Consider the following 144,179-nt stretch of genomic DNA (forward strand, 5'->3'; position numbering starts at 1 on the left):
CCCGATCCTCTATTCGCTTTCTCTTCCGGACGGCGGGGGAAGATGACCCACGTGGGCCGGCCTTAAAGGGCCCATGTCTAATTCCGCCGGAGCTCCGCCCTCGTTGCCGGGCGGGCCGGGCGCGGAGCGGAACGGCGGCGGGCGGGGCCGGCACTCCGAGGCCGAGTCTCCGGGAGCCGTGGTGACCGCAGCCCGCTGCGACGCAAGCCCGAGGAGGTTAAGCGCCCAGTCGGCGGACGGGAGAGAGCGAGGATCCCGGGCGAGCCCGGCGCAGCCGGCGGGGGCGCACGGCCGCGGGGATGGAGGACGGTTTGGCCGGGCCCCGGCTCAGGGCGGCGGCCGAGGCGCGAGCGCAGCCCGGGGTGACGCTGCGGCCCTTCGCGCCGTTCTCGGGGGCTGCCGAGGCAGACGAGGGCGGCGGCGACTGGAGCTTCATCGACTGCGAGATGGAGGAGGTGGACCTGCAGGACCTGCCCAGCGCCACCATCGCCTGCCACCTGGACCCGCGCGTGTTCGTGGACGGCCTGAGCCGGGTGAGGGCCGGGCGGGGCGACCGTCGGGCGGAGGGCGGACACTTGTTGCCGGGAGGAGGCAGCGCCGAGGTCCTGCCGGCCCGGGGCAGCCTCTCCAGCCGGGCCGCCGGCGGGGCGGGAGGCCACCCCCGGGGACGCGGCGACGTCCCCGGCCGCCCTGCCGCGGTCCCCTCTGTCCCGGTTGGGGTGGGGGCGCGCTCCCCGAGGTCCCAGGTCCCCAGCACCTGCCGGGCCGCGCGCTGCGCGCCCAGGGGCTAGCCTTTCACCTGGGCTAGTAACCCCCTCCTAGCGACGCTCCAGTCCCCGGGTGTTAACTCGGGTGGGGAGGGGGGCGACGTAGTAGGAGACAATCGGAGGATGAATTAGCTCCCCGAGCGGCTGGGGAGCTCGTATCGTCACCTTGGGGCTTGGACCGTGCCGGGCACTTACTCCTTTGAGGAGGGGGTCGCCTCATTCATGGGGAGGAGGAAACAGACGTTGAGCGGCGACGTGACTCAGTGTTACAAACAGGACGGCGTCTCGGCATTCTCAATCTGCACGCCTGGAAGCAAAGCCAATGTTTGGGTGAGGATCCGCGGTTGCTCATTATCTTGCACTTGGCCAGTTTTGGTGGAATGGTGTTGGGGGGAAGGGGCCCATTTTCTAGGCCTTTAGGATATTTAGTCTGGAATCTTGCTCCCTGAAGGGGTGACAGGAGACACTCAGTACAGGGAGAGTTGGATTTTTTTTTCCTCTACATCCCCAGGGTTTAGACATGTTGGAGGGAGAGGGGGCAGGTATGAGTAACCACGGGCGGTGGGAGGAGGAATTTATTTGGAATCTGCAATTAGTGTGCAGAATAAAATTTGGACAACGTAGGCGTTGCAGAATAAAGCCTGTCTTTGAGAGAGATGCCCCATTAGGAGAGCAGCTGTCAAAGAAAGTGCTGCTTTCAGTGCTTGGCTCTGAGTCTGCATACTGTCAATGAACTGTAGTCAGGGTGGCTGCCAAGAGGAACACCACTGTGGAACAGAGAATGGTGTGCTTAAGACCCATTTATTTATAATGTATAGGCTCATCTACTCTCAGGATTTACAGGGGCTGTGTGCTTAGATGAGGTTCCATGCGTGCTTTCTAAAGGAACTATTGGCACAAATACAGGGTCTCACTCATTTTACTCTCCAGCCTTTTCTCTTCTTGAGGCTAAGGTCTAACAGCATATCAAGTCTCTTTCTTAAGGGTCCTAGGCTCTCATGCTAAAGAAACAAGGTCAGATCATGTAAGATGCTGCTTGTTTGCCTAGCAATTCATAGTTTTACGGTCTTCCCAGTGTTGGGGACCATCCTGAAATTGCTTTGTCTGAAATGTCGCCCCCTTTGGTAGCTCTTCATGTTAACAAATATGTGTGGAGATTCTGCTGTGAGCCGGGCACTGTTCTAGGCTCTGAGGGCACAGCAGTGAATAAAATAGCATTCCTGCTTTCAGGGCTGGCATTTTTGTTGGGGGAAACAGACAGTAAACAAATAGATAGCAGATTTGTTAAGAGGTGTTGGTGCTATAGGAAAAAGTTGGCCTTGGAAGATGGGGGGGAAGGGGAAGATTGCTGTTTTACATAAAATGATCAGGGACAGGCTTACAAGGTGCTGTTTTGAGCAGAGACAATGGGCTAGCGTTCATTCACTCATTCACTCATTCATTTATTCTTTTGCTGTTTATCGAATGCTTACTATGTTCCAGGTACTGTTTTAGGCCCAGTGGATAGAGTGGTGAACACAGTGAGCTTCCTGCTTATGTACTAGCAGTTGAGGAAGAGATAGACAGTCAAAAAAAGTAAGTGAACAAGGTGATTTCAGATGGTGGTCAGTGCAGTGCAGGACATACCCAGGATGATGTGATCGGGAGTGACCAGGGAGAGGAGAGGGACTGGGTGGTATCAGTCAGGGCCTAACAGGAACCCAGTGATATCGTCAGGGCCTAACAGGGACCCTATGGTATCAGTCAGGGCCTAACAGGGACCCTATGTTAACCAAGAACTGGTTAACTGGGGCAGGACTGAGGGAGTCAGAGGGAGTGTTGGGAGGAAGTCATATTGCTGGAACCCTAGGAGAGGAGCCTCTTGGCAGGAGCTACAGACGTGGAGGGATGGAATTGAGATGCTGAAGCCGCGAGTTGCAGGTAAGAAATACCCCAGCTTGCCCCAGCTTTCTGATCTCGTTGGCAGAGCCCAGCTGGCAGCCAGGAGGCCAGGGAGTCCAACCAATGCAGTCCGTAGGTAGGTCAGCCTTCCAGGGCCCAGAGAAGAGTGGAGAGAGCAGAGAATGGCTCTGGGATCAGTGTAGGTAAAGAGGACGTGCGGAGAGGGTCAGCATGCGGCCGCTTTAGACTGAGTGGCCCCGGAAGGCCACTCTGCACAGCTTGGACTTGCCTGGCAGGAAGAAGCTCCTCATGTAGATTTTGTGTGGCCGGTGTCCAGGCAGAGGGAATAGCAAATACAGAAGTTCCAGTGCAGGGATGAACGAGTGTGTGCAGAGGGCCCAGTGAGGGCAGTGGTGGTGGCCGAGGTTGACGCAGCCGGGGAACGCTTCCACGGGAGCCTGGAGGCCCTGGGAGGGATTCGGATCCTGTTCTAGTTGCAAAGCTAGGTGGAGAATGTCTTTGGGGGAAGGAGGTTGGGTAGGCAGGAGAGGAAGCAAAGAGGCCCCTTAGGAGGCTCTTGACTTTGGTTGTCAGGGGAGCTGTGAAGGTGTCTGGACTAGTGTGGAGACGTGGGAGACAGTGCCTGTCCTTTCCATTCGGGGGTCAGGAGCCTCAGAATGCGGACAGGTGGAGCTCCGTGCCTTGGTTGCCCATCTCCAGGGTCCTGCAGAGACCATTGGTAAGCCTTCCAGTAGAAAGATAAATTTCTCATTTAGCTGAAACCATTCCTCCAGGTGGGAAGATGTGGCTTCTGAGATTTCAGTCTGACGGCCTTATTATTTTGAAGGCCATTCTTATTAAAGCTGGAGTGTCACCTTTGGGTGGTGTAATGAAAACATGATTCTACTTCAGGTCAGTGGTATCTGACCCTTGAGTCGGCGGACCATTGACTGCATTGCCAACAAAAGTCCCTGTGCTGGTGGTGTGGCCACATCCTCTCTTTAACCAGTCTGTTGGAGGATCATCTGGGTGAGTGATGGTGTCTTAACCTGTTAGGGCTACGGTAACAAAATGCCACAGATTGGGTGGCTCATAAACAATAGAAATTTATTTCTCACAGTCCTGGTGGCCAGCATGGCTGGGTGAGGGCCCTCTTCTGGGTTGCAGACTTCTCGCTGTGTCCTCCCATGGTGGAAGGGATGGGGTCTCTTTTATAAGTGCGCTAATCCCATCATGAGGGCTTCATCCTCATGATCCCTAATCACCTCCCAACAGCTAATACCATCACCTTTGGGGGTGAGGACATCGATGTATGAATTTGGGGGAAACACAAACATCCAGATGGTGGCAGATGGTGTGAAGGAAAAAGGCTATGTCAGTGTTCTTTACGTGTGTTTATATCAGTCTCTAACCTTAATTGTAAAGTAAAGAAAGAAATTGACCTGAACTGCCAATTCATTTGGGAATTTATATTGGAAGCCGGTTTTCTAACTGTAACAGTTGGATCTGATATGTAAAATTTGTTTTTGTTAGCTGGATCATCAAATTATTATAAATAATTTATAATTAACATGTTCATTAAATGTTTATCCAAAAAATAACTGAAACTGTATCGTCATTAATTTCAAGCAATATTATTAGAGAGATTCACACCATTACAAATGAATGAAAACTTTTATTGAAATAAGGTTATTTTTGGTTGTACAGATATTTGCTTAGCATATTCCATTACTGTACTTTTTGTGAACATTTTTTCTTTTTACTGAGAAAGCAAAGCAGTGCTTTGAACCGGTAATTACATGTGCTTTGGATTGTTGGCAGTGGTTCGTTGGTTCCCTAGAATAAAGGCTCCTTCAGTTGTCCCCAAGCTAACCAGAAAGTTAGAGTTCTCAAATAATATTGTTAGTTTCCAGGCAGTAGATATAATTTCATAGAGTAATGGAAACGAATGCCATTTTTCTGTTGTCTGAGACCTGAATGTATATTTGATTGACAGCTCTGCTAGTGACTCACCTTTCTTAAAACAAACGCCCACATAAGATTTATGATACTGGCGTGACTTTCCTTTCAAAACATGAAATATTCTAATAAGGCATGAAAGGTGGTTGAGGGGTGTCCTTAAATTCTTTGTATCAGTGAAGACCCCTGAGAAACTCTCATGCCCAGGCCTCTGCAGACCAATTCCAGTCTCAGGGGCTGGGAACCACCTGGAACGCTCCCCAGGGTGAGTCTGATTGGGAGCCAAGGTTGCGGACCATTGTCTAGCCAGAAGGGGTCTAGCCTGACCAGAGTCATTGTTGTATCATGAAAGGATTATTGAATAATGGATCATTGGTTCCGCTTTCAGCCAGATCTGGGCCTTGATTTCCTCTAGTCCAAAATGGGAGTCAGGCCCCTAGACGGGAGCCTCCCTTCTCCTAAGTGCCGTTTGACCTTGTGGCTGGAAAGCAGAAGGACGGGCTGTCAGCCTGAGAGCCCAGCCTTTGGGCGGGTGACACACGAGATAAGAACACATACCCGAAGGTGGGGTCGCCTCGGGGCTTTTGTACACATCCTCTCGTGCTGCTGCTTGCTCTCCGCCAGACGTCAGATCCCGGGCTCGTCCCCCCAAAGCGTGTATTTCGGTAGACAAGATATCACTCAGTAGCAATTTGATGATTGAAATGTTTGAAGCTCCAGGGTGGCACAGCTGAGATGCATAGTTTCCGCCTGTGTGGTTGTATATGCTTGACCGTGTATCCGCTTGTTCCCATCACAGTGTGTTGTAAAATGTGACATTCCAGCAGGATGGTAACAGTTGGGGGTTCTATTACAGTGTAACATCCCCGCCTTCCTAGGCCATTTTCACTTTTCATCCTAGTGTCACAGGCATGTGGTTTCTGAGACTTAAATTAAGCATAAAATGTCCCCTGAAACCTCCTCAAGTGTGGAGAGATATTAAACCCAGTATGGTATGGTTTCATTTATTTGGGAAAGTTCAGAATGTTGTAAGTTTAAAAAAACAAAAACCTGCATATTCTATATGTGCAAAGTTTACTTTAGAAGTTATCCACTATTTCCCTAATTTTAGAATTTCTGACTCTTAAATCTATCTATCTACATATGTATATATATATTTTTTAACGTCCGTGAGGTTCTTTTGATCTCTCCTCTCCACTTCCCTCCCTAACAAGGGTTTGGTCCCCTTTTCAGCACCATCCATTGCTCAAAGCATTTCTTCTTCAGTAGCAATAGCTTTCAACGTTATTGCCAGCAACTCCCAAGACAATTACATAAGGGAGCCAAAAAAAGAAAAAAAGAAAAAAAAAATAGGCTTTGTGATAGAATAGCTAAAGCAGAGGCTGTTTGATTCCAGTGTTTATATTGCAGGCTCTATTCTTTCCTTCTTTCCTTTCTAAAAATGTCATCAGATGGCACAGTCTGCTCTTTTGCATACATGCCACTGAGGGGCCTATTTGCCCTGTTCTGTGAATGCATCACTCCTGTTACAGTGATTGCAGTTGTGCACGCATCAGTGTGTGTGTTGAGGGTAGGAGCAGGGAGGGGACTCCTCCGTGTGCGTTTTCTGTGCACAATTGTTAGGACCCATTTCAAGGGCTGAGGGGGAGTGCCGGTCATTTGAAATACAATTCAATTGTGACAGAATTTTTTCCTTTGTAAATATGAATCACTGTCCAAACATGGGGACGCTGACAGTTAATGAGACAGTAAGTGACTCTGCTCTAGTCTCTGAGCAGTGATGGGCTATACCATGGCCGTAGGAAGTAAAAATAGCTCTTCTACCCTTCTTGGGCAGAACAGAAACATTTTCAAACTTGAACATCAGGAAAATATTAACTCCCTTAATTCAAACTTTGACGTGGAAGAAAGGGTTGGCTTCGCGTTATGTAGATTGCAGTCACTGTAGAAATCCTTTATTTGATTTAGTTGGTGTCGAGTGTTTTTGTTTATGTTTTTAACCTCTAAAGATTTCCTTGGGTTTAAAATGCTCACATTCCCCTTTGAAGTGTGTCCGTGCGGAGGCAATGCAGCACGATAGTTAAGGGTATGAATCTGAAGCACACCTTTACCACTAACACCAGTGTGACCCTGGGGAAGCTATTTACCCTACTGTGCCTTCACTTCCCTACCTGTAAAATGGAGGTGCCAGTAGTACTAACACCTTATGATGTACATAAAATGCTTGTCCCAGGGACTAGGACATAGTAAACACATAACGTAAGTTGTGTATTATCTACTGCTGTGTAACAAACTAACTCAAGACTTAGTAGTTCAAAACAATAAACATTTATTATCTCACAGTTTCTGTGGGCCAGGAATCCAGGGATGGCTTATCCTGGTGCCTCTGCCTCAACATCTGCAACAAAGTACCAGCTGCAGTCTCATCTGACGGCTCAACTTAAGGAGCGTCTGCTCCTAGATTGACTCACGTGGTCTTTGGCAGGATTGCATTTCTGGTGGGTTGTTGGACTGAGAGCCCCAGTTCCTCAGTGGCTGCTGGCTAGAGGCCCCCCTCAATTCATAGCCACACAGACCTCTGGCTTCCATCAGAGCAAGGGAGAAAGGGCATGCAAGATGGAATGCAGTTCACAGTCTTCTTGAGACCTAATAATCTCAGAGTGATATCCCACCACTTTTACTGGATTCTCTTCGTTAGAAGTGAGTCAGTAAGTGCAGCTCCCACTCAGGGGGGTGGGGGGCTTACACCAGGGCGTGAGTCCTGGTAAGTGGAGATCGCTGAGCCCATCTTACAGGCTGCCGACCACCGACCGTTACTATTTATTAGGACATTTTCTTCCTTGTAAACTTTTCTGACTTCTTGGAGCAGTTAATGTTCAGAAATGTTTATGAAGGTATTTTCTCATCTGATTTTTTAGCTTCAGCTCTATAAAGAATACAGTTTTAGACTCTACTACTTAACATAAAATACCTCATTGATAGGTTTATAGCTAGGTTCATAGCAAAAGCTGTCAGCCACTACACTTCTGAACCAAGAGCTCAGGAAACTAAAGCTTGTGTTGAGAAGGTTCAGTACTTTTCCTTTCATTACTAATTTCAGCAGGTGCAATGTGAAGTTCCCACGTGTAATCATAATTAACACCATAGGAAGAGGTGTTTGAGGTTGGCCTGAATTCAGAATTAAAAGACAAAAATGTTATTTGATTCAGAAAGCTAATTTTGGATTTTTTTCATGCGACATAACAATATCTTGTTTTACTTTATTACCTTTATAATTTTTGTTAACTTTTCTGCTTTACTTTACAGATAATAAAATAGTTTCTATTCATTAATGTGAAGTGCTTTATGTGTAACATTTATCATTTCATCTTTTTATAAGAACTCTATGAAATAGGTACTATTATTCCCATTCTGTGGACATGGAAACTGAGGCCAGAGGAGGCCAAGTAACCTGTTTCAGATCACATAGCCAGTAAGTGCTGGCCCTATGATTCAAACCTGGTTTTAGCCAACTACAAAACCTGTGCTGGAATCATCTTGTATGCAGTAATGCACATGAATTTTTCATATCTTTCACAGCTTATTTAAACCCTAGGATATCTCTATGAAGAAAGTGCTTTTATCCACAGGAAACTGAGGTTCATAGGAGTTATAACTCTGTTATTCTCTAAGCCATTTATTTATATTTAACGGATCTATTTGAGTGCGTTTTGTACGTCAGTGGCAGCCCTGATGATATTCTCGAATTCAAGCGGAAGGCAGTGCCTGGGCGCTGGAGTCAGGCAGACCCGGATTTGAATGCTAGCTCCATCACTTCACTCATTCATTCATTCATTCAACAAGTATTTCTGAGGGCCTCCTGTGTTCTGAGCACCGTGCTGGTTGCAAGGCCAGCTGTGGGACCCCAGGTGAGTCAGTCAACCTCCCCAGGCTTGGTCTCCCCCGTTGCAGAAGGCGGACAATAAGCCCTACCCCACAGTCACGGTGAGGTCAGTGTGAGGGGGCTGCGGCGCCCTTGGTGAATGACAGACACGTCTCTCCCTTTGTGAGGCTCACAGGCCAGCAGGGAGGACACACACTTTTTAAATTGTGTGTGTTATGTAAATATAACCAAAGAGCTTAACAGATCCATAACAAACCACACGTCCTTGGGCAAGATATTCACCCAGACCTCAGTTGCTTCATCTATGAAGTGACCGGGTTCAGCCCGGATCATCTCAGCGAGGTCACTTCCAGCTCTTCTGTCGGTGGAGCGCTTACTCCCCTACAGACCTTTTCCAGTAGGAATTGACTCAAGGAGAGAATCTTTCCTAGCATGACTCTAGTTCTCTTCCATCCAGCTGCCCAGCCTCCTACCTGCAGGGGAGACAGAACTTTACCTCTGTCCATTCTAGGTTTTCAGCTGTGGCTCTTTAACGAAAAGGTGGGTCACAAGAGAAAAACAGAAGTCATTAATGCATGCAGTACAGGTCAGGTGGGGAACCCTCATCATGACGTGGAGGCTTAGAACTTGACTTATGTAGCCTCTTCAGCAAAGAATAAATTGATAGAGAAATGGCAGGAGGGAGGAAAGCAGTTTCAGGCTTCCACATGGCAGCACACTGTGGGGAAGTAAATACGTGGGAGGAAACTGATGGGTGCGTTTGCAGATTCCTCTGTAAGAGTCTGGAGTCATCTCCATTAAAAGGGGCATTTATATCCCACCTATAAGCAGAAAAGAGGGAAAAGATAGAGCTTTCTTGCATATGTGCTTCAGAATTGCATTCAGCTTCAAATACCTTTTATGTCAGAGAGGCATATTTGGGGGGTGACATTCCGGTTTCCTCCATCCCCACTCTCATGCCTTTTCCTGCACTGGTCCGTGGGAGGCCTGTCTGCTGGTTTGTGGGAAAGAGGAGGTAAATTTCAGTCACTTACACTTGTGTCTGCAGTTGGTCTTGGAAATTTCACCCATCGGAGAGGAACCTGTGTCAGAGACCATCTAACTGAGGCCAGCGCCGATTCTGTCCAGTTGCCATTTGAGGGTTTGCCAAATATATGACCTCACAAAGCCAGAACAATTGAGTGAAACTTTTTTTTTTAAGTTTTTCCATTATTGGGAACTTCTCCCAATCGCCCGACAGCTATTTCTTATTGATACGGTGACAGTATGTCCCAGTTTGTCCATCTGGTTCACGCCTGTTGTCCCGGGAAGGTTACTAGTAGTCCCCTCCTTCACTCTTAGGTTTGGGTCATCAATTATATATGTAGTTAGTAATTAAACAATTCAGGGACTTCCCTGGTGGCGCAGTGGTTAAGAATCTACCTTCCAGTGCAGGGGACATGGGTTCGAGCCCTGGTCGGGGAAGATCCCCACATGCCGTCGGGCAACTAAGCCCGTACACCACAACTACTGAGCCTGCGCTCTAGAGCCCGGGAGGCACAACTACTGAGCCCGCACGCCACAACTACTGAAGCCCGTGCGCCTAGAGCCCGTGCTCTGCAGCAAGAGAAGCCACCGCAATGAGAAGTCCACGCACTGCAACGAAGAGTAGCCGCCGCTCGCCACAACTAGAGAAAGCCCGCGTGCAGCAACGAAGACCCAACACAGCCAAAAATTAATAAATTTAAGGAAAACAATTCATGAGAAGCACCCTGTTTACTTAGCATATACTGTTTGTCAAATATTTTATGTGCATCATTTCATTTCATCCTTCTTACAGCTTTCTAAGATAAATGCTATATTTGCCCATTTTATAGATGTGGAAGGCTTCTGCTCCCTTTGCAAAACTCATCAGCACATAGAATCCCATGGCAGCTGGGCGTCAGACTCGGCGCAGCTACAGAACCGTGGCAGAGAGGACCTCAGGCTCAAGCCTTCAACTTCTCCAAGGAGGAATCTCAGAGCAGTGGCCACATTTCCTCAGGGGAGCTCACTAGATATTGGCAGAACTAGAATTTTCTCCCGACCCGCTGGTTACATTGCTCATCTAATTTCCTGTGAAATGATGTCCTCGCCTGCCACACCTCCTACCCCGTGCAAAGAATCCGGAGCATGAGGCAATGAGGAGGACAGCTAGAGCCCCGGCAGCTGAAACAGGCAGAACTGTCTCCTGTGCCACCGTTAGGGGGCTGCTGGAGAGCAGGGTACCTATGGTCCTTCCTGGTGGAAGGGCAGAGGAGGCTGTGCGAGAGCTAGTCCAGGGCTGTTCAAACACCAGCGCCTGCCACCAGGGGGAGGTCACCTCACATAAGTTCTGCGATGGAGTCTGGTGGTTGCCTTCGACTTTATTTCAGGCATCACAGACAGCATGCGTTTTCGGAGGGGGAAGTCACTCCTTGTGCTGCAGAAGAAGCTATTATAATGATAAGTGTGTAGCTGGAACTTTAAACCGGAGACACACCCCCTCTCTTCCATTCTCCCAGCAGAAAGCCAAGGGAGGGGACTCTCCCTGCTGCTGGGCAATGGGACCCCCTTTGGTTAGAACAGGAAACAGGGACGCTGTGCTCGCCTCAGAGAGTGACCCTCTTTCACTGTGCCTAGTACACATTTGTGACATTCTCTGCCCCGTGCTCTGATTTTTTGTGACTTACTCGGACTATGACTCAAATGATCAGCATAAAGAAATGTAAAGAGGGAATTCCCTGGCAGGCCAGTGGTTAGGAGTCAGTGCTTCCACCGCCGGGGGGGCCCGGGTTCAATCCCTGGTCAGGGAACTAAGATCCCACAAACCAAGAGGTGTGGGAAAGAAAGAGAGAAAGGAAGAAAGAGAAAGAGAGAGCTCACTCAGATGAAACAAATACTTCACTTCAGAGATAAAGGGAATTTTCTGAGCTGTCTTCAGCTATTAGGTTGCTATGGTGATTACTTTTAAAAGGCAAAGCTTGTGCTGCTACAGAGGTTGTCAGCCCCGCGTGGTGGACCCCTGTCCTCGGATGAATGACCTACTGCCCAAGCCATGTAGTGACAGTATTCTTCTGGGTTGGAGTCAGGATTTGGGGGAATTCGGGTAGATCTCAGCTCTGCTCTCATAACCACTTTTGCGCCTAAGCTGCAGATCTTGGATGGTGATGGAGAACCCTCAGGTCTGGGTCAGCAGTCTATAAACTACTAAAAACAGACCACTCATCAGCAAAACTCACTGGGTTACAAACAGTTCATGAACTGGCCTGGAGACCCTTGCAAACGTTTGGCAACATCAGGGTTGGTTTGTATCTATATCTCTCTTTCCGGAACAGCCCAGTCCAAGATATATCTTTCAAACTCAACCACCTGTTGGACCCTGACACAGCATTTCCAGAGTGGATTTCATTTTTAAAATCAGTTCTGAATTTGTGTATTTCTTCGAAGTGATTCATAAGTGCCCCTAACGTGCTCTGTTATTCAGTTATCTCCTTGACGTATATTTGGGAAATACCATTAATGGATCTTCAGATACTTTGTAACCTCCACATTCGGAGTGTTTCAGTTATTTACAACATGTTCAGGATCATGACCTGGTCCTCAGCACCACGAGCCTGCCTGAGACGGTGGCACAGGTTAGGTGGATGGGGATAGAGAGGTTGTAGGCTGAGGGGGTGACTTCCTGCATTTGTTGGGAGGTAGTTGTGCAGAGGGCAGAATGGAGATTCGTGCTTCAATTCGTGGCCTGGAATGAAGCAGTAGCAGCTGGGCCACGGCTGAGATTCTGAGCACATTCTTTATCTTATATCATAAAACAAGGGCTGGGCGGTCCTTCACCTTACTAGGATGCCTGTGACAATTAAATACAGCAGGACAGTGTTTGTGATAGAAGCTGAAGGCAGGAGATGCCCTGAAATGATTTATTTAGTCTTTATCAAGGACTTTGTTTTAATGTCATTGACTATATGACTAGAGATTTTATATTGAGTAGCCATTTAATTTTTGTTCATTTCATTTCCTTTCTTTTCCTCCTTTGTTTTCTCTGCACAGGGACTACATTGGCAAGCTCACCTACTCGTAGGTTTTCTTCTTGCTTGCTACTTATCTCATTTTTATGGCTTAGCTGAGAGTGAAAATGTATAAGAGAATATGCACATATTACCTGTGAGTACCCACCTTCTTTGTGGGCAAATACCTACCTTTCTTTGGAGTTGTGCATGTTAAAAAGGCAGTAAGATGCAGTAGTAGGAGGGTGGACCCCTGAACCGAGTCAGTCTGAATTCAAATCCCAGCTCTGCCAGCAACTAGCTGTGTGACCTTGGGCAAGTAACTTAACTTCTCTGTGTTTCAGTCTCTTTGTAAAATGGGGTAATAAAAGTACCTACCTCATGGGGTTGTGAAGATGAAAAGACAACATATAAATAAAGGGCTAAGGATAATACCAGGCTTGTAGTAAGTATTTTGTAACTGTTAGCAATTTTATTTAAATGATTATTAAAATGCAAGGCCTACAGTATCTGTATTGCTTACTGCTCTAATCCTGTGCCTAGGACAGTGCCTGCCACATAGTAGGCACTTCAATATTTGTGCAGCAGTGGAAGTAAAACACTAACATAAAAATAAAAGTCTTGCTCTTTTAAGTTCATTAAATATTAAGCCTTATTTTCCCAGGAGTAGTTTTAGGCACTTCCAGAAGTTGCATAAACTATCTCAGGCTAGAAGGCTCTGCAGCTTTAAAATCATGGCAGTGATTGTGTGTGTGTGTATGTGTGTGTATGAAATTAACAGGCTGAGATGTTGCTGAGCATTTAGAGCTGTATTATACCAGAAGACTAGCATGGCTTGTTATCGCCTGTAATGCTTAGAAAATCATGTCTTAACATGAATGAGCGTTGCTACAAAGTTGAAAACAAATTAAAAACCTAAACCCTTTAAAAAATAAATCTCGGGCTTCCCTGTGGCACAGTGGTTAAGAACCGCCTGCCAATGCAGGGGACACGGGTTTGAGCCCTGGTCCGGGAAGATCCCACATGCCGCGGAGCAACTAAGCCCCTGCGCCACAACTACTGAGCCTGCGCTCTAGAGCCCGCGAGCCACAACTACTGAACCCGTGTGCCTAGAGCCCGTGCTCCTCAACAAGAGAAGCCACCGCAATGAGAAGCCCGCGTGCCGCAACGGAGACTAGCCCCCGCTCGCCACAACTAGAGAAAGCCCGTGCGCAGCAATGAAGACCCAACGCAGCCAAGAATAACTAAATAAAATAAATAAATTAAAAAAAATAAAACTCAATAAGATAATGGTTTTTACATAAAGTTGCTCTGAAGCATAAAATCATTATTTATGGTGGTAAGAAATCCTAGGCTTCCCAAGCACAATTTTTTAAAAAAAAATCTATAATTGAGAAATAAATGTCATGTTTGCTGGTGAGGTTTTCCCCTCCCTGCCTCCCTATTCTCTCTCTCTCTTTGCTTTCCCTCTTTCCATTCTCTCTTGTTGTTCTTAGAATGACTTTTAGGGAATACACAGATCTTTTCAGAAATTCATTGTCATCTGCTAAATCCCATCTACCAGCCAGCCTCTAGCACCCTTGATAGAAGGAGGCTGGTCATTCTTTGCCACATCTCATCCTAAGAGGGCAAAATCAACCTGTGATCTTCTTATCTCTGAATGCTGCCCTGTTTTCCACTACGTTGTACCAGGAGAGGTGACCTTCCTGAACGAAACGCATGCTGTCTGCTTAGTACTCAGCGGCCTGCTGTGCTTTTAATTAAATGAACCAATCTTTAAAAACTCGAGTCTTATCCCCAAAGCAGCATGGCACTCACAGTCTGTCCCCAGGTCAGACATTCCAGATGGTTACATCCTAGGGTGGCACCAGTGGGGACTGAAGATTGGATCAAGGGGCTTTAGCATGGTGTGATCTGGGCTTATCGTTCTTGGAGCCATTTCTCTGTGCTTTTGGTCCAGGATAACTGAGCCCTTATCCAGCCTTCTAGCCAGAGTACAGCCATGACATGCTGACTTTAGCAAGACGTCACCCACCGCTGTATTACGTCTACACTGTGCTGGGGTAAGGGTATATTATGTCACTGGGGAAAACTTTCTGAAGATCACAACTCATAATGAGTAGTATTTGCTGAGTGCCAACTATAGGTGATTACATTTGTCTAGATTGCTGTGTGCTTTGAAGAGTAGTTCATTGTAAAATTTATATTTGATTGTTAAAGTCGTAACTAAAAATTCCTCATCCTTTTCTCTCAACCTGTTTCTTAGAAATAACCTCTAAGTTTTATGTGTACTCTTTCACGCATATTCTATATATGCCATGTGTATATATTTATAAATATCATATTACATATACTCTTTTGCTACTTGCCTTCTTAAAATATTGTGGACATCTTCCAACAGACTCAATGGAGTCTGTTCTTTTGATGACTGCCTGGCATTTCATTATAAGAATGTAACATAATTTAACCAGCAATTCCTACTGATGGACATTTAGTTTGTTTCTAGGTTGTGGGTTTTTCTTTTCCTATTGTAAACAATGTCGCAAGCAGCATCCTTATACACGCCTCCCCAGGTATCCATGGGGGACCAGTTCCATGACCTGTAGATACCAAAATCTGCAGATGCTCAAGTCCCTTATAGTAAATGACATAATATTTGCATATATCCTGTGCAGTGTAAATGCTCTGTAAATAGCTGTAAATGCTATGTAAATAGTTGCTGGAGAACAGCAAATTCAAGTTTTACTTTTCAGAACTTTCTGGAATCTTTTTCTTCCAAATGTTTTTGATCCATTGTTAGTTGAATCTGCAGGTGTGGAACCCGAGGATCCAGAGGGCCCACTCTGCATATATCTTTGTTTACTTGTGTAAAAATGCTTGCAAGATACATTCCTAGAAGTGAAATATCTGAGTCAAGGGTATGGCTGTTTTGCATTTTGATAGATACTGTGAATTTGCTATCCTGAATGTTTATGCCAATTTATATTACCACCTGCACGGCATAACAGTTCCCCTTTCCCCACATTCTTGTCAATACAAGGGATTATAAATCATTTGGGATCATTGCCGCAATCTTTGATAAGTGAAAAATAGTATCTCTTTGTTTTCATTTGCTTAAGGTTAACCATCTTTTATTCATATTGGTCATTGTTGTTTTCCTGTAAATTGATTGTTTATATCTTTTGCTATTTTTGTGGTAAGTTTTCATCTGTATTTGTGAATTTTTCAGAGTTTTGTTGTATATTAAGGAAATTGTTACTTAATCACGTATATTACCAATATTTCCCCCAGTTTGCCATTTGACTGTGGTGTTTTTACCCCATAGACATTTTTGACCTTTTTGTTTGTAGTTCTGATGTAGAAATTTTGCCTTCCTGTGTTCTGGGCTCTTATACCTAGAGAGTCCTTTTCTGGGCCAAAATGTGTAGGCGTATGTTTTCTTCTAGTACTTTTACATTTTTATTTGTGATGTTTGCCTTTAATTCCCTGGATATTTTGGTGTAAGGAGTAAATTCAGTTTCTGAGTTGCTTTTTTGCATGTTACTTGCAGGTTCCCAATCCTACAGATTTGACATACCAGCTAAATGGTCAAGTGTTCTTGAATCAGGGCTCTTCTGTTCATCTTTTTGTCCATTTCTGAGCCAGTTTCATACTATTTACAATGGAGCTGATTCTCCCCCATTCTCTCTTTCAGAATTTATTTTCCAGGCCCGTTTCCTTTCTTTATCTCCTTCGCAAACCTTAAGAATCATTCTGTCATTTCTAAGTATCCTCTACCCCCCACAGAGAAGGAAAACAAAATGCAACAACCAAACCTGTTGGTATTTTGAGTGAGATTGCTCCGGGTTTACAGTTACTTCAGGGGAATTGACATCTTTAAATATTATGTTCTTATAATGTTGTTCTACTCATTTAAGCGATCTTTTATGCCACCTGTACAGGATTGACGCTTTCCATATACATATATATATATATATTCTTCACATAGATCGCCTATATATTTTAGTTTGTTTTAGATATTTCAGTATAAATATTTTTATGTAAGCTTAAGAAATGTATTAAAATATGAGATCTCTTGTCCATTATACTTACTTTTACTTTTATATAAAGGAAATTGTTTCCTGCATAGTAACTTTGTAACCATCTGCCATACTAAAGCCTCTTACTGTTGCTAATAATGTTACAGTTCATCCTTCTGCATTTTGCAGGTATTGAATCATATCGTCTGCAAATAGTGATGATTTTGCCGTCTTCTTTACAATACCTGTTTTATTCTCCAATCCACGTGGCACTTTGACAATAGATCATGGCGTTGGCATATGGCATCCTTGTCTTATACCCAGCTTTTAAGGGAAACGTGCTAGTGTCCTACCATTAAGCTTAACCTTGGCGTGGCAGTGTGGCATTTTAACTCACCTTCCTTCCGGTATCTTTGACAAATACTTTCCTGCCCTAGACCTGGTTACACACAGCAGACACATCGGCTCTCTCATTGCTCTTTTGTAGGCTCTTACCTAGCACTCAGTCCTCCTTTTAGAGAAGCGGCTTCAGCCTTTCGGCCAGAGCCGTCATCTTCCAGTAATTCATCAAAATGACCAACACAAAGGGAAAGAGGAGAGGCACCTGCTCTAGGTTCTCTAGGCCTCCTAGAAAGCATGGAGCTGTTCCTTGGGCCACATACATGTGAATCTACAAGAAAGGTGATATTGTAGACATCAAGGGAATGGGCACCGTTCAAAGTGGCATGTGCCCCCAGTGTTCCCATGGCAAGACTGGAGGAGTCTACAGTGTGGCCTGGCATGCTGTTGGCATTGTCGTAAACAACCGAGGCCATGATCCTTGCCGAGACAATTAATGTCCACATTGAGCATATTAAGCACTCTAAGAGCCAAGATAGCTTCCTGAAACTTGCGAAGGAAAATGATCAGAAAAAGAAGGAAACCAAAGAGAAAGGGACTTGGGTTCAACTGAACCGCCAGCCTGTTCCACCCAGAGGAACGTGCTTTGTATAACACAAACCAATGGAAAGGAGCCTGAGCTGCTGGAACCCATTCCCTGTGAATTCATGGCATGATAGGTGTAAAAAAAATAAAAGACCTCTGGACTATAAAAAAACAAAAAGAAGTGACTTCAAGAACACGAAAACAATTTTTTTAATTGAAGTATAGTTGATGTACAGTATTATACGTTACAGGTGTACAACGTAGTGATTCAAAATTTTTTTTTTTTTTTTTGGCGGTACGCGGGCCTCTCACTGTTGTGGCCTCTCCCGTTGCGGAGCACAGGCTCCGGACGCACAGGCTCAGCGGCCATGGCTCACGGGCCCAGCCGCTCCGCGGCATGTGGGATCCTCCCGGACCGGGGCACGAACCCGTGTCCCCTGCATCGGCAGGCGGACTCTCAACCACTGCGCCACCAGGGAAGCCCATGATTCACAATTTTTAAAGGTTACACTCCAGTTAGTTATTATAAAATATTGGCTGTATTTTCCGTGTTTTATAATATATCCTTGTAGCTTATTTATTGTACATATAATAGTTTGTACCTCTTAATCCCCTACACTTTCTTACTCCTGCCCCTTTTCCCTCTCCCCACTGGTAAGCATTAGTTTGTTCTCTATATCTACAATGTTTCCTTTTTGTTTTATTCACTCATTTGTTGTAACTTTTAGGTTCCACATATAAGTGATATCATACAGTATTTCTCCGTCTGACTTATTTCACTTAGGATTATGCCCTCCAGGTCCATCCATGTTGTTGCAAATGGCAAAATTTCATTCTTTTTTATGGCTGAGTAGTATTCCATTGTGAAGCGGAATTTTACATTTTATTTCATTTTAATTAATTTAACTCATGACCAGCTATTGAGCACGTAAAATGCGGCTAGTGCTACTGAGGAACTGAGTTTTTAATTTTGTGTAAGTTTAATTTAATTGAAACAGCCACATGTGACTCTTAGCTCCAGAATCAGGCAGCACCAATGCCTCAATCATATCAATAAAGGATAGGACGTGAGCATAGAAAGGACCTACACAGTGGCTGCTCTCTGTGCCCAGAGAGGTTGAGATTGGCCCCAGATCACACAGCAAGCCCATGATTAAACTGAAGTAAGAAGCCAGGCTCCTTGTTCTTGTCTCGGGCTCTTCCCACGTTCCTTCTTTAAATGACAACCAAAGTCCAGGTGTGTACGGACCTATACACCTTCAGTAAACGTGTCTCACCCCACTGACTTCTCCACCGTGTCTGGGTTGACCCCCGGGCTGGTGCAGATGTAGAGTTTTCAGCTGCGTCTTCTCGCACTGCAGGGCAAAGGCTCGCTCGCGGGAAGGACAGGTGCAGCGGGCCTGGGAGGCCAAGCCGCACGGCTGTTGGTCCAGGTTCTGCGTCTGGCCTCTCTGCTGGTGGGATTAAAGCATCATTAGGCACCGTATTCCAGCATCCTCAGGAAGATTAGTTCTGTGCCCTTTCAGTTCACATGTATTTTCTCGTCTTTTTCTTCAAAGATTGCAGGCATCCACGCTTCCAGCAAGACAGCGGCGTGTTGCTTCTCGCCCCTGTGACTAATCTAAACCTTAAGAGAATTCATGTCCAGCGAGTTAGGGAGTCAGGGAGGAGGAAGAAGGAAGGAGAGCCTTTGAGAAGGCCCTCGGACGGGGGCCGCAGCGGAGAAGGAGGGCCTCTCAGTAACGAAGCACCCACAGCCTTGCTCTCGAGGCATTTAGAATCTTCCTGCCTCCTCCAGCCTTCTCTTTTCCTCGGGGGTCCCTGGTCAGTCACTCAGGTTCACTGCTGGTGTCCTCCTTAGCTGTCCTTCCCAGCCACTAGTTGGCTGGAGGGGAAGCAGGAGTGACCCACCCTGGAAGGAGCTCTTCACGTTTTCCGGCCAATAGGAAGACCCTACCTTCGCGTCTGAAGGTCATTGGTCAGCACTTAGCGGTGAAGAGTGCTGGACCGCCTGGGGTCCAGCCCAGCTCTGCTGCCCCTTCCACGTGGCTGGGCAACTCACCATCCACTCTGTGCCTCAGCTTGCCTGCCTGGAAGTTGGGGTGGGGGCATAATCACGCCCCCCCCCCACCCAGGGCTCCGGTGAAGAGTACGTGAGTCCATAGGTGGAGAGTGTTCAGAGGGCACAGCTCCACAGAGGGTCATTCTTCACACGGGAGAGGTGATGGCTCTCCCTGCCCCGAGGGCAGATGACCTCCAGGCTCGGTGTCCCTCTGCCCCTCCGTCGGAGCTCTCGATGCAGGTGGGTCTGGGGGGCCCTGCCTGGGTGCGTGCAGATGGCTATACCCATGGCCCCAGAGAGTCCATTTTCCTGGCTGCATCACACGAATGTCCCGGCTCGGCAGAGCGGCAGCTGGTGTATCTGACAGCAGGGTCCCAGGCCCCTTGGGGCAGCTGGTCCAGCCCCAGTGACCCCGTTGGAGCTGTCGGGATGCTGGCTCGAGGCTCATCAGGTAGCATGTTGGTGTTGGCAGCCATGCCAGTGAAGCGGCCAGCGCAGGCGCACGCGCGTCTGAACCTTTTGCCAGTGAAGACGTCAGCTCCTCAGGTGGACAGGACCGACCTCCCGGGGGCCTGATCACAGCCCCCGTGTTTCTCTTTCTCAGCCCGGGCTTCCACGGTGGCTCCAATGACAGCACCCACCTGCAGAGCCTGGCCCCCGGATGCTGGAATTGGTGATGAATCCGTGCGTTGTGTAATTTGCTAAAAGGTCAAGCTCGGCTTGATCAGAACACAACATTTCTAGGATTCTGTTCCTTCTTGCGGACGTTGCTCCATTTTCTTTTTTCATGCTCAGGGAAAAGTCTTGGAGAACTTTCTTTAAAACTGGGTAATTTTTCCTGCCTGTCTGGTGATCCTCTTTCCCTGTCTCCCAGCACACCCAGAGAAGGGAAGTGGCTGTGGTGACTTTCCCCACCGTCTCCTCAGCACCTACTCTGTGCCGGTCCCCATGGCGGGGGGCTCATGTGCATGAGTGAAGTAAACGCGTGTATGGTGTTTGTTCTGTGCCAGGCGCTGTCATATGTGCTTAGGAGCGTGGACGGATTCAGTCCTCACACGAACCCTGGGAGGGAGATGCTGCTATTGTCCCCATTGGATGGCTGGAGTAACTGAGGCAAAGGGACCTGCTCATTGTTGCACAGCTGAGTTGTGGCAGCAGGATTTGAACCCAGCCTGTCTTATCCCAGAGTCCATGTTCTTAACCGCTAACCGCCTCCACCCCACTGCCTCTCCACTCTGGCCCTCACTTTGTTTGAAGCCAGCATCCCTGGGAGGTACACACTTGTTGCATGAAGACGCGGAGGCCTGGAGAGTTCGTGGCCTGTGGCCTGCCTGGGGTTCAGACGCCACACCCGAGGCCCTGACTCCTCCCCAGGTGCCTGGCAGCCTCTCCGGCATTACCATCCCAGCCCCTGGACTTGGCCTCACCGCCTCCTCCCATTGCCTGTCAAGTACAACCAACTGACTTCAGGGGGCTCCAGGCTCCCCTAAAGGGGGCACGTCTCTGCTCCTTCTCTATGGAACATTCTCGTATTCTTTGTTTTTTCTGCTGTTCTGCCTTCCCACATGCGTGTTGACTGGTTCGGTTTCCTCTAGCTTATTTCCTCTGGACGGCTCATATCCTTTGCCTCTTCAGCTGCTGGACTGTTTATTTTAGGCAGCTCCACTGTCCCGCTGAAGGGTCAGGACAGAAATTCCTCTGAGTTCATCCATCGATATATAACATCTTTGTCCCTTTTCTGTCCTGCGACGACTCTGAAAATAATCACGTGCCCCTAATGCTGAATAAGGGAATGAGAACGTAGACCTTGTTCATCCCCCAGCTCTCCATCCAGCCTCACAATAAAAACCAAGTGTAGGGGCTTCCCTGGTGGCTCGGTGGTTAAGAATCCACCTGCCAATGCAGGGGACATGGGTTTGAGCCCTGGTCCGGGAAGATCCCACAGGCCGCGGAGCAACTAAGCCCCTGCACCACAACTACTGAGCCTGTGCCCTAGAGCCCGCGAGCCACAACTACTGAGCCTGTGTGCCCAGAGCCCGTGCTCCGCAACAAGAGAAGCCACTGCAATGAGAAGCCCACGCACCGCAAGGAAGAGTAGCCCCGCTCGCCGCAACTAGAGAAAGCCTGCACGCAGCAACAAAGACCCAATGCAGGCAAAAATAAAATAAATTAGTTAATTAATTAAAAATCAAATAAACCAAGTGTAAACTGGCAGTCTTTTCCCTGCATATATTGTAGATGCATGTATCTGTCTGGGGCAGTGGTTGTCCAGGGCACAAGCCAGTCCTCTGATCTGTACACCCATTCCTTGAGGGCGGGGCTGTGCCTAGTTCACCCTGCACCCCAACCTGGGGCCTGAAGTGCAGGAAACTTCCACAAGTGTCTGTCAAAAGGAATGGCTGTGGGCAGCTCAGATGTATTCAATGGGAAGACTCAGGAAAACAAGCTGGCCCAGAACTTCCCATGCCCACAGCAGTTTTCTTCTTAGTTTTCCAGACATTTCCCCTTATGTGTATTTCCTGAACCTATTTCCTGTTCTGAAAACCATGCATACCTTTTCTCCATGTACCAGTTGGCTCCACAGCCAGAGGGCCCCTTAGCCCATCATAGAACTCACTGAGGCCCAGTTCCCCAATCTCTGGGAGGCTCTGTGTCCGTGACTATAAAACCCACACAGTTATTCCAATTCAGGCCGCCTCTCGCTCCCCTCCCCTGCCTAAGAGAGAAACCGAGTGGGTTCATGCATGAGAATGCTTCACATCCTTAGTAAATCCAAGAGACGAGACAGCAGAAATACTAGCTAACTTAGCATCCCTTCGTAACTTCCCTAAACGGAAGCTTGTGATTCGGGGTGGGGTGAGCTTGGGACCTCAGCCCATGTCACAAGCCAAATCGAATTCCTAACAGTTTAATTGTTTTACAATTTGTGATGATACATCTGGGGATCGGCCCAGCAAGGCTGAGCTTTGCACGTGGTAAAAATACGCTGTGCCTTGTCCAGCAGTGATAGGCGCTCTGTAAGCACCCGGCTGTCGGGTGGGAGGGCTAATTAGTATTATATCAAAACACATGAAATTGCCAAGATCTGAGTACTTTTGACCTACAAATACTGGTACTTCACTCTCATGCCTCCCTCTGTGATCAGGTTTCTCGTGTAAGACCATCTCACGGTGAACTTCTCCACAACTAGAGCAGGATTGAGGTCATCATATGAAGTCCCAGTCTATATACGCTCAGGTTAAGTTTTATTGTAATCTAGGTGAGGGAAGATTTAGCTCATTTTGGGGAGAAGGCCAACCAACATGTGTTTGGGATCCTGTCCAGCGCTAGCACGTGACTGGGCTCGTGGGCCCTCCGTGTATCGAAGCCCCTGTGACTGCTTAGAGCTCAGGGCCCGATCCTGTCTTCACGCTCCCAGATGTGCTTAAAATGATCAGCACCGTGTCCCCTTCCCAGGTCCTCCCGGCTCTCCAAATTAAGTCAGGCCATCGAGGTTTTCCTGTGATTGTAGTGTGACGTCTCCTATAAATCACTAAGTGAGTGGAAGTCATAGGAAAATTTGGTCAGGGACAAGACGGCCTGAGCCAAGCAATGTTTCTTCTTGGAATCAGAAATCACAAGGAACAGACGACTGGGTCCTGTGTGCTTTCGTAGGCCACACAAATCAACGTGGTCCTTGATACATGGTTGTGCTCCTGTAGGCTGTGGGTCCCAGTGTAGGACAATGACAGGCCCCTCGACGGCCCCAGAAAGGTGGCTCGGATAGAAAAGGAGGTCTGGGGTTTGATGGGTGTGTGTGGGAACAAACTGTCCCACTGAGTTGACTTGCCAGCTAATCCTGGTGCTGGGAAAATGGGACTCCCCCTCTCCCACCCCCAACTTTAATCACCTGACGGATGTTGTATTCAGGGCCGCAGCCTAAATACCGATCCTTGGGTTTTATCAAATCTGTTTTTAGCCAATCAGTCAGGGACAGTGCCAGCTGGGTGTGGCCATGTGCTTCGGTGCTGTCACCCTGAAATAAGGAAGGCGGGGCTATTTGCGGAGTAGGCCCCAGCCCGGCAGGGGGCGTCCTGGCTCTTCTTGACCCCAAGTGCGCTGCGAGGCTGGGCGTTCCCCGCTTCCCCGCCCCCCCCCTCGGGTTTGTTTTCTCAGGTTTTTTGGCTCCGCGTCGTTTTTTTTCATCTATGTAGAGAGGAAGATTTGGTACAGACGGTGGGCTCTGAAAGCCTAGCTGGGTGCAAGGGGGTGGGAGAGCACCACTTTTCACCACTTTTGATGGCATCTTTCCAGCTCAAATCCTGGGCTTGCTGCAGCTGCTGTGTAACCAGCTGTGTTGTACTGGAGGTGGGGAGAGGGGATGGGTCGGGTTAGATGACGGCTCTTCCGGCCACCTCCTGGAAACTGATGGTCCTTCGGGTATTAGCCTGACAATCATAAGATCCAGCTTGTGGGGATCGCGAACCTTTAGGTAGATCAATTAACCGAATTGGGATGCAGTGGCATTTAAATGACTTAAACTCTGTTTAGTCTCAAAGTAGTTGTGTTTGAAGCTCAGCTTTAACTTCGTCGCTTTATTCATACGCTCCAGGGTTTCCCTGTCCCCGGAGTCCGGCAGCATCCCTGCAGTGGCCGGTCCCTCTCCACTGCCTCCATGTGTCCCCAGGCCTTTGTGCTTGCTCTTCCCTCCTCCTGGAGTAGTTTTCTTCCAGAAAGCCATAGCTGGCTTCCTCACCCCTCTGGATCTTGGCTCAAATGCCACCATCTCAGGGAGCAGGTCCCTGGCCATCCTATTTCAACTGTACCCCCTTCCCCTGCACCTTCTGTCCGCCCCCACCCCGGCTTTGTTTTCCTTTGTGCCACTTATCCCCACGTGACATGCCACTTGTCTTACTTATTTTTAATTTATTTTACTTATTTATTTCTGGCTGTGTTGGGTCTTCGCTGCTGCGCACGGGCTTCCTCTAGTTGCGGTGAGCGGGGGCTACTCTTCGTTGCGGTGCGCAGGCGTCTCATTGCAATGGCTTCTCTTGTTGCGGAGCATGGGCACTAGGCATGCGGGCTTCAGTAGTTGCAGCATGCGGGCTCAGTAGTTGTGGCTCGTGGGCTCTAAAGCACAGGCTCAGTAGTTGTGGCGCATGGGCTTATGCTTCGCGACATATGGGATCTTCAGTTGCTGAGGAGGGGAGGTTCGTTAACCTGAAAAAATGTGTGTCAGGATAATGTGGAAAAAAGACTCAGTTGAAGAATGAAATTTAGAAAGGGAATTCAGAACGTTTTTCCTTAGGTTTCCGTTCTCATCCCCTTTTAGGTCAGAGTCCTGAGGTTGATATCCTGTGAGGCGTGCTCATCAGACAATCATTTATTCATTCACTTGTTCATCCAACCAATATTTACTGAACTCTTCTGGCAATGTCCTGAGACCCAGGGGAAAACCGAGCCATGCCTTTGCCATCAGGGAATGTACATTTTCATGGCAGAGACAGATAATTTAAAAAAATTTTAAATACTGCTGCAAGTAAAGCCAATGGGGAGCTGCGAGGAGCAGTAATAGGAGGGATTTCGTGGGGGCCCGGAAGTTTCTCTGAGGAGGTCTGAGGGGTGCAAAGAGGCAGGTAAGGTCCAGGCAGGGGGATGGCTGGTGCGGAGGCCTCAGCAGAAAGAGTGCGGGGCATTCACCCAAGAAGCCAGTGTGAGCAGGAAGTAGGGAACAAAGGGAAAATGGGTAAGTATTGAAAAGTGTTTGCTGGCCTTCTGTATTAGTCAGCGTTCTCCAGAGAAGCAGAGCTCAGAGGAGAGATCTGTATCTACAGGCAGACCTCAGACACAGTGTGGGTCCAGTTCCAGAGCCCCCTAGAAAGCAAATGATTGCAATAAAGCAAGTCACACGAATTTTTTGGTTTCCCAGAGCACATAAAAGTAATGTTCACACTACACTGTAGTCCATTAAGTGTGCACTAGCATTGTGTCTAAAAACACAACGTACATACCTTAATTAAAAAATACTTTATTGCTAAAAAATGCTAATCATCATCTGAGCCTTCCGTGAGTCATAGCTGTTACATCAAAGATCACCAATCACAGATACCGTAACAAATGTAATCATAATGAAGATGTTACCACAAACCTTCGATTCGTAAAAAAAACGCAGCATCTTCGAAGTGCAATAAAACGAGGTCTGCCTGTATCTGTATGTATCTACGTGCCTATGTACGTATAGAAGCGAAGCTAATTTGCATATTTATAGATATTGGTATAGATAGCCTTACTCAGATGTCAGTTCCTCAGAGAGCTTCCTTGAATCTCTAGCTAAAGCGCCGCGCCGTCCCCCTATCCCTTCCCATCTGTCCTCACAGCTGTCTTCAAACAACTATATAAAACTTTAAACCATTGCCCCTTCAGCTTGCGGAACTGGTATCCACTAAATGCACATCAGAGCGTGACCCTCAGATAACAGATAATTCTTGTCTTTAGTACCTAATGTCACACATTTACGTGAGGCTGGAGGGAGTAGTGCGTAGTGTGCATTTAATTTTTGTCATCTGCATTCAGGGTGCTCTTATGAATCCTCTGGTGAAAGTCAGACTTAGGAAACATAGAGGTTTCTTTTCAAAGAGACTATGCCCAGGAAGCAAGCAGTTACTTGCTTCTGCGGTGGTTTGAAGAAGTCTGGCCTGCGAGCATTTTTTAAAATTTGTAAGCACATGATCCAAAGTTAAAAACAACTTAGGATCTTCTCGGTATTTACCTCCTTTGGAGTGATGCCCTCTGCATCCTTTGTAATTTTCCCTCCGGCTGTCCCTAATTATGCCAGCTCACCTAGCAATTTGATGAAAATCTTAGTAGGTGTTAATATCAACAGGATTATATTTCGTAGGGGAATGTAATTTTTCCACTGCAGTCAGCGATGAAAGAAGAGGAGGTTGGTGAAAGAAAACCTTTTGCCAGAAGGATGTATTTGAGGAGTTTTTCACAAGAACACACTATAATTATGAAGTTTTATTTTTACCGAGACCAATTTTTTTTTTTTTCACCATGGTAATGTCTGTTTTCTTAGATTTGGTAGAAACACTAGGAAAGAGAAATACTTTTGATGTTGGAAGGCTTGTTTTTCATCATTATTTTGCTGTGACGTTGTTTGCTGCATTCATCATGAATGAGACATTTTGGATACTTCGGGCTAACTGAGTTTCTGATTTCCCTCGGGTTCTTCATGTCCTCTGAGAGCCGGGATGGGATATGAATAGAGATTTCTTGAAATAGGTGTGACTTTTCTGCATCTAGAATTCGGGCAAAGGTGAAGCTCAGCAAATCGTTGCCTGATGGCAGGCAGCGGGCCGGGCATTCCAGAGGGCTCTTGTAAGCTGTCTCTGGCCAGCCCTGTCCTTGGGAATCCGTACAGGAGCCGGAGCCACTGTGCCCTTCAGCAGGAAGTTCAAAGAAAAGTTGTTCTTAGGTAGTTGGGAATAAACAGGTAGCTCTTGGTTAGACTTCTGAATCTGTTTAGCTTCGCGTGCCTGTGCATGCGTGTGTGTGTGTGTAGGTTTTTTTTTTTTCTTTTTTTTTTCCAAGAAGATGTTGGGAGTAGGAGTTTATCAATTTATTTATTTATTTTTGCTGTGTTGGGTCTTCATTTCTGTGTGAGGGCTTTCTCTAGTTGTGGCAAGTGGGGGCCACTCTTCATCGCGGTGCGCAGGCCTCTCACCATCGCGGCCTCTCTTGTTGCGTAGCACAGGCTCCAGACGCGCGGGCTCAGTAGTTGTGGCTCACGGGCCTAGTTGCTCCGCAGCATGTGGGATCCTCCCAGACCAGGGCTCGAACCCGTGTCCCCTGCATTAGCAGGCAGATTCTCAACCACCGCGCCACCAGGGAAGCCCCACGTAGTTTGGTTTTTTAATGGTCAGTCTTCAGGTCTCTACAGTGGCTGATCTGGTCACGGGATCTCTATAAAGTGTGGTTAAGTTTATCAACCTACAGATATTCAAAACAACATAGAGGCTCTTGGTATTAATTTGCCAGGGCTGCCATAGCCAAGTACCACAGACTGGGCAGCTTAAACAACGTACATTTATTTTCTCACAGTTCTGGAGACTGTAAGTCCAAGATCAAGGTGTCAGCAGGCATGGTTTCTCCTGAGGCTTTTCTCCTTGGCCTTGTAGACGGCTGCTTCTTGCTGTGCCTTTGCCCTGTGCATGTCTGTGTCCTAATTTCCTCTTCTTGTAAGGACACCAGTCAGATTGGATTAGGGCCCACCCCAAAGGCCTCATTTTACCATAATCACCTCTTTAAAGGCCCTATCTCCAAATATAGTCATACTCTGAGGTACTGGGGGTTAGGGTTTCAACATGTGAATTTTGGGGGGGTGTCACAATTCAGCCCATAACACTATTAGTGTAATCTTAGCCCTCCAGCTGAAACAGAGTGTAGAATGGGGGTTATCAGGACTCGGGGGATGTGGGGGAAATGGGGAGATGTTGGTCTTATAACTTATGGCAGTACAAGATGTAGAAGTTCTGGGGACCCAGTGTACAGCACAGTGGCTGTAGTTGATACTCCTGTAGTGTATACTTGAAAATGTGCTAAGAAAGTAGATCTCACCGTGCACACGAAAAAAGGGGGTAACTATGTGAAGTGATGGATGTGTTAATTAGCTTAATCATAGTAATCATTTCACACTGTATGTGTATATCAGTTCATCACGTTGTACGCCGTAAATATATACAATTTTTATTGTCAATCAGACCTCAATAAAGCTGGAGAAAATAAAAGTATCCGCAGGAATTTATTAGCACTGTTATTCCTAAAACAAGCGATAGGTGCTCTGTCTTTGATCCTCAGCTCCTTTCCCCACACCTCACATCCAGCCCAGGTGCAAGGTCTTTGGGTGTCTCATCAGAAGATGTTCTGAGTTCACCTACTTTTCAGCTCCACCTCCCTCTCCACCATCTAAGCCAGCACCATGGATTGCCTGGATTATTGCAACGGCCTCCTAATCCTGTCCTCCACCCTTGCCCCTGCTGGAACTCTGGCTCTCCACGTAGCAGCCAGTGGTGTTTTTTGTTTTTGTTTTTGTTTTTTGCGGTACGCGGGCCTCTCACCGCTGCGGCCTCTCCCGTTGCGGAGCACAGGCTCCGGACGCGCAGGCTCAGCGGCCCTGGCTCACGGGCCCAGCCGCTCCGCGGCATGTGGGATCTTGCCGGACCGGGGCACGAAGCCGTGTCCCCTGCATCGGCAGGCGGGCTCTCAACCACTGCGCCACCAGGGAAACCCCGCCAGTGGTGCTTTTAAAACATAAATCAAATCCGGTCACGCCCTTGCTCAGAATTCCCCAGCTGCATCCCAGCACATTTAGTGCAAACTCCAGAATGCTTTCCTGGGCCTATAAAGTTGTCCATGAACTGGCCCCTGTCTGCCTGTCCTCCTGGTCTCTGCTTCGGTCATGCACCCGCCACACTGGCGCGTTATTTCTCCAACGCGCCAAGTGTGGTCCCTGCCCCAGAGGCCTGGAATCCTGGAATGTTCTTCCCAATCTGCACACATGGTATACTTCCTGTCTTCTAGGTCTCTGCCCAGGTGTAACATCCTCTGAGATCTTCCTTGAGCCCCCGGCTAAACTAGCGCACTGTCCCGCACCCCGCCCCTCCCGTATGTACTCACAGCTGTCTTCAGAGCCCTGTGGCTCCCCGTCCCTCCACCGCCACATCTGGGTACATAATGGCATATTTCCTGTCTGTGCTGGACTGTAAACCTCCCGGAGGCTTCCGTCCTGTTGACCCCTAGATCCCAGCACCCGGAACAGCGCCTGCTAATGAATGGGTGGGAAATCACAACTGAAATTCTGGGGCTCACGGGAAACTTTGGTCAAAGAACAAGAAGGCAGAGTGCCTTTGCCCGTGAGCAGACCGCCCCTCTGGTCCAAAGTGGTCACAGGGAGAAAGCTTCCACCCAGACTCCACTGGGCCTGGGCCAATTCGTTGAGAAATTACCTGCAAGAATAATGACCCCTCTGGCTTGAAGGAGAGCAGGCCTGTTGGCATTTTGATAACACATTCAGATCTGGGAGGTCACAGACAGTCTGGTCCCTAATTCTGGGGCTCAGTGGAGAGGCACCTGCTTTGTAGGAATGAAGCAAGTTCCCCCCCCCCAGGAGCCACCCAGAATGCACGCTCAGCTGGCATGCCGGCCACTTCCCCATCTTCCTAACATTTTTTTTTTTTTTTTATTAATACCCTATTGGAACTGTCATGCAAGGTATCCTGATTGGGTTTAAATTTTTCAGGTCCTATAAGCAATAGGGACTTTTCATTTCCAGTGAGTTTTGTCACAGATGATGGGATTGCCATCTGGGAATAACCGCTCTTTTCCCTTGGGGCTCTTGGCTTCCAAGATCAGAATTTAGCAAATGGTACCAGGAGAGTTGGGGACTTGCAGGGGAGGGAATTTCCTGAATTTCCTCTTCCTCCTCCCCCTTCTTCCTCTTATTTTTCTTCTTCTGTTCAAGGGAACTTTTCATGTAAGAGGAAAGAGGGGGTATGAATAAGACTTTCTCAGACTGACAAGATCTTTTTTTCTTTTTTTTGCGGTACGAGGGCCTCTCACTGTTGTGGCCTCTCCCGTTGGCTCACGGGCCCAGCCGCTCCGCAGCATGTGGGATCTTCCCGGACCGGGGCACGAACCCGTGTCCCCTGCATCGGCAGGCGGACTCTCAACCACTGCGCCACCCGGGAAGCCCCGATTCATTTTGTGAGTCTTGGAGGTGTTCATGTTTGTGCTGCTCTGCATTTTAGAAGGCTTTACACTCTCCTTCCTTGCTCTGCCCAGTTCCGAGGTATCTGAGCAGAGGCGGGCAGGACCCTAGAAACAGCGTCTTGATTTGACTGGGATGTTGGAAACGGCATCTTTCAATTCTAAGACACTCTGACGAAATGATGAGGGAGGCTCAAACACGTTGGTTACCTAAACTCTCCAGCTTGGATGCCTGTCCGGTTGCTCTTTCCCACAGAGAGGAAGACAAATCTGGGGCGACTCTGGGCCCAGCTCTAGAAGGGCCTAGAACTCCAAACTCACTGCCCAGTGCTTTTGTTTTTTTGTGGTTCTTCTTGTGCTTGTATAAAGGCCATATTTGGGGAGAGTGGGATGCGTTGGGAGATTGGGATTAGTATATATACACTACTATGTATAAAATAGATAACTAATGAGGACCTACTGTATAGCACAGGGAACTCTCCTCAATACTCTGTGGTGACCTAAAGGAGAAGGAAATCCAAACAAGAGGGCATATATATATACATATAGCTGATTCACTTTGCTGTACAGTAGAAACTAACACAACATTGTAAAGCAACTCCAATAAAAATGTTAAAAAAATAAAATTAAAAAATGAAGACCATATTTGAAGTTTTGGCCTAAAACCCCACCCTGTCCTCCTTACCTGTCCTGTTCCCAAGCCTCCCCTGTGTCGCTGGCCTTTCTCTGCTTTGCCTTGACTTACAGTGATCTTTCATACCCATGTGAATGGGACACAAGCAGGGTGGTGAGAAGCTCCCAGGTCTCAGGCTTCAGACCCGAAGGGCCCGGGCTTGGGGTCCCTGCTCTGTGCAACATCGGTCAGGTCCTTTAATCTCTGTGGGGTTCGATTCCATCATCCGTAGAGCAGGGCGAATACCGCACACCTCTTAGGATCACGATGAGGCTCCCACCCACGCGAGCAGCCTTGGAGAAGCTTCCAGAGCCCTGCCGGGCACTTGGAGGGTGAGGAGTGCAGGCGGCCACCCCCCCCCCCCCCGCCCCGTCACCTCCCCACCTCGGTTGTCCGGAGCCCATCCCCCTCCTCCTGCTTTTGCAAGTGCTGTCCCTCCAGCTGCCTCGAGTCCCAGCCCATAATTCCTGCAGCCCCAAAGGACGTGCCTGGATGATATAGCCTGTCAAGTGAGCTGCACTGATATTTGAACACGAGCCCCGATCTGATTATGCTTCAGTCATTCAACCCCAGGCAAGAATGGATTCATACTTTCCACTGCTGCCTGCGCCAGCCGGTTTCCATATCAGCTGGAGCCTCAAGAAGATGCAAGGACACACTGTCATTCTTTCCATCCCTGCTGACCCTGCTTGCTATCGGGGTGAATGCCAGCACGTTTGGCCAAAGGAAGTTGCAACTGCTGACTGGGCCATGCAGACCGGCCTCCCTTTCCAGCACACTTGGGGAGAGATAAGCTGCCTCTCGTTGTTCTAAAGCTGGACTCGCCTTGCCTGGGAAAACAAAACGAATTCTCCTTGGGAATTCTTGGTCGGGTTCTCTTATTTTGAGCTGTCGACGTAATTGCAGTGCAGATGCTTTGAGTCTGAGAGTAATGCAATATGACATTCTCCCCTGTGTTCCCTGGTGTTAGTTGTAAAGAGTGAGATTGATAGAAAAGTCCATATGGATTCTTCCCAAGAGCCCTGGGAGACAGATTGGAGGTTGTTATTTCTAGTTTACAGAGTAGAAAGGCAATTTTAAAAAAAAAGAAAGAAAGAAAGAAAAATTATTCTGCTCGGGAATATCACTGAAAAACCAGTGGCCCAAGTGGAATCAGAGTTCACGGCCCTGGACCTGCCAACCCTGCCCCTCCCTCCTCTGAGCTCAGGGACGTTGGTTGCTGATTCTGTTTCAGTTTTAGAAAATTTATTCAAGGGAAATGAGACACGGGTCTATTTTAGGACCCCTGACTAATTTCGTTTTATTCTGTTTTCTGTGAAGCAAAGAGTTATTCATCAGCAAGCATAGGTGATGTCTGAGTGATGCAAGCACACTGGGTTAGGTTTGGGGTCACGGTTATTGAATTGGTCGTGAGCATTTATTAAATACATGCATTGAATCATATGGTGTAAGAGCTGGGAGGAACTTAGTAATCATTTAACCCAGTGGCTCCCAAACTGGGCTGTTTATCAGAATCACCTAGAGAGCTTATCCAAAATACAGGCGCCCCAGAACTACTTCAGGCCCCGGGTCAATGACCTGGCCTCTGTCTTTAGCATTGCATTTCTGACGAGCTCCCCAAGTGCTTCCTAAACAGCCAGCCTAAAAGTCTCTAGAGGACCCACATTTGAGAATCCCTAAATACAAATCTTTCTGTTTCTCATCTGCTTGTTTTTTTTAATTTGTTTGTCTGCTTATTGTTTTTGTTGTTCTTGGGGTGAGGAACCCAGGGCCCAGAGGCTCAGTGACCTTGCCTAGGGGTCACACGACTAGTGAAGTGTCAGAGTTGGGACTGGAAACCCAGTTCTGCTCTTCCCAGGGCATCAGTGTGAACGTAGCTCGACAGCGTGGCCAGCAGAGGCTGGTGGGCAAGACGCCGTCTACACACCTGGTGACGTGTGCCCCAGGCTACTGCAAAAGTCGCTCTGGCCAGGATGGACCTCTCAGAGGACCTACTAAGTGCAGGAGATTCTACCCCGACGCTTTGGAAGCATTTCTTGTGGGAGCGTCTAGAAAGCCGTCTCCGTCTCTGCGCAAGCCCACCTCCCCAGGGCACAGATTGGACCCACCAAGACCGGAGCAGGTGCCAGGGCTCAGTCCTGGAATACAGCTGGTCTGTCCAATCTACCTTCTGCCCTGCGACAGCACCCTGCCTGGGAATCCTGCTGTTACACAACCAGTTCAGTTGTTGTAGACAGTGAACTTCCCCTGTCAGTGCCTTCAGTTATATGGCCCATTTAATTTTATTAAAAACTTTTATTCTAAAAAAGAAAAGAAACCCAAACCACTTTTTTCCCCAGTTTTGTTGAGATATAATTGACATACAGCACCGTCTAAGTTTCAGGTGTACAGCATAATGATTTGACTTAGATACCTTGTGAAATGACCACCACGGTAAGTTTAGTGGCCATCATCATCTCACATAGATACAAAGTCAAAGAAAAAAATTTTTTCCTTGTGATGAGAACTCCTAGGATTTACTCTCTTGATAACTTTCATAGATAACACACGGCAGTGTTAATTATGTTAATCATGTTGTACATTACATCCCTAGTACTTGAAGTGGCCCATGTAAAAATGATTGTCCAGTAGGCTTCGGACGGGGCACCGGCTATCTCATTACTTATTTGGCTCAGTGGAGAGGTGATAAGAGTATGTAGTTTGGCCTGTCTCAGATTTCCAGGGGGTCTGGCTAATTGCTACTGGGAGTAGGAGAACTACTAACCTATGATGTAATACATTTGTTAATTTCCTCCTGCAAGATAATCCTGATGTTTCTCTTCCATCCCTCCCCCTTCCTGGAGTTTCTCAATCTAATATTCTAACTTATTTCGAGATCAAATAGGTAGAAATTCTCCATATTGTACCCACCCTTGGTACTCATTTAACATGGATTCCAGTATGATGTCCTCATTGGCTTACCTAAATTATGCATATTGGTGTGTGTCGGGGGATCATGAGGTTAGTAATCAGAGAGATACAGGGGCAAGGGCAATGTAAAATCATCTATTTCCACTGCACACGTCTTTGTGTATGTGGTGTCTCTATTTCTTTATTCCCATTCCGATATAAATACAAACTTTTCTATTCGGTTAAGAGCAAACATGTCAGTATATGTTAATAACTAAAGATTCCAAGGTCTAGGAACCATATGACCTGAATTCCATCCTTACCCATGGTGTGAACTTACTGCCAGCTCTGAGCTAGCCTCTGCCCCTGCTTCTCTGGATCTTACATTCTCCATCCGCAGAATGAATGGCTGACTGAATAGCTGCTAAGGCTTCCTCCTACTCTAACATTTGAGAGTTGCATCTCTCTAATGACGCAAACAACCCTACCCAAAAGCCACACTTTTAACTCCCATTCGATTGTAAAAACATTGCCCATTCAAGTAATAAGAGTAGGAAATCGAAAGCAGAGAAATGTGTTTACAGTTGTCTTTTAGAAGTTGCAAATTCAAATGTCTACAGGTGACAGGCTTGCATGCAAATGGGTGAAGCCAACCATGAGCACGTATCTTGGGAACCAAGGAGCACATGCCCCGTCTACAGAGGGCAACTTGTCAGCTCCAGTCTACTGTCGCCATGCAGGAATGCAAGTCACCATATCATCAAGAGAAGTCAGACACCCAGCATTTTCTGTTAGATTTCCTGATAGTTAAATCTCCGCCACACGCGTCTTACCCTTCTGCCTTTTTGAATCATCACCTCCATGTTGGTTTGTCCTCAGGACTCTAACCGTAGCTGCCTTGGCTTCCTCCTCCTGTTACCACTCCCGGTATTCTGCTGACTGACACATCCGGACCCCCCTGCAGGGCTGTGGAACCAGCTAGCCACCTTCCTAGGGGACCATCCACTCGGACGCTGGCAGGCGTTTCAAGCTCTGTGTGCCGGAACCCTGGCCGTTGTCTTTACCCCTGAACTTGCCATCCCTCTTTTGTTCCCTCCCATCCACTCAGTTGTTTGTGCCAGAAACAGGGAAAATGCAGCCACCTTCTCTCTCATCCTCATTTAATCAGCCAAAAGTTTTGTAGATTTCACATCTGAACATGCTTTCCATGTGTTTCCACTTTCCCATCCTCTCTGTAAGTGCCTCAGTTCTCACAATACCTCTTGCCTTAGTTACTGCATCAACCTCCTACCTGGCCCTCCTGTTCTGGTCCGGTGACCTCCAGTCCACCTCTAGCCTGCTCCTGAGGGATCTTTCTAAGACCTATTCCCTCATCACTACGCTGCTTTTAACAACTCTTCCACACTTATCCCCCTGGTCTATAAGGTAACGTTCAAAATCCTTACTTTGCAAATACGGCCTTTTGTCTGCCCCTGCTCGTGCCTCTGCCCTGTTCTTGCAGTTCCCGAACACATCTCATCAAGGCAGGGGTGCAGAACCACCAGGGGTCCCCAGAACACAGCGCGCTGTGTGCTGGAAACTGACGTCGACTCCACCTGGGATGCCTCACTCCCCTTCCGCATTGAGCAGACCCTTTCCAGGCCTTCTGATAGCCTTTAATTTAAAAAACAAACAAACAAACAAACAGACTTTATGTTTTAGAACAGTTTCATGTTCACAGCAAAATTCAGTGGAAGGTAGAGGGGTTTCCCGTGTACCCCATCTCCACACGTGCCTAAGCATCCTCCATTATCAGCATCCCGCACCAGGATGGTGCATTTCTTATACTCGATGAACCGACACTGACACATCATAACCACCCAGAGTCCACAGTTCACGTTAGGGTTCACTCTTTTTTTTTTTAATTTTTATTTCATACTGGAGTATACTTGATCAACAGTGCTGTGTTAGTTTCAGGTGTATGGCAAAGTGCTTCAGTTATCCATACATCTATTCCTTTTCAGATTCTATTTCCCATATAGGTTATCACAGAGTGTCGAGTAGGGTTCCCTGTTATGTACAATAGGTCCTTGTTGATTATTTTATATGTAGTCGTGTGTGTATGTTAATCCCAGCCTCCTAATTTATCCCTCCCCCGCACCTTTCCCCTTTGGTAACCATGAGTTTGTTTTCTAAGTCTGTAAGTCCATTTCTATTTTGTGAATAAGTTCATTTGTATCCTTTTTTTACATTTCACATAAAAGAGATATCATGGGATATTTGTCTTTCTCTGTCTGACTTAAGGGTTCACTCTTGGTGTTGTACATTCTATAAGTTTGGACAAATGGGTGAAGACATGTATCCACCATGATAGTATCATACAAAGTAGTTTCACTGCCCTGAAAAACCTCTGTGCTCTGCCTGTTCCTCCCAAGTAGCCTTTCTCCTCCCAGTTAACTTCTAATCTTCTCAAAGGAAGAAACAAAGAAACTGTCTAGTATTGCCAGTGCCTAGCACAGTTGCTTGCCGTGTCCTTTATTATTAACAAGTGTTTGGTGAATGAATGAATGAGTTAGCAAGTCATTTAAAAACCAAGTCATAGAATTGACCCGAAGGGGAAAGCATAATTCATTAAGCATCTTTGCGTCTTCTCCCACCTGCTCCCTCATGTGTATGATAAAATTCATCTGACTGCAGTAGATTTCCTGCCGAGCAGCAATTAGACCCGCTGGAAATCTGCCCAGTTTAAACTTTGAAACATCCACACGCATTTACCAAAACGCGCACATTTCTCCAGTGTGTGTGCGTTATTCTCAACCCGCTGTAATTCGCTTCTTCTAAAGACGATCCTTGCTGGCTGGTTTGGGTTTTGTTTTAATAAAATTCATCCTTCTTCCTTAAAAAGGAAGCCTGAGTTTAAGAGCACACAAGACAATCAGGGAGTGATTTAAAGTAAAAAGGCTGAACCCCTCACAGCTGCCCACCCGCTGCTCGCCTGTTCTGAGTTGGATGGTGGCCCAGGGGCTCTTGTCTCCTTGTCACAGACTTGTCTGGAAGGCGGCCAGAGCCCTGCCCTTGGAGAGGCCGCAGTTCTCATTGCTGGAAAGAACAGGTCAGGGAGAGGACTCAGCTGAGGCTGGGGGTGCAGGTGTGAGGCTGTGGAGCTCGTGGACTTGGTCATTGACCTGCTCTGACAACGACGGTACAGAGCAATCCTGGGCTGGGCAACGGAAGGAGGAACCTGGGGGCCACGTACATTGATAGAATCATGGAGTTTTGTCTTTGAGTGGTTCCCAGAGACCACCTACATTGCTGAGTTGTTGGATGCAAATCAAAATCTTCCTCAAGCTTCCCCACACGTTGTCTTTTCTTCTCCTCTAGTCCTCCCCGAGGGGATGCAGCATTTTGGAAACATCTGGAGGGCCCTGGTCCACTCACTCATGCACTCTCTCACTCACTCAGAGTAAGTAAGCGAGACTTAACCATCCCAGACAGCGTGGTGGAGAGAACCCCAGCTCTGGTGCTATACAGGCCTGGTTGGGGCCTACTCAAGTCCTTTGAGTTTGTTTCCTCATCAGTAAAATACACCTCAGAGTTGTCCCAGGGATTAATGAGCTGGTGTGTTTTTGTTTTTGTTAAAATTTATTTATTAATCTACTTAGTTTTGGCTGCGTTGGGTCTTCATTGCAGTGCATGGGCTTCTCATTGCAGTGGCTTCTCTTGTTGCAGAGCACAGGCTCTAGGCGAGTGGGCTTCAGTAGCTGTGGCTTGCGGGCTCAGTAGTTGTGGCACGTGGGCTCAGCAGTTGTGGTGCACGGGCTTAGTTGCTCCATGGTATGTGGGATCTTCCCGGACCAGGGCTCGAACCTATGTCCCCTGCATTGGCAGGCGGATTCTTAACCACTGTGCCACCAGGGAAGCCCTGAGCTGGTGTGTTTGAGGGTCACAAAGTGGCTGCCGTTTCATCTACTCTTCTGGGTTTCAGCTGGTGAATTTTTATGCATGTCCTTGGTTAATGGAATTATGCTTAGGAAGTCCTAACACTGCTCTTTCTATGTTAAATGCCTTTTAGAAAATACTTCTACTTTACATCTTCCTCTCTGTCACCTCCAGGCATAGAGTTTTCAGGCTCTAGGTGTGACCTTATTTAAGATGAACCCACCTTGAGAGCAAGACCATCTCGGCCACAATGTTTGGCAGAAAAAAGAAGCTCCATGATCAGAGAGGAGAAGGGGAGGGAGGGAGAGGAGGGCAAAGGAGGGAAGAAGGGAGGTATGTCACTAGCAAGTTGAGTGGGTGGTCCCAGGCAGGGACGAGGTGCAGAGCTCGTGTTTGCTTTCCTGTGGAGTATTGCCATCCGTGCTGAGGTGGGCCTAGGCCATTTGGAGCCACCCAGGCATGGTGGCAACGAGGGGCCAGGTCCATGTTACAGAGAGTGGCTCACACTGACCGCATCTCTGCAAAGCCCCACCACCGATTTTGGTAACAAATGATCCATGCTGCTGTTGGAAAACTCTTTGGATAGAAATTGGCCAGTTTTAGCAGATTCCCTCAAATTCTGGAATCACGAGTTTCCACCTTCCTTTTCCCATCACTCCTTCTCAATTCTCTCTGCCTGTCTATTTCCACCTTCTAGCAGTCATACTTTTACTTTTAGGTGGTTAACATTTGCCCGTGTTTTATTCATAACTGGATTCTAAAACCTGTACATTAGTAAAGTAGGGTTTACGCTATTATAGCTATAAAAATATTCTTCAGTGCTGGGCCAGGCAGTTGGTTAGGGTTATATTTCCTTCTAAGCAGGTCCAACTTCATGACCCGGAGGCACTTGAAGAGAATGTATTTAGCGTCAAAGGCAAATGCAAACTCCTTTTATACACTCAGAAAGCTGCCAATTTAAAATCATGTCATGCTATGCTTTACTTCATATTTGGACCTGACTTTCTTGATAGACTTCTATTTTTCTTAGAGTTCCCGTTATGTTTGTTTGTTTTTAAGTGTCACGCTGCTTCATCACAGTCTTGAGTTTGCAAGAGTCTTGCATCTACATCTGCACAATGATGACAGACATTCTGTTTTTCTCGTTTTGCCTTCTGGACTGACTCTTCTCGAGATCTGAGGTTTACCTGCCACCCACGGGGAGTTTTCGTCACTCCTTCCCTGCTTTCTCTTGCGTGGTTTACGCCTTCATTTTGCTGGACTTCAGTCACATTAACTTCTCCCCTTCCCTAAAGAGACAATAAAAAATAAGTTGTCTGATATCTTGAAGATATCTTGAAATATGTGTATTTTTTTTTTAAACATTGCACCTGAGTGCTAGTTTCTCTGCGTGTAGAATTCTTTAGTGAACATTGTTTTCTCCAGAACTTTTAGGGAAAGTTCAGTGTCTCCTAGGGTCTAGTTTGGCTGACGTCACTCTGACTTATACACCTTTGTAGGTAACTGCTTTCTTTTTTCTTTTCAAACATCTCTCTTCGTCTTTGATATTCTGAGATGCTCTACTCATGTTTCCGTGTGTAGGTCTTTGTAAGAGGTAGTCTTCATTTGGTAAGTTCTTTCCATCTGAAGACTCATCTCCTTGAGACCTGAGGAATTTTTTTTTTTTTTTAAGCATTCCTCATCTCTTCCCCTTCATTTATTTCTCTTCTTTCTGGAATCCTAGGAGTTGAATGTTGGGTCTCCTAAATTATTCATCTATATCTCATAATTTCTGTCTTTGTGTTTTTATGACACGGGTAATTCTGGCATTTTTCTACTAATTAGAGAAGTTTGTATATTGTATAATGTATATTGTAACAGCAACAACAAAAATTACAAGCAGGAGTAATTACAAGACGGATTCAGGCCTTGGGGGAGGCAGGAGGGAACAGAATTGAGGGAGCAAATGAAGGCTTTATCTTTGGGAAGGAGGAGGGATGCTTCTTATTGACAAGATAGTCAAGGAGTCAAGTTAAGATACAGAATAATGTTATAGTACAGAGGGGAGATGTTGACTCAAGTTTCGGGGCCTTGATAGTCTTATAAAGTAGAAGTTGAGGTCCTCTACTTAGACTGAAGACTGGAGGGTATGAAAAGGGATGAAACATCTGCTGAAGCAACAGATGGTGAATGGAAGTTTGACCCAGAAGCCCTGAAGACCCATCTGACATACACAAGACGTATTTGTAGTGGGACCGGTTGGCCAGGTTTTGTAACGTCCAATATTTCGGGGCTGCGAACAGGAGGGGGATTGAAGTTTGACGGCAAGCACGGCAACAGGACACGGATGAGAGGACTCAAGCGAGGCAAAATATTTCCATCAGTGATGTTAACGCAAGAAATGAGCTCAGTAATCTTGACTTTATCCAAGTCGGTGACTCAGTGTCCTTCCCCTCTCCCTTGATCACCGTCACCATGCCAAAGGGTGTCCCAGGAAGAACTGAGACCAAGAGGAAGCTGGGAGCTTTCGGTCCCCAAATTTGAGGGTCTCTGCTACAATCTTTCCAGTTACATCAAGTCCGTGTCCAAACATGATCCTTGGGTCACCATCATAAAACCAGTCATTTCTGTTCGCTCACAGAATTTCCAGCTTGGATCTGGGGGTGCAGTCCAGAGAAGCCAAATTCACCCCCTTTCGTGGCCTTTAGAATGTGGAAGCTGCTTAGAGGTCCAGCTCAATTCTTTTGAAATGGTCTCATTTGGGGTGGTGGTGTTGTTAATGAAATACCTTTTTTTTTTTGCGGTACGCGGGCCTCTCACTGTTGTGGCCTCTCCCGTTGCGGAGCACAGGCTCTGGAAGCGCAGGCTCAGTGGCCATGGCTCGCGGGCCCAGCTGCTCCGCGGCACGTGGGATCTTCCCGGACCGGGGCACGAACCCGTGTCCCCTGCATCAGCAGGCAGACTGTCAACCACTGCGCCACCAGGGAAGCCCTGAAATACCTTTTTTAAATGAACTCTTCCATGGAACCCAACCCATAGAGTGAAGTGCAGCTGCCCCCTTGTGGAGCAGGGGTCTGCCCTGCATCATCACCACAGACCCACAGGATTTCCCCTTACTTTTTTTTTTTTTTTTTTTTTTTCCGGTACGCAGGCCCCTCACTGTTGTGGCCTCTCCTGTTGCGGAGCACAGGTTCCGGACACGCAAGCTCAGCGGCCATGGCTCACGGGCCCAGCCGCTCAGCGGCCTGTGGGATCTTCCCAGACCAGGGCTCAAACCTGCCTCTCCTGCGTTCGCAGGCAGATTCTTCACCACTGCGCCACCAGGGAATCCCCTCCCCTTACTTTATAATCGATGAAACTGAGGCCAAAAGAGGGCAGGAGAGGTCAGAACTGCACCCAGACCCTCTGTGTTGTGTTCTGTTGTGCTGTCTCCCTGCCACCGAGAAGCATCGGGTTCTGGACCTGAAAGAGCTGTGGATAAATCCAGACCTTTGACATTCTAGCCTCCGTCGGCATGAAAGGGGATATCTCAGGAGAGTTTTAATCCTAGGCTTTTTTACCTTAGCCTCTTATGAAATCCCTCGGTCATAGGGGAGTTAACTGCTCGTGTTCTGGTCCCACAGATGCGTATGTGCCCTTCAGATAAACTGCAAGTTCATTATGAAGATTTTCCAGCCTACTGTCTTTGGCGCTGCTGGGTACCATGTTTCCTTCATGACAAATAGGGCTCTTCTTGCAATATGGTGATCGTTCTCTGCCTTTTCCTGGTCACCAGTTATGTTAGTGATCATTAAATTAGGAATGGTCTTTGATAGGCATGCAAGTAAAAGCAGTTTGTTGTAATTTACCAAATTAAATAAAGTGTCTTAATAATTAATTGTACAGTCATTTTAAAATTGTATCTGTATCCTCTGTATAGTTTTAATTTAAAATGAATTGATTGGCATTATTAGGGAAATGTGATTTCATTAATTAAAAGTGCATTTGTGTTTTGACATAATGCTTATTTTTAAGAGGTAGATGTTAGCTTAATTTTTAAGTGGTGATTTTTTTATTTTTTCCGGAGAATTTTGTAAGAAAATCAAACTATGCTTTGGCATATTTAAACATGTTCCAGTCATTTAGAAAACAACTTCCCTCTGAGAACTCTTCAAAATCATGATTAGTTTTTGTGGGTCTTTGTTAAAGTTTGCAACGTGCTTGAGTCTGTGATTGGGGAAAGGGTTTCTGAAAATATATATTTTTTTATACAAAATCATGTAAATCTCTAAAAACGAGCGTTTTCTTGTGCTGTACTGAAAGTAATTTGTAGCTCTTCTTTTCAAATTGTGTTTGGAGCAAGTTCACTAAGTACCTGAGAAAATTAGATGGGGGTTATGATCACATGCTATTTTTGGCTTATAATAGTGTTACTAGGTTGACAATATACTTCATGTACCAAAATTTTCGGTTTCAAGTTTTCAAAAAAAAATAAAGAAAAGAAACCAGATCCGCCATCATCAAAGGACAGAGATGTATCATCAGAAAGATGTGCTATAGATAATACAGAAAATGTGTTATAGATGATATAGGCAATATGGAACGTGACTTCCAAAAGGCTTTTGAGCCATGAAGCACGAAGTACTTGGACTACATGCTTTATATATTTCAGTGGTGGAGTGCTAATTCAAGACTCCAGCCAGGCTGCTCTATAGCCTAAACTCTTATTGTTACCAAGCCCAAGCTCACTCTGCTCCCCTCACGACAGGCCGGTAAATCGGAGACAGAGGTGTTGAGGCAGGGAGTACAAGTGTATTCGGAAAGCCAGCCGGCAGACTGAGAAGATGGCAGACTAACGCCTCCAAAAAACATCTTCTTGGGGTTTGGGTGCCAGTTTCTTTTATAGCACAGAGAGAGGGAGGAGATGAGGAAGTAAAGTAAAAAGGCCATAAGATTTGTAAATGTCCCCTGGGGATTTGTTAATTTCTTCTTTCTTGCAGCCATCCGCATGTGGACAGGGTCAGGATGTTTCCCTGAACAAAGGCACTTTGGTGTAACATTCAGGCAGAGGGGCAGGGTTCCTGAGGCAGGCCATTGTGTATAGACAGTATCCTATTAGTGTATAGACAAGTATCCTTTTAGTGAACAAAAGCAATGGGAAGCAAAGGTTAAAGTAAAAGAAACAGATGCAACGTGTAGTCAGATCTGGCTCTTCCCTGTTACCTTCTTGCCTAAGAAATTGTCATTTACATCCTGTTCTTGGGTTTTTTTCCATATTCACAAGGCCTCTTACACCACTGGTACTTAAATTCATGGAAGTTAAATGCAGAAGCAAATCAGCTCATTTTCTGGAGAACTCAAGGCAAAAAAAGCTTGCTCGGGCTTCCCTGGTGGCGCAGTGGTTGAGAGCCCGCCTGCCGATGCAGGGGACACGGGTTCGTGCCCCGGTCCGGGAGGATCCCACGTGCCGCGGAGCGGCTGGGCCCGTGAGCCATGGCCGCTGAGCCTGCGCGTCCGGAGCCTGTGCTCCGCAGCGGGAGAGGCCACAACAGTGAGAGGCCACAACAGTGAGAGGCCCGCGTACCGCAAAAAAAAAAAACAAAAACAAAAAAACAAAAAAAAAGCTTGCTCGATTTCCTTCCCTCCCTCCCCCGCCTTTCTTTCCTCCTTTCTTCTTCTTTTCTTTCTTCTTTCCTCTTTCTTGTTTCTTTTTTCGGTTATTATTCATTTACTTGATTTGTTCTTTTTCATTTTCTCCAGAGCATATTTTACCTATACCAATTTTTTTCTTTTAAACTCTTCAGTTTTAGAGAGGAAAAGGCCTTTTTCATTGTCTGGGATCTTCTAGATTGATGGGTTTTCTGTATAATCTCTACAGGCAGCGTACTTACTGAAGACTCAGTTCATACGAGGGCCTGGGGTTCTCATACGGGGCCTGGCGGCTGTAGTCACAGGCCCTCCCCTTCCCTGTCCCCTGTTCCTCAGCTTCAGTCTGTGGTTGCACAATGAAACAATGGGAACAATGGGAAACAATGGGAACGCCCCCGCCTTCCCCCCTGCTGCCTCCTCCAAGGCCTCTCCCCTCCCTGAGATAACTTGCCCTGAGCCCAGAGATCTTTGGCTCCAGAAAGGAATTAACTGATGAACTCAGACAAGGCCTTAACCTCTTTGAGATTGCTTCCTTTTCTGTAAATGGAAATAACACGTATCAAGACGAGAAATTTTAAAAGATAATATATATGAGCACCTACGCACAGTTGCTGGCACGTAGGATGTGCTTAAATTGTTAGTTGCTTTCCCTTCCTTTTCTCTCCTTTTCTCTCCAGCTATCCCTCCACTTCCACCCCCTCACTTGTTCCATCCTAGAAGCTCTGCCTTGGGACATCACCCCCAGCCCAAGCAGTGCCTGGAGGGCGCACACAGCAGGAAAGGCTCCACTTCTCAGGGTGGAGGGAACAGAGGCACCTGCCTTCTGTCTGAAGCTCTGGAAGTTCTTTCCCACCAGATCATAGTCAGGTTGGGTTTCTAGTCTAAGATATGCTAACGTGCAAAGAATCACCACAAAATAAAGGTAGCATTCGTTTTTTAGTATTTGTATTAAATTATTTTAAAATGACTGAAGAGAAATGGGCTCTTCTTTGAGTTTCAGTCTTTCAGGATTTATGGCAATTCCTATACAGCAATTCTCCCAACTTCAAAAAAGAAGTTATTTATTTGTTTATTTGTCTGCGCCGGGTCTTAGTTGCAGCGTGCGGGATCTAGTTCCCCGACCAGGGATCGAACCCGGGCCCCCTGCACTGGGAGCACAGAGTTTTAACACTGGATCACCATGGAAATCCCCTCAAATAAGTTTTATTTCAAAAAATTCTCTTGTGAACCTGCCATTTGGGACTTGGAAGGCATTTTCCCATGTGCCCCTGGAAACGCAGGTCCAAACATGTCTATTCCGTGGGTTCCACCTCAGCAGTCCATGAGCACAGCAACTTAGAGAAGCAAAGCTCCCTTCTGCTTAGAGCCTCTCACCCTTAAGCAGTCAGCATGGGATTCCTCCCACTGATGTAAGGAGACCCATCTAAGGAGCCCCATGTACTGTAGACGTCAAGGAACTAAGGTGACACCAACACACCTTCGATCCCTGGCATTGCTGCCATTCCCCACCAGCAAATGCACATTTTAGACTCAGTTGCAACTTCACATCCTTGTGAAGATGGAAAACAGAATTCTCAAAGTTAATCGAAAAGTTAAAACATCCTCTACTCAAGGTCAAGCTCTTAACAGCCAGTCTGATTATGTTAAAACGGTCTTTCGATGGATTTGGTGAGGGAGGAATTGCATCAGATATAGCGTGCCTTTATTCGCCCTTTCTCCTGCCTAATGGGAGCACAGAAAAGTGTCTACCTTTCAAGACGGAATTCTGACTTTGGGGGTGGAGGGCGATGAGGCGTTAGCTAAGCGTCAGCAGCCAGCGGAAGTGCTGAAGTAGGAGTCAGCTTGCAGTGTGCATATCAAACTTCCGTTAATAGGACCATGGTGTGCTTTCAACGCTGGAGCTCAGGTCCTGAGTGGAAGACTCACGTCCCCGTGGACGCTGCTTTAAGTGCATTGCCACACAGGTCTGTCAACACCTCCCCCGTTCTCAGGGCTAAGACGCTTTTAGGCAGAACCACCCAAATGCACAAGAGACATTGGACAGTATCTATTTCACCCTGATTATCTTCTGTCCACGAAGCAGACAGAACTCTGGAATATAAATGGCAAGAGAGGGACATGCTTCCTCCGCCCTTTTTCCTGTTATGTTACTATCTCACTACACCAGCAACAGCAAGGAGTAGGAAATTCCAATGAAGGCTGTCCTTGCTAGAGATGTCTTTGTTGTAGGTTTAAACCTCACAAAGATTTCCCTAAACATTTTCCCTGTCAGTAACTGGGCTGAGGTTTTCAGTTTCAGAGTTGATTTGAGATTAGTCTGAATGGCTGGTTACCTTTATCTAACGGAGGGATACTCTTAGAGCTTGTGTTCTCAATCTTTTAAGTATTCAGGGTTTCCTTTTACTTGAAAGCATGTGGTTTGTGGCTACACCACCTCAAACTGTAGAAACATGCAGAATCGTAATGGGGTTTGGGGGCGGCCTGGGGTGGGAGGAAGGCAAAGCGATACCATCTATCAGATTTGTAGTTTAAAGCCTTCAGGTAAAGAACGCTGAAGTGAGAGTGCTTGGCGTGATTCTGACCTCTCCTTGGCCCCTTCTCCAGGTGAGGGTGAGGCTCACTGGCCCTGTGTGTCCCCTCCGGGTCGGAGGCGCTCTGACCCCATCCTGCTCCACCCAGGGAGCAGTGATCGGTCCAGACCTGCGTGTGTGAGCTCATGCACGTGCGCAACCGGGATGCACACGTGTGCAGGTGTCCGTGTGCGCCTTGTGCAGATGTGTCTGTGTGTGCATTGGGAAGGGAGAAAGGAAAAGGATCAGGGAAGAAGAGGCAAGGAGAGTTTGGTTCCTGGTAACCGAGAAGCTAGAGGACAGAGGAACTGTGTACTTTTGGGGGTGGGGTGGGGAGGGAACCTGGCGGTGTTTGTCTTGTAATCAAGAGCTCAGTAGACGCTGGCAATGGGCACCAGCCCAGGACCCAGTGCTTCCCCACATTAGCCCTCCTGTGTCCACACCCACATGGCCCTAAGGAGACATGTCACTCAGACCCTGCCCCCCTCCATGAACGCCACATTCAGGGTACAGGACCCCGCAGTTCCCTCCCCAAATGACCCAAATCCACTTCCAAGGTGTGTATGGACCTCTTCCCCAGACCTGAGTCCTCCCCATCCCAACCACCATGTAAATGGTGCAGCGGCCCAGATTTGGGGGCAGGGGCTAAGAGGCACTGCTAGCGGCCAATTGGAGCAGGCAGCCCTGTGTGGACCGGGCCAGCCTCTGAGAGCCCCCATCTGTGAGTGTGTTTCAATCAGCATTTCTCAAACTATCAGCCAGGATGACCTGCTTTGTTTCAATTTCCAGTCTCTTGCCAACTGATAAATACAATATAATAAAAATAAATGACTAGAAGAATGAAGTGGAACAGGAAGACGTACAGAGCACAAGCCTTAATGTTTTATTATTAGATGCAACAGACACACAATTTTTCTGATAAACTGCTTTGAAAGTTTCTAAACACTCCCAGTTTCTGTTCTGAGCTCATTGCAGACTGGCCGCTGTCCACAGACCACACTCAGGTAGCATCACCCTAAATGACAGTAGGGGTCAAATCTTGGACTTAACTTAAAATTATAAATATGTGTGTGTATCATTGCAAGGTTTTCATAGACTTTCTAGAAAAAAGAAAATCAATGAACATCATATTCAATTTGCATTACTTTAAAATTTATGTTTAAATCTTTTCCAGTGAACAAACACGCATGTTACATAGTTGTGATCCTTAACTGGGTGTTTATTCTGCTTTTTTATTTTGAAATATTTATTTATTTAATTATTTAGGCTGCACAGGGTCTTAGTTGCAGCGTGTGGGACCTAGCTCCCCGACCAGGGATCGAACCCAGGCCCCTTGCATTGGGAGTTCGGAGTCTTAACCACTGGACCACCAGGGAGGTCCCTATTCTGCTTTTGTTCACTGGCCCTTTTCTCAGGTGTGCATCCCCGGCACCACTGCCTGGGTCCCAGCCCTCCTCACCTTCCGCCTGGTCACTGCTCCAACCTCCACACTGTTCTCCCCTCTCCCCTCTGTTCTGCGTTCAAGTCAAACTCTACAAGGTGCCCAGAGCGGTCTTTCCAAGTCACAAACCCTATCTCGTTCCTTCCAGTGCGCTCACAGTTCTCATAGTACAGCGCCTACAGCCTTCTAAGGTCTGACCTGGACCCTGCTTGCCTCTCTGACTTCATTTCTTATTTCCCACACCAGCATCCTTCCCACCACACCACGTGTGCTCAGCCACGCTGAGTTCCTTGCGGTCCTGGAAGGTCCCTGCCTTTTCACACTTCCCGGGCTGTGGCCCTAATAAACCAGCTCTCTGCAACCAGCGCTCAGTGAATGCTAGCGGTTAGTTCTTGCAGATAGCAAGCTTCCCATTTTGCTGCATTTCCCCAGATATTTTTCTATCATAAACAGCACTGACTTAAGCATCTTTAGACTATTTGTCTTTTTTTTTGATATAGGAATTAATTCTCCCAAATGGAATCATAAAGTCCAAGATTATGGACCTTATAAACATGGTTGCACATTGCCGACTTGTTTTCCAGAAAGGCTGAGCCACTTTCCAGTGTCAACAGCAATAAATCATGAATTTCAACTCAGAAATATGATGCCAATATTGGCTCCAAGATAAGTTTCACACTAGAGTGTACAGTGAGTTCTTAGGTTTGTAACAGCTAATGTCAAACGAATTGGCTTTCCGCTTCGGATGTTAGTTCTGCAAAGGCAAGGACCTGTCTTCCAACATTCTTTTTCCCTGAAAACAGTGGACACCTAATCAATACATGATGGCGACGGTGGTGATGACACCCAGCCTGACGCTGAGGTGAGCAGAAGTTAAGATAAAAGGTTTGTTGAAGGAAGATGTCCCTCCTGATGTGCCCAGCAAGGTGGAGCTGAAGAGTAACAAAAATAGCCAGGCATGCTGGTGGCGGAAGGTTGACGTGGATACGCCACCAGCAGCATCTTTGATTATTTGGGGTAAGGATATCTAATTAACACATGTGCTTGTTTTAATAGGACCAGCACAGTGAGCACTTGACATGTTTCCTGTTGAATCCCCTCCACAACGGTATGAACTAATACCCAGGTGTTCTTATCCCTTTTTACTGATGAGAAACTAAAGCCCATAGAGGTGAGATAACTTGCCCGAAGTGGCGGGTACACAGTGCACAGAGTGAAGCTGGGTTTCAATCCTGGGCGGCCCGGAGCCCTGACACCACCCTGTGACAGCACCGTGCTGAACTTCTGCATGTGCCTCACTTATAGTTCTCTTTTTGCGGTGGTTGGTATAGAAAAGTCGCAAGTTCAATACAAGTAGCTTTTTTTCTGAGCCATTTGAAAGTAGTTGCCAGGCGCGCCCACCACCCCTGAATACAGTAGCACGTCCCCTAAAACAAGGACACGCTGCCGGATAATCACAATACAGCTATCGGGATCAGGACATAAGCACTGATACATTACGGCCGTGTAATCCTGAGACTTCGTTCAAAGTTCTCCATTTGTCCCAGTGGCACCCTTTGGAGTAAAAAGATCCCTTTGAGGCTCACGAGTGGCGAGTGGCTGTCTGATCCCTTGAGTGTCCTTCCGTTTACAACAGCTCCTCCGTCTTTCCTGAACTCTCAGGACCCGGACACTTTTGAAGGGTACCAGACCTGTCACTTCGTAGAATGGCCATCAGTCTGGGTTCTGCGGATGTTCCCTCGTGATTAGATTCAGTTCTCGTATCTTTGGTTTTTGGTTTTTTTTTTTTAAGTACAGTTCAGCAGTGTTAAGTATATTGACGTTGCTGTCCTAGACACTTCAGGTATAAGAAGGCAGTGGGAGGATGCCGGCTCCTTGGCCCCACCTTCCCTCCCTCCTGTTCTCCCACTGGTGTAATCCCTCTGCCCTTTGCGGGGCCTCCCCAGGGCGTTGCCACGTGCCTTTCTTCCTGTGCCCCCTGTGTGTCTGTCCCCCGCCCCCGCCCAGAAAATACGCCTTCCTGGGAGCGCCTGGCTTGTAGTAGGTATTCAACCAGTGATGTCCAAATATTCAGAATATTTGGGGATCATTATGGAATATAGAGTAATCTGATTTTTCAGGAGCATGAGAATATGTTCCCAAACTGATTGCTGCAGATGAAATCAGGGCTCCAGGAAGTCTTTATTGATTTACAGCCGAAACGTGACCTTCGGAGATTACCCCTGAGGGAACTAGAGCAAGATGATTATTTTATGTGCCCTCATAATGGAATTCACAGAGCGCTCGGTCAGATTTTCTTGAAGCGCTTGTTCTGCCTGAAATCACAGAAAATATGAGGCCGATTTGGGAGTGGCCCGCTTTAATGCAGTCACATTTAAGAGAATGTAATGGAGTGTAGTGCACTGGCGTCACGCACAACGTGGAATTTTCTGGGTAGTTCCCTGAATTGGAAAAGATAGGATCTTGAGCCTTTGAAGGAGCCAGATCCCGAATCCTACGCGCCTGTGGAAAATTGGGTGGGCCAGGAGCCAGCCCAGGGTGCATCAGCTATTTGAACAGCAGGACCATTGTGGTGCCCTGACATGGGACAATATTGACAGAACAGTTCTGAGTTAAAATTCAGGTTTTATTGCTGTTGACACTGTGTACGAATTCCTTTTTGGCTTCTTTTCATAAACAGATGACTCAGGTAACTAACTTTTATGTAATCTAATCCAGAAACAGGGAAACATTTTCCAGAGAGAGCTCGTCCTTGCAGTTCTGCTGTCAACTATTCAAACAAGCCAAGTAGAACTAACAACAATATTTTTAACTCTTGGAGGAAAAGAAAAGTATTCAGATGTATTTTTGTTTACATAGAGAGCATCAGAATGGTATTTAAGTAAAGAGGATATGCAGGCAGGTCACTATTTTCTTTTCCTTTTTTTTTTTAGTTTTTTGTTGTTGTTGATTTTTTTTTTTCGGCCGGGTGGCATGTGGGATCTTAGTTCCCCCACCAGGGATCGAACCCTCACCGCCCCCCCCCCCCCGCAGTGGAAGCGCAGTCTTTTTTTTTTTTTTTAAATTCCAATTTTATTATTTTTTTAACATCTTTATTGGGGTATAATTGCTTTACAATGGTGTGTTAGTTTCTGCTTTATAACAAAGTGACTCAGTTATACATAAACATATGTTCCCATATCTCTTCGCTCTTGCATCTTCCTCCCTCCCACCCTCCCTATCCCACCCCTCCAGGCGGTCACAAAGCACCGAGCTGATCTCCCTTACGTTTTGTAGTGTATATATGTCCATGCCTCTCTCTCTCTTTGTCACAGCTCACCCTTCCCCCTCCCCATATCCTCAAGTCTGCTCTCCAATAGGTCTGTGTCTTTATTCCTGTCTTACCCCTAGGTTCTTCATGACATTGTTTTTTCTTAAATTCCATATATATGTGTTAGCATACGGTATTTGTCTTTCTCTTTCTGACTTACTTCACTCTGTATGACAGACTCTATGACAGACTCTAGATCTATCCACCTCATTACAAATAGCTCAATTTCGTTTCTTTTTATGGCTGAGTAATATTCCATTGTATATATGTGCCACATCTTCTTTATCCATTCATCCGATGATGGGCACTTAGGTTGTTTCCATCTCCGGGCTATTGTAAATAGAGCTGCAATGAACATTTTGGTACATGACTCTTTTTGAATTATGGTCTTCTCAGGGTATATGCCCAGTAGTGGGATTGCTGGGAAGCACAGAGTCTTAACCACTGGACCACCAGGGCACTCCCTAGATCACTATTTTCAACATCAAACATTGTCCAACCACGGCTTACGAGTATACTTCGGGGAGTTTTTTTGTACTAAAAATAAAAGTTTTAAAGTAACCACTTAACAAAAAGTTTTTTGGTGCATAGAAAGTGGCGTAGATTGGGAGCTTTTATCTTGTGTTTACACGGATCACGATTTCAGCACAGCATTAGTTTTGAAGTATTCTCAGAGAGTCTTTGCTGGATTTTACTCTTTTTTTGTTTCTTTATTTCGCCATTAATTCTCCATGTAGCTTCCCCCAGGCTCTCATTGTGCTCCTTAAACAGATGTATCATTCTCCTGATGTCTCTGTGAAATTATGTCAACGTTTACAATTTTTGACACTCTGTTTTCGTTGTCACTTTAACCAAATTTTCTTCTGGTACATTTCAAATTATCGTATTAAGTATTAAAATTATTAAAGAATTGCAAAATAGTTTCCGTTATAAAACCCTATTTTCATTATTTAAAATTGTATAACAACCCTCCTTTTGGACAGATATTTTCCAGTAAATGGCTGCCCCACAAAAAAACAACCACCTTGAGATGAATATCAATATGGACCTTCATTGTCTGCGGCTGTTCTTTTTCATCAGTTTTTATTCTTATGCTATTACCTGTCTCTTCTAAGTGTGAAAGATGGAAAAATAGTAAAGGAAGATCCTGCTTGTTAAGTTCTTACAGAAGTCTAGGTTGATATTCTTATGTGGAGCAATTCACAGAGGAGTTTTTAAAAGATTTTTATTCACAGAGGAGTTTTTAAAAGAAATATAGTTGATTTACAGTATTGTGTAGTTTCCGGTATACAGCAAAGTGATTCATACATATATATATATATATATATACACACACACACACACACACACACACACACACACACACACACACACACACATATATACACACACACACACATATACATACATATATATATATATATATATATATATATATATATATGTTCTTTTTTAGATTCTTTTCCATTATAGGTTACTACAAGATACTGAGTATAGTTTCCTGTGCTATACAGTAGGTCCTTGTTGGTTATCTTTTAATTTTTATTTTATACTGGAGTATAGTTGATTAACAATGTTGTGTTAGTTTCAGGTGTACAGCAAAGTGATTCAGTTATACATATACATGTATCCATTCTTTTTCAAATTCTTCTTCCATTTAGGTTATTACAGAGTATTGAGTAGAGTTCCCTGTGCTGTACAGTAGGTCCTTGTTGGTTATCTGTTTTATATATAGTAGTGTGTATATTTTAATCACAAACTCCTAATTTATCCCACCCCTCCCTTTCCCCTTTGGTAACCATAAGTTTGTATTCTATGTCTGTGAGTCAATTTCTGTTTTGTAAATAAGTTCATTTGTATCATTTTTTAAGATTCCATGTATAAGTGATATCATATGATATTTGTCTTTGTCTGACTTACCTCACTTAGTATGATAATCTCTAGGTCCATCTTTGTTGCTGCAAACGGCATTATTTCATTCTTTTTTATGGCCGAGTAATATTCCATTGTATATATGTACCACATCTTCTTTATCCACTCCTCTGTTGATGGACATTTAGGTTGTTTCCATATCCTGGCTATTGTAAATAGTGCTGCTATGAACGTTGGGGTGCATTTATCTCTTCGAATTAGAGTTTTCTCCAGATATATGCCCAGGAGTGTGATTGCTGGGTCATATGGTAACACTATTTTTAGTTTTTTTAAGGAACCTCCATACTGTTCTCCATAGTGGCTGCACCAATTTACATTCTCACCAGCAGCGTAGGAGGATTCTTTTTTTCTCCACACCCTCTCCAGCATTTATTATTTGTAGACTTTTTGATGATAGCCATTCTGACCAGTGTGAGGTTATACCTCATTGTAGTTTTGATTTGCATTTCTCCACAGAGGAGTTCTAAAACTAGGCTTCTCGCAGAAACTTCCAGCCCCTTCCAGTGTGGGTGCTTCCTTCCTAAGCCCCTTCATGGGTTGCTTGCATCTGTGCCAGCATGTGCCTTTGATCAGCCCACACCTTCAGACTAAAGCATGCTTGTCAGAGTCATAAATCACGCACCTCTGTTAATAGTTTAGGCAGATTTGGGGTTTGTGCTAGAGTGCTCAAGAATGCCTAGAACCTTACTTCTTGGATTAAAAGATTAATTGGGGGAAAAAAATTTGTACTGGTCAGTTAACCCTATCTCAGTTCAGAGCCTAAGACGTGAATGAGCTCACAAATCAGTGTTCCCTTTAAAGTCATGTTTACTGACTCACCACAGAAATCTGAGGGCATGTGTGTATACTTCAACTATGCCTTTTTTGGTACCGTCTTAAGGATTTACAAGAAGGTGTATTTGGGTACAGCCATTCTGGGTAATAAACAGTCAGAAGGCATGAAAATGCATGTAGATGTTGCCAGTAGGCGCTACATGACCTTGGGCAAGTGATCTGAGCTCACCGAGCCTCATTTCTCAAAGGTAAGGATGAGAACGCCTTCCCTATATCCTCCAGAGAATTTCTGGAAACTCAAATGAGTTAGTACATGTGAAAAGACTTGTAAACTGCACAGTGTAGGTTGAATGTAACTTAAAAATATTATTATTCAGAGCCTGCGTAATAAACAGGAAAATGGGAGGTACGTTCTCAGAAGATCGTCAGTACCTTCTGTGGGACCCGGTTCTGGATTTTTGACTGACTTAATCCATGGAACAAGGGGATCTTTGAGAGCACAGCGTCTAAAGCATTATTAGGCTGATTAGACCATTGCCAGCAGGACGTTTGTTCACCTTACAAACAAGTTCTTTATCTTCTCCCTTGCCTGTGAAAGTTATAGAAACGCCTACATAATAGGATTCTTCATGGAGCTCATTAACTTGAACTTGTCTGAACTCATCATTCACAAGCGGACCAGCCACTGTCCAGAACAAACAGGGTTAGATAAGAGTTCTTACAGAAAGCATCCTGTGCTGTGAATCAAACACAGATTATATTAAGCTTCCTGACACTACTTAATTTTTCAGGCAAGTTTTCTTTCTTTTTTTTCCCCCCTTATCCTGACCTTGTATGAATTTTCCAACGATTCCTGGAATAAGTAGGCTACATTTATCTATCTTTGCATTCTCACAGTTTTCAGTGATTCTAACAGAAATTTCATGCAGCGAGGATGACAGTAATTTATGGTTTTTTAAAAAAAATTATTATGATTACTCGGAAGCCTATTTTTAGTATTCAGGTGAAATGGGTTTATAGTACTCCATTAGCATAGATATGAATACATGAGTGTTAATATCTCTGCCTTGCTTTCCCACAATTTGTTCCATTATATAAGCTGAATTATGTTATAGGTGATTATGATCTTTCCTGTCCCTGCTATCATCCTTTTGGAGCTCCTTTACCATTGATTTTGCAACAGATGAGACAGATCCAGGGAGGTGAAATGTTCAGCCCAGCACAGCACAACTTGTTTTTGCCAAAGCTGGGGCTAAAGACCAAAACTGACTCCTGGACCACTGTCCTAAGATGCCATAGCTTCTTGGGAAACCAGCGTAAAACCTCTGCTCTTCAAAATCCTTAGATAGCCAGGTTTTCTGTAGAAAAAGGATATAATGTTCTGATCATTAGAAGTTTAACTATTTGGGGATCAGTGTCTAAAATGGACAGTCCAACCCTGCCTTAATCTTAAATAGGGCTGAAAGGATTTTTCCTGAGAATTTCCTTTCTTGGTAATCCTTGATAATGCCTTTCCTAGGTGATTCCACCTCATCCATCACTCTGAGCCTCAGTCACTGTGTTTTGCTGTACGTGGAGGTGGTGTGGTGCTTAAGGTAAGGAACAGGGCCTGAGCCTGAGGCCTGCTTTCTTACAGAAGGTCGCTGGCCTCGCAAACCTTTTCATCTTTGTCTTTCTCTAGCGTGTTCCTTTGTCCGCCTGTCAGTGCAGGATGCCCGCGTGGGGTAGCATGTTCGCTGGTGTGGCCAAATGTCTCGTGAAGTGTCGGCAGCATTAAGAGAATTAAGCTTTTTCCATTAGTAGTTCATGGGACCACAGGCATCTCCTTGACGGCTTGATCTTGTCAACATAGTTGGCCACCAGGTATGATGGATCATTCTTCACCATTTTAAGAATTTGTGTTCGGCCGGGTACAGTTTCATTGTCACCTTGCTTCAGATTCTGATTCCAAGTCAAACATCCAAGAGAATTCAGCATGACCTGTAGCCTAATTCAGTTAGCCTAATTAGCAGACAATTCCTCGGCTGTGAAAAAGCAATAGCGCCTCTCTCACAGAGAAGTTTAAGGAGGAAGAGAGAGAACAGATGCCACGTACCCGCCCCCGAACCTGGTAGGTGCCAATTTGAGAGCTACTGCTTCCCCTCCTCTTCATCATTACCATTGTTGGCTGCCGAGGCTATTAACGTCATCTTCTCCTGTGAAAAATGGACACCACCTTTCTCATCTTCTAAGTGGGTTCAATGTGAAAGTTGTTGTAATGTTTCTTCTTTTAAAAAATTATCTGGAAATTTAAAAACCCGCCACCTGATATGTGCTAATATGCATCTGAATATGTCACTCAGTTCAGCGTCTTCCCCAGGCTTGGAACAAAGTAGATCGTGATGGTTAACACTACATGCTGGGCTTTCCAAGTGTTGGCTTGGGTTTTATTTCCGGCCCTCCTCTTGAGTCTTTCTCTGACTTGGGCGATCATGTGATCTGCATCAGTCTTTTCATAGATGAAATAGAAACAGACAGTTGCCACCTCCACACCTCACTGGATTGTCGTGGGAGTTATGAGTTAGTGCCTCTGCAATGGGTGGCTGGAGTGAGCCATGCGGGCATGAGGCGTCCCCGTGGCGTATCCGGTCGAGTGGACGTTACCCTTACCCATGGCTCCAGTGTGGTCCTCACAGCTTTAAAGAACCATAAAGCATCCAGTGTTTCATCAACCGTGTAGTTAGAGCACCCTTTTCAGCATGGTCCTTAGACCTTAGTCATGTGACTGACCTGACCCGGGTCTGTTACACAGTAAGAAACAAAAACTTCGATACTACTGGGTCCTCATCTGAAAGGTGGACTGAGATGTTTCTTTGTACCTATTTTCCAGCATCTTGAAAGTTGTTCTAAATATTTTCCCTGTTGTCTGTAGGACAATACTTGCAAAAAAATAAGCCATGTCCAAGAGAGTTCTGTTGTATACTTTGTGTCAGGGTATGACAGTTTTCATCAGAGACCTCGCTCTCTTGAAAAATTGCTAAAACTTAAAAATTACATACTTTCAGCTTTTGTGAATTATACATTTTATTAGGAAAGCCATCTTATACCATGTCTGTTTAACATTAGTACAGGTAGTGCTGACCTTATCTTAAATCCCCTATCAATTCTTCACTACTTTTTAAAAATAACTTTGTTTACGGAGGTTTTCAAACACTTACAAAAGTAGAGTGAATAGTCTAATGAACTCAACATGGACTCAACTCATCACCCAGTCTCAGCATTGATCACCACATGGAATTTCCCCTTCCCATCCTCACACCATGGGGTAATTTTAACGATACCCCCCAGACATCATATCATTTCAAAGGTATGCATCTCTAACAGATAAGGACTCTTTTCTTTAAAAAAAGAGATAAAAGTACTTTCTTAATATCAAATACCAATTCCGTGTTCCAATTTCCCAAATTGACTCATGAATCTATTTTTGTCCTTAGCATGTTTGGGTCAGAGTTCAAATAAGATGCACCGATTGCACTTGGTTGATATATCTCTTCTGTCTGTTAATGTCTGGGTTCCCCATCCATAGTCATTTGTATTTGAAGACTGGGTCATTTGTCTGGTAGAAAGTCCCTTTTTAGACATTTCCTGGCAATTGCACCCTGTTAGCACATTCCTTTATCCCTCTATTTATTGTAAACCCATAGGTCTGGGAAAGTGGTCAAATCAGTGTTTTGTTAGTTTTGTTTTTGTTTACGTGAGATGTCCTGTTACTGCCGTCCATCGTCCATCGAGAGGTGCATAATGTCTGGTTGTCTCCCCTTTTGTGTGTCATATCAGTCCATCTCCGAGTTGAACTGTGGTCAGTCTGATCCAGCTGATAAAATTCCCCGTCTGCTTTTCACCTGATGGTTTTAGTTGCCATTCTTGACCCTGGCCTCTGGAATCATCATTTCATTAGGGTTTCAGCACCCAATGAGTAACTCATTTTGAAAGATTTTCCAAAAATGTTCCTTAGTGGGTATTAGAAATGCTGAGTGATTCTGATAAGATAATGATCGCATGATTCAAAATGCTTTCACATTTTTATTATATTGAAACACATACTTTTCAGGATGTTAACTAGAAAAATAAAAGTAATTCTAAGTCTCAAAGATAGAAGATGAGTATGAGAAATAATTAGTAAAGAGTTGGCTTGTTTACTCTTTTCCCAGAAACTCTGACTAAAGAGTCGAAATGTGCATTGCTTCTAAGGGATTTTGTTTTTTTAGAGAACAAAAGTAATTTTAAAGCATTTATCTTCCTTAAAACACGGGCAAATCAAGGCAATTTAGAGTACTCAATGTTAAAAGAATAAAAAATAAAATAAAGTATTCCATGCTCCTTTTGGTAATAATGTAAAAAATTTGGGGATTAACTAGTGAAATGTTCTTTTAAATAAAGCTTGATGATGATCCCATCTTATAAAACAGAAGGTTCTATACGGCTTCTAATCCCTTTTGCATCCTCATCGTACTTCATCCCGACTTCAGACCCCTTTGTGGTCTGAAAATATTTTTTGGGGGGGGTGTGGTTTGCGGTGTGCGGGCCTCTCACTGTTGTGGCCTCTCCCGTTGCGGAGCACAGGCTCCGGACGCACAGGCTCAGCAGTCATGGCTCACGGGCCCAGCCGCTCCGCGGCATGTGGGATCTTCCCGGACCGGGGCATGAACCCGTGTCCCCTGCATCGGCAGGCGGACTCTCAACCACTGCGCCACCAGGGAAGCCCTGAAAATATTTTTGCTTTATAGCCTATTTGTTTCATTAAAAGTAGATCTGATTCTGAATTGAGTTCAATAATTTTGATCGCGAGCCCAGTACTGTGTTATAGCCTCATCTGCTGGAGTGTGTGATGTCCTCGTGAAACCCAGAAACATGGGTCCATCTGATGAATTTCTGACAAAAGTTTATTTGGGACTTAGAGTTAAGATTTTAAAATTGTACCTAGGTTTCTGGATTTTATATATCATTCCACGTTTTATGTGGAATAACCTTCATCAGAATCATTTCAGGAAATGAGAAAAGTAGGATATGGTTATGAGTCAGCCTTGGAAAACTACAGCATGGAATGAATTAGTCAGAAGAAGGGTTTCGGTGGCCAGCATGAGCTGTGCGCTATCAGGAAGTGGTGTGACTTTCCATGATTTTATGTTCTGCAAATCATGTGGCGGAACGCTCCAGACACCTGGAGTCTTTTTTTTTTTTTTCAATCATAAGTTTTGAGGTAAAATTGAAAAGTACCATGGAGTGAAAGCACAGCCCTTTCAGTACTTGTGGATCCCTGCTGTCAACTCGAATGCATTTCCACTCCACTCCCACTCCATGGGGGATACGGACATTCACCCGAAAGCCCATTGAGGCTGCTAGGTCAAGTCGGAAAAGCAGCTGGTCTTGACAGAGGTGCTGCTGCAAAGGGGTGGCATCTGTCCTTTTGTTTCTAATACCTTTTTTCATACTCCTGGTGTTGCTGCTTATAAGGCAATGTCATTTACAGTCTGCAAGAGAGTTGCTTCTCCCTGTGTTGTGCTGTGTTTTATTTATTTATTTTTATTTTTATTTTATTTTATTTTTTGCGGTACGCGGGGGCCTCTCACTGTTGTGGCCTCTCCCATTGCGGAGCACAGGCTCCGGACGCGCAGGCTCAGCGGCCATGGCTCACGGGTCCAGCCGCTCTGCGGCATGTGGGATCTTCCCGGACCAGGGCACGAACCCACGTCCCCTGCATCGGCAGGCGGACTCTCAACCACTGCGCCACCAGGGAAGCCCATGTGTTTTAGAAGGGTGCTCTGAAGTTGAGAAGGAGGCAGTGTGATCTGGCCTTCTATCATCCTGTTAAAGAGAAAAGAGAACCTTGGGGAAATGGAGTGGATTAAAAGTTTGGATCATATAAGTTTCGTAAAGCTACATTGCTAGAGAAAAATGTTGAAAATATAATCAACCACTAAAACTAAACATGGAGGGAAATAAGTTTGTTGTTTTATTGGCAATAGAAGTCAGTTAAAGATAATCAAGTAATCAAGCCACCTCTTCCCTGTCTGTTAGACTTGATAGGTACACATAGCATTCACTAATTACAGCTTGGGAGATAGATGTATATAGAGATATATACATATAGATATATAGAGAGATAGAGATATATGTATAGAACTATAGCATGTATATTTTAACCAGCATATCTAATGGAATAGTTTAATGAAGAATGAAGCCTGCATGTGAATTCCCAACTTTCCATTGAACAACAGTGAAAGTCCAGTTGACTCTGATGCCCTTGGCAACCTGGTAAACATCCCTCTGGAAGAATCCTGCCAACCAGGTTTGCCTTGTTTGCCATGTGTGGCCATCTGACAAGGTGTAGAGAATCATCTGTCCCCAAGTTAACCCAGGATGGTTTCATGTCCTTGTCACATGGTATCACTGAGCAATCAGATGGTAACAATGGGCGTGTTCTTCCTCCCCTTCCAGCCTAGACCTCACTGTATGCCACAGATGAATGCTGGTCTCCCCTGAAATTCACACATTAAAATCCTAACCCCCAGTGTGATAACATTAGGAGATGGGGCCTTTGGGAGGTGATTAGGTCAGACAGCAGAGCCCTCACGAATGGGATTAGTGCCCTTATGAAAGAGACCCCAGAGAGCTCCCTGCCCCTTCTGCCATGTGAAGACACCATGAGAAGTTAGCCCTCTATGAACCAAGAATTGGGCCCTCACCAGACACCAAACCTGCTGGCACCTTGATCCTGGACTTCCCAGCCCCCAGAACCGACAGAAATAAACACCTGTTGTTTATAAGCTGCCCAGTCTTAGTCTGTTTTAACACCTGAACAGACTGATAGCATGTGTGGGCATCACCTGGGAATCGTGTGAAAATGCAGACTCTGCTTCAGTGGATCTCAGGTGGGGCCCGATGTTCTGCGTTTCTTACAAGTTCACAGGTGAGGCCAGGACTACTGGCTCAGGGCTGCCCTGTGAGTATCTAGACCATCCAGGCCAGAGCTGCATAAACAAACTATATCTGCAGAGTTAGCAAAAATCCCAACGCTAAAGGGTGTCGCCACCTGATGCTAATACCTGCAGAGCTCTGTATGTCCACAACCCCGAGTCTCTTTACGTGACATTCATACCTCTCCCCAGCAGGTTTGGGAAACACCCCAGGGTGGAGGAACCCTCATAGGCACCTGGCAGGACTCCCCTGCTGGCCTCTTCACCTAACATCTCTTACTATATACTTCATGCTCTGAGCACATGCACAGTTGTCTGCCCCGGACTCTGCCTTGTAAAGATCTGATCATTCCTTCCTTTTCTCCACTGACTGGACTGTTTCTTAGTATGAAGAAAATTTCTAGAACTGTTGGTCATCTAAGTCTTCTCATGGGACCCACGAGCCCTACTCTTAATCTTAATTCTAAGATTTTTATCACTGCCCACTTGTCCTCAGCCTCCAATGTGCTGGGCTCAGAAGGACAAGAAAGGATTTCAACTTCAGTGGCCAATGGAGAAATGCTAGAAGTTCTACAAGTGAAGATTTGAGAGGTTTAAGAATTCCTTGAGGCTGATTTAATGAAAGAAAGAGGAAAGAATGGTCTTCAGGGAGGATCCCAGCCTAGGCACTTCCAGCAATTGCTGTATTTCAGAACTACCCATTGTCGGAACGTGGGTTTTGGACTCGCCGAAAAGTCGTTAAGCCGAAGTGTCAGCTGCTTTCTGCCGCCTCCTTTTCCCTTGACTGAACCTATGGAAATAGGTTAAATCTTTAATTGGTTATTTTATTTTATTACCATGGAATTTTCAAATAAACCAGCAAATCAACATCATTATTTTAAGATCCTAGGAAATATGATTCAGGGCTTGTCATTATTTTTTCCAAGGAAGAAACAGTTATAGATATTTTCTGCAAGGGTAAATTTCTGTGACTTTTCCAGTTAGAAGCCAGCCAGCAACCTTTCACACAGCCCATTTGAAAAGAAACAGTGTTCGGAATGTAGGATGCACTCTTGGCATGCGTGCATCCTCGTGGATGGCTTCCTTGGTGTAATGGGTGCCTTTGAACGCCTTTCTGCTATTTTCCTTGGGTCTTTGTTTAGTTAAAAAAAAAAAAAAAGCTCCATTCCAAATGATTGCCAAAAATGTGGCGTTTGCAAAGGCGAGTTTAATCATTGTCATAGAGTTGCCTGTCTTACTTTATTAACATCAGAGAGTTCTGTGGTTTTGCATACATGAATGACTGACTTACAGCTTGGTACTGGATGGTGGCAGAATGTGAATTCCATCAGATACGTGGCAAATCTCTGAGCGCGCCACTAATTGTGTCTGGGGGTAGCTGGGTGCGCGTTCCAGTGCTGACATCTCTGTCTAATCGTTTTCTTCCAGACACTTTTCCTTGAAAACATTCAGGCAAACCGTAGATAGGAATTTGTGCTTCTGCAGAGACCTCATATGAGGATTTTTAGTAAGAGTGGTAGTTCAACATGGGCATCGTTTATATGGTTATATACTCTTAAGCTGGAGGTCGTATTAGTTGGCTAGGCTATAGCTGCTGTAACAAAATACCACAAACCGCGTGGCTTGTCCAACAGAAATTCATTTTCTTACGGCTCTGGAGGCTGGAAGTCCAAGATCAAGGTGTCAGCAGGGTTGATTTCTTCCGAGGCCTCTCTCCTTGGCTTACTGGCGGCTGCTTTCTCACTTTGTTCTCACGTGGTCCTTCCTCTGTCTTGTGCACCCTGGTGTCCCACTGTGTGTCCACATTTCCTCTTCTTATAAGGACACAGTCTTATAGGATGAGAGCCCACTCTAACAGCCTTATTTAACTTTCATCACCTCTTTGAAGGCCCCATCTCCAAATACAGTCACATTCTGAGGTTCTAGGGGGTTTAGGGCTTCAACATAGGAATTTGGGAGGGGACGCAGTTCAGCCTATAACTAAGGTCATAGAAACCACTTTGAAATTGCAAAATTATTTCCTAGGCTTGGATTATTTTGCAGTCCTTCCATGTCTTTTCAAGAATGGTTCTGTCACCGTCTTAGCAGAGAGATGGCAGATCTGGAATTTTACTGTGGAAGTAAGAATCGCAAGAGCAACTTCATTCTCTAAGTGGTATTTCCACTGAGAGGCTTTCACTGTGGGAGAAGATGGATTTGGGAGGACATCTAGGATACTCTAAAGGTAACAGCGTGGACCCCTGCCACCTGGGAGTCTTGGCCGCGCTTCTCCTGTTCTCACTTGCCGACCTCGCCACTCAGGGGCAGTCCTGTACCTGAAGAGCATCTGGGGGCAGGCCCTCAGAAATACACCTGGATTCTGTGTTCCGTAGCTCCTGGGGTCAGATTGGGTGGCCTGGTCTGCCCTGTGGGCCTCCCAGCTCCTCAAGGAACCACAGTAGAGTCATATCTGGGCCCCAGCACCTGGCCTAGGCCATGCCTGACCTGTGGTAGATATTCAACGAATGGATGAATTTCAGAAGCATGTCAGCCATCAAGGCTACTGACCTCCCGTTCCTGTCATTTTCTCCACCCTGTGCAGCCCCTTTAGGGGCTGCTGCTGTAGATTCCACTAGTAGAGTTAACCCTCATCTTTTTGCTTTTAGATATATTGGAAGCAAGGCGGTATTGTGCAGTGAAGGTTTAACCTGGACTGGAGGGGCACCAACACCACCTTGGCCGGGAGAGAGTGTTAATTTTCCAAGTTTACCTCCATAATCTGTCCTTTTGGGGTCTTAGGCGCCCACCACTAATACTGATTTCGAGCAACCACAGCACATCATGTAGTAGCTGCATCTTCAAACTCACCTAAACCACCAGGTGCAAAAATGACCACTGCTATGAAGAAATAAAAATAATAATTATACAGAGTTATAGGCTGTCCTAGAAAGTGCCTTCGGGCAGATTTGGCCTTTCTGAACGCAGGCTGCTGTAACCATGGCTGCTGGCCATCTGACTCTCGACTTTCCCCCGGTACCTTTGAGAGCCACCGACAGCCTGAGTCAGAAGACGCCAGGACCCAGACAGAGCAGGCATGGGCACGGCGCCTTAGTCATTGGCCAAAGACACATGGCTGCCTTTCATCATGTAGGAGGGAGACAGGAAAGAGCAGAAGCAATGGAAGGCAAGTGAAGGCGAGCTTCAGACACGACTATTTGGTCGTATCCCGGCATCCGGCAAACGGAATCTCACGATCCCTCTCCTGGTTGTTGACCACAAGACGGTTTGTTGGCAGCGCGAGTCAGCAACATCACGGAACCTACACAAAATAAGAAACCAGCATACGGAATAAGCGCAGAGAGGAAAAGCGTGCCTTTCTTTGTAATTGCTTTGTACCGTGATAGTCTTACAATATCAACTGGGAAGAAAGTTTTCTTTAAGTGGCACCAAAACAGAATTTGACATTCTTCTGCCAGCCCCTTTTGCACTAGACATGAGTAGATTTACTGAGAGATGTAGACATTCATAAGAGCCTTTTAAATGATCATGAATAATGTTTTTCAGTTAAAGCATTATTTCTCATGATGTTAAGCAAAATATCAGTTTTATCACAACATAAAGACAAAGATATAAAAAATACCGTAATGGTGGGCTTCCCTGGTGACGCAGTGGTTAAGGATCCGCCTGCCAACGCAGGGGACATGGGTTCGATCTCTGGTCCGGGAAGATCCCATGTGCCGCAGAGCAACTAAGCCCATGCGCCACAGCTACTGAGCCCACGTGCCTGCCTAGAGCCCGTGCTCCGCAACAAGAGAAGCTACGACGATGAGAAGCCTGTGCACCTCAATGAAGAGTAGCCCCCGCTTGCCGCAACTAGAGAAAGCCCGCGCACAGCAACGAAGACCCAACACAGCCAAAAATTTAAAAAAAAACAAATAAATAAGTTTAAAAAAAAAACCGTAATGATATTTAAATTATATCTCCATAAAGCTATTTTAAAAGTTCTATGCTCGGGCTTCCCTGGTGGCGCAGTGGTTGAGAGTCCGCCTGCTGATGCCGGGGACACGGGTTCGTGCCCCGGTCTGGGAGGATCCACGTGCCGCGGAGCAGCTGGACCCGTGAGCCATGGCCGCTGAGCCTGTGCGTCCGGAGCCTGTGCTCTGCAATGGGAGAGGCCACAACAGTAAGAGGCCCACGTACCGAAGTACTATGCTCAACTCGCTGATATAGAGAACAAACGAGTGGTTACCAGTGGGGAGAGGGAAGGGGGGAGGGGCAAGATAGGGGTAGGGGATTAAAAGGTACAAACTATTAGTATAAAATAAGCTATAAGGATATATTGTAAAACACAGGGTATACAACCAATATTTTATAATAACTATAAATGAAGTATAACCTTTAAAATTGTGAATCACTATATATACACCTGTAACTTATATAATATTGTATAGCAATTACACTTCAATTTTTTTTTAAAAAGTTCTATGCTCATATATTTCACACATTTCAATATTGCAGAGAATTTAAATCCTGAGCAGGATCACTTTTACCCTTTTGAAATCTGCACTTCCCCAAGTTTAAATCTGAAAACTCAGCTTTCCCAGTTTAAGAGGTCATTAAAGAGCTTTTGCAGAAATCAGAGAGATGTCATTTTATTAAGAAAACTGATTCGACTGTTGTATGTTTCAGAAATCTGAGTCATCCAGCACGTATCTAACCATGCAAAACAAATTTCATATATAGCTTTGAAAGCAAACAGCACCCTGTAATTAAAACATATTGAATGTCTTAATTCAGTGTTTCTCACAAAGTGATAAAAGTGCAGTTCTTAAGAACATGAGCTTAGAATCCATAGACTTTGGTTCACAGTCCTGTTCCAAAGCTAAGTGATGGTGAGTCGTCTTAGTTCGGGCTGCCGTAACGAAACTCCATAGTCTGGGTGGCTTGAACAATAGACGTGTATTTCTCACAGTTCTGGACTCCGGAAAGTCTGGGATCAGGTACACGCACGACACAGGTTCTGGTGAGAACTCGCTTCACCTTGCTGGTGAGGCTTGAAGATGGCTGTCTTCTTGCTGTGTCCTCATGTGGCAAAGAGAGAGTGAACTCTGGTCTTTCTCCCTCTTCTGGTGAGGATCCTAGTTTCCATCGTGCAGTCTCTACCCTCATGACCTCATCTAAACCTAATCACCTCCTGAAGACCCCACTTCCTAGTACCATCACATTGGGAGTTTGGGCTTCAACATATGAACTTGGGGGGACCCAATTCAATCCATAGCAGTGGGACAGGTACTTAGTTTCTCTCATTCTCCTGGCCCCTTCATGACAGGTTTTTACTTTTTCTGCTGGGACCATTGTTTCCAAATTTTCTATCTCCTAGAGGGTATTTGCCTACATGGTAGGGAGCAGGTGAGGAGAGAACTGTGGAGATAATAGATCACCCATGAAAGCTCTTCTCTTGGTTCCACTGGAAATACCCCGATCTCTCAGGGGTGCTGGGAGAGTCCCCATGCCTGGGCTCAGGTCCTGAGATGCCCGGGTGCTGGGGACCCTAGTCCTTCCCTGACACCACTGCCCCTTGGTTCTGGGGGTGGCATGGCTGCAGCCTGGTGGAAATCTTTCCGTGACCCTTTGGGTTCCAAACAAAACACCGCCACCAAAATCCACTGTCTTGCTTACTACGTAAGCCTTTCCAAAGCAAGGATCCCAATATAGAGGTTGTGGGAAATGTTCATTCATGCAGGTATGTCCCTGTTATCCAGAAAGTCATTTTTAACAAGTCAGGCACTTATGACTAATCATTTCTCCACCTTTTAAATTTTCCAGATAGGATACAGTAATGGGAGAAGCTACTTATACCCTTCCTGTTTCCCCTTTTAGTGGGGAAAACACACTGTTTCCATATCTAAAATGGAATTGAACATTTCTTGTAAAATATACATCTCAGGGAAAAACCCATTGCTATTTTGGACATGCTTCCTCCTATTCTTCAGTTCCTGGTGCAGTGAATGCCTTCTGACTTCTACTTTCTGAGCTGGAGAGTTACAATAACTTAGTATTTGAGAACACTGTGTTTACCTTCAAACTACAAAGACAGTTTTAAGCTACGGCGATTTTTCTTTCATGTTCATAGGTGTAGCACCTTCTTTGTATCTGCTTCTAAAATAAATAGTAGTTACACACCTGTTGACCATATAATAGCAGCATTATTGGGATTTTTCAAATAATTTAATGCTCAATCATCCCAGTAAATGATTTTAAGTTAAAACCTGCTTAGTTTGAAACAAAGAAAATGTTTTTTACATTTAAAACAAAACCTAACAGAAAGGAAGAAACTGTGAACAAGGAATCGAGTCAGTATTTTTACGTCATTTCCTCTTAGAGCCAAAATGTAGAAAGTTCTCAGCCTGCTGGCAAATGTTTGGAGCGGGACGTTGTTATTAGGCCGAGTTTTGGGGTTGTTTTAATGGAAAAAGTGAACTCTGGCCTGATGTGATTTCTAGGCATTTTCTGAGTCACCAAAATGTTCGTTATCCATTTTATTTCTGTAAATCACTTTCTTTTACCATCCTTCTACTGATCAAAGAGCATGCCATATCTCTGAGGGATTTCCTCTTATTCAAGATGCACTGAACTCTCCCAACATTTTTCCATGTGTTCAGCTGAGCAGTTGAGACTCGGACAGTATCTCCTTTGGACCCAGTTGAAATGACACGTTTCAGAGGAGCTCTATATTAAAAGAGGTCGTTCGTTCCTGTTGAACAAGACGTTAAGTGAATGTGTTTGGCGTGCTGGGGCTGTTCTTAGGACGTTAGAACAAACCTGCTTGATTTTAGATCCCAGAGTTCTAAAATCCTCCTCCCAGGGACGTTTGCAGATCCGTGGGTGACGCTGGGGTTGCAGCAGCGACTGGGAGAGAGCTGCTGGCATCTGGGAGGGAGTCACTGAAACAGTCTAGAATGCAAAGGACAGGACCCCACAGGAAAATCTGTTTTGTCTAAAACGTCGTGAGGGTAAGCGTTGAGAAACGCTGAGACAAGCCATAGGCTCACAGACTCTTAGGACATAAAGAATCTTCCCATTCATTCATCTCCCCCGTTCTTCACAGGGACAGGCTGAACGAACTCATCTCTTTTCTCAATTTTCTTTCACCCGTGTCCCACATTGCAGCAACTTTCATCAGAAACCACAAGGAGCCCAAAATATGCTTCCTCATTTCCAAAATGACCTTCTTAGTCATGGCTCAGATCAGCTTTCGGTGGGGATCCACTGTACGTCACTGGTACAAACTTTTGTTGGAAAATGTCAAGTCGGGGTTCAGATTGTCCTCCGGCCGGGTCTTGGAAGGGTGAGTGGCACGTGCGGACCAGCCCACACTTCCCATTGTGTGATGCTGTAGTCTCCCGACCGGAGCGAGAAGCAAACTTGAAGTGACATGACATGGAAACAAGGCCGGGCTAGAGGGGGGCTGCTCTTGTGAGTCTGCTTTGCTCTCGCCTCCTGGTTTAGCTCACATCCCACTGAGAAGTCGCCGGGGTTGCTGACCCAGACGGCCAGTAAGCCCACCCCCAATTGCAGGCACAGAGCACCGGAAAGGTGGTCCCAGTGGCTCTCACACGGCTGACAGCGCTGGAGAAGAAGCTTCGTCCACATATCAAATGCCTCCATCTATCGGACTGCCCACTGGCCTTCAGGGGTGGGTCTTGGAGTTCGTGTAGCACAGCCTTACGAGGCTTCCCGACCTGCACCCAGTGGTACCCTGGGCTCCCTTTCTTCCGCACGCATCACTCATACTGCTGTTTGCTAAGACTTAAAGGGTAGTTCCGAGTACCGACCTTTTACTCTGACCTAAAGTGGGTGCTTCCCGAGAGCAAGGTGGTGTTGCTTCACCTGCTCTCTCTCGGAGACCAGCTCGGCTCCTTGGACAGGGAAGATGCTCAGAAAGATGCTTGTTGAATGACTAAGGAAAGGAATCCCCAAATCAGATTTTCCGTCACTCACTCATTTACAGGTCTTCAAAGCTACCAGGGACTTCCCTGGTGGCGCAGTGGTTGGGAGTCCGCCTGCCAGTGCAGGGGACACGGGTTCGAGCCCTGGTCCGGGAGGATCCCACGTGCCGCGGAGCAGCGGGGCCCATGCGCCACAACTGCTGGGCCTGCGCTCTGGAGTCCACGAGCCACAACTGCTGAGCCTGTGTGCCGCAGCCGCCGGGACCTGGGCACCTGTAACCTGTGCTCTGCCGCAAGAGGGGTCCCCACTTGCTGTGATTGGAGGGAGTCCGCGCACAGCCCACGCGCAGCAGGAAGACCCAACAAGCCAAAAATAAATAATTTTTTTTAAAAGCACTACCAGATATCTTTTTCTTTTCTTTTTTCTAAATTCCTCTTTTTAGATCAGTATTTTGGAGTTGACAGAGAGCGTGGTCATTAATTCATTCGGTCACTCAGTCAACAGAGAGTTGCTGAGCCGGGACCTGGGCAAGATGTGGCAGTGTGGCCGGCAGCAGGAAGGTCATTTTCCAGCCCTAAACCCCAGACCAATTACCGTTGTCATATGTGCCAGGAAGGAAAAGGAGTACTTAATAGAGGGCTTCCCCGTGTCTGTGGGGCCAGGGGCAGCTTCTCTGAGGAGTGATGTTTATATTGTTATTCAAGTAGGACTCAGCCCAGAGCAGATGCCCGGGAGATGCTCCAGGTAGACGGCAGCCCGGATAAAGGTTCTGAGACCTGAAGACCAGCCTGGGCAGCATCGATGAACCAGGACAGTGGCCGGAGCTGGACTGTGTCGGGGGCGGGACCTGCACCAAGAGGCAGCAAGAGCCACTTGTGGTTATGATGCCGGGTTTTCTCCTGAAAGCAAATGGAGGCCATAGAAGGGCTGACGGAGAGAAGGACAGGCCATTTCTAACACCCAAGTTGGGAACGTCTCAGAGGAGAGGACGTGGCAGTGCGTTTTCTGAGGCTCACTTTCCAACATCCTTCCCAAGATGCGTCCTCCTCTCTGTGCTCCAGGTCCTGTCTGTGGACCATCCTGCAGAGAATCGGGTGGAGCTTCCAGCCATGCCTTCAGATAAACAGGCTTCCCTGAGCTCACGCAAAAGTGTCCTTGGCCATCCCCACGTGTTACCCTGCACCAGGACCCTCAGGAGAGCCCACTGTGAAGGAGTCCTCACAGGAGTAGAGGGGGTGGGGGGAGGGGGATGACACAGGAACCAACCAGAGAGATGGAAAGAATGATGCAGGGTAAGAAACTGGCAAGGATTTTAAAAGGAGAGAGAAATCCTAACAAATATGTCAGATACGAATCCAGCTAAATCAGTAAGCACTTTGAACGTCAATAGTCAAATGCACCAATTAAAAGACAGAGATTGTGACAGTGGATCAAAACACAAGGCCAACCATATATTGTCCATAAGAAACCCATTTTAAATATAAAGGCACATATAGGTTAAAAATAAGTGGGTGGAAAAAATAAACCATGCTAACACTAATCAAAAAAAGAGTCAAAAGGCTTCCCTGGTGGCGCAGTGGTTGAGAGTCCGCCTGCCGATGCAGGGGACGCGGGTTCGTGCCCTGGTTTGCGAAGATCCCACATGCCGCAGAGCGGCTGGGCCCATGAGCCATGGCCGCTGAGCCTGTGCATCTGGAGCCTGTGCTCCGCAACAGGAGAGGCCACAGCAGTGAGAGGCCCGCGTACCGCAAAAAAAAAAAAAAAAAAGAGTAAAAAAAAAGCTGGGAGAAGTGAGAAGGATGCAGAAGGATGAAATGGAGGAAGATGATAAAGGGGACAAAGGCAGGACCAGTTCCCCTGACCCCCCATCCCTGTGCCAGGCCCTGTGCTGAGTCCCGGGCATGGCTTTACAGCTTCATAACCACCCAAGGAGGTAGGTCCTGCTTTTATAGTTTCAGAGACTCTGGTCAACCTGCCCCTGCTTGCAGCTTCTCAGAAGATGGGACGTGGTCCTGCCTTCCCTGGCCCACTTCCCTTCGAACTTTCCTTCTGCCGCGGCTTTATGGCTATTAGCTCCAGCTGCCCTGGACTCTTAGGTTGAAGGGGAGAAGGGACGTTTGCATGGACCCCTTGTCTGGTGTTTGCAGAATGTCCTGGGATCAGTCTGATCTTACACCTGAAAAGGGCACATCTGGAAGATTTTGTGCGTTCGTGCTTTTTAAAACGTTTTCAAATGCACCTAAGGAACAGGAAGATCCTTAGAATATATGATAGGACAGCCGCAGCTGTTGCTCACGCTACCTAACGGCGCCAGGCCCGGCTGTGTGGGCCCTTTACGGACGCCAGAGGTGCTCAAACTTGAGTGTGCCTCGCCGTCACCTGCAGGGCTTGCTAAAACACAGAGCTTCTGATTCCGTAAGTAAATTCTTAGCTGCATAATGAAATACCACAAATTGAGTGGCTTAACGCCACACCCGCTTATTAGCTATTAGCTGACAGGTCTGTAGTCGGGACTCAGGGTGTGGTGTGGTTGCCTTCTCTGCTCTGGGTCACACAAGGCTAGAATTGAGCCATAGGCTGGGCTGCCTTCCTTTCCGGAGGTCTGGGGAAGAATCTGCTTCTGGGAACAGATCCCTGTTTCCTTCCGGGACTACCCTCCCTCCGAGAGGCCACTCACATCCTTGCCACTTGGCCCCTCCTCCTTCAAGCCAGCGACAAGGGATCTCTCCTCTCACACGTCAAATCTCTGCCTTCAGAAGGAGCCTGGTAGCTTTGAAGGGCTCAGCCTAGCTAATCTCCCTTTCACAGAGGGACTTTGTGGGACTTCCCTGGCGGTCCAGTGGTTAAGACTCCTTGCTCCCAATGCAGGGGGCATGGGTTCGATCCCTGGTCGGGGAACAAAGATCCCGCACGATGCAGCACCTCCCCCCCACCCCCCAAAAAAGTTAAAACAAAACACTGTGCTGTGTAACATAACCTAATCATGGGTAAAATCCGTCATGGCCATGGTCCTGCCTGCCATGTCCCCCGGGGAGGGGGGGGAATGGGCCATTTTAGAATTCTACCAGCTACAGTAGGTGAGGCAACATTTTGCACTTCTAACACATTCCCAGGTAATGAGATGCTGCTGCTTTGGAAATCACATTGTGAGAGCTACTCACCTACACTAATTCCACCACCTTTGACTTCGACTGCGCCTAATTTACAGAAGAAGACACTCAGAGTTTTAAGCCTAGAGGTAGTAATATTTGAAATTCATAGCAACTGGTAGCTTGTGGGCACCAACCAATCAGGAGGGATGTCAAGCCAATCAGGCCAGATTCTGGCCGTGTAGAACCTCTGTGGTCTTGCTGGCTCGCACCCACTGATGGATTCCCAGCAAGCAAGGGCTGGAGTCAGTGCTCATAGCAGAGCCGGGGCTTCGGCTACTCCGCAAGCTAAGATTAAAGAGAAAATGTCCCACCAATGCTAAGTCAGGAGATGAGGAATAAAGAGATGTTTTATTGATTCCAAAACCCATCTTCTTTTCATTCTATCTGCTCCGTGTTCTATAAAGCCACCTTCCTCAAGGTTAAAATCGGGATTAGTTTCCTATTGCCGCTGTAGCAAAGTACCACAGATGTAGCGCCCGAAACCACACAGGTTTATTAGCTTACAGCGCTGGAGGTCAGAACTCCAAAATCAGTCTCAGTGGGCTAAACTCAAGAATCTGTTTCCTTGCCTTTCTCCAGGTTCCAGAGGCTACAGCGTTGCTTCACAGCCCCATATCACCATGATCTCTGCTTCCAACATCATGTCTGGGTCCACCCCTGATGACCCTCCTGCCTCCTTCTTATAAGGACCTGCCCCCAGCCAATCCAGGATCGTCTCCCATCTCAGGGTCCTTAAGGACCCTGTGCCTGCAAAGTCCCCTCTGCCACGTGAGGTCACATGTTCGAAGTTCCAGGGGTTAGGACATGGACGTCTGAGAGGCTGTTCTTCAACCCACATTTCTGCGGATCACAACGGCAGACATTTTCCTAGAACTTCCTCTGTGCCAAGCCCTTTTTAGACATTAGGTCATTAATGTCACAACCACCCTATGAGGTAGGTCCTGTTATCGTGATCCTCCTTTTACAGACACAGAAACTGAAGCCCGTGGGAGTTCAGAACCTTGCCCAAGGTCACACAGCTAAGAAACGGCAATGCCAGGGCTCCAACCCAGACAGGCTGGCTCCAGAGTCTACACTCTTAGGTACCTCTCATCGATGGACAGGTGAAAAGCAGGCCACTTTATATAAATGGCAAGAAGCCAAAATCACCATCCCAGCCTCAACCCCGCACCTACCCTTCCTCTAACTCCCACTCTGCCTGTTAAGGATCCTACTCTGGGTGGGAAAGCAGTCAGTCACGTTGGTCTTTCCTTCCTTGCTTTCCAAGTCTAATCAGTTACAGAGGCCTTGTCGCTTCTGCCATCTCTGAAATGTCGTTCCAGTTACTATTGCTGGGAAAGAAACCACCCAGAACTTAAAGGCTTAAAACGGCAACAATCCTGTATTTTGGTCATAAATCTGCAGTTCGTGTGGAGATGGGTCTTCCATCCTCCACGTGGCGTCTGCTGGGTTTGCTTAACTGGACGCCAGGGAACCCACTCTCAAGATGTGGCACTCACATGGCTGGCAGGTCGGTTGGGAGCTCAGCCAGGGCTTTGGGCCAGGGGCCTCAGTTCCTCTCCACGTGGGCCCCCCCACGGGCTGCCTGGGCTTCCCGCAAACATGGTGACCATGTTCCAAGAGAACAAGGCGGAAGTGCATGGCTTTTTATGACCTAGCCTCGGAAGTCATATGGTGTCATTTCCACCATACAGTGTCTGTTGAGACACTCACAAATGCCCTCCCACATTCAAGGGTGGAGGATACACACCCCTCCCCTTGATGGGGGAATGGCAAGGTTCTACAAGAGCATGTGGGATAGGAGGTTTGTGGCAGCTGTCTTCAGAAAATGCCATCTTCCAGAATTGCCCTTAGAGTAGCCCCCTGCGTCCTCCTCTGCCCGCACACTGATGGATACATTATTCCCCAAGCCCCAGTTTGGCTATGTGAACTAACAGAAGATTTTTGTCTAATATGTTCATTTATTTTGATATTTTTACCAAAATGTTAAAAACATAGCCACATGTATTGCACGAATCATTTGTATTTTAGGAATAAATCAAAGTAACAAAAGTAAAATTTCCCAAGAAATCCAGGACATGAGATTAACGAATACCAACACTTAACCAGTGCCGCACCAAATGCAGGCACTCAAAGAAATTTGTTCAAAATGAACAAACTGTATATGTCTTTTTTTTTTTTAACATCTTTATTGGGGTATAATTGCTTTACAATGGTGTGTTAGTTTCTGCTTTATAACAAAGTGAATCAGTCATACATAAACATATGTTCCCATATGTCTTCCCTCTTGCGTCTCCCTCCCTCCCACCCTCCCTATCCCACCCCTTCAGGCTGTCACAAAGCACCCAGCCAATATCCCTGTGCCATGCGGCTGCTTCCCACTAGCTATCTACCTTACTACGTTTGTTAGTGTGTATATGTGTATATGTCTTTTCATAAAAGCAGCTCCTTATTTGATTCTGCACGGTAGTGGATGAAGAAAATGTTAACTTTCCTAATACCTTTTATTCAAGTAGTAATGAGAAAATACAGGAATATATCCTTTCCCCACCTATTTAAAATCTAACCCTATTCTCAAGGCCTTAATCCACAGGACTTTCTGTAACTGGACTAATGGGGTATTGAGATGGGATCATCACTGATCACCGCCCTCCACCTCCAGTATCCTGAGCTCTTACTGCCTGCAGCACAGATGGGGCTCAATCATGTTACCACGTTGCTGGAGTGGCAGTCTTATCTCCCAAGCTTCAATCTTAAGCCCCTGTAAGGTCAGGCGCTGTGTCTTAGGCTTTTGAACCCCCTCGTAGAGTACGGGACACCTGGTAAAGGCTTAGTAAGAATTTCACGATTGATTTGACTGTGAGTTCTTGAAGGAAGAGTCATGCCCTTCTCTTCTCTGTGTCTGCAGTGAAGAGTCAGGTACTTAGCTGCATGCTTGGTTCAACAAATATTTATGGAGGGTCCTAAGTGTTCCAGGGTCCATGACTTGGTCTGCCCTTAGTTTAGTGGAGGAAACCAGTTAAGATATGATAAATACTAAGAACTAGAGGTCCCCAGTGTTATGAAAATATGTAATAGGTGTAATTTGACGGAGCGGTGGAGTTCGAGAAGGCACGGAGTAGATCCTTGTTAAATGGTGGTTGAACAAGAAACAAATGAGTGATTTTCTTTAGGCATGGAAGTCTGTTCTTAACTCCAAACAGCCCAGACAAGAATCTGCTCAATGTAGATGCTCAAAAAATGTGTGTCTCATTTCCAGGTAGGCAACACCCGGCCCCAGAGAGCCCACCTGTCCAAGGAATTCTTCCCTATAACTGACTTGCTGCGTGGAACTTTCCCCTTAGTGATGCCTTCCATTGGGGCTGAGACTTTGATCTCCAGAAGTTGCTGATTAAATACAAATTCTCTGGGAGGTCTTATACATTAAATAGCTGTCATCATTAACGCAGTCACGGTGAAAAGTTCATTAGGTACGTTCCAGTCTCGTTAGAAGGGAGATGCAGAGGGCAGGACTGTCCCAGGGAGAGGAAAAAAAAAAAGACCCGGATGTGATTCTGGGACAGAAGAACAGAGGAAAAAAACACAGATGAGGAAGCAGTAGATGTGGTGAGATGGCAGTGACAGGAAAGAACTTGACAGTTTTGCTCTGAGAAGGCATCACCCTTGGGAACATTTGAAAGACCCAGATGGGAGATTTTCCCCCCAAGATCAGCTATTCTCTGATGAGCACACTCTGGAGCCTGCAGAATGTGCCGTGTGAGGTCTGCTCACACTAAGGCAGTGCTCAGCCTAGCGACCCACGCTGTGGAGCCGGACGGAATCGCAGGACCCTGTGCTGGCCGGTGCTGGCCGGTGCTTGACCTCGACTCCGTGGAGACTGCTTCAGCACATACAGCTGATGAGCTGGGCGTTTCACCAGATAAAGATGGCTGGCAGGAGAGCTTATCAAACGAAAAGCAAAATAAATATTTCCTGGTGAAATCCCTGTCTTTACAGGTATTTAAGGAAGACATGGGATTTTTCCAACAGTTGGCACTCCGAAATATTAATGAGTTAAAAATACCAGGTTTGGGAATGGTTTCATAAGGAATTAAAATTCATGACACCAGACTGCTATGCAAAGAAAGGAGTAGATTTCCTCTCTGACTAACGTTCCACCTTACTTAGTGTATCTGTTAACCATGGTTTCCTTGACCATTGATATAGAAAATATAGTGGGGGGAGGGGAAAGAGAAAAGCCGTTTGGTTATTGCAAAAGTGATAAATGTGCGTTGTAGAAATTCTAGTAAGTCCAAAGAAGCGAAGAAGGAAAACGCTGCAATCTTCTTTAATACTAACGTGCATGCTTTTTCTTTTCACCAAATTGGAGTCACAACAGTAAACACTGCTTTGAAACCTGCATTTCTTTTCTTAACAGCAAGTTGTGAACATCGTTTTATGTCGTTAAGTAGTTTTCACTTCCTTCCTGTGAGGTGTGAGTGGCTTTATAGTCATTGATTCAGCATACTTACTAGCTGGTCACTGATAGGATGGTTAGCTTGTTCTAATGTGTTATTTGCATAAAGAATATGCAAATAACAGGGAATGTATTTGCATCTAAATCTTTGCCCACAGCCCTGAGGATTTCCTTAGAATAAACTCCTAGGAGGGAAACGGTTGAGTCATTATTCAAGGTTTTAGTTGACCTGGTTTACACTGAAAGTTTAAACTATCGAGTGTACTACAGTTCACTACCATATTCCTTTAGAAGTTCCTTACCTGGGGAGATGGGCTAATGATTTGGAGTGGAATCAGTCGTATTTTCATGGTGTCCAGTTTAAAGTCTGTTGTATTTGTCAGAAATTTCAGATGATTAACTTAGGGTGCAGATCTTTGAATTTGGGTCTTTTTGGTTCGTTGACTTTGGGTCTGTTTCATTGGTTCATTGGTTGGTTGGTTGAGGGACACAGTAACACACCCAGGTCCCTTCAAGAATACTGGATTTGTCCCCCAGCTGCCCTGTCACTTGCCCCCTTTGGGGATGACTTCAGCTGAGAGCCACCCCGCTAAGTCCCCTCCTTCTCAAGGTACCGCCCCCATCCCAGAGCTGACCAATGTGGAGTATCAAGGCCCAGCCCTCTGCTCCAATGAGGGTCATCCTGTCTTCAGAACACCCCACAGGACCAACCAGCGAGGCTGCCAGTGGGACCACATGGTAGCCCTACTCTCCCTCTACCCAGTCTCTTTTTCTCCCCTTCCCTCCCTCCCCTCCGCTTTCCTCTCCTTCCCTGGGTGTTGATCCCAGAAGAACCCCCTAATAAACTTCCTGCACAAGAAGCTCTGTCTCAGAGGATAACTGTTGGGTTTTTGGTTGGTTGGGGGGGTTGTAAGAGCAGAAGTGGGGCTCAGCAGACCCTGACAGTTGATCACTGTATGTGCCACGTAATTTCTCCTCCGCAGGGCCAATAGTACCACCACGACCTCCCTCGGGATGGAAGCACCAGGGCAGCTCAGACTCAAGGGTGAAGTCAGCCTCCGTCTTCCGACAGTTAGTTCAACATAAGAATATTGATCAAACTGTATCCTAGAATCTTACAAGAGCAGTTTAAAATGCTGTCTTCTCAAAATGATCTTTTGAAAAACTATCTTAAAAGGCACACCCTGAGAATACCTGTATCTCAGTCTACTTTTAGATCATCTTTCCAACCGTGTCATTGAATATTGGTGGTAACAAAACCCTTCTGTCTTCATTCATCGTAAGCCAGTTTTATAGAAATACGTTCAGTTCTGATTCTCAGTTGTGCTGTGTGCCTCCCTGGTATGGCCCAGTCATGTCGCCCTAATGATTGCTAAAGAAACCAACTGTGGTTTGAGCGGAATCTAGGTCAGCCCTATAATAACGTCCCCACCATTCACTTGCATGAGTATAATTTCAGGAGTAGAGAGAACATCCTGCAAATGCCCGGGTAGTCACCCGTAGAAATGTGTTGAGCCAGAAAAAAAATAAAGAATTGCTGTGTGAGGAGCGAGGGACACACTCTCTCGATGTATTATTTGGAGTAGATTATGTGACACAGAACATTTTGAGCCCCGGGGATATGGATGGGTAAGCTGCTTTGTGCGTACCCCTACCTCTCAGTATCTGGCTCAAAGCAGGTGACTAATCTATTTTTGATGACTTACTAAATTAAGCTAGAGGCCAAAAACTCAGATGCTTTTGGGGTCGGGAGCGACAGGGCCACTGGTATTCAAAAAGCAGGGGCTTAGCCAAGGGTTCAGCCGTTGCCCAACAGACCTCTGGGCCCATTATTGCCTTTTTTTTTTTTTTAATCCCAAAGAAACCAAAAATTATATTTCTATGTGAAACCTCCCAATGTTTAAATGTTGAAAACTAATATTTTTATTTGGGGGGAGGGGGGCTGCCAGTTCACAACCAGTAAACTAACCTGGCCATTCTAGACTTGATGGAAAGGAGGCAGCTCTCACTTCTCAGATGCTCTGGTGCAAAGATGGGTGTGCAAATTTTAAGTCACTTGCCATAAACACCCCAATTTTCCTAATGAACAAAGTTGGCATGATTGTTCTTGCTTTTCATGGTGAAAAGCATGATATCCAAGTTGTGGTGATACCTTGTTTGTCCTGTGTTTAGAGTTTATTGTTTGTTAAGTATGTTTTGAATCACTGTGTTACCCGCATGGAGGTGACAGGAGATAGTTCCTCAGCCGACTTATCAGACTTTTAAATAATCCTCAATGAAGGCAATGTCAGTGTGAGAAGACAGCATATGCAGTGGTGCTGTCGGTAACTTCCCAACAACAGACAAGGAAATGGGGCCTGGGGGTGGTAATGGAAAGAGTAGGTAAGAACACGTAATACTTTTCTCTTCTCCCAAACTTGGCAAAACAACGATTTCTGAGCTGAGATCATGAGATTGAAAACTGGGTGTGGATACAAGCTCTTCGTAGCCAAGTTATTGAAACCTGGGTTTCACACCTGGTGCTAAAGATTTACAGAGTTCGGTTTGACCTCATTCTTTTCCCCTTCCTCTTTTTTGACCTTCGACTCTGGTCTGGCCAGTCACTCACCTGGTATTGAGGGGGTGTCTGCGTGCCCCCAGCACTGTGCCAGGTTCCCTGGGAGAACCTACCAGAACCAGAACAGGATCCGGGCCTGCCTCAAGGCAGCACATGTACCCCCCAGGGTTTTAGTTGTGTCAGTTCTTCTGAGATGAGTATGGAACATAGAATGAGAGGAACAGGACTTTTCCATCAGCGTTCACACAACAGTGTCGAACTCATCCTTTGAATGTAAAGGGATTTACTGGGTGGGAATGAATCGGTCTGGGGTTGTGAAAGCTGTTTGTAGCTGGAATGGAAGATAACCAGGTCCTGGTGATTGACGAACACAAGAGCAGCCTGTCACCAGCCCACCCCTGCGCGAGTGTTCCTTTTTTTTATTTAAAGTTGAGTTTTATTAGACCATAGTCTCCCCCAACATTCTGTTTCTTTAGCATTACTGTGTTTTATTTTTTTTCTTTTTTTAATAAATTTATTTATTTTTACTTATTTATTTTTGATTGCGTTGGGTCTTCGTTGCCGCATGCGGGCTTTCTCTAGTTGTGGCGACCGGGGGCTACTCTTTGTTGGTGTGAGCAGGCCTCTCATTGCAGGGGCTTCTCTTGTTGCGGAGCACAAGCTCTAGGCGTGTGGGCTTCAGCAGCTGTGGCACGCGGGCTTCAGTAGTTGTGGCTCGCGGTCTCAGTAGTTGTGGCACGCGGGCTCAGTTGCTCCGCGGCATGTGGGATCTTCCCGGATCAGGGCTCAAACCCATGTCCCCTGCATTGGCAGGCGGATTCTTAACCATTGTGCCACCAGGGAAGCCAAGCCCCTGCACCAGTGTTCTTGTCCACGTTTTTGTCACTGCAGGATCGTGCCCTGGCTTCAGAACAGCTTCAAAGCAGAAGTGAAAATCAATCATTAAAGCAAAGCGGGTCTGGAAAGGAATCAAGAGAACAATTGAGGATGGATTATTAGGGGGGCTTTGGCCCCAGCTGGCTTTAAATAAATGTCACCTCCCTTAATCCGGGGCTGCTGGTCTTCAAGTCATTAAGTATAGTTTTGATTTGCCTACAGCTGTTTCTCCATCTTAAGCATTGCAAATAGTGCATTTCCAAGAAGTGACAGAGGGGGCGGTTAACCTTCATGTACTAGGGAAAGACTGAGGTAATAAGGAAAGGGCTGGGATGGGGAGGGTGGGAGGGAGGGAGACGCAAGAGGGAAGAGATATGGGAACATATGTATTTGTAGACCAGATTCACTTTGTTATAAAGCAGAAACTAACACACCATTGTAAAGCAATTATACTCCAATAAAGATGTAAAAAAAAATAAAATAAAAAAGTTAAAAAATAAATAAATAAAAATAAATTTTAAAAAAAAGAGTTAATGGGATTTCAAGTGCACACGGAATTTAACAAACAAGATGAAATCTTGGATGAACTGTGACCTCTCTTTTAAGGTATCGATTTGAACATGCTTTCCTCCCTACTTTTCCCCAATCAGTTGGTTGTTTTATTTTACTTTATGTCATTTCTTTCTTTCTTTTTTTTTTTTTTTTTTGAGGGTGATTGCAGTTTTCCTTCATTTCCACCACAAGCTTTAACAGAGCATGATTGCCATTCTACTAAAACGCGTTTAGCATTTTCACCACTGCTTCCATCATTTGTGGCACTGGTGTCAATAAGCCACTTTTTTTTTTTTCTTTTTTTAGCGGTACGCGGGCCTCTCACTGTTGTGGCCTCTCCCGTTGCAGAGCACAGGCTCCGGACGCACAGGCTCAGCGGCCATGGCTCACGGGCCCAGCCGCTACGCGGCATGTGGGATCTTCCCGGACCGGGGCACGAACCTGTGTCCCCTGCATCGGCAGGCGGACCCTCAACCACTGCGCCACCAGGGAAGCCCAATAAGCCACTTAAAAAAAAATTAAGTAATAGGAAGTTCCACATTATCTCAGAAATAGAAATTATTTGTATACTATCTTGTACTATTCTGTGTAAAGTATCAAATGATATTTCAGGCTTTTCCATTTTTTTTCCCAAAGTATCAAAAATGACCCAGGCTGAAGTGTAGTATTAATATCACTTCTTTTGTGTTATCCTACAGATTCAGAAGATTAATGGTTATTAAACATAAAGGTGATTTTCATTAAAGATGGTTTTCTCAGCTCAGATTTAGAATTCATAGGCATCACCTTCTGTCGTGGGAGACAAGGGCACTCTCTTGTCTAAGGAGTTCTGGTTAGAATCTTCCAAGTCCCACAAAAAAAGGTTATCAGCTTTGTTTTACATTTTCTTTCCTACAAGGCCCCTCCCTGTGGCCGAGCAGATCTTACCAGTAATAAAGCAATTCTATGAGCAGTAAACTCCCGAGCCCACATCTGGCTCTGCCCCGCTCCCCAGCCCATTCCCTGATTACCCTTCAGAGAGAACAAAATTGGAAACGCCTTTAGAAATCAGAAAGAGGAATATCTTCCTGTTCTCTTTCTTACACATGATCGTCACAAAAAAGCAGAAAATTGGGAATTTAATAGCCCTACTGCGGAGACAATAGGCCTTCAAACATTTTTGATCATGAACCTCACGGATGAAAGCTTTTTGGTGCATCTGCCAATAAAAGCATTTTATTTGTAACTTCTATACAAATTCTACTCCCTACTGTGCACCTTATAAAACACACCCTAAAAAACAGGCATTTAAAAAAGACAAGTGAACATATATTAAATTAAACACGTTCTGCCCAAACGACAAGGGGCTGTCGAGACCCCGGCCGTAGACCCCTAAGGAGAGTCACAAGGCCTCTGGGAGTGTCTCGGGGGGTGAGGCCTCAGAGTCTGGAGCTGGTGGTGCAGTCCCATGCCTGGACATCCTGCGAGCCACCATGCAGCAAGGACAGAGGAATGTGACCCTGGAATGGGACCAGCACCCGCTGAGCAAACCTGTACCTTTGCCACCCCCTGCAATGAAAAGGAGGTCTTTGTTCAAACCAGAGGCACTGGAAACCCTCCAGTTAGGAACACAGATGGCCTTGACCCTTTGATGGCTGGTGGATGCTGGCTCTTGGCCCGTCTCAGATGGACCCTCCCTGGTGTAGTCCCTGAACTGCACAAGCATTTATCCGCATCTCCAGGGAGTGGCAGTGGTGCCCTCAAGCAGCTCTCACTGTAGTAGGGAGATTGCCAGGCAAGAATATAACTAGGATGCCAGGCAGACTGCACTGAGAGCTGGGGGGTGGGGGGGTGGGGGGAGGTCACAGGGGTTAAAGGAGGGAGAGAACATAAAGTCCGGAGGGGTGCCTCCTGGAGAACGGATGTTTGGTGATGGGCTTTGAAGGATGAATAGAAGTTCGGCAGGTAGAGCCTAGGGAGGAGCTGGCTGACAACTGAGGAAAGCAGGCAGAGCTGAGGGCTGCCTAGAGGAGTCATGGGCTCCGTGGTCAGAGAAGGTCTCGTGCCTCAGGGGTGCCATGCCCCCAGCCTGTCCCTTCCCTCTTTTCTGAACGCAGACACTGGAGTGGTTCTGTTGCATGGAAGTTAGTTCATGCCTCTCCTCTGCTCAAAACCCTCTGATACCAGCATGCAAGCCAGAGACCTTCCAATGGCTCAAGGTCTCATGTGGCCCTGCTCCCAACCACTTTCTCCATGTCCTTCCTCTACAGCCATTCTGAGCCTCCTGCTGGGCCTGGACATGCCAGGGGCCTTTGTGCCTTCTGATCCCTGGCCTGAGATGCTGTTCCAAGCATCTCATGGTTCACTCCGCCACTTCCTTCGGGTCTTGATGTACCCACCTGTCATCTTCTCAGGGACGCCTTCCCTGGCTAGTCTTCCTTCCTTCCTTCCTTTTTCTTTCTCTCTCTGTCTTTCTTTCTCTCTTTCTCCTTTTCCCAGCTTTTCCTATCCCTCATCTCTGCCTTATTCCCAGCACTTACCACTATCTAAACACACTATATATTTTACCCACTTATCTCATTTCTTTTTCCTTTTTCCCATCTAGAATGTAAGCTCCATGAGGGCAGAGGGTTTTGTCTGTCTTCATCTCTGAACCCCCAACACCTGGAACTGTGCTTGGGTGAAAGAACAAATGGGTAGATAGATGTATAGATTGACACATGGATGAATACCAAGTGAAAATCTTCCCCTTTAACAGAGCAATGGGAAGTCACTGAAATCTTTACAGTAGGAGAGGAACGTGATCAAGCTCAGCTTCGGGAAGTTTTATGTTGTGGGAATTACGCACTATTTTGCAGTAGTAAGAAATTGGCCACAGCTGCCTGAGGTGGTGTGCAGGAGTGCCAGGTGGAGGATGCTGCAGAGAACCTAGAGACCCCTCCATTGACCAGTGGGGCACGTACGAGAGGAAGCCATCCAGGATGCCAGAGGGACTGAGAGAATGGAGATGGGGAAGTACCAAAGGGCACTGCTGCGAGGCAAGCATAGTTCCATGGAATCTGCAGTCAAAGGATCGGGGTGAGTCCTGACTCCTCAACACAGTGAGGCCCTCTGAACCTCAGTATCCTTACCGACGAAATGGGAACTAGAAACACAACTAACATGCATCAACCACTGATTGTGTTTCAAGCACTATACCGGGCACTCTGCCTATGTCAGATTGTTCAATCTTCACTGCAACTGGGAAGTTGATATTAACCTGGTTTCCAAGTGAGAACAAGTGTCCCCTCAGTTAATAACACCTTTTCGACTGGGAAGTGATAAAGATGACTCAGAGGCCCCTGTGTACAGTAACTTAGGTTGGGGGAACAGTGCTCCACCTTATAAAGGGAAGGGTTACGAATATTAAATAACAGTAAAGCTATCCCATTATCTCAGAAGCTAAAAGCTCCGTTAAAACACAAGCTTAATTGGCATTCAAGATAAACTCTCTGATACCTTTGATCTCAGTCGGGTGTGCCATTTTCCCTCCCAGGAGATCTGCAGATTTCTTCTTCGCTCAGCTTTGATTTGCACAGCAAAGTCAGAACTCGGTTTCTCTCTGGTCATTCTGTAGAAGGCTTCACTGGTGGCACGTTCTTGGCGTAGCTGTAAACTCCTTGGGGTTTATAATGGGCGTGCTGAGGTCATCCTCCCTATGCTTTAAGAGTGCTGTGATGGGAATGATGGATTTCGACATAAACCTCAATTGTTCCTCACTGAGAATAGAAACTTCTTAATGAACATATGCTCTCACTGCTTGGAACCACAGGAAGCAAATGCAGGTTGAAGAGATTCATTTAAGATTTTTAATGGCGCGAATGGAAGAAATGCAAAACATCTAAAGCTTTCAGCGGACTCAAGCATTTCATTTCTTCTCTAACTTCTGGTTTCTGTTTTACTTTTTTTTTTTTTTTTTGCGGTACGCGGGCCTCTCACCATTGTGGCCTCTCCCGTTGCGGAGCACAGGCTCCGGACGCACAGGCTCAGCGGCCATGGCTCACGGGCCCAGCTGCTCCGCGGCATGTGGGATCTTCCCGGACCGGGGCACGAACCCGCTTCCCCCGCATCGGCAGGCGGCCTCCCAACCACCGCGCCACCAGGGAAGCCCCTGTTTTACTATTTTAAGTGCAATTTTTAGTATGCTTTTCAAGAGTTCTAATGAGACGTTGCTGTGGGCTCTGCTTTCTTCAAATCACTCACATCCAACTTGCAAACAAGAATCAAAAAAGTACTTGCCTTTCAAACCACAAGGGATAGACAAATACCATAGGACGTTTAGAAGTGCAAGTTCATGTCTAATAGACGTGCAGTCGAAGAGTGGACATTCCTAGCAAGAACTGTCAGGTGAGCCGATAAAAGGAAGGCCCTCTGGGTTCAGGGACAGGTGTCTGTCCCCTTGGCCAGCCGGGGCTTTGGAGCACCACGAAGGGTCCATGCTCCGTACCTCTCACGCTGCGGGCAGCCTGTGTTATTGGACCCTAGGTGCCATCTCTCTCAGGTACACTTTGTGACCCGGTGGTTTTTGCCAGCCTCCAATCCAGCCTCCCTACAGTCGGCCACAACTTTGAGCCCCTTTCTCTGATCTAGAAATGGAAGCACTCAAGTTCCCTAAATATGATTCAGATAGAGCTTACCATCAATTCAAAGGCACGTACAGAATTGCATGTTTTGGGAGGCTTTCTGGACAGCCTAATGAAAGATCTATCATTTATCATTTATTTCTAGGAGCAAAGATAGTTGAACCATCTTCAAATACCTCACTATTCCTTTTTTTTTTTTATCCCATCCGTATTAATGAAACCACAATTGTAAATTTGGGTGAGTTCAGTGCTGTTGTCTCAGATGAACAGAAATGTTCCAGATTTGCCCACACGACTGAGTTGGAGCTTCATGTCATGAGTTTTAATAGGATGAGGAGATGGTGAAATTAACCTCCTCTTCCTCCTCTGATCTCCTTTTAACCCTTATTCGCCAAGGTGGACTCCAGGAGAAAGAGAAAAGGAGGGACAGCCGCTCCGGAGGAGTGGAATGCACTTCTGTGCCTTCTACCTCCCGTACCTTTCCCCTTGGCCTCCCATACCCCCACTGCCACCCCCAGGCCACCACCAAAGCCTGCATGTGCCTCCAGGGTACGCTGCAGGCTGTGCACCGAAATGCAGCCAATCCCAGAGCACAGTTCCCGGAACCAAGCACCACCCAATGGACCACTTCCTCTTGGCGTTTGATGCATGCCATACTATCTCACAGCGTTCGAAACTCTTCTAGAACACATGCACTTAGATCTCTTGGGTTGGCAGTTACGGGTAATTTGGCAAAGCAAACACCATAACTGGTCTCTTGCATAACCCTACAGCTGGCAGCAGGGCACCATCCATGGAGATTAAGCAGTGCTCACTCATGCAAGAAGACTTCGCATTTCCTTTTATGGAGGGATAAATGCTCTGGTTTGTTCTTTCCCATTGCATATATTCTTTTTATTATAGGCTGACTTTAATGCTTCTTTGTAGTTAATTTTTAAATGTGAATAGCAGGATTCCACTTAACTTTTGGAAGCTTAAGAGGTGTCCGCCTCTAGACTAGAGAATGTTTTTATAAATAATGAGACTGCCTTTAGGTGATACTGAGTAGGAAGGACCTAGGACTCACACTGCCATAGGGACCTAAACTAGAAAGTACTTGGAAGTTCAAAGACTTGCAGCCCTTTAATGGGATTAACAAATACATACGACTATATATAAGAGAGAGAACGGACAAGGACCTACTGTTTAGCACAGGGAACTACAGTCAATATCTTGTAATAACCAATAAGGGAAAAGAATCTGAAAAAGAATAGATATAGATATGTATAACTAAATCACTTTGCTGTACACCTGAAACTAACACAACATTGTAAATCAACTATACTTCAATTTAAAAAGTAATAAAGTAAAAAGTTGCAAAAAAAGAGTTGCAGCCTTTTCAAAGAACTGGCATCCTGACACCCAGTGTGCTTCTCCAAGACCAGACATCTTACCTGAAAAAAGGCCAACTGAACTAACTTTTCAATTGTAGTGTACATTCTTTCTATTTCTTCTTCCTTTCCTAATTAAAGCAAAAACAAAAACCTTCAGTCTATGAGTCTCTAAGCAGACAACCTCTGAATGTTTCTTTTCTCAGCTTCAGAGGCTAGATCCTCTAAAATATTTTTGTATCTTTTCCCGAATTTAGCAGCTATTAGAAAATGATCAATGTGCTGCATATTCCTGGTTCTCAAATTACAATAATACAGTTTTCCAATGAAAATCCTAGGATCTCTTCTCACATTCTCACTGTGAAATACAAGTGGGAATTAGGACATTCCTCCAATAAAGTTTAATTAGAAAAAAAAAAAAGACCATATTTCAAAATGAAGTCCACTTTTTCTTTAAAAGCAGAGTTCATTGACCAAGACTGATTTCAAAATGTTTTCTCTAATACCCCAGCATCTGAAACTTTGATTTCAGTGTTCAGGAAATTACGGGGATCAAACAACTTGCCAAGACTTCGGTTTCCAGGTTTCTCCAAGCCTTGAGAGTTCCCTGGAGGCTAATTACTGTTTACTGCTGTAGACCTTCCTCCTGTTCCTCTGTCACATTTTCCATCTTAAGAAGGGTCGTCCCATTCAGCCGAGGAGCCTGGTGACCGAGTGGCTGAATGGAATTACTACCAGTGGAAACTATGCTGCAAGAGGGGTAGATAAAGCAGCTGCACAGCAAACCTCGGCAGTTTTTTCCATCCTCCCCAAGCAAAGTTAATTAGCATAGGGAAAATGACTAAGGTGTTGACGTCACCTCTTTCCAGTAGAAACTTACACTCTGTCTCTGCCTGCCTGCGAGCAAGTAGGACTTGACTCAGGAATTTGGTGTCCAAACAGGATGCTCTGGAAGCGGTGCTTTTTTTCCCGGTGGGGGCTGGACCTCGGTGCTTTATAAGTGAGGGCTCGAGAAAGAACCTACAGCCTCTGGTAAAGGAACCTTACTTGGGGCTTGACCGCGGGAATTGTAGCTTTCTCTGTAAGGAAGCAAGATGCACTTTAGAAACTTTAACTACAGTTTTAGCTCCCTGATTGCCTGTGTGGCAAACAGTGAGATCTTCAGCGAAAGTGAAACCAGGGTAAGGCTTCTGATATAATGTGATTTTTGAGAGTTTTCAAACTATTATGTTAATTGGGACTGTTAGCTGAAATACTTGGTGGGGTATGTGGCTGTCTTGTGGGTTTGGGGGTTTTGAAATACATCCAGAATGCTTTGACCCTTAAAAATCAAAAGGTGTTGCCTGAGGAATTAACTGTGAAGGAATTTTTAAAGCTCTCAATATTTAAAAGCATCTGTGTCCCTTGACCAGTTAGTAAGGGAGGGTTTGGCGTGGTGTTTTTTCATTCTGTGTGGGTTGTATCAATAAGTAAACTTTTGGAGGGAGGACTTTTCTGACAGTGAACAGAATGTTTCACTTTGACATTTAGAGTTCAGGATACATTGATTTTTATCTCAGGAAATCAATACTGGAAGGATATTTGAATGTTTGAAGGAATTACAAGGGCCTGTCTTCAAGTTTCCAGATTTCTCTAGCTGGAGAAAATGCAGCCATAGCAAATAAATAATAAAACTGGATACATAACTTAAGTGTGGGATGAGTATACCTCCTGGGAAGCAGCTCTCATTGATGGTTATTAATATAATTAGTAATTTTAATTACTATGCTTTTCTTCTTCATTTGATTAAAATGTAAGATTTTCATCAGTAGCTACGAAGCTATCTAATTGATCTCCAACAATATTATATATGAATGAATTCTGTATGTTCTGTTTGGGGGGCGGTGATCATGTTATACCTTTATACCCAAAGCCCTACTGAGACATCAGAAGGTTTCTTTTTTTTTTTCCTAATCAAATTTAACTCCATAACTGTGTACAATGCTTGCAAGCCGGGACTGTAGTTTTTGAACTAGATATTAGAGCATGTTCTACGTGTAAAAGTACTACAAAGTCTATGTATTTAATGTTAGCCTTATATGAGTGAAATCACTGATTTACTTAATTAAGTAGAGATGCCATCCAATAACTATAATTACTAGGTATTGGTTATTGGAACAAATAAGATTATTTTATAAGAGAATACTAATAACATAATAGCAATATGAAATTAACAAGATAGTGTGGGTTCTCTTGGGTTCTGGTCCTAAGCCCTGACTTGTATTCTAAAAATATTCAGCAAAGTCATCTCTCTTAAATTATGAATGATAACTTTAAAACTAAGCAGTTGGTCACAGTGCCTATGGATGAGGTCGTGTGAAATTCCAGATCTGCGCAGACACCCTTACGCCCCAGACTTGCCCCGTGCTCGGGAGGGGTGGAGAACAAGCCACGTGCAGCCAGATGAAATCGCAGCTGAAACATCTGCTGTGCATTCTTTCTCATTCTTTGCCTCTGCAACACCCCTTGTGGGAAAGTCACAGACATTTCCATCAACTAAAGAGAAGCCGGCGAATTCGAAGAGAGAACGGTTGTGAGCTGTTCCCACTCCCCCTGAGCCACGTGCCTGGTGGAGACACCAGCCAGCAGGGAATGCAGGACCTGCCCACAGCCCTGCCCTGTGGACCAGGCACTGACCGACAGGAGGGCCCCTCCCCTCCCCCGCTCTCTAGCCATGAATATCCTCGAAGATGTTCTCCCTTCTTGTTGGGAATCCTCTCTCCCCTCTGCAGAAGCACCGTGCTCTGCATAGGTCTCCAGGGTACTTGTGGGCTCCAGGGCCTTCCCTTCTCACCAGTCACCTGGGTGGAGGGCATGCTGCCCCATCTGGGCTCTCACCATCTGCCATCCCACCCCCATCTGCCTCTCACCATCTTCACAGTTTAGTCTGAAAAAAGATTCAGAAAGTTCGGTGACTAAAAGTCCCTGCATAATCTTCCTGGAAGTTTCAAGACTGTCCATCACCTCCCTCTCTGGTCAGAAAGGTTTCAGTGGCCTCCCAGGCCCCCCCAAGGGCACCCGCACCCAGGACCCCGCCGGGGGTCGCTCCCTAGAGCTATTCCCAGGAGCTGATGAACACTCTCGTGATTCTAGGCTTTTAGTTCTTGAACTTGGGCATTTCAATTCTAAGAGCTCGTGCTGTTTCATAGTGTTCACTAGCTCTTTCAACACTAGAGCTAGATCTGTACATATATTAAAGCCAGCGTGCAGAAATGGGTTCATTGGCAGAATGTTAATTTTTGAAACCACTACTATTTTAGAGAGTTAAAACGTAACAGATTGAATGGGAAAATAATAATGGGAATTTTTAAAAAACTGCTTCCTTTACATTAAGAAATGCAAGCCTTTTCATTAACTTCATTGGTTACCATTCAATAATAATGTTTTTTTTTTTTTTTGAAATTAGCTCCAGTGCTTTTAAGTCCAAAAGCAATATCTGATGGACAAAGCAATGCCCTGAGCTGTGTGGTGGGATTGGAGCTCACTAGATTGGGGGAGGTCACAGGACAATAGGGTCTGGCAGGCCAGAAGGGTGAAAAATGACCAAATGAAAATGTTCCTTCTACTTTTAAAAAGAATGTTTCCGTGACTGTAAGAAGTGTTGAAGTATTGGTAATTGTTCAGCTGATTAAATGAATTTAGTAAATCGTACATTCTTACTTTTGTATAAAATCACGTATATTAAATTAAAAGGGCAGAATCTCCCCAGAGGAGAAAGGTGGGTTCTCTTTCTTCTCTAAGAAAAAAGTTGGAAGTTCTTGACATGATTAATAATTTGGTTCCTCCATGAGAAATGTAATGAAGTCATCCAGTCAAAGGTCATATGCAGGTAAATTTCAACTCCTTTTATTTTTACTTTTCAGGCCAAATTTGAATCCCTCTTTAGGACATATGACAAAGATATCACCTTTCAGTATTTTAAGAGCTTCAAACGAGTCAGAATAAACTTCAGCAACCCATTATCTGCAGCAGATGCCAGACTCCAGCTACATAAGACGGAATTTCTTGGAAAGGAAATGAAATTATATTTTGCTCAGGTGAATCGAGTTCCTTGATACCCATCCTTCTCCCTCCTCCCTCCCACCCTTAAAAGTAGCTTAGACATGCATTACGTATAGGTTGATTTAAAACTCCAAGAAATCATCTTGAGAAGGACAAGATTCATACTCGAAATTTTTCATGTTCCCTATTTTAAGAAGACATCGGGGTGTATTTGAAAGTGCCCTCAGAGATGACCTTCTTGAGTTGAGTGATGAGGGGAGAAAGAGAGCCTTTCCTGACTCAGGAAGGTGGAGGACCGCAGGGTCGTGGGCGTGGCTACCCTTGACCCACCCCCGCACCCCCACCCCCACCCCCCGGGCCAGAGCGGTTCGGCTCTGCGCTGGGTCCCCGCAGACCGCTCACTCCTGGAGAGCTGGTATCTGCAAGCCGGCCCTGCGCATCAGCACGGGGCTGCCAGACCCGGCCTGAAAGGAAAAAAATGGGTTCACCAGGCAGGTAGCAAATGCTAAGAAATACTTCTGGTAAGCGGGGGTCCCGGCCCCAGGGTATTCCCGGGAGCTGTGCGGCGGGTTTGCTGTTTCTCCTGCATCACCCTTCCTGCCTCCCCCAGCAACTGCCTTCTAGATAGCTCACAAAGTTCCATTTGATGATGTTACCGGAGTCTAACAGCTTGGCAGGGGGCGGGGCAGGGGCTCTTCGGACGCTTCTCCCTGGTGAAAGAGACCCCCATTGGGGCCCTGAGTTCCCCTTGCCAGTAAGGGAGCAGATCCTGTAGAGGGGCTTCCTGACCTTGCGCGAAGGTGAACTTGCCCTTCCAGGGTAAATGAGAGCCGGGATGCCCTGCCCCCTGGTGGTAAGTGCGAGGCGCAGGCTTCAACCTTGGATCCTTTGGAGCAAATTCCCTTCTATATAAGTAATTACTTGGTCTCTCCACGACTTTTTCTGGTTTATTAAAGTAAATGCATGTTCATTGTGATTTTTCTGGGGGGTGGGAGGATACTAAAGAACAAAGAAAATCCAAACTGGTAACATTTTGATGTAAGATGTCTCCAAACAGCCCTCTAATCACTGGTATAATTTTTAAGCCCAAACTAGGATCTTGGTCATTGTTCCTTATCATTATTGTTTTAAATATGTATCCTGGAAGGTAGATGTATTTTTCCTTCCTCACTTTTGGCATCTGATTCAGAGCCCCAGAGGGAGGGAAGCCTGAGAGCGTGGTGGGCAGGAGTCCTGGGTCATCTTAGAGATGTCGCTTAGCCATTGGAGCTTCTGTGATATGATGTGATGCCACCGTAATATGAGGAGGTGGAAGAAATTGATGCTGAGATCCCTCTTGATCTCAGGGACAGTGCTTTACTTTTCCCATGTTTACTAAAATTATCTCTGTATATTTTCTGTCGGTCTAATTCAAGCATAATTACTTGCAGTCCCAGTGCCTGTGAGTCCCTGTCCTGAGAGGGGTCTCTAATCATGTTTGCACCATAATCCAAGTTCCCTTCCCCGCCCTTAGAAACCGTATTGCGATTCATCCTTGGGCTGCACCCGTTCAGCTGCCTGGACATGGGTTTGTCCTTCACACCTGTCTTCCGTAGGCTGCTATTAAGTGCGATTGCTGCTTCAGTTCTTCCCCCGAGGAACACCCACCTGCATTTATCTCTCTCCTCAGACTTTACACATAGGAAGTTCACACCTGGCTCCACCAAACCCAGACAAGCAGTTTCTGATCTCTCCTCCTGCCTCGCCGCCGGTCGGTTGGAAACAAGTGGAAGACGCTACTCCCGTCATAAATTATGACCTTTTATATGCTATCTCCAAGCTGGGGCCAGGTAAGCAGTGCCCTCGGGTGGAGAGGGGCAAGGAGACGTGGGGAGATTGTGGTCAAGGCAGAGACACGCCTGCAGCAGGAGTGGCCGCGACCCCATTGCTCTTTCCACTTCTCACGTGATCAGTGCCAGCGTGTGTTGTGAACTGTCTCTATTTGCTTTCTTCGGAATCGAAGTAACCCATGCCCTGGGGTGGGAGCGTGCACGCCTGCCTCTTACTTCATCCATTAGGAAAGCATGCACGCTGGTCCAGGGGACCAAGTACCATGACCCCTCTGGGCCGCATCACGTGAATCCATCCCCTCACCCACTGAGCACAGCCGGTGTGAGGGACTCAAGACCCGGCCTCACGTCCTGTTGCTCCAGGTGGGGATGAGTGATTGGATTTTGGAAAGGGAAAACAGGCTTTCCCCACTTTTAGACATTTCATTTTTAGTCAAGGTAATTTCATCTATTGATCTGCTTCTCCCCTGACCTTTTGAATGTGTGAGGGAACAGAGACCCATAGATCATGGTGGAGAAGGAGCCCCAGTCACGAAGCCCAATAGGGAGGGGTGCTCCCCTAGTGAGCTTGCCAGGGAAAGAAGAGGTTCCAGTCCTCAGAAGGAACAAAGGTGTGAGCATTTAGGAAGAAAGGTACTCTGGCCTCAGGCTTCTCATCCAGAAAATGGGTATTACTGCGTGGAGTAGTAAACGAGATCATCGTGTGAAAAGCACTTCATATAGTGCCTAGCTTGTGGGCAGCGCTCAAAACATGTTTTCTGGAAACAGTACCATGTTGGAGGTTCCTGTCCTACCTGATAGGGTTTGGGTGGGCTGGCAGGTGCAAGCGGGGTTCTTGGGGGTAAAGAGGTTTGAGCCCCCCTTCTGCCTTATTCGTGGAGCAAATGCAATAAATGCTGAGGCCATCGGCTTTCTCCTTGACCAGCAATCTGGTGTTCCTCTGAGGGGACGGTTTTATTTGCTTGGACCATTAGCCGTTTCACATGGAAAAGATGACATCTCTGTAAACATCGCTCTGACGGAAAATCCCCCTGTGGTAGAAAGCAAGAATCACATTACTTACTGCTCATCGTGGCATGAAGGTCAAGACGGAAGTGGCCAGCGCTCCTCCTGGCAGCTCCAGGTCAAGGTGTATTAGGTAGCAGAGGGCTGAAACCTCCTGGGATGTTAGAGAAGGGAGGAAGGGGACGTCCACCTAGGGAGAGGCGTCAAACTGCTCCAGAGGCAGGAAGTGATGCTAGCGAGCATTCTTCACACTCTAGAACCTACCACTTCTTTACAGACGGCTTGTTTGAGAAGCCCTTCTGGAAAATAGCCATAAGATCAATTTGCCCTTCGTTTACTTAGGGCTTATGACCTTGAATAGTCTTTCTTTCAACAGTTGAAAGATTGCAAAGGTTTTGCAAATATGATCCTGTCCCCGTGCTTTCTGGATTGCGACTCCTCAGCGGGTAGATAGGAATTTGTAAAGCGGATCGTGACCCGCATTTTGAGCGATCTCTCTGGCCCTCCACCTTAGCTCCCCCCTACCCCGAGAACGCTGAGGCTCTTTCAGCCGCAGTTACAATAGCATTCCAGTCTCACGAGCGGGGTAGGGAAGAGGCAACACCTTTTTTATGAGTAAAAGCGTCTTGACTGAACCTGATAAAATTCAGGCTGACGGAGAACAGCAGGACACTCCTGGTTCAAGGCGTTGATAGTTGTGTGAAAAAGGATATGGTGTGGTCAGAAATGTTTCCAGAGCACCTGTTTCAACCAGCACACCTGTGCTGGGCTGTGCGGGGCCTCCCCGCGCTTCCTGTCCCTATCGTGGGCTCGAGAGGTCCTTTCCTAACGCCTTTATTCATGCACCGTCTTTTCCTTGCGCCACACCGGGGAAGTCCTCTGGGTAGCTCAGAGGGCCTGGTGAACATGCTAAGTGTAATTAAAAAATACGCTCCTTCCATACCTTCCATGTGCCTGGACTCAGAGTGTTTGATTGAAAGCTGAGTCATTTACGGTGGTGAGATATAGAATGAGGCACCAAAGAAACACCAATCCAGAGTGTGGCTGCCTGTGGCCCTCAGTCCCCATCGGATGCACACGGAAGCCCGGCCGAGCTGACCCCTATGTCCGCATCCGTTTGCTCTTTTACTCTTTGACCCTCGGGCCCTTGCCTGAGTTACCCTGCAATTATTTTCTTTCCCTAGGGGAAAAGTATGAATTGCACGCAGCGACCGACACCACTCCCAGTGTGGTGGTCCACGTGTGTGAGAGCGACCAGGAGAACGAGGAAGAAGACGAGGTGGAAAGAATGAAGAGACCCAAACCCAAAATTATCCAGACCAGGAGGCCGGAGTACTCGCCCGTCCACTTAAGCTGAACTGGCTCCCGGACGAAGTGTTCTGAATCATACTCACGAGAAGGAATCTTTTACTGTGGAAGCGGCCCAGTCACAACTTTGGAGACGGCAGCCTGTGATCGCTGTGGCAGAAATTCCATGTTGCTCAGAAGAGAATCGAGGCTTTGTCTTCTGGTTCTAACGCTGCGCATCAGTCAATGTTCATGGCTCCTGGGAATGTCCTGAGCCAATCACTGCGTTTGGGGTGATCGCACAAGGACTTCTGGGAACGTCTCGAGAAAACCAATAACGATAGTGTTTTGTACTTGTTCTTTTCTGGTAGGTTCTGTTTTTGCCAGGGGTAGATTGATCAGTGGGTCCAGGGAGAGCCTTCTGTTTCTAACCAGCCTACAAGGTAGACTCTCTCTCCCGGTAGGAAAAGGCACCACGTGAAGCCATAAGGTGTCTGGTGCAGAAAGGTTGTGAAGACAGCAACGCAATGTGGAAATTGTAGTGTCTCATTTTTCCCCCTCACGTTCTAATGTTTGTGCATGTGTATTACTGATTTTCAGAACTAACCTTTGGTCGTATATAGCGTTATGCCATTGTTGTTTTACATCTTTGGGGAAGATAGGAAAGCATTTGCAAAATCTGTCACCTTTCCAGATTCAATGACTGTCTTTGCAATAGCACATACAGGGGGATTCTACCGGTAATACACCCACTCAGCATCCTATTTGATGCGACCTAGAGCTTGTGCTTTTGCAAAAGAAGTCGATCTGAAATTCCTACATAGCGTTTCGCTTATAAAACTCAGAAAAGAGCAGTTTCACTGCCAACTTTTAGTGGGTGAGAAATTTTAGTGTAGATGTTTTAGGTCAGACAATAAATGGGTTTCATTTATTTCTTTTACGTGGTGGTTTATATATATGAATCACAGCCAAAACCCTTTTTGGGGGGAACTTTCAGTTGAGATCATTGATTTTTTTTTAACCCCACTGAAACATCAAGATAAACTTGTAAATAAAGCTGATAGCATATATTCATACCTGTTGTGCCCTTGGGTGAGAAATACGGCCGTGGAAGACTAGTGTAAGATGTATTAACCTCCCTGTGAATCGTATGTTATAGAAAATGCCTTTCAGCTATTTGACAGGACCTGAATTCAAAGCATGTGAAGTGGACAGTAGATGCGTGGTGGTATGAGAAGGATGCAGTGCCTTTCCCCATTCATTCCTGACGGAATTGTCACACTAGGTTAAATGTTTGTAATTTTTTTCTAGTTGTCATGTGTGTGTCTGGTCAATAGGTATTCTATTTTGGCCTTACAATACCATAACAAGGTTTGTCCTTTTGAAATACCTAATGCCAAGTAACAATGCATGCTTTGGAAATGTGGAAGATGGTTTTCTTTAAGAAGCAAAGGTATGTGGCTGTTCCTATCAAGACATTGACTGAATGTTCTCAAAACCCTGTTTACAGTACTTGGTGGGGGGTCGGGGCAGATGAGGGAGAGACCATTGCATAGCTGTTCAAGTGTCCCTAGTTAAGTGCTTTTAAACTGGAGAGGCTAACCTCAAGATATTTTTTTTAACTGCATTCTATAATAAATCAACACAATATGCTCTTTACGGAAAAGTTACCTGGTTTGTCATTTTATTTCTAATTGTCAACCTGTGCACCCTTTGAATTCTGCAGTCTCAGAAGGACGCATCCCTTCATCAGTTTGAGTTTGGAAACTCCCAGATCCTTGCTGTGATTCACAGAGGGTCAACCACACTAATGCTGCATCACCTAGGAAAGGGGAAAATGGAGAAAACTGAAATCAGAAGTCTGAGTCTTTCCTTTGTTCAGGGAGAGGATACTCTGATGAAAACCCTTTTCGCCAGCAGACCCACTAAACGACAATCTCTCTGATTGTTCATTTAAGGAGTTTTCTTTCCTGTTAGAAAAGATGCCCATGGAAGATTCTAAGTTACAAAGGCCAGTTATGTTCAGAAAATCTGTCTGTAAGCCTCCTCTTTGAATCTCACCTGGAACTCTTATTACAAATGGTGGTGAACTCCCGGCCAGCCCCCAAAGGCCTAAACAACCCCATGTTTATTTGCCGAACTAGAGCAAATGTTGTTAATCTTCATCGAGATAGGCATCAGGCATTTTTCCATGAAAATTCACTTGCTCCTCTGTTTTCCTTGTACAAGCAGCCTCATTCTGTCATTCCCCAACAGCATTTGCATATTTTAAATTCATATACGTTTGAGGTTTAAACATGTTGGAAAATCCACATTTCCACCACATTTCCAACAATCTGATTGTTGAGGAGATTCACTAATTAACCACGGGGGTGGGGGGAAGGGCTGTTATTTGTCATCATGTTGAATAACTAGGAGCCCCTGCAGAGCAGAACTGAATTGGGAAGTGTGCTGGTCCAGGATCCTGTTTCATAAATAACCCTGGAGGGAGTTCCCTGGCGGCCTAGTGGTTAGGATTCCGGGCTTTCACTGCCGGGGCCCAGGTTCAATCCCTGGTGGGGCAACTGAGATCCCACAAGCCACGCGATGTGGCAAAACAAAACATACGATTAATAACCCTGGAATAAAGTCGAATTGTGTTGTCAGTTAATGCAGATTTCCAACGGTTCCCCTTACACCACTGGGGAAATACAGGTGGCTGGTCCCACTGCCCAGGAAGCCGTCAGACCCTAGAGTAGAAATCACAAGTCAACAAACAGCCTCGCTCCTGATGGAGGATGTCTGATGAGTGGTTCTGTGGCAGGTACAGCCTCACCTGAAATTCCAAAGCCAATCATGCTCACAGTCTGGTTACCTGGCCGATGATTATGAAGGGCCCCAAATCACGCATGCTTGAGTGCCCGGGACTCAAGCATCTCGCTAGCCCTGCTAGCGAGAGGGCTCAGTAAAATGCAGAACGACAGACACAGACAGGCAGAATCACACGGGACGCATCCTTTGCCATTGATTGGTTGTGTTCCTTAAAGAGATTTTCATAGACTGTATTTCTCATCTGATGATAAGTAGCTTGGAGCCATCCATCCAAGAAAAGAAAATCAGCCCCTCAATGTATGCTACATCCAAGCAAAGGGAGGTAAATGATGAGAGAAGTATACATTTCGTGCGGCTATTAATACTCGGGCTATAAACATTGACTTGCAGTCAGCAAGCATTTAGGATTTTTTTCATGTCCAGAATCTTGTGAGAATTAGTGCCTGCAGGAGATGTGGGTTTTTGGAGAGCTTTAATTTTAGGGGAAATTGTACAGAACTCACTACCAACTAAATAGATTTTCTCAAATGTTCATTGCAAAGGATTAAATATACTATACAGGCATGTTATGATCAAAAGTGCATCGGCAGTTGGGGTACGTCATATTTTACAGCATTTAAAGAATCCTGTGGAATATTTGCATTAAGTGCCTATCAGGTAAAGTTCATCTAAAGGTCAACAATTCAGATGGAAATTACATAAAGAATTTACCTTAAAATTATCTGAGAAGAAGTTAGGATATAATAAGAAATACATTTTTTTCTTCTCCAATTCTCGTGTCTTCTGATTCTAAAGTAGGACATGTAGGGAACTTTTTTTCAAGTATGCCGCCACGCTTGGCAATATTTAATTCACATCTGAAATTCTCACTCTCGTGACTCACCAAAAGTTACACGGCAATCAGGTAGATGGATTTTATTCTCACACATCTCACTTTCTTCAGCACTCCCTCCCGCTGTTCGTGAAAGGTCATTTTAATCATGACTACGTTTATGAAAGCCAGAGAAGATTATTTGGAAGTGACTGAGATGCGGTCCCTACATGCACCGTTTCTCCTTCTTTCAAGATTCTGATTAGGGATCTGATGACCATTCTATACAGAGACTGACAGCCAAGCCACTCACAGCTTACTGTAGCCCCTGCTCACAGCTGTATCTTGCAAGGCTATCAAGAACGCCCCTCCTGGCTGACATTCATATTCTGGTCATGTGGAATTTGCAGTGTTTCTAACTCACTCTGTTCTGTCTTCCCTGTGCTCCACTGAGATGTTCCCTAAAACATCCCACTGCCCCAGCCCCGCCTGGGCTAACTCCACGATGATGTGTATACCATGAGAAACGTCCCATGTCTGCCCTACTCACCTCTGTCTGAATCACTAGCAGCTACCACTGTGCCCAGCCTGCAGTGCTCAATAAATGTTCCTGAAATAATTAGCCGACTCATTGATGTTTGTCCTACGTCTCCACCATTAATGTCACTTCCCCTGAGAATCCCTCCCAGCTACTCCTGCTATGTCACCCATTGTGTCCCATACTTCCCTGTTGTAGTATGCATTGCCTTTTTAGCATAATTGTTAAATTGTCTGTCTTCGCTGTTAGAACATAAATCAAGTGGAGATGGGATTCCCGGTGGCCTTTGGCTCAGAGCAGACATTCAAAAAAAGTTGGATGGATGGACAGGTGGGTGGGTGAATTGGTAGATGAATGGAATGGATGAATGGATGGATGGATGGAAGGATGGATGAATAGGTGGGTGATGAATGGATGGACAAATGGATGGATGGATGGATAGATGGATGGATGGATGGATAGGTGGGTGGGGGGGATGGATGGATGGATGCAGATTTCAGAGGATGAAGAGTGAAAAGGTCACTGAGAAAAAATAGAAAAATAATAAGGCATGTTTCTCTCTCCTTAGTCAGTAGAGCCAATAATCAGCTCAGTGCTTTAATTCAACAAAATGCCAGGCTGCTAGAGCAACAAGAATGAAAGAAGGGCTTCCCTGGTGGCGCAGTGGTTGAGAGTCCGCCTGCCGATGCAGGGGACACGGGTTCGTGCCCCCGTCCAGGAGGATCCCATATGCCACAGAGCAGCTGGGCCCGTGAGCCATGGCCGCTGAGCCTGCGCGTCCGGAGCCTGTGCTCCGCGACGGGAGAGGCCACAACAGTGAGAGGCCCGCGTACCGCAAAAAAAATAAGAAAAAAGAAAAAGAATGAAAGAGAAAGAAAAGGAGACATAATTGTGTTGGAGTAAAGCAATAGATGAGAAAAGAAGAAACTTTGCTTTTAAATTTTCTTTTCAGAACAGATTGATTGGCTAGAGGATGAGTGACTAGAAAGGAGCATCATGGAATTTTTCAGAATGATGGAAATGTTCTATATCTTGATGGAGGAACACAGTAATAACAGCAGTAACAACAACACAGTAGTAGTAAAACAAGTTTATACATTTGTCCAAAACGGATCAATCTGCATACTTAAAATGTGTGCATTTTGTTTTATGTAAAGTATGCCTCAATAAAGTTGATTTATTTTGAAAATCAGGATAAAGGAAAATATTTAAATCTTAGACAATGGACAAAAGTTGGGAGAAGGTCTTAATTCTCACTCTATCCTTGTAAAAACATTTTTCAAGTGTATAATGCTTTCATAACATTCTTAGAACACAGTATTATACAGCGAGGCAAAGCCGCTTCCCAGATTAGAGTGTGAGCATTCTGATCAATCTCTTCTAGAAGACCTTGATATGTCCATGACAATCTGTTAACTTTAAAAAGTAACCTGGGTCATAGTTCTTTCCCTAAAGTTTAATATATGACTAATTTTTCATATGTTCAGAACCAACCAATTACTACTTCAAGAATATATTCATCCATGGGACTTTGCTGGGGGCGCAGTGGTTAAGAATCTGCCTGCCAATGCAGGGGACACGGGTTCAATCCCTGGTCCGGGAAGATCCCACATGCCGTGGAGCAACTAAGCCTGTGCGCCACAACTACTGAGCCTGTGCTCTAGAGCCCACAAGCCACAACTACTGAGCCCATGAGCCACAACTACTGAGCCCATGTGCCACAACTACTGACGCCCGTTTGCCTAGAGCCCATGCTCCACAACAAGAGAAACGACTGTGATGAGAAGCCCATGCGCTGCAACAAAAAGTAGCCCCCGCTCGCCGCATCTAGAGAAAGCCCGTGCGCAGCAACAAAGACCCAATGCAGCCAAAAACAAATAGATAAATAAATTTAAAAAATATATACATCCACATGTAATCAGTGGTAAATGAAATTCATTTTATCACCTCTTTAATGTCAATCCACACTCTCATCAGACCTCGGGCAGCAGTGACGTACTGTACCAGGAAAATACATCTGCAATGATGCATTTGAAATTAATGAATTATTAGAAAAAGAAAAAAAGAAACAAACAAAACTGCACTATGTTTCTGCAAGGTCAATTTTATTTCTGAAGCTTCTAAAACATTTTTCCTGCAAATTGTACAAAATGTGCATCATTCTTTCTCTTATAGAAATAAAAATTTAAGCACCATGAATACTGGGCAAATAACTTATAGAAGCTATAGAAGATCCTCAACAACCATTATAAAGAGTGGCTTATGTCATATCTGCATGTTGATGCCTTCCAAATCTAGTATTTATATGTGCTTTTATTATAGGATAAGTTGCCAAATAACTTCTTTTAACTGAGTTAACTTGATTCATGCTTTTCATAAGGTAAAATTAGTCCCAGCTTTAGTTTTTGGTATTTGTGGCAGATCTTTGGTGAGTAGAGGTACTAATAAGTAGCTATGTAGCAGATTACACACAGTCCTGCCAGACCCAGGAGACAAACAGACAGGAAAAAGGGGCTTAAAAAACACAACAAGGGGGCTTCCCTGGTGGCACAGTGGTTGAGAGTCCGCCTGCCGATGCAGGGGACACGGGTTTGTGTCCCCGTCCGGGACGATCCCACATGCCGCGGAGCGGCTGGGCCCGTGAGCCATGGCCGCTGAGCCTGCGCATCCGGAGCCTGTGCTCCGCAACGGGAGAGGACGCAGCAGTGAGAGGCCCGCGTACTGCAAAAAAAGAAAAACCACAAGAAGATGTGACCTGTTTTCATTTGGTATCTGGCTGCCAATCTACTGTTTCCCTAAACCTAACTGTGCAGTGTTCAGCCCCCGAGCTGCTTCCACTTCAAATCAGTTACTTCAAGTTTTCTCTGCTGAATTTCATAAATGATTTGTCTTCCTGTTTTGTTGAGAGCTGCTCTGTTCCAGATTCTTGATGGATTTAACCCTCACAGTGCTTGGGGCTTCACCAAAACAGGTGTCACTCTTCTCCCTGAAGTTACTCAGTATCTCTGACCGAGTCTACTGTCATAACCTATTGAGAGGTTATCCTCTGCACCGATGTTTTTCTTTTCTTTTTTCCTCTTTCTACCCCTGCAGGCTCATCAGGAAAACAATGGGAAGAGTTTCCCCTTCCAAAGTGTTGAACCAGGATACTGTACTTCTAAGACTGGGCTTCATTAGCCTCCAGATGAGGTCAGCAAGATCTCCTTGGATCCTGGTGTCTGGGGCTCCCCTCTCTGAAAGGTCAAGGTCTTCCTGGTGGGTAGTCCAGCTTCCAATGTCTAAGAAAAGAGACAGAGTGAAGAATCTGTGCTCAGAGCTGGGAGGTTCGGGTTGGGGTGGGAGAAACAGAAGGCGGGGCTATAAAAGGAGAGAGCTGACCTTGGAAGAGGTTGACTCATCCTTGTGAGGGTTTCAGGACCAAGTGTGAAGCCAAACTTGGCATGGCTCGAGTCGCTGGCATCTCCCACTAAGGATCCTCTTCTTGGCCTGGGTCTTGCAGGCCTGAGCAAGGACCAGAGGCAGCCTCCGTCAATCAAGGACCAGGCCCTCCATGGTGGGGGGCTCAGGAGGCACAGCCCCGGGCTCCCTGTGTTCATAGGAAGAGCCCCCTACATTGACCTCTACTGAACTGCCGGCCAATCTCAGGAGGCGAGCTTCTGAGCAAATTTCATTTTACTCTGTGCTTGGGATGTTTGGTTTTTTGTTTATTTTTATTTTGCTTTTCATTTAGACAAAATGTGCCCAAGTCCAAAATTTCTTTTTTATCTTAATTTCCACGCAGGACCCTTAGGCCTGTCCGTCCTCCCATGTTCCCATCAGTGTCAACACCATTCATCCAGCTTAGCCGAGAAACCCTTTGTCTCACTCTCCTCTCCAACCCATTAGCAAATGTTCTCCCCTCTGTCTTCAAAATACATCCAGAATCTCCCTCCTTCAGGTCACCTGGCCCTCCGAGGTCTCTGCCCTGGGGCACTGCAGAGCTTCCTGTGTGGTCCCCTGCTCTGCCCCCGCCTCTTCCAGTCACTTGTCCACAGAACCAGAGGGACCCTTGTTACGGTACATCAGATCCCGCCACACCCTTGCTCACTGCCACCCCCGCCCCCCGCACCAGGACTTTCTGTGTGATGGGCTGGATGGTGGACCCCAAAGATATCCAGGTTCTAATCCCTGGGACCTGTGGATGTGACCTTACAGGGCAACGGGAACTTTGCAGGTGTGATTAAGATAAAGATTTAGAGATGGGGAGATTATCCTGGTGGGCCCCACGTGTAATCACAAGAGTCCTGATAAGAGAGAAGCGGAGACAGATGTGATGACAGAGAAAAGATTTGAAGATGCTACACTGTTGGCTTTGAAGATGGAGGAAGAGACCACGAACCAAGGGATGCAAGAAATACAGCTCTTGAAGCTGGAATAGGCAAGAAAAAGGATTCTACCCCAGAGCCTCCGGGTGCACGTGGCTCTGCCCACACCTTGACTTCAGCCCAGTGAAACTGATTTTGTTTGTTTGTTTTGTTTTGGTTTTGTTTTTTTGCAGTACATGGGCCTCTCACTGTTGTGGCCTCTCCCCTCGCGGAGCACAGGCTCCGGACGCGCAGGCTCAGCGGCCATGGCTCACGGGCCCAGCCGCTCCGCGGCATGTGGGATCTTCCCGGACCGGCGCACGAACCCGTGTCCCCTGCATCGGCAGGCGGACTCTCAACCACTGCGCCACCAGGGAAGCCCTAAAACTGGTTTTTGATCTCAGCCCGCAGAACTTAAGGAGAGTAAATGCTATATTAAGCTACAGTGTGTGTGGTAATTGGTTATAGCAGGAGCAGGAAGCTAATACCTACCCCCGCTCCCCGACTTAGAATTTAAAATCCTTACCAGGCTTTGAGGCCCTCTTCCTCCAGGCCTTTGTCCTTTTCCTCCGACCTCCCTGTCTACACTCTCTCCCTGGCTCAGCACTGGCTAGTTACACCAACATGCTAAACACACTCCCCTGTATTCAAGTTTGCCAAAGATACTGATTACCATGAAGTTCCCAGGACAGGACTGAAGGGAGTGTGGATGGCGATTCTCAGGCCTTTGCCTTGGGCCCCAAATACCAGCAACTACTGGACTTCCTGTCCGGAAGAAAGTTACACCCTAGACCAATGTTGCCGGACACCCAGGGCAGGAGATGACCCATACTGGCCCCCGCCTGGTTGTGCCACATGGGCTAGGCAGCAGGTGGGCCCCCGAGCCAGCAATGGAAATCACGAATTACCAAAAATTCAGAGTACTTTCTGGAAATGAAGTTTCCTCCCCAGGAAGCAAGGTGTTTGGATCTTGACTGGGATACACTCTTGGCACGCTCCACGGATGGTGGTCTCAGGAAGGTACTGACCGACAGATGTCCTTAAGGGCTCAGGCTAAAGGGGACGTTAATGGGGACATTCCCGGTCCTAATGCCCAGTCTTGGGTGACTGCAGCAAAGATCTCAAGGCCTCCGAAGTAAGGGTTTGGGCGGCCAAGAACAGGAGCTGTACAAGGCCATATATGGTGATGGGCTGCCCCCCCGCCCCCCGATCCCGAGGGTCCTAGACTCAGGCCACGTGGCAAGGGCACCCTGAGGGGCGTGCTTTGTTCGCCCAAGTGAGCCTGAGCCCCACTCACAGCCTCTTCCAACTGCAGAAGCTGATGGAGACCTGGAGGAGGGAAAGGGAAGGGGAAGGTGGGGTAGAATACAGGATGGTCATGGCGCCAGGCAAGGCCTGCGTGCAGCGGCGCATTGCTGGCCCGCAGATCTCAGGGCCTTACCTGCAGGCCTGTGGAAGCTGGCGGCCAGGGGCCGGGGAACCTCTTCTACCACCAAAAAGACAAGCCGCTCGGCCTGTCGTGAAGGACCCAGAAAACTGTGACCTGGAGCTCACCCAGTGGAGCTGGGCTCAGGAAGAAGGGACTAGAAAGAGTGCCTGAGACGGCCCCAGTGAGAAGAACCTACCCGCCGATGATGCGAACACTGCAGTGTGGCTGGGAGGGGGCCTCCAGACACACAAAAGGGACAGGAGAAGGAGGCAGCGCAAGCCCCTCTTCAATCAGGGACCATCCGCTTCACTCTCCATCCTCGCCACCACCGCCAGACCACGGGCAGAGGCGGAGGCGTGCCCATCCGCCAGCAGGGACCTGGCCATGGAAGCCCCCTACCCTTGCACTGCCGCTCCCCTGCGGCAGGGCTAACTCTCCTGCAGAGACGCAGACTGAGAGGGAGGAGACCTCAGGCATAGGCACGGCCCGCCTCCTCCTGGGAGAGAGCCGGGAATCCAGGAAGAGGCGCATGGCCTTGGGATGCGGCTGAGCTCCCGCCTTCTGGGACTGCCCGCCAGCCAAGGCCGGCAGCGTCCCCTGCTGTCCGTATTGAGCTGTACACACTCAGGGAGTACGGAGGAGAGACGTGCAGCAGCGAGCCGGGAGCGGAAGTTCTGGGGTGGAGGCTGACATTCTGGAGGACGGGAGGTGAGGCAGACAGGTGACCTGGGCAGGCAAGGGGGCTCAGCAGGAGGCCATCCCTGGTCTGATGAGACAGTCCCGTTGTCCCCAGTCGTAAGAGAGTTCCCAGAGCTTAGCAGAAGTCCGGCTGAGGCCACGCTCCCTGGGGTTAGAAAGGATGGGATTGGTGAGAATGCAGTTGTGACTTGGGGTCGAGGGGTTGTGGTTGGTGGACTGACGGGGTTGACCCCCAAGATTCCCACCGCCATCCCTGGGGAACAAGCCCCTCCCTTGAGTGTGGGCAGGCCCTGTGACTGTGACGGGCTATCACCCCCATGATGATGTCACCTTATATGGGCAAAGGGATTTCGCAGTTAGAACGCAGTACCCGACTCAGCTGAAGAGTTAATCCAAAGGAAGATGTTCCCAGGTGGGCCCGACCTAATCAGGCGAGTCCTCAAAGGAGAGCAGAGCCGCAGCAGGGTTTTCCTGCTGGCCGGGAAGAGGCAAGCTGTGAGAGGAGGGCCGTGTGCCAGGCACCTGGGGGCAGCTTCTAGAAGCTGAGAGCAGTCCCTGGCCAACAGCCAGCTAGAAAAGGGGATGTCAGTTCTACAGCTGCAAGGAAATGACTTCTGCTAACAACTGCGTGAGTTTGAAAGAGGACTCCGAGCCTCAGGTGAGATTGCAGCCCTGGCTAACACCTTGACTCCAAGGGGTTCTCACCTGGGGAGAGACCCTGAGCAGAGGACGCAGCCATCATAGACCTGGGTCCTGACCCACCGAAACTGTGAGATGATAAATGTGTTCTCTGAAACTTCCAAGTTGGTGGTAATTCATTGAGCAGTGATAGAAAACTAATACAGAGGTGTAAGGTGTAACCTCAGAAGGGAGGTGTGGCATCTTCATCGGGCCAGACTCACAGTGCCGCATGACCTGTCCAAGGCCAGCTCCTCTGGGGCAGCCTGTGTGGCCCCGTGAGCTGTCAGCCTCCAATGAACCTGATATCTCCTCAGGCCATCCCTTTGTTGCACGCTGCAGGCCATGTGGACTCAAACACTGATCTCTCCTCTCCCCTTTAATGCGGCATTTATAAACATATTTTAATAGTTACATTAAGCTCTTTCCTAAGCAATTTTGCAACAAAATACAGCTTTGAATTTGGGTGGGTTTTTGGGGTTTTTTTCAAAGATACAAGGCTCTTAGTACAAAGCATTGTTATAAAATGTGCAGGGCTTCCCTGGTGGCGCAGTGGTTGAGAGTCCGCCTGCCAATGCAGGGGACACGGGTTCGTGCCCCGGTCCGGGAAGATCCCACATGCCGCGGAGTGGCTGAGCCCGTGAGCAATGGCCGTTGAGCCTGCGCGTCCGGAGCCTGTGCTCCGCAGCGGGAGAGGCCACAGCAGTGAGAGGCCCGCGTACCGCAAAATAAATAAATAAATAAATAAATAAATAATAAAATGTGCAAAGTAAGGTTACTATGATTTTAAAAATCAGGCTTCCCATGATTATCAGAACCAGTGGAAGAGTAGAAGCCCAGATAGTGCCACACATAGGCCACTGCACTATTGTCATGTTTCACTCAAGGCTCACTCAGTAAGTATTTATTCAGCAACCAGATGTGCCAGGCACTGTTGGCACAGCTGGAGATGAGGTGATGGAGACCAACACAGAGCCCACTCTCACAGAGCTTAGTAAGAGGAACTAGACAATCAACATGCAAATAAATAAATTAAATAACTTCAGATAGTGAGAGATGCCATGAAGAAGATAAAGAAGATGCATTCATTTCCTATGGCTGCTGGTAACAAATTACCACAAATGCAGGGCCTTGAAACCACATAAATTTATTATCTTACAGTTCTAGAAATCAGATTTCTAAAATAAGGTGCCCTCAGGACTGCATTCATTCCGGAGGCTCTAGGGGAGAATCCTCGCCTCTTTTAGCTTTCAGAAGCCACCTGTGTTCCCTGGCTCATGACCCCTTCCTTGCACACCAGGCCTTTGCTTCTGTCATCTGTTTTTTTTTTTGTTTTGTTTTGTTTTTTTTGCGGTATGCGGGCCCCTCACCACTGCGGAGCACAGGCTCCGGATGCACAGGCCCAGCGGCCATAGCCCACGGGCCCAGCCGCTCCGTGGCATGCGGGATCCCCCCAGACCAGGGCACAAACCCGCACCCCCTGCATCGGCAGGCGGACTCCCAACCACTGCGCCACCAGGGAAGCCCTGTCATCTGTTTGAATCACCTCCCCTTCACCCTCTTCGTGAAGGAGGGATTCCTACCCCAGGGTTATGGGGAGGGATGAACACGCAACACCCAACACAGGACAGATGAGATAAAAAGCAGCTTATTAGTCACACACACTCACAGCCCGGGAGAGGGGGATACTGCATACCATGCAGGGGCACATGGGGGTTACACTCAGAACAGAGTGAACAAGCAGGGCGGTGGAAGGCAGGCTCTGTAGTAACAAGAGGGTGGGATGGCCCCTGGTTCCCACGGGAGAATGTGACCGGCTTGTCTGAGTAATTCTATCAGCTGGGAGGGAACGGAAACCCGCTACTCAGGGGTAAGCAGGAACTGAGCCTGATCTGTTTGATAAGGGGTGGGGGGGCTGGGTGTTTAGCTGGGGGACCTTATCCACAGGAACAGAGTGGGGAGGGAGACTTGCTGTTGGGCCATAAGAGGGCCTCCAATTTCACCAGATGTCAAGACCACATAATCTTGAGTCTCATTTTAGGTCTTACACCACATGGTCACATCTATTGTCAGGAAGTGGTTGAGTCAAAATTTCAACCTGTATTAGTCTGACGCCAGATCTGTGGTTCTAACCACTTCACTGCTCATCCCTCTTGCACTGTGAACCGTGGCAGCCAGTGTGCAAAGATGGCCCCCAAGGAGCCACACCTGCCAGCATCAGTGCCCTGGGGACGTCTGCTCCCACACTGAGTCTGCATTGCCTCTAAGACTTGAGTAAACCAACAGAACATGCTGCAAGTGACACTGTGCCTGTTCTGATCCTAAGAGGGCTTGACAGCCTCTGCTTCTGCCCTCTTAGCAGCTAGCTGCCGTGTAAGAAGTCCAACTACCTCTTGTGGAGAGAGGCCACACAGAGAGACCTTAGAGGGTAAGACCCCTCCGTGGAGACAAAGGCCACAGGGAGGAGCACCAAGATGGCCGAGACGTCATCTTGGAATGTTCTAGCAAAATAGAGCCCTCGGAGACTGTACTGCTAGCCAACCTCATGGAGCAGAAGAGCTGCCAGCTCACACCAGCCAATCCACAGCCCAGTGTGAGAGAATACAGTGGTGGCTGTTTTAAGTCACTAAGTTTTGGGGTGATTTTTTACTTCTACATAATTAAAATCCCAGTTTATATCTTCTCTTAGCTAACGTTATATCAGTACCATTAGTGAAGCATAAATACTTCAGACCAGTGCTGTAGTAAGGAATACGACCTGATTCTCTCTGTGTGAGAAGAACACTTGGGTGAATATACTCATATATCAATAAAAAAGGGTGAAGAGGGCTTCCCTGGCAGTGCAGTGGTTGAGACTCCGCCTGCCGATGCAGGGGACACAGGTTCGTGCCCCAGTCCGGGAAGATCCCACATGCCGCGGAGCGGTTGGGCCTGTGAGCCATGGCCGCTGAGCCTGTGCGTCCGAAGCCTGTGCTCTGCAACGGGAGAGGCCACAGCAGTGAGAGGCCCACGTACCGCAAAAACAAAAAACAAAACAAAACAAAACAAAAAAGGGTGAAGAAGGACCTCTAGCTGTATTGCATTTTTTATCATATATATTCACTTCTATGGATATTTTTATAAAGATGTCCAGTGACTGCGTGCTCACGCTTTGCATATTTCCCATGTTTTAAAAAATACATTCTGTCCTAATGTTTGATTATTCTGAAGACTTTCAAGAGAGAGTTACCTCATAGATGTCCTTCCAGAAAACACCAAATCGTGAGTTAAACTGATTAGCTAACCTAGACCTGAGGCGACGAGTTAGGCTCTTTGTATGCCTCTGAAGAACTATGGTCTGTGGTTCTAGATGGTGCTGTCATTGTGCAGTCCCTGGTCTAAAAACATTCTAAAAGCCAGAGTGTCTCTAAATTTTTTCAGATGCTAAAGCTGCTGGTCATCAGTGGTCCTCTCACCTCTTACGTGGTTTGCGATGCAGTGGAGTTTTAAGGCCGAGCATTGTATTAAACTGAATAGGACCTGCTCAGTTTCATCTCATCACCGACTCAGGTCCTCTCATGGGCAAGGGAGAGCCTGGGATACGCTACCCCTGCCCCATCATTTAATCCCCCCAAGAAAGATATTCAGGGCTGACCCGCTGATGTGTGTTTATGTCTTGCACCATCAGAGGTGTGCTTTCCTTCTTTCAGAAAGAAGTCTTGACATGCTTATGTGGGTCAGGCCCTTGTTCCCTGCACACTTTTCCACCCAGCCCTCTCTCAGGAACTCCAGAATTGCCTATCCGGCAGGGCTCATTGATTTCCCATCCGCATTTCCAGATCTCAGCCCTGTCCACCCAGTGACTCAAGCTAGGGCCATGGAAGGTGGCCTCCTTATCCCCGACTTCAGTCACTTTTGCAAGTCCCGGTCCCTCTCTGTTCTATCTTTAGGATGTGCCCCCTGTGTTCCCACCCCATCAGACCCTCACCCTTTCTCACTGTATTATAGGCAAAGCCTCGCCCATCCACTCTCCACACAACAAACAGCTCGAGTGAGCTTTCTAATACGTAGGTCTGATCTTCACACCTCCTTCATCTTCATCCTAAAGTCCAAACTCAGTCTCCTAAGATGCATCCATTTACACTGGGAATTCTTTCTCCCCTCCCGCAGAGACAGCAAGCACAGTGGGCATCTGCACTTCTCTGGACGTACGTGCCATGCTTCCACCTCTGTCTTCACCTGCGATGTCTTTCTCTGACTTTCCAGCTTCTAGTTGTTCTCAGGGAACTTCTCAGGCATCATGTCCTTTGGGATGACTTGCCTGCCACTTGCCTGTCCCATCAAATGGAGCTATGTGTCCCTGGGACTTACCTGGCGGTCCAGTGGTTAAGACTCCGAGCTCCCACTGCAGGGGGCGTGGGTTTGATCCCTGGTCGGGGTACTACGTGTCCCTGCCCCGGCTCCTGCAAACCCATTGAGTTCCCAGCACAGCTCTCACCCCACTGATCTAGACCCCAGTGGTTGGCCTCCCTTCCAGCCCCCAGCCAGTTCACCAGCTGATTTATTTGTCTCTGGTTTCTCAGCACCTAGCAGAGGTTTAGAATGAAATCATCACTCAATAGCTACTTGTTGAATGAATTGCTTACAACCCAGCTCGATCCCTTTTTCTTTAACTCTGTATGGTTGTAGTTCCCTCAAGCACTATTGAGCGGGCCGTGTCTGTGTGGGAGGCTAGAACCTAAGGCAGGTGATACACACGAATATTTCACCGGGGTGTTTTCTGGGTGCAGACTCTGTGCACCAACATGGAAACGCGGGCCTGGCTTTCCCCAGATGCGTCCAAGAGAGGCTGGTTCTTACCTCCACGCCCCGAGCTGTGTTCACATTGTGATCTGCCCGATCTATCCAACCAGCGGAGTTAAGCTAAAGCAAGAAATCACTGATGAGAAAACATTTGATTTCTCACATGGAAGTATGACACGCACGCATGAGAAAACAGTGATGAGAAAACATTTCAAAGATATGATCAGTCTAGACACCTAGCAATTTTCTGAAAGGTTGTCCCCTTGGGATCTGCAGGGCCCGCCTTAAGGAGCTGGGACAGAAGGGACATTCCTGAGTTTTTGACCTGGACCTGCAACATGGAACCACTGCAGCCACAGAATTCTTTTTTTTTTTTAGGAAGCAACTATTTATGTATTTATTTTAAATAGATAAGGGTTTATTTGTTCACATATACGCAGAAGCCCAAAGATTGGCAGATCAGATCTGACACAGTGACTCAAAAATCAACAGGGGACCCAAACACCTCCCCATTTTTCTTGTTGCAAGGCAGTCTCTGTTGTGTCTGCTCTTGCACTGTCTTCCACGTGAAGAGCATGAGTTTGGAGCTTAGTTTGATTGTGATGTTTATTTCAATTTTTAATACATTGAATATGTAGCATCACATATATGGAATTCAACTGATGTGGCTATCTTTGTTTCTTATAAAGTAAGGCACAGTCCTTCGGTCCTAGGTAAATAATGTACTCTTAATAAATTAAAAACTCATGAGAAGTACGACCTTCTGCATCACCATTTGATGGGTAGGAATAATAGTTGTAAAACTTGGTTGCTGAATTGAGGTGTTCTTTTGTAAGTGTCAAAATGGTAGCATAGGGAAAGAGTACAAGTTGCGGGGGATATGCATTAAAAATCTTGTTATTGTTGCCTTCTAAATAGAATGGAATAAACAGGTTATGAAGACTTGTATTTGTAAAGATAAAAACAATGCAGCCACATAATTCTGAATGCACAATAGTGATCCATTCCTGAGGAATTCCCTGTTGGGTCTGAAAACAAAATAATCTCTGAATGTGAGGCATTTAACATACAAGTGCTATACAACTCTACTGACAAAGAGTATATGTTGAAATTACTTTTAAACAATGTTCCTTAAAAAAAGAAAAAAAGAAAACTGCCATTAAAAAGTTTTTGTTTTTGTTTTTTTCCCCAGAAACTTCTGTCTTGTCTCACTAAGCTCAACACACGGGAATTTTTACCAACTTCGAGGTGGAAGCTAGGTGTCTTGGGGGTGGGAGTAACTAGGAGACACCCCAAGCCAAGGTGTTTTCAGGGGTGTAGTCTCGCCTCTTTTGAGCTGGAGTAACCAGTGGAGTCTTTGCATGCACTTTATTTCACTTTTTCCCAGACAAGAGGGGAGAAGGAGAAATCTACAAGATGATACTCAGTGGTACTCAGGACACATTGACAAAGTGAGTACAGAGAAACCAGCACATTCCCAGCTCCTAGGGATTGCAGCGTGGATTAGAGGACATGTTTGCACCCTGGTGTCAACCGGTACTGCTCGGGTCTCTAAGACCTGGGTGAGTTCAAACCCCAAGTCCACAGCTTAGGAAGCCCTGAGCCTTGTGTGGTGCCCGCTGCTCCCCACCTCACTCCCTCCCCACCTGCCTCTGCCTCTATTGGGACCCACACCTCCCAGGTCACAAAGTGTGCCTCAGTCACCAGCTGCCACAAGAAGTCAAAAGGACAGAAAGAAGGTCTTTGATTTCATTTGTTTGTTTTAAACGTCTTTATTGAGATATAATTCACAGACATACAATTCACCCCTTTAATATGTACGATTCAATGGTTTTTGACATATTCACAGATATGGGCAACCATCACCACAGTCAATTTTAGAACACTTTCATCACCTCAGAAAGAAGCCCTAAACCCTTTATTATCACCTCCCTTATCTCCTCGTCCTTCCCCTGCCCCCGCCCCCAGCCCAGCCCTAAGCAACCAGCAATCTACTTCCTGTTTCTATAGATTTCCCTATTCAGGAACTTCATACAGACAGAATCCTATAATATGTGATCTTTTCTGACTGGCTTCTTTCACTTAGCATAGCATTTGTTAGGTTCATCCACATTGTAACATGTATCAGTACTCCATTCCTTTTTATGGTTGAATAATATTTCATTGTATAGATATATAGCATTCTGTGTGTGCATTCATCAGCTGATGGACATTTGGGCTGTTTCCATGTTTTGCCTTTTATGAATAATGCTGCTACAAACGTTTATGTGCAGTTTCTATGCGGACAATTGAAGTTTTGTTTCCCTTGGGTAGATACCAAGAGTAGAATGGCTGGGTCATATGGTAACTCTATGTTTAAGCATTTGAGAAACTGCCTTTCTGTTTTCCAAAGCAGTTGAACCCTTTTATACACCCACTGGGAGTGTATGAAGGTTCTGATTTCTCCACATCCTTGCCAAAACTTATTGTTTATTGTTATCTGATTTTTTCATGCTGGTCGTCCTAGCGGCAGAAGTGGCAACTCATCATGGTGTGTGTTTGCATTTCCCTGATGGCTAGTGATATTGAGCATCTTTTCCTGTACTTAATTGGCCATTCATTTTGATTTGAGAGAAGCGGGTCTCATCTTGCAGAACATTCTACCATCTCCCTCTCCCTCCCCCTCTTCCTCACCCTGTATCCTCCTGAATCCCACCCACCCACAAACGCTCACCTAGGTCCAAACTACATGGAGTGGCTTCCTCTTCCTCTGAAGGCCCTGCACCAGTCAACACAAGGTCCAGGGCTCAGGGTCTGCCACACGTGGGCTCACCTGATAAAGGCTGGGCTTCTGACACCAGCTGCTTAGATGAATATTTCTCTATCTTGTTGCATCTGTGTAACTGGAATATGGGAGGGGCTTACTAGGAAATAACTCTTGGTATTTACATGTGTTTGAATGTGGGCGTTTCCTGCTTTGGAGTGTTACAAATTCACAAGGGGAAGAGCTACTCCAAAATTTCAGAGCGAAGGAAAGAGTTTGGCAGCATATGTTGAAATTCTGGATGCCCAAAGAGCTCACTTTTTGTAAGGATGTACTTCCCTTAAAGTAAAGCAGGTGGTTTTCTAAAGGAGGAGACTTTGGAAGATGAGAACCTCACCCATGCCTGACAGTAGCCATGGTGAGATTGTATGGAAAACTCAGAAATTCTAGAGCCACCTTTCTTAAGGCAAACTGCCTGGCTTAATAAGGAGTATTGTGACCTCTGATCATGTGGTCATCTGACCAGCCCTGGCTGAGTTCCAGTCTCAGGCCAGTGCCCTTAACAACTCTTTGCACTTCACTTGTCTCGGTCGAGAATAATCGACAGTATGTCCTCAATGTACTCTTGTTGATTGATGGAGGGACCAAGTCTTCGGGTGGGGTCAGGTGAGTGAGTACAGGGGATGGGGTTGGGTGGGGCATGGGTTTTCCTCATTGTCGCACAATGTGAGCTCCACCCAGGTAGCCACTAGGGATTATTAGGTGTGACCAACAACAAAAACTCCATGGTAAGTCTACACCTGTGTGAAGGACAGGACATGCCCTGAAATGAAAAAGCCAATCTGAGTTTTGGTCTTTATTCCTGGTTGGTTCAAAGAGATGAGCAACTAACAAGCTGGATGACTTTGTCAAATGGGCAAATCACCCTCAGACTAGTTTCTGCACCTGAATTCATTCATTCATTCATCTCTGAACAGTTATTGAGTACCTGCTAGGTGCCCAATACAGGGCAAAATGATGGAGCTGGAGATGAGTCGAAGTCCTTATAATCCAGACAGGATGAAACCAAGCAGGACCCTGTGGGACCCTCCCGAGTACAAAAACCTTTCTGTGTCCCCCATTTCTTGTGTGGGGGAAAATGGTTTCAGCCTCTTAGACCTTCCCTGAGTTCCAAAGGGCAGATTCAAACAGTCACTAATTAGAGGAATGAGGCAATGCAGAAACAAAGGAAAGCCAGTCAAGAAACAATAGTGCAAGGATGGGGCAGGGTCCTGCTTCCTCCTGGGGGATATACATGGCAATATGCCTCTGGGTTCTTCTATTGGAACCAAGGCCCCCGCCCAAGAGGACCCCAGACTGGTTGGAAACAGAAGGCTGAACACCAGCCTGTTACCTCACCACCAGCCAATCAGAAGAAGGTCACATACGCTGCAGCCCACCCCCAAATTTTGCCATTAAAAACTCTTCCCCCCCACCCCCGGGGTTCCCTGGTGGCACAGTTGTTGAGAGTCCGCCTGCCGATGCAGGGGACATTGGTTCGTGCCCCGGTCCAGGACAATCCTGCATGTTGCGGAGTGGCTAGGCCCGTGAGCCATGACCACTGAGCCTGTGCGTCCGGAGCCTGTGCTCCACAACAGAAGAGGCCACAACAGTGAGAGGCCCGTGTACTGCAAAAACAAAACAAAACAAAAGAAAGCTCTTCCCCCCAGATCGTTGGGGACTTTGGACTTCTTTAACATGAGCTGCCTGTGCTCCTTGCTTGGACTTCCAGTAAACTTTTCTCAGCTCCAAACTCTAATGTTTGGGTTTGTTTGGCCTCACTGTGCATCAGACACACAAACTTGGGTTCATCAACAAGGACTGAATGCAAGAGGAAGGATTGGGCCATTCGACCTAAGGGGACCCAAGAAAGGTTCCTTCAGCAACGTGATGCTAATGTTGACTCTTGGCAGACAGGAAGGACTCTGCCACATGGATCAGAAAAGGAAAGGTGTTTTAGATGGTTGGCACAAAAGCAAACTCATAGAAATGGAGTGCTTATCTCGTCTGTCCCCAGTTCCCAGGGCATCAACATTCCCACTCTCACCAAGGTATGGGACTTCCAGGTCCACACCCACTGGTTGGTGATAACACCAAGCTCAAAGCCCATCTTGGGATCTAGTGCTACCCAAGGCTTACAGAGGTTCCAGATTATTATTGAACTCACTCCTCCTGGAGTCCAGAGTGTAGCTGAGGTGTACCTTGACTGGAGAGTAACAGATGCTGCCCATCATTAGCTTGCAGAAGTCATGGACACTCCAACTGCAGAGTGGGGGTCTGTGGGAATGAGGTTATAGTTCAGGGGTGGGTTCTCTGTCTGGGCTTGATCCTGGCACACTAGCATGGAGCCCATGGACCTAGAGCTTTCTTCTGTGTACCCACCTGTATGGTCCCAGGCTCTAATGGCTCTTTAAGACTCCCCTGTTCTCACCAACCACACCTCTTGGACCCAAAGACTGTAACCCTTCTCATCCACCTCCACCCGACCCTCGGGGTCCTGAAACCTATTTTTCAGGCCCTGAAACCTGCAAGATCTCATGATCTCATCTTCTTTCTCAGACAGATAAGTATCAACCTCTAGGACAATAACAAGAGTGGAGTCCAGGAGATGGGCATTTCCTCCCAGACCAGTGGGTGCCTGTCCACACTTCCATGCTAAGAAACCCCTTTCCCATACCCAGTAGAGCTGTGAGCAGCAATTCTCAAGTTCTACCTGGGAAGTTGCTCTCATCTTCTTCTGGAGCAGACGACTTTTGTGTTTAAGAATGTGGGGGACCTTTTTCCATCGCTTTTTCTTTGGGCAGTAACTTACTATAGTGGGTAACCCTGACTTGCCTGGTCTTACTCTCTGCTGTGATATGTATATGAGTTCCTGATCCCCCTTCCATGAGATTTGGGATGGCCTCCACTGGTCAGCTCATGTGTGCTTATTGGGCAATCCAACTCCCATGGCAGTGCAGCTCCTACCTGGCATTTACACATGCTTATCCCACTTCGCTAGAGCAGGAGACAGCAGTGGCAAACCAGAACCAGTCCTGTAGCTTTGGGTCGAGGGTGCCTGAGTCTGGAGTGATGCCCCCAAAAGTCTCACCTCCCTCATCCACTCCCAAGAAGAATTTGGCAGGCAACACCTAATGTTAAGAAAAATTAAAATTTTCATGCCTTTGTCAAAGCATGAAGTTACACCTTGGAGCCAGAGAGACAGGGAGTCAGGGTACCATCCTCCTTGATGTTCACATTTCAAAGAGACGGCTCCAAGGCCCCCAAGAAAGACGTCTCTGGGGAGTCAAACTGGTAAAGGGTTATTAGGTTTTACTGAAAGGCTTACACACATCTCAGAGAGACAGAGAAAGGATTGTAAAGGAAACACCCTAAGAAAGGGAGGGAGGGAGTTCTCTTTCCCTTCTGGCACCAGGGAAAATCTTTTCTTTCCATTTGTAGTTACCCTTACACTGCCTAGGGAAAAAGGAGCAGGTGAAGATCTGCTGAGGGGCCGAGCTGCCTGGGAGGATGGTCCCCCCAGTGGAAGTGCCCCTGTGGTCCAGGAGGACTGGCCTTCCTTTTCCTGTTCGCTGGCTTCTTCACTTCTCGGGCCACTGGTCAGTCCTGGGGCTGCTGTCTATCAAGGTCTCACAAGCACCCTCCCAGGTCCGGGTTCCCACATTTCCCTTCCGCATCCCCATCTCCATTTCTCTGTCTGAAACCTACCATATGCTGCATGGAGTGACCTTGGAAACACAACAAGTTTTCTTCTTTTTGAGCCGCTGGAATCTGCAAATAGTTCAAGAAGGTGTCACCAGGTCTTGGGGAAGTGAACTAAAACTCTGGATACCTGGGACCCTCCCCAGACTGATTAAACCAGAACCACTGGGCAGATTTTGGTTTTGGTTTTTTAAAAATATTTATTTATTTGGCTGTGCCGGGTCTTAGTTGTGGGATGTGGGATCTAGTTCCCTGACCAGGGATCGAACCCAGGCCCCCTGCATTGGGAGTGCAGAGTCTTAACCACTGGACCAGGAGGGAAGTCCCAACTGGGCAGGTTTTAAAGCTCCCAAATCTTTAAAGGATTCTAAAGTGTAGCCAAGGTTGAAAACTGCTGGTAGGGGCAGAACGTGGATGGATCTTCTGTGTATTATTAGGGAGTCCAGACTGGAGCCTTTTGAGAAAGGGAAGACCTTTGAATTTTTGTAGGGAGAAGGATAGTACTGATAGATTGGAGATTTTGAAAGATGCTCTGGCAGCCATGTGAAGGGTGCACAGGAGAGGAACAAGCCCAGGGAACCAGGTAGGAGACTGCTGGGTGATCCAGGTGAAAGCCTGGGCTGGAGTGGAGGCAGCAGGACAAAGAAGAAGACCCTCAAGGTCGTCCTTTCCCTGTCTCTCTGCACTTAGGTTTCCGCAGCCTCTAAGTCAGTTTCCAGAAGAACAGGAGTTAGCGTTCACATCTAGAAGTGAGGCAAATGTCCCCTCATGAAGGGGCAGAAACATCTGCTTATGTCATCCATCAAATTCAAGTGTAAGGTAATTCTAACAGAGCAATGATAAGGGAGAGAGATTCTGGATAATTTTATCTGTTCTCAATTGTACGTGTTTTTGTAACATGGTTACATTACGTAGGTATAGGAAAACCAAATTCATGATAGTGAAAAGCATCATTAAACAATTTCTTCTCGTGGTTAACATTCTTGTGGCAGATTTGAGGTTCCTGGGATGGAATGCTGGAGATTAAACCCGGGACTGCTGTCTTCAGTTTTCTTTGCCTTGTTTCTAACAGTCTGTGAAGGAGAATGACCAGGTTCCCAATCTACTTAGCAGTAGAATTCTCTAAAATGGAATAATAGAGCCTTTAGTGTGGAGCTTAAGTCCTGGGAGCGGGCTGAGGTTCACGGGAATCTCAGGTGTGATCTAATCAGCCAGTATTTCTTCCCAGTAGGGGGCAGTGTTTGCAGCTCGGTCCTCCACAAGGATGTAAGGTGCCACCTGCAGGGACTGACTGGTATCTTCTCTTCCTAATTCATCCTGTTTGTTCCTGTTTCCAACCATTGCCACAGGAAAATGTTTCTCCTGTGTGAGAATTCAGCAAGAATGATGGTTGCATCTCTTTTTCATCTGGAAAACCTCGATCTACTTTTGCATCTTCCTCTTATCAGACATTTCGGCGACCCTTGCCAGTTAACCACTCCCTCCTTCTGGAGGCGCTTTATTTTCCTGACTCCCAGGATGAGGTTTTTCTTTGCTCTTCCTCCTACCTCGTGCTGTTCCCTCATAGCCTCCTCTTCTGCTTTCCTCTCCGGAGAGACTGAATATACAAATGGACAATAGTCAAATCATATGTAAAAAGAGAACTCTGACCGACGATCTGCAGCAACCTGTCCAGGAAAGCAACCCCTTGACTACAGTAACCAGCCCAGGAAGCCAGCCTGCTGTCAGTCCGACGTGTAGGCAGCTAGACTGCCATCTCCAGTAACAATACAGGAAGTTCATCAATAACTTCTGCAACAACTGACCCCAAATGGCCAGGACTTAATAACGGACAGCTTCCCAGTTTTTGTCCCCGCTTCCAACTTAAGGCCAACAGAGAAAGCCAACTATGCACCCTAAGCCTTCACATAGGATGCCCCGCTCTAATTACCCCACCTCCGGCTTCCCCAGGCCCACAGCCTCGAATCAGGGACACTGAAGCCGTCCCCTTCTTCCACTACGAGGTTTTCCCGCTCTTCTGCCTGCCTTTGAGTCTCTGCCAAAATGCAAGTGATGGTGGCCAACTCCCTTGCTGCAGAAAGCTCTGGAATAGCCTTTGTTTTTCTCGTTTGGTTCCACACTCCTCTGTGAAGCTCGGATCCCTGGAGCGTTTCCAGACTTGAACCTCAGACCTCTCTTCCCTAGCTACCCTTTCTCCACGGGGGTCTCATCAAGTCCCCTGGCATGAAGTACCATCAGTATACTGATGACAACCAAGTGTATATCTTCTCCCTGATTCCTCTCTGAGCTTCAAATTCAATATACAAGCGCCCACTTATAGACCTGGACTTTGAAAGGCAACCCAAATTTCCCATGTTCAAAAGACAAACTTCCTAAATTTCTCCCTCATCTTCACCATCTCAGTTCATGACACCAACCTCCATGCAGCCACTCAAACTTTGCTGTCAACACTAGCTGACGTCCTAGATTCCTCTTCTCATCTGTTGGAGTCCTGGGCTCTGCCACATTATTCAGAGCCATTCAGCGACTTCTGAGAGCTCAGCCTCAAAACGTTTCTATTTGTTTGTTGTTCTCCCATCCCCCACTCCTCTGCTACCAGCCGAGTTCAGACCCCGTCGCATCTCACATGGTCCGTGCTGCAGAGTGAATGAACAAGCAGCTGGGTTGCTTTCTCATCAACCTCCAATATCTGACTGTTCCCAGTGGTTCTAAAGAGCCTTGTCAGCAGATGTAATTTATCTTCCAGGAAAATTTGAATTACATTTCATGAAAGATATGTTATTAACAAGGGAGTGGTGAAATGTAAAGGTAATTAATCTTTGAGTTAGGCTCTTCATTTAAAAAAAGCCAAAAGTTTCCATATTGCAAAAGATTTACGTATCCATTCATCCTCAGAAACACTGAGGCCAAGTATTGATCACAAAATACTTATTAATTCTCCTAGGTTGTTATTGTTCTATATGGTATTGGTTGCATGTTCTTATACCCCTTTCTCTCTCTCTCTCTCTCTCTCTCTCTCTCTCTGTTTACATATGTACAAATATATGCAAGTGTACTAGGAAAAAGAACAGAGGTTAAAATCATGATTACCCACGTAGCTGAACCCAACTATATCACAACTTGACATCTTGTAACATGTATTCCAGATATTTCATATTTATAAAACATTATAAAGACCCTCCACACCCCACTCCTTCATTCTATTTCCGTTCTTCCCTCTGCAGAGGCAACTGCTATCATGAGTTTACTATTTATAATCTCATGTGTGTTTTTGTACTTAGACTGAATTTTATAAGTCTGTAAGTAAGATATAGTTTGTTTTACTGATGGTATGTTTTTTAAATTGGTATATTTTAGGCATTATTTGGCAAATTACTTTTAAAATTCAACATTGTTTTTTACGTTTACCCAGGTGGAAACATATTCTGATTCATTCTTCATGCGTCCTTGTTTTCTTTCCATCACTGAGGTTTATTGAGTTGTACAGAAAAGTAGACAAATAATGAGCATCAGCTCGATCAATTTTCATAAAGTGAATATATTCCATGTGACCACAAACTGGATTAAGATATTGAATATTAATTACATACCAGAAGCCCTCACATGACATCACCTGGCCATCATCTGCTCCACTACCCCAGAGAAAACATTTTCCTAACTTCTCACACCATAGTTGCCAGTTTAAGAACTCTGTATGGAGGAATCAGAGTTTGTAGACTTGTGTCTGACTTCTTTTGCTCAACTTTATATTCGAGAGGTTCATCTATGTTTTATGCATAGAGGTAGTCTGTTCATTTAAAATTTTCCCTTTAACAGACTTTACTTTTAGAAGCATTGTACGCTGTCAGAAAAATTGGGAAGTTAGTACAGAGAGTTCCTATATACCTCATCCAGCTTCCCCTATTACTAACCTCTTACGTTAGTATGGTACATACTAATGTAACTAATATCGATACCTTATTATCAAAAGTTCATAATTCATTTCGATTTTCTTAATCTTTACCTAATGCTCTTTTTTTCTGTTCCAGGCTCCCACGTGACATTAGTTGTCAGGTCTCTTTATGCCCCTGGTGGCTGTAGCAGCTTCTCAGACTTTCCCTCTTTTGATGCCCTTGAGGGTTTCTATGAGGTCTGGTCAGGTATTTTGTACGGTACCCCAATATTGGGATTTGCCTGGGTTTTATTTTATTTTTGTGGTACGCGGGCCTCTCACTGCTGTGGCCTCTCCCACTGCGGAGCACAGGCTCTGGACGCGCAGGCTCAGCGGCCATGGCTCACGGGCCCAGCCGCTCCGCGGCATGTGGGATCTTCCCGGACCGGGGCACGAACCCGCGTCCCCTGCATCGGCAGGCGGACTCTCAACCACTGCGCCACCAGGGAAGCCCTGCCTGGTGTTTTTCTCATGATAAGACTGGGTTTAGGTTGGTGGGAGCCAGACCACAAAGGTGAAGTGCTTTCTTCATGACACCGTAGCAAGCATATGTACTGCCAACATTATTGATGACTGTTGACGGTGGCCTTAGTCACCTGCCGGAGGTAGCGTTTGTCCGGTTTATCCCCTGTAAAGTGACTCCTTTTCTCTCCCTTTCTATGTTGTACAGTTTGGAAGGAGGTCATTCTGCACAGCCCTCACTTACAGAGTGAGCAGTTTTACTCCCTCTCCTTGGAGGCAGAGTACCTACATAAATTCCTTGGAATTCTTCTGTATGGGAGGTTTGTCTCTTCTTCCTCATTTACTAATGTATTCAATCATTTATTTACATCAGTATGGACTTGTGGATATTTACTTTATTTTCTGGGTTATAATCCTTTGACCCCTGGAACTGTTTCAATGGGCTACTGTGGTCCTTTGTCCTTTGACGTACCGGTCAATGTTTTATTTTGTTTTGTGTTGAGCTCTTCCTCACTTTCAGGGACTACCAAGTTATCCAGGCTCATCTTGTATATGTCCTGCCTAGTCTTAGAATCAGCCATTTCTCCAAGGAGCCCTGGTTCATCTTATTGGAGAACGGTGTTAGAAACCAAAATTTGGGTACTAAGCCATGCTTGATACTGGGGTGTCATTTCTTGTTAGACTTCTCTGATGACAGAGCAAAAAATATATGTGTACTAAGTGGTGTGTATATAGTGTAACTATAAACCCTTGTATATGTAACCATTTGTATCTATATTAAACAAAGCATGAGTTCGTATTGATATCTCAAATCCATTACTACATGGATCCTACCCTTGTTTATCCATAAACTCCCATTCTAATACTGAGAAACCTGGCTCCACCATCGGCCATACGTTGATGTGATTGTTCCAGTCTAGTATACATATATAGCTGTATCAGAATTGTTAACCAGTACCCCAAGGGAAACAGCTTTATCCACTAGTGTACAGAGCTCATATGCAGTTCCTTTTGCCTTTAGTCTTAGAGATCTCACTCATTTCTAAAGACACTTAGGTCAACACCTCTCCCCACCCCACCTACCCATCCCCTTCAGTGAGGTTGTTTCTTGTAATAGTTAACTTGAGAACTGCAATAGTTAACAAGTTAGGGCTTCCCTGGTGGCACAGTGGTTAAGAATCTGCCTGCGAATTCAGGGGACACGGGTTTGAGCCCTGGTCCAGGAAGATCCCACGTGCCGTGGAGCACCTAAGCCCGTGTGCCACAACTACTGAGCCTGTGATCTAGATCCCGCGAGCCACAACTACTGATCCTGCACTCTAGAGCCCGTGTGTCGCAACTACTGAAGCCCGCACGCCTAGAGCCCATGCTCTGCAACAAGAGAAGCCACCGCAATGAGAAGCCTGCGCACCGCAACGAAGAGTAGCCCCTGCTCGCCACAACTAGAGAAAGCCTGCATGGAGCAACGAAGACTCAATGCAGCCAAAAATAAAATTTTAAAAAAAGTTAACTAGTTAACTTCTCTTGTCACAGTCTGCATTCCTTCCTGAGTTCCCCCAACTTCTTAAATGATTTTTTAAAAAATTTGCAGTCATCAGATTTCACTCTTTGTTCTATAGATTTTGACAGATGCATAGTATCTTGTATCCACCATTATTGTAATTTTACTGCCCTAAAAACTTACATTACAACAATTTTACTGCCCTAAAAATCCCCTGTGTTATTCATCCTTCCCCCCTTCCTCCTGAACCCTGGAAACCACTGATCACTTTACTGTGTCTACAGTTTTACATTTTCCACAGTGTCATATAAGTGGAATCATACTATATGTACCCTTTTCATACAGACTTCCTTTACTTGGCAATGTGCATTTAAGTTTCCTTCATGTCTTTTCATGGTTTGATAGTCATTCTTTTTATTGCTGAATAATATTCCATTGTATGGAGGTACCACAGTTGGTTTATTTGTTTGTTTAATCAGTTCCTGCTAAAAGTGTGTTAAAATTCCACCCTGTTCGTAGATTTGTCTTTTTCTTTTTTTTCTACAATTTTTGCTTTATAAACTGATGATATATTTAGTACATACAAATACAGAATTTTTATATCTCTCTGATGAATTGAGTCTTGTCATTATGAAATTCTCCTCCTTATCCCTAGTACGCTTCTTAGTCTATTTTGTCAGCTATTAGCATCCTTATGCCAACTTTATTTTGTTTAGTGTTTGCATGGCATATTGTTTTCTGTTCTTCTGCTTTTAGCAATTCTGTACCCTTATATTTAAAAGGTGTCTCTTATAAAGCCCATATACCAGGCTTTATGTTTTTATCCTGCCTCATAATCCTTGCCTTTTAATTGAAGTATTCTGTCTTTTATGTATAATATAATTACTGATGAATTTGGGTTTAAATCTACCATCTAAATAATTATTTTCTGTTAGTTTCACTTGTCTATGTTCCTTTTCTTTCTTTCCTTTTTTGGATTACTGAAGTTTTTATTTCATATTTCTCCATAATTAATTTATTATCTATGCATTCTTTCATTATTATTTTAGTGACAACACCAGAGATTACAACATGCTCCCCATAATTAATTTAGTATCTATGCATTCTTTCATTATTATTTTAGTGACAACACCAGAGATTACAACATGTTCCTTGAATTATTAAGGTCTTTATTTTGCTTTCAATTTTAAAGGATATTTTCACCGGGTATAGAATTCTAGGTTGGCAGTTATTTTCTTTCAGCACTTTGAAAATGTCATTTCTTTTTTTTTTTTTTTTGGAGTGGAAGAGTCTATCATTCCTTTTGAGAAATAAGACATATATTTTATTGGTGATTCTTTAAGTTATGTATCTTTTTCTTCCCCCATCTCATTTTAAAAGGTTCTCTGTCTTTTGTTTGCTGCATTTGTATTATGATGTGCCTACAGGTGACTTTCTTTGAAGTAATTCTGCCTGACGTTTTTAATATTTTTTTAATCCGTGGCTTGATTTTTTGAAATCAGTTTTGGGAAATTCTCAATCTCTACCCCTCCAAATATCTCTTCTACTCCATTTACTTTCTTCTCTACTTCTAGGACACCAGCTGCACTTGTGTTAGTCCTTTTCCCTGTATTTCTTATACTCCTTTTTTGCACTTTCCATTATTTTTTTTCCTTGTGCTTCACTCTAGATATTTTTAACCTACTTCTTCTAATTCATGAACTCTTTCTTTAGCTGTGTCTAATCTACTACTAAATGTATTTACTGAATTGATATCTTTTAATAGATTCTAGCTTTCTGCTGAAATTGTACTTATTTATGAATTAACTTTGGTAATTTATTTTTTGCTGGAGAAATATTTCATCTAAATATTCAAATTTTGTTTATTGAGTGGCTTTTCATTTAGTTGATCCTTTCTATTTTTCTTTGTTCTCTTTTTTGTTAATTTCTGTTCTTGGCTTAAATTTTAATTTATTCTACTTTCTTTAGTTTATCGCATAGTTTTGTTTTTTTTTTCCACACTGTGCAGCATTCAGGATGCTGAACAGGGATCAAGCCTGTGCCCCGGGTTAGTTCCCTGACCAAGGATCGAACCCATGTCCCACTGGCATTGGGAGCATGGAGTCTTAACCACTGGACCACCAGGGAAGTCCCTCTTCTTTTGCTTTTTGAGTTTAGTTTCATTTATTCATATTATTTTTCTTTGTAAAAATGTATTTAATGCTATAAATTTACCTCTAAGAACCACTTTATGAACCCAGAGGTTTTCATATATAGCACTCTATGTCATTTAATATCTTATTGTTTCCACTGTGTTTACTTCTTCAATCAATGAGTTAAGTAGACATATATTGGTTTTTTGGTTCTCAGATATAAGAAGGTTTATTGACTATGTATTTATTATGGATGCATAACTTTTTAAAAAAATAACAAACAGGATTTATTTTTCTATCAAATCTCTAATCCATGTTCCAGCCAATGCATGGAGTGTAAATCAAGCCCCATGTAGACTCTTGGTAAAAACAATTGTAACTTTCTACAGGGCAAAAAAAAAAAAATCAGCATTTTTTTCTTTTTTTTTAATTGGAAAAAAATTATATTTTGGAAGAACTCACTACATAAGGTGACAGAATTCCAAAATCAAATTACATGAAAATATACATCATAATTTCTTTGTACAATAGGTGAGAAAAATCTGCAGTATAGAGAATACAGGCAAAGAAATATGAAGGGCTGAGGAAAAGGGTATGTGGGTAAACAGCATTTTAAATAGCAAACCCAGAAGTTAAGTAGAAAACCTGTAGCTGTGCATGATTAATTCATCCAATATTCACATTAGGTAACTGAGGGCAAAAATAAAACCAAATCAGAATTTTTTACTGTTTGGAGTACATTTCAATAATTTAAAATCTGAATTGAATTCAGAACCAACTCTTTTTAGTTCATGGGGATAATGACTGAATTCAAGAGCTCTCAACAACGAAAACATGTTATTGAAATATCCAATCCAAGAGATGGATGCAAATATAATACAAAAGGGACAAAGCACCTAGTGACAACCATTCCTCTGACGTCATCTTTAAAAATCAAGTAGCTGCTTATTGAGTGTTTCAGTATTTGCACTAAATGATTTGAAAACTTCCTGGTAGACAGAGGAGATTAAAGCAAAGGGAAGTGTGTCAAAACAAAGAAGATACAAAGTTTAGTAAGTGAAAAGAGTTTAATGAAGCCTCAACAGTTTAAAGGAAGTTAAATGGAAACTTAATCCTAATTGTTTTTTATCTAACATGCTTTAAGGAGTCTTTTAAAACTGATAAGAACAATGAATAGGGAAAGAAAACCTGCTAAAATCTTTTTAGAATTTACATGATTCTTACTTTACTACAAGAAAGCATTATTGGGTACAAGGTGTGTTTGTGGATGTACATGAACAGTATATATATTTTCCAGATCATGTTGTGCTATGTACAGGTCTTTACAATTCTTCCTGAAGGTTAAAACAGTTCTTTAGAATTCAAAATGCATAATCATCTGTAAGTTGGCACTTGTTAGGCTCCTGTCAGCATTGATACTGACATGTTTTATTGCAGCCCAGTTCCAGCCAGTGTTTGCCAAATTGTTACAATGGAAGTCCAGCAATAGGTGGGGTAGAGTGCAGGAAAAACAGTGCCATGTTTCTCAATCGGAGACCCTGAAATGAGTGAAGTTACAGCTGTTGAATAAATGTCACTCAAAAGCAGTCTCTTGCTTTTTCTTACACAGCGGGCAACCTTCCTTTTGAATTCTCCATTTCTGTCTTCCCTCCATTCTTTTGCAGCATCAACATTAGCAGGTGAGTCTCCATTAGGATCTGGAAGCATAGAAATGGCACTAATCATGATGGCTTCCACGGTGTGAATAGGCAGCCAGTGTTCCTCTGGCTTTTCATAGCCATATTTATCTTCCCCTGGCTCGTGAAGAATAGAAATGCATGCATCACCATTTTTATCAACATTTGGGCGCCAGATTTCTGTAACGAATTTCATTTTAGGAGGCCTAAGGGGATAATCTTTTGGGAAAGTGAGATGAGCCTGAAAAACATCGCCTTCATAAAATGTATCTGGAGGACCAATAATGACTTTCCGTCGATAGAAATCGTTGTCATTTATTCAACCTGCTGAAAAGCCTTCTACTGGATTTTTGTTGAGTTCTGCCAGCTGTCTTTGCAGTAGCAGTGCAGACTGCAGCTCTGTCATCCTCCCCGCCAAGGGCCCGGGCTGGCGCCGGGGCTTCCGAAGGACTGAGGACAGGCTCTGGGGCTGCTGGAGCTGGGTGTGCTGAGGAACCCAGGCCCACACGACGGGAGCGCCGAAGGCGACGGAGGCTGGGCTGGGGCAGCGCCTCGCTGCCCCTGGAGTCTGCTCGCTTCTGCTTTCTTCACAGCGCCTCACGCCTGGAAGGGGAGGGTGCCCATGCCGCCGCGGAGTGCACAGGGCAGCATTTTTTTCTTTTAAAGAATATTCTAGATGTTTTTGTGCAGATGAAAAAGTTCACATATTACATGGGTCTGTGCTCTCTTCGTTTATGTACTCGATTGTTCCCTCCCTGCTGTCAATTCTGCACAGAGGAGGCATGGATCATTGCTCTGCAGTGCACTAACGCTTCTATCTCCACGTCGCTGCACTAACGCTCCTATCTCCATGTCGCTCCATAGTTTGGTAGCCTGGAACCATGGTATGATTTCACTTTATAATGCCCCAGGAGCAACTGGAAAGTTCTGAATTAAAGTCTTCAGACCTTTTTTGAGTGCCTACTCTTAAATCACCAGGAAGTGATTCTGCTGGTTCTGAGAAACATAAACGGTGCTGGGAGAGGAGTTTTCCTCTGAAGTGGCAGGAGGATGTTTTCTAGGAGTCAAGGGAACCAATTTCTCCTCTGCTTAGATTACTTTTGGTAGGTGTGGATCTCAGGCCCTGGGAATGGATGCTGTGCTCTCTTCTGACAGATGCTGCCATGGAAGAACCAAGAGCAGTAGAACCAGGAAGACCTGACATCGTAGTTCAAAGGCTGTCAGGCAGAAGTATTCTCACTTACTCTTACTTATGGGAGAGTCAGTCTTTTGTTCTATTCAGGTCTTCAACTGATTGGGTAAAGCCCACCCAATTTGGGGAAAGGCAATCTGTTTTATTCAGTCTAAAGATTTAAATGTTAATCTCATCCCAAAACACACTCACAGAAACACCCAGAATAGTGCTTGAACAATTATCTGTACACCATGTGGCCCAGTCAAGTTGACACATAAAATTAACCATCACATCATAATATTAATATTAATACTACTAACATGTTAATTACACCCACTGATTTTCTCATATTATCCTGTGTTAAACCAGCCTGGCATTCCTGGATAAACCTACCTCTATTGTGATATAGTGCTTATTTTAGAATTACTGGATTCAGTTTGCTAATACTGTATCTAGCATTTCTTTTTTTTGTGTGGGAGGGGTTGTTTACCTTTTTATTATTGAATTGCAAGAATTTTTTTTTACATCTTTATTGGAGTATAATTGCTTTACAATGGTGTGTTAGTTTCTGCTTTATAACAAAGTGAATCAGTTATACATATACATATGTTCCCATATCTCTTCCCTCTTGGGTCTCCCTCCCTCCCACCCTCCCTATCCCATCCCTCTAGGTGGTCACAAAGCACCAAGCCGATCTCCCTGTGCTATGTGGCTGCTTCCCACTAGCTATCTATTTTACGTTTGGTAGTGTATATATTTCCATGCCACTCTCTCACTTTGTCACAGCTTACCCTTCCCCCTCCCCATATCCTCAAGTCCATTCTCTAGTAGGTCTGTGTCTTTATTCCTGTCTTACCCCTAGGTTCTTCATGACATATTTTTTTCTTAAATTCCATATATATGTGTTAGCATACGGTATTTGTCTTTCTCTTTCTGACTTACTTCACTCTGTATGACAGACTCTAGGTCCATCCACCTCATTACAAATAGCTCAATTTCGTTTCTTTTTATGGCTGAGTAATATTCAATTGTATATATGTGCCACATCTTCTTTATCCATTCATCCGATGCTGGACACTTAGGTTGTTTCCATCTCCGGGCTGTTGTAAATAGAGCTGCAATGAACATTTTGGTACATGACTCTTTTTGAATTATGGTTTACTCAGGGTATATGACCAGTAGTGGGATTGCTGGGTCATATGGTAATTCTATTTGTAGTTTTTTAAGGAACCTCCATACTGTTCTCCATAGTGGCTGTACCAGTTCACTTTCCCACCAGCAGTGCAAGAGTGTTCCTTTTTCTCCACACCCTCTCCAGCATTTATTGTTTCTAGATTTTTTTGATGATAGCCATTCTGACTGGTGTGAGATGATATCTCATTGTAGTTTTGATTTGCATTTCTCTAATGATCAATGATGTTGACCATGCTTTCACGTGTTTGTTGACAATCTGTATATCTTCTTTGGAGAAATGTCTATTTAGGTCTTCTGCCCATTTTTGGATTCGGTTGTTTGTTTTCTTGTTATTGAGCTGCATGAGCTGCTTGTAAATTTTGGAGATTAATCCTTTGTCAGTTGCTCCATTTGCAAATACTATCTCCCATTCTGAGGGTTGTCTTTTGGTCTTGTTTATGGTTTCCTTTGCTGTGCAAAAGCTTTGCAGTTTCATTAGGTCCCATTTGTTTATTTTTGTTTTTATTTCCATTACTCTAGGAGGTGGGTCAAAAAGGACCTTGCTGTGATTTATGTCATAGAGTGTTCTGCCTATGTTCTTCTCTAAGAGTTTTATAGTTTCTGGCCTTACATTTAGGTCTTTAATCCATTTTGAGCTTATTTTTGTGTATGGTGTTAGGGAGTGATCTAATCTCATACTTTTACATGTACCTGTCCAGTTTTCCCAGCACCACTTATTGAAGAGGCTGTCCTTTCTCCACTGTACATTCCTGCCTCTTTTATCAAAGATAAGGTGACCATATGTGCATGGGCTTATCTCTGGGCTTTCTATCCTGTTCCATTGACCTATATTTCTGTTTTTGTGTCAGTACCATACTGTCTTGATTACTGTAGCTTTGTAGTATAGTCTGAAGTCAGGGAGCCTGATTTCTCTAGCTCCATTTTTCGTTCTCAAGATTGCTTTTGCTATTCGGGGTCTTTTGTGCTTCCATACAAATTGTGAAATTTTTTGTTCTAGTTCTGTGAAAAATGCCAGTGGTAGTTTGATAGGGATTGCATTGAATCTGTAGATTGCTTTGGGTAGTAGAGTCATTTTCACAATGTTGACTCTTCCAATCCAAGAACATGGTATATTAAGAAAATGGGAATAGGAACATGCATATCGATAATTACTTTAAATGTGAATGGATTAAATGCTCCCACCAAAAGACACAGACTGGCTGGATGGATACAAAAACAAGACCCATATATATGCTGTCTACAAGAGACCCACTTCAGACCTAGAGACACATACAGACTGAAAGTGAGGGGATGGAAAAAGATATTCCATGCAAATGGAAACCAAAAGAAAGTTGGAGTAGCAATTCTCATATCAGACAAAATAGACTTTAAAATAAAGACTATTAGAAGAGACAAAGAAGGACACTACATAATGATCAAGGGATCAATCCAAGAAGAAGATATAACAATTATAAATATTTATGCACCCAACATAGGAGCACCTCAATACATAAGGCAAATACTAACAGCCATAAAAGGGGAAATCGACAATAACACATTCATAGTAGGGGACTTTAACGCCCCACTTTCACCAATGGACAGATCATCCAAAATGAAAATAAATGAGGAAACACAAGCTTTAAATGATATATTAAACAAGATGGACTTAATTGATATTTATAGGACATTCCATCCAAAAACAACAGAATACACATTGTTCTCAAGTGCTCATGGAACATTCTCCAGGATAGATCATATCTTGGGTCACAAATCAAGCCTTGGTAAAGTTAAGAAAATTGAAATTGTATCAAATATCTTTTCCGACCACAACGTTATGAGACTAGATATCAATTACAGGAAAAGACCTGTAAAATATACAAACACATGGAGGCTAAACAATACACTACTTAATAACGAAGTGATCACTGAAGAAATCAAAGAGGAAATTAAAAAATACCTAGAAACAAACGACAATGGAGACACGATGACCCAAAACCTATGGAATGCAGCAAAAGCAGTTCTAAGAGGGAAGTTTATAGCAATACAATCCTACCTTAAGAAACAGGAAACATCTTGAATAAACAACCTAATCTTGCACCTAAAGCAATTAGAGAAAGAAGAACAAAGAAGCCCCAAAGTTAGCAGAAGGAAAGAAATCATAAAGATCAGATGAGAAATAAATGAAAAAGAAATAAAGGAAATGATAACAAAGATCAACAAAACTAAAAGCTGGTTCCTTGAGAAGATAAACAAAATTGATAAACCATTAGCCAGACTCATCAAGAAAAAAGGGGAGAAGACTCAAATCAATAGAATTAGAAATGAAAAGGAGAAGTAACAACTGTCACTGCAGAAATACAAAAGATCATGAGAGATTACTACAAGCAACTTTATGTCAATAAAATGGACAACTTGGAAGAAATGGACAAATTCTTAGAAATGCACAACCTGCCAAGACTGAATCAGGAAGAAATAGAAAATATGAACAGACCAATCACAAGCACTGAAATTGAAACTGTGATTAAAAATCTTCCAACAAACAAAAGCCCAGGACCAGATGGCTTCACAGGCAAATTCTATCAAACATTTAGAGAAGAGCTAACACCTATCCTTCTCAAACTCTTCCAAAATATAGCAGAGGGAGGAACACTCCCAAACTCATTCTATGAGACCACCATCACCCTGATACCAAAACCAGACAAAGATGTCACAAAGAAAGAAAACTACAGGCCAATATCACTGATGAACATGGATGCAAAAATACTCAACAAAATACTAGCAAACAGAATCCAAGAGCACATTAAGAGGATCATACACTATATCAAGTGGGGTTTATTCCAGGAATGCAAGGATTCTTCAATATACGCAAATCAATCAATGTGATACACCATATTAACAAATTGAAGGAGAAAAACCATATGGTCATCTCAATAGATGCAGAGAAAGCTTTCGATAAAATTCAACACCAATTTGTGATAAAAAACCTTCCAGAAAGTAGGCATAGAGGGAACTTTCCTCAACATAATAAAGGCCATATATGACAAGCCAACATCATCCTCAATGGTGAAAAACTGAAAGCATTTCCACTAAGATCAGGAGCAAGACAAGGTTGCCCACTCTCACCACTCTTATTCAACATAGTTTTGGAAGTTTTAGCCACAGCAATCAGAGAAGAAAAAGAAATAAAAGGAATCTAAATCAGAAAAGAAGAAGTAAAGCTGTCACTGTTTGCAGATGACATGATACTATACATAGAGAATCCTAAAGATGCTACCAGAAAACTACTAGAGCTAATGAATGAATTTGGTAAAGTAGCAGGATACAAAATTAATGCACAGAAATCTCTTGCATTCCTATACACTAATGATGAAAAATCTGAAAGTGAAATCAAGAAAACACTCCCATTTACCACTGCAACAAAAAGAATAAAATATCTAGGAATAAACCTACCTAAGGAGACAAAAGACCTGTATGCAGAAAATTATAAGACACTGATGAAAGAAATTAAATATGATACAAATAGATGGAGAGATATACCATGTATCTAGCATTTCTGCATCTATTTTCAGAAGTGATATTGGCTTGTGATTTTCCTTTTTTGTCCTTTTTTATCCAGTTTGGTATGAGTGTTCTAGCTTCATAAAATGAGTCAAGGATTTTTGACTGTCTTTCATATTATATTTCTTCACATGTTTTAGAGTTTTGATTTTTAGGTTCATTTGGAGTGGAGTTTTGTTTTTATTCTTTTCGTTTTGCTGCGCACCTGCCTCCACCCCACCCGATGAGCTTTTCCCTGATGATCATTTTGTGATAGCTTTCACCTGGACTCTGTGACCTCATCCTGGACCAGATTTTATAAAGGCAGTTTGGGGTTTCTGTCCCATAGTGATTGTGGGGACGTCCATGCCATCATGAGGCCAGCATGTGACTAGGCTCAGTTTTTGGCTGGGGCTTGGGTCTCCAGCCCCACATTCCTAGACTCTCATTCTTCTAAAATATTGGTCTCCAGGCAATGGAAAGCCATGGGGCTCCCATCCCAGTTCTTGACTTAAGCAATGTACTTAGTTCTTGTCTGCCATCTTGGGCGTTTGTGTCTTGGGTTTATCCCATAGGAGCCAAACTCCCTGCTGATTTTAAACAAAGAGCCACCTGGGTCAGAGGCTTTCAGGAGTTTTCTTCTGCCTCTCTTGAGCCAGGTATCTCTTTTTAGCTTTCTATTTTTATACCTTATCTGTCATGGCTTTGTGTTCAGGCTAAAGGATGGATCAAAGCAAGAACTCATTGAGCTGCCTTGTTCAAAACACTCTTCCCTATCTTTCTTATTTTCAATTTACTGCCTTGTCTCACAGGGATTTAAAGAAACTGTTTTACTTTATGACGCCAATGCAAAGAGTCAGATAGAGCAGGTATTCCTATCACCCCGAGTGACAAATGAGCAAAACAAGAAACAGAGAGTTCAAGTGCTTTAGTTCAGGTTTAGAGAACAGCTGGTTACCTGCAGAGACTGTTCCCCCAGAGCCCATCCCAATTTTATTTTTTACTCATTCTTGCTGCCAAGAGAAATAGAACACTGAATGATCACGGCATTCATTAAAGACAATTCCCTTGACCAATTTTTCAATGCTTTTGATACCTTGAGCATTTTGTAATTTCAAGAATAGTATCAGAGGAGAAAATGTCCGATCTGCTGTCACAGCACTGGATTTTAATTTAGATAGTGTCATTCCCACTTATTCCTCCCATTTACCTTTCTAGTACAAATTTCCATGCTCCAAAATTCAATTCAATTCAGTTCAATTCAGCAAATGTTCACTGAGGCTCTGTCATGCTCAGACACCACCAGGTGGTATGGTCTGGTCCATGACTGGTCCAGAAAGGGGCGTCCCCCAAATCACGCATAGATGAGCAACTCGTTTTCCACTCAAGAAATATCTAGGAATCTCCACATGCCAAGCTCCTTGCTGGTCATAGTAGATGACTGAAAGGCAAGTCCCTTGGTAGAGCCTGTCCCTTGGTAGAGCTTACTGCTGGAGGACAGCCGACATGGTCATTGATTACTGACATGTGAGGCAGAAAATGAAGAGTGGTGAAGTGGACCATGCAAGGATGGATGAAGAGGGTGGGACTGGGCCAGGAGATCAGCCCTGAAACTCTTGTGAGATGCCTGGTAAAAGTCGGTACAGACTGGCCTTTGGTAGGGGCTTCAGAAATGAAAAGAAGTCCTGAGATCACTGTTGGGGGTGGAGGGCGTAGTCATAGGTGACACCCTGGTGCTGTTGGAACCTGCACAGCAGTCCCCAGCAGAGAGAGAAAATCACTTCTGCCAGAAAGTCTTTGTGTGTGTTGATTGGGACATGGGGGAGGTTAGCAAGAGAAAGGATATTTTAGCTCTAATCTGCAAGATGGGTGAATTTGAACATACATTTGATTGGGTGCTCTACAACCTACCCATAGAGGAACTCAATAAATACTGAATTGAACTGACTAGTCATCCACGGAAAAGATTTATTTATTGGGAAAAATTGTAAGGAAAGGGATCCGAGTTTAAACTAGGACACTACTTAGAATAAGGATTCAGTTTGAAAATCAAGATTGTTACAAACCAACAAGGACCTACTGTCTAGCACAGGGGACTATACTCAGTATTTTGTAATAACCTATAAGGGAAAAGAATCTGAAAAAGAATATATAAATATAACTGAATCAGTGTGCTGTACACCTGAAACTAACACGATATTATAAATCAACTTTACTTCAATAAAAAATTTTTAAATAAAATAAACGACAATTTTAAAAATTAACAAACAATAGACTGTTATCAAAATCTTTTCACTGTTTACAAATTTTGCACTTAAAAACGAACTTTTTGGCCAACCCAGTCTTTTGGAATTTGCTTTTCTAAAGATTTCCTTTGAATATTTTTCCTCTCATCCCCTTTTGAGTCATGCTGAACACCACCCCTGATTTCTTCACTTTTTCCTTCAATCCCCGTGGAGGACCTGCAGAAACCCACATGAATCCAGACTTCCAGGCTGAGGTCCTGGTTGAAATAACACAGAAACCATGACAATGGCTGTGGACAGTCCGTTTCTAAAAAAAAGTGACCTTCACACACATTCCCAGAAAGCCTGCCTGCACTGGTTTTAAATTCAGGCTTGCCAATGCATTTCCATTTCAGGCACTTTGGCCACAAGAGTGCTTCTGTGTTATCAGGAATTGGAGGTACACTGAAATAATCTCAGACATGCAAAGAACTGAAGAGATGCTAATCTCACTCCTGCGTCTCCTTGTTCTTTGGCTGAGTAGAACAGCCAGCATATTGTTACCTTTGTGATTTTCAAATCCACAGCATTTAAAAGGATTAGACATATGTCAGTGTAAACTGGATGGATTGAGGGTTTTTTTTTTTTAACATAAGGGCTATGCTTGTATTCAAATGTCAAACACTGTATGTGTAGATTTAGTGTTCTTTCTTAGCCATAAATAACATTCCAAGCTGTAATTAATTTATCCATGTTCTTATCAGCACAGCATTATTCCAGGACATAAAGGGGTGGAGAGAGGCAGGGGGTGGGGGCAGAAATCAACACTGTTATTTCTTTTGGAAAAACTTTCTTAATTGGATTTGTGCTCTTTTCATAACAAGGTGAAGGCTGTGGTTATTTGTCAAATGCAAGGGCAGCTGGGATGCCTGAATCCATGGGTCTATAGCCAGCTGCGTCGTCTTCTTTGAATGACTCGAGGGTGACAAAAATTAGTGCAAGTGCCCCTGAGACCTGGGCAGAGGGAGCTTAAATGACTATTTTAATGGATAATCTTGCCATCCGCCCACCAGGCGACACTCAGTGGCACCGTGCACTGTAGAGCCCCATAGAATTGATGGCACAGAGCTGAATTTGTTTTATGGGAAAGACAGCCCTTGCCCTAAATCAGCAGTTCCTAACACAGCAGCCAAGAATCATCTAGCACATCAGGGGTCCATAAGTCTGCGCAATTGTAGCTCAAACGTTGCACACGTGTGCATTTGGGGTAAGGGTTGGGGAGAGCCATAGCTTTTCTCAGATTCCCAAAGGAATCCTGAAGAATCCAGAACCATTGCTCTAAAAGGACAAACAGAACATACACATCTGAAACAGCCAAAAAGCACGTGCAACACGACATCTGAGCAAGGCCAAAACAAGTCAATGAGGAAGTGAGTTCCCAGGTGTGCAAAGTGAAGGAACAGCCAGAGAAAGGGCATTGCAGGAACTTTTTCCTGGAAGGGAAGGGCCTAGAATAAAAGTGACAAACTCAGTACCTGCAGAACCAGGCAGGGCATTCCGTAAGCGGGGCCTGCTGAGTGTCCTTGTCAGGGAGAATGTGGAGTCTGCATTTTTCTGGAAAGGGGCTTGTGCCCTCAGCTCCTGCCACTTGTTCTGCCAAATATGGACATAAGTTTCTAAATCCACTGGGTTTTGTGAGAGAAGCCAAAGTCTAGGTATTTAGTATAAGAGCTCTCAATTTTTTAAATCTAAAAACCAATTCAAAATTAAAGCTAACAGGGACTTCTCTGGCGGTCCAGTGGTTAAGACGCCGCACTTCCACTGCAGGGGGCACGGGTTTGATCTCTGGTCAGGGAACTAAGATCCCACATGCCGTGCGGTGCAGCTAGTCTAAGACTAGCATTCCCTAGTCTTAGACCTTTGCTGAAGATCTGGGATTTGAAAAAGTCCTGAGCTCCAGCTGCAGGACAATCATCAACCTCTGGTTTGTTAAGCTGGAAGCAGAGGGCTGACCCCATGAACAAGGGCCTGGAGCAGGGGGAAAAGATGGGCAGTGACCAGGGGATGGAGGTGCCTCGTTGGCTGGTCCGGGAGCTCAGAGGGGCAGAGCACCGGGAAATGAGGTTGGGAGCTGGAATGGCCTGTAGGGCCCCAAGCAGGCTGGGAGTGGTTTCTTTTTGGAACGGGATCAGCCCTCAAGAGGGTTTTAGGAGAATGCCGCGTTTGGGAAGAATGCATCTTGTGTGCAGGACTCCCACCTAAAGAGGAGCCCTGGGAGGAAACTGAAGCTGGCCTCCTGTGACCAAGTGAATCAGGTGGGAGCTGTTGGCCAAGGAAGGGGGACAGAAAAGATGCGAGCATTGAATGGCCAGTAGAGAAGACGCAAACACGTCCAGCCATCTGCGTGGCACGGTGATGGAGCTGGGGCGGCACTGGGGGGACCACAGCCGAGGCAGCAGGGCCGGGCTCTCTTCCATCATTCTGTACCTCCTCACCCGTCACCGGGGGCAGGATGGGGACTTCAATGACCTTCCTCCTCCTTGTCTTTCTCGTGAGGAGGAAGTATTGCAATTTTCGCGCACTACGGCACCCAGGTCATGCTCTGTGGCTACTCAAAAATGTTGCTGGCTTTCCAGGTGTCTCTCACTGACAGGTGAGAGCTGCCCTCGGGGATACCAGAAGCTGTGCAGTAAGGGTCAACAAGAAAGAAGGAAGGGGTCCTAAGGGAAAGGCATGATCCCCAGGCTAACACAGGGGCATCTGGATGCCAATGGAACAGCAGCCAGAGAAAACGGCAAAGAGCTATCTGCACGATCCTGGGTTCCGTATGTGCGTCCTGGGTGGGTTACAACGAAGACAGTCCTCTCTGGTGACGGGGACTCTATTTCTCTGGCAGCGTGCGGAAAGGGTTAGAAACATGAGCAGGAACTCCAAGCTGCGAGTTGAGATCTTCCTAAGAAAGAACGAGAAGCGGCTGGAGTTCTGGCTTTGGATGTCACCTGCATTGAGGTGGGAGCTCATGGAAGATGACGATAAACCCACCAAGAGGAGCAGAGCCCACATTTGCCATCCCCTCTCCCAAGGGACAGTTCCCAGTGAGGGGACCAAGAGGAATGGAGAAGGTGGAGGAGCCAGAGAAAAAAGGGAAATGACCCAAGGACTTTGTCGCTCTGTTGTTATGTTTGTTTAAGACCAATCACACCTGTTTGATGGGAAGAGGTGAGAATGAAAGAGTAAAAGGAGAAGGAAGAGAAAGAGAAAAGAAGCCATTTCAAGTTCGCCAAAGGCAACAAAATACACTCTCTTATCCATAATTGTGTTTTATCATTACGAATAGGGAATGACAACAACGGTATGACTGCAATAAAATAATTCATCACACGTGGGATGGAGAGAACCAGGGAGAGAAATAAGAATATCACCACTCATTAGGACTCTCTGCTTGCTTCCACTGCAGGGGTCATGGGTTTGATCCCCAGTGGGGGAACTATGATCCTGAATGCCGCAAAAAGAAATCACCACTCCCAGAATACTTTACTTTTTTTTGTGGGGGGGGCTGCGTTGGGTCTTCGTTGCTGCGCGTGGGCTTTCTCTAGTTGCGGTGAGCAGGGGCTTCTCTTGTTGCAGAGCACGGCCTCTAGGTGCATGGGCTTCAGTAGTTGTGGCATGCGGACTCAGTAGTTGTGGCTCACGGGCTCTGGAGCACAGGCTCAGTAGTTGTGACGCACAGGCTTAGGTGCTCCGCGGCTTGTGGGATCTTCCCGGACCAGAGCTCGAACTGGTGTCCCCTGCATTGGCAGGCGGATTCTTAACCACTGCACCACCAAGGAAGTCCCTACTTTACCTTTTTTTTTTTTTTTTTTTTTGAGGTACGTGGGCCTCTCACTGTTGTGGCCTCTCCCGTCACGGAGCACAGGCTCCGGACGCGCAGGCTCAGCGGCCATGGCTCACGAGCCCAGCCGCTCCGTGTCATGTGGGATCTTCCCGGACCGGGGCACGAACCCGCGTCCCCTGCATCGGCAGGCGGACTCTCAACCACGGCGCCACCAGGGAAGCCCCCTACTTTACCTTTTTGAAGACACTTCCAAACACACAGTCTGCAAAGTAACTGGGTGACAGGTGGGCAGACATCGACCACCCCATCCCCTGACGGGGTGTCTCTGCAGTTGGTCTGGAGCACACTGTCCATGCATGTTTACCTGGCCCGTGGATTATTACTGAAAGGGTAGCACATAAATTCTACAGGACAAACATTTTTGCTTCAATGATCCATTTTTTCCTTCCTGGTGGAGTCCTTTTGTGGAAAGGTGAGCAAACAGATCCTAAATACATACAGCATGGCCTCGATGGGGTAGAATCCAGAGAATTTTCAGATAAAGTTTATGTATTTTTCCCTAAATGTTAAAGAATATAGTTATTACAAAAAAAGGAAAGAAAAACATAGAATGTATAAATAAGAAAATAAATACCATGTAAGCCCATCACTAGCACACAGTATTAACATCATGATGTGTTTTCTTAGTCTTTTGAAATAATGCATAGCATCTTGTATGTACAATTTAGGGTTTTGTATTTTTCACTTAACATTACAAACTATTTGTAAACATTATCTTAATGACCACATAAAACATTCCAGTGTGTAGAATAATATTCTATCATATGTAACATAATGTAACCACTTTTCTATTTTGAGACATTCAGATTCTAGTTATTTTAAGTAAAACTGCAAAGAACTTTTCTATGCATAAAGCTTTTCTACAGTTCAGATCCCCTCCATAGAATAGATGTCACACAGTATAAGTACACATCAAGGCTATGGACGTTTTAGAACTTTCCAGAGTGGCTGTGTGGGTTTATTTAGACTAGCACCCGTAGTGCAGGGGAGTGCCAGCTCTGCCTGTGTTATCTGGGCTGCGTCCTAAAGTGCCACATCCAATGGACCCCTTCCCAGAGCCTTCAGTGGCCTCCTCCCCAAGAGAACCCCCAGGCGGAGGCTCAAGCAGAAGTGACTGGCCCAGGAAGACTAGGGGGCCCGAGAAAATGTCTTCTATCTCTAGGTCAGGAATCTAATTTCTCTGTTGCTTGCCTGTAGACCGCAAGCCTGGACCTTATTGCCCAGCGCTTTCACAGGACTGTCGTTTGGGAATTGCCCGTCTCACGCTCGCCACCTCCCTACCCGCCCCCACCCCCCAAGCTGGTAGACAGCAGCTGTGAAATTTCCCTGGAGGTTCCTGGGGCCAAGGCTCAGTTTGCTCCTGGCGGCCTGAAAGGCTGTTCCCACTGCCCCAGGAACCTCGGAGCTGGGGTGCCAACGCATGGGTGGCTCCAACCACCGACACCTGCACACGGGGACCCCTGTCTGTCTGGTCCACAGCTGCACCCCCAGCTCAGGACAGGACACCTGTCAGTAGGTGCTCAATAAATGCTTGCCGATAGATGCATGGTCACTGCTGGGGTTCAGGACGCAGCTAAAAGGAGTCTGCTGTGGTTTTGAGCTGATTTGAAGTTCTTGTTTGGAGATGTGTGAAGGAGTGTTTGGCGAGTGCTTGGCCGACAGTGGGGTTCTCCGGGACGGACTTCTTTTGGCCACTGCGGCTTCTTGCCTGCCAGTGCCGAACTCCTCAGGAAGGTATATCTGGCTGGCTGGCTGGCTGGCTGGCAGTTCTTATACAGACTCTCTGCCGGCTCTGCGCTTACCCAGCGTGACAGAGCGCTTGCTGGAGACGCAGGGTTCGGAGGATCCGGGGGGGCCCCGGGATGGCCCGGGGTGGCCCGGGGGCCGCGGGCTCTGCGGGGACGCGCGGGGACGGGGCGGGGCGCCCTCTGGCTCCGGAGGCCCCGCCCGCCCCGCCGCGCACTTGCCCGCGGAGCGCGCAGCCTGGGGCGCGGCTGTTGGTGCCCTGCGCTTGGCTGCCCTGGACCCCGCTGCGCTCCCGGCTCTCTCCGCGCCCCAGACCTGGTAAGTCAAGGGCTCCTGCCTCCCGGCTCCTCGCCCGGAGGGCGATGCCCCAGGCCGGCGACCCTGAGCGGGCTCCAGGCACCCAGTCTCAGCCCCTGGGCCAGGAGGCGCCGCGATCCCCTTAGTGGGAGACAGAATAGGTGGTTCGGCCTCACGCCTCCTTTCCCTCTGCCTTCTACACTTCTAGAACGCATGCCTAGAAAATCATCTCACCACCAAACAACGACAACATTTTCCCATTATTATTAAATTACAGTCGTTCCTGGAGAAAATTGGGAAAATACTTAAAAGCATCCAAAGAAAACTAAAACCGCCCATGATCCCAGCCCCCCGCTTGGTTTCAAAGACCTCCAGATGGGGCAATATTTGCAAACGCACCCGGCCTCAAAGGGAATCTTTTGTGGGTTTTCTTTGGACCAGAAAAGTTTCTTGGGCCTTGGCATCTCCCCAGGGAAAAGGCATGGGACACGCAGAACGTTACTGGTATCTGATCTTGATTGTAGTAACTGGGGAAAATGTGGAACTTTCAGAAGAAAGTTGACCCAGTAGCCGTCACGTGTTATGCGCTGAGTATATCACGTTACTCCGCCCCGCCCCATCCCCGCCCCCTGCCCCTGACCCTCGATTTTTCAGACTGCTGTATGTGAGCTCTTTGAGTCCACTTTTAGGTTAAGAAGGAGCTTCCAGCTCCATTGAGGAAGGGCCTTGTCAATAACCACAGTTGTCACTTATGGTCACCATGGTGGGGACCTTTGCTGTGATCACACCGTTGCTTTAATTCATGTGATGAGTGAATTGCTAGAAGGCGCTGTTGACTCTGCTCTATGGGTTTCTAACCAGGGGGCAAAACCCCTCTGCTGGCTCTGCTCTGTTTCCTGCTGCTCATCAGAGATGAGCTGAGGATGGGTCTGAGGAAGGCATTCTTAGTTTCCAGAATATTCAGGTATGTCTTGCTTTTGACAGGTTATTCAAAAGTGGATTGTTTTGAAAATAAAGTACCCTGTGAAGACATCAGAGGGATTCACTCCTGTCGTCTTAAGTCTCTGGAGGCAGAGCTGGTGAGACAGTTTCTGTGTGGTTCGGGCTTTCCAGTAGTTGAGTAGGACATTTACTCACTCATGCATCCATGCATGCGTGCCTGCATCTGTCAATATTCACTGTGCTCCCGCCACATGCCAGACACCGTTCTAGTCTTCGGGATACATGGGAAAAACACAGGCAAAGATCCCTGCCCTCAAAAGCTTACATTTTGATAGGGAAGACAAACAATAGACAATGCACAGAATAAATAAGAAAAACTATACTAGGTGCAGGTGATCAAGTACTATGGATAAAAAGGAGGGCAAAGTAAGAGTTACGGGAATTGGGGAGGATGAGTGAAAATTATGCTGTATTATTGACAATTATTGATGGCTTTGAACCTTTTTAGGAATAAGGTGGGTTGCAGATATATATCATTATTAATATAGTTATACATAACTATATTAATAATATAAAATTTAATATACAAAATAAATAATGCTAATAAAATAAATACACATAAAATAATTTAAATTTTATTATATCAAAACAGACTACATTGAAAGAGGTTTTCATTTGGTTACGCCAAGCTCTTTTCAGAGTGTATTCTACTTTGTTGATTATTTGCTCTCACATTCACATTGTAGTTGTATTAAATTTAATACTTTGCATGCCCGTTTAATTCAGCAAACCCATATGGACTCATTCTGGGGGCTGGAGTGAGGACAAGGTGAACCATACAGTCTCTGATCCTCCTGAGCTCCTGGAAATGCATAGACGAGCCTACAAATGATTACAACACAGCTTAGAATCTGAGCGGTACAGACTGGGTACTATGAGGGCTCAAAGCAGGAGACGGGACATCTGGAAGGGGCTTCACAGGTTGGCATAGGAGTGTGCTTTTAAAGGACCAGTAGAATTTTGGCAGGCAGACATGGTGGTCATGACTCTCTTGCAGAGAGAGCAGCAAAAGCAAGAGATAGGAAAGTTGTGGGCTTGTTTCATGCCTCCCCAGTCCCATCATCCCCAGTTTTCAGATGAGGAAACTGGGGCTCCCCAAATTCATTTAATTTGCTGAGGGTGAGATTCTTCCTTCTATGTGACTTCAGCTCCCTTCCCAGAGTCTGGGAATCCTGCTGCCATCCATTCTCCATGCCAAAATGCTCATCCTTTTTCCCATGTTGAGTTTGACCGGGTCCCTCTCATCAGCTCTCTGGTTCACATTTCCACCCTTCACACCCCAGAGCTCCTCTCTGCCACCCACAGAGAGGTCTGGGATGCTCTTAGCCCTGTGACCAGACTCAAGAACCACACCGCACATCCAGCAGGGAGGTGGCAGAAAGCCCTTTACAGATCTTTGAGGACAGTCAAATGCGGTGCCTCTGTACAGGTTTCATCCTGACTGTTTGAGACCTCGGCCACCTTAGTGATTCCTCTCCCGGGAGAGAGGAAGGTGAGAAGCCCAAGACAAAGCCTGCTGACTGCCTGGAAGAGTCTGGGCCCCTCTTTGCTGCTAGGAGGTAAATATATCTCCAGAATTTGGACATCGTGTTTCGATAAAGATGAAAACAGTTGACAGGTATTTCCAAGGAAAATTGGCTCACAGAATTCTTGACTCAGTGAGATCATATTCCCCCCAATTAAGCTTATCCATAATTGTTTCTACCCTAATTCTGCTTCCTGAAACAAAAAATGCTGATTTCAAAACTGGATGCTCTTTCGAGGAAACGCTGACAAGAATGGCAGGAATGTCATCCCCATCCCACCTAGATAAGCAAGCTACAGTACCGTCTGGGAGCCGCGAGGAGTAGCTAGGACTGAGCCAGGGCTGGAACTCTGGAACCTTGACATTCCTCTTCCCCTGACTTGCCCCCAGAATCTGTCCCTCTCAGTAGAGAGCTTGGAGTCAGCCACGAAAGCCTTGCCCTTTTAGTAAATGCGTAAGAAAGAATGAGAGGTGCGGTACTAGGAAATCTGTTCTAAAAGCCTGTTATGGGTGCTGATATGAGACGGATCTGGAACTCCTGGGAGAAAGGCAGAAGGGGTGGTGTGTGCCGGGAACAGCGTGACATCACCTACTTCCCCCTCTCCCCTGGGTACAGTTGGAGCGTTTGCAGGATCCCGGGGTGCTGGAGGCACGCTTGCTGTCCATTTGCAACTCAGCTCGGCTGTCCACAGTCCCGAATCCTGAGTGATTCTCAGTAGACCAGCAGCTCTGGGACTCAGCTTTGACGGAAAAAAATTGCACTAACCTTCGTTGGGGGCAGTGTCTATGCCTACTGAAGAGTCTCAAACCCAGGCAGAAGCAGAAACTTCTAGACCCCCACCCCACTTCCTTCTTTCTGGGCCCAGTAAGACCAGTTTGAGAATGTTTAGCGCAGGCTGATCATCAAACTGGTTGTGTTTGGAGCTGGACCTCCCTGGTTCCTGCTGCTTCTTCCTCCTCCAGCCCCCTATTCCCTGTGCGAGCTACAAAAAGCTGTGGTTCTCGCTGGTGGGGCAGAGGGCTCTTCTGATGGCATATGTAGGTCAGAAGCCAGTTCCCAATTAGTTAGACTCAGTTTTACCTGACACAAGTAGCTGGCTCCTTGGTCCCTTTGAGCTTAAATACAGATCTGCCTTCTCTCTGCAAGGTCCTGAGAGCTCCTTTTTCTATGCTAATAAAATGTGAGTCCATGGCTAAAAGATTAAAGTTTAGATGTATTTTTGATCGGAGACGTGACCTTGGGCAAGTCAGCTCACCTCTGTGGAAACCAGTTTTCTATGAAGTTAAGACTGTTGGATCAGCTGGTCTCCACATCCATTTGAGTCCAACAGTCCTCACTGTGGCCACTAGACAGT

At 45.8% G+C, this 144,179-nt stretch overlaps 1 protein-coding gene and 2 pseudogenes across 4 annotated transcripts; 2 read left to right on the top strand and 1 right to left on the bottom strand.

Moving 5' to 3' along the window:
• Positions 1–299: 299 nt before the first annotated feature.
• On the top strand, positions 300–95,593 carry RCAN1 (regulator of calcineurin 1; the record flags this gene model as incomplete). Of its 2 annotated transcripts, none has more annotated exons than XM_082840562.1 (4): positions 300–533; positions 89,714–89,887; positions 91,522–91,681; positions 93,871–95,593. In XM_082840562.1, 4 exons carry the CDS (start codon positions 300–302, stop codon positions 94,041–94,043), a joined length of 741 nt encoding a protein of 246 aa, XP_082696688.1. In that variant the 3' UTR covers positions 94,044–95,593. The 2 variants fall into 2 exon arrangements, with proteins under 2 accessions (XP_082696688.1, XP_082696689.1); XM_082840563.1 differs by lacking the exon at positions 300–533 and adding an exon at positions 86,860–86,992.
• LOC309961652 (large ribosomal subunit protein eL21-like) lies at positions 17,089–17,937 on the top strand (annotated as a pseudogene). Its single transcript has one exon. The product of its transcript is annotated as a large ribosomal subunit protein eL21-like (transcript).
• A 30,554-nt stretch (positions 95,594–126,147) lies between the features above and the next one.
• Positions 126,148–126,656, bottom strand: LOC309961976 (ubiquitin-conjugating enzyme E2 G1-like; annotated as a pseudogene). Its single transcript has one exon. The product of its transcript is annotated as a ubiquitin-conjugating enzyme E2 G1-like (transcript).
• Between the last annotated feature and the right edge of the window lie 17,523 nt (positions 126,657–144,179).

The sequence above is a fragment of the Leucopleurus acutus genome, assembly GCF_964270905.1.
Source record: "Leucopleurus acutus genome assembly, chromosome: 5".
Lineage (NCBI taxonomy): Eukaryota > Metazoa > Chordata > Mammalia > Artiodactyla > Delphinidae > Leucopleurus > Leucopleurus acutus.